We start from the raw sequence: 121,896 nt of genomic DNA, 5'->3' as shown, positions 1-121,896 counted from the left end.
GGCTCAGCTTCAGGACAGGCATGTCCTTTGTTCCAGAAGGTGACTTCTGGTGGACTCTGGATGAAAACTGCCATTAGGAAGACAAAAATCATGAGGAGAAGCTAAGAACTTGCAGCCTCCCCAGCCCAGTCACACCAGGCTAAAGGTTTGGCAGATCACCAACGGTTCACAAGATGGAGCCTTCAGAACTTCCCAGAAGTTCAGTGTTTGGGTGAGGCTCTGGATAGATAACACAGGGAGATGTCTTTGGGGTGCACTCAGAGAAAGCGTGGGGTTCCTCTCTCCTTCCCACAGGCCTGACCCTGTGTGTGGTGTGTGTGTCAGGTATGTGCAGGCATGTGCAAGAAGCTCAGGAGGACACTGGGTTTGTTCTCTCCATACCTGAGGTTACAGCCATGCCTGGCTTTTTACATGGATTCTGGGGTTTCAAGTCAGGTTTTATGTTTGAGCAGAAAGCCCTCTGGTCCATGGAGCCACTTCCCAGACCCAACACCCTTTATCACCACTCATATTCACTATGATTGAACCAAGAGTCTCCCCCACACAAGGCACGATTCCAGCAGCCTCCTTTCCGTGTTTTTGAGACAGCGCCTCACTGGTCTGCTCAGGCAGGCCCAGAAATTTTGTGATCCTTCTGCGTCAGCTCTGAGTTCCTAGGAGTAAGGCCTGGGTGGAACTCCCATCTTACAATCAACCGTAAACGTGTGTTTCCCCGAGTTCTGTGACTCATCCTGGCACATTAGTTGACCTTGCAGTAAAGATCCTGGGAATCTGGATCAGCCAACTGGTCAGAAGTACAGGTCCCAACCTGTTAGCTATTGGTGTTGGAGCCAGGGCAATCTTGTGTGGTATGAGATTCTGACTCCAGGTGGATAACAGAGTGAATTACACTGGAGAGTATCCTACTGGACGGGCCTGTTGGGAGGGACAGTCCATACACCTGGTGTCAGATGGGACAATCCGAGAGACATGGCGTGTGGGAAGGAAAATACATTGTTTTTCCGTCAGGCTCCATAAGAGCACTGTCCAAAGGCCAAAGTACATCGTGTTTGAACGTCACCTCTGAATATTCCCTATGGATGCTCAGGCCAGAAAACACTACAGATTCCTCCAGCAGTATAGCTAACCCAAGGGCCCTGGGGAGGCTAGCCGAAGCTCATTTCCCTTGCTTCATTCTTTTTTTTTTTTTTTTTTGAATTTTTGAGACAGGGTTTCTCCGTAGCTTTTGGTTCCTGTCCTGGAACTAGCTCTTGTAGACCAGGCTGGCCTCGAACTCACAGAGATCCGCCTGCCTCTGCCTCCCGAGTGCTGGGATTACAGGCGTGCGCCACCACCATCTGCCTCTGTCTCCCGAGTGCTGGGATTACAGGCGTGCGCCACCAGCGCCTGCCTCTGCCTCCCGAGTGCTGGGATTAAAGGTGTGCGCCACCAGCGCCCGGCCCTTGCTTCACTCTTGTAGGACAGGCAGAGCCGCCTCTCCTGTGCACTGGCTACCTTTGGCCTGTTTCAAGTCTAGTCAGTCAGCCTGTGAGAGACTGTCATGCCTGACACACGACATGAGAGGACATACCTGGGACGCTGGTAACAACGAAGATGCTTTTCTTATAGTCCTGGGGCAACGAAGATGTTCTAAAAGATGGCTCAGTGGTTAAGAGCACATACTGTCTGGCAGAGGACCCAAATTTGGTTCCCAGCAACCACTTCCGGCTGCTCACAACCACTTCTAACTCAAGCTCAAGGGGATACGACACCCTCTTCTGGCCTCCCCAGACACCTGCATGCATGTGCGTGTACCCACACACATAACCACAATCCAAAATAAAATCAAATCTTAAGTGAAAGTGGGGAGACACTTCTGCCCCTTCCCTTAGAGATCACACTGTAGTGACTATGACAAACCCTGCACCCTGCAGGGACCCGGGATTTCCTCAGGAATCTCATGCTGGGAGGAAAAGGCTCACTTGTCAGGCAAAAAGGAAATCTGTCACCTGGAAAGGGATTTCCCACACTGGAGCAATGGTGACAGGCGCGTATCTCCTGCCCTCTATTCAAACCTAAACCTATGTTAGGGTGCTAAGGACTTGGGAGAGGGGCACAGGAGCACAAGTACCCACAGTGAATAAGTCTCCATTTCCTGCTTTTTACTATGTTTAATTGGCCTATTGAGGACTGGCGGCCCTTAGGTTCTAATCCTCCAATTCTAATAACTAGTTTAGATCCACTGGCTAAACTCTCTGGGCTGGCAAGAAACCCTCTTTGGGATAACAGCATGTGACTTACCTTGCACAAATGCCTCTCTGATCCATCCTTAACCAAGCTGACATTTGTTGAGACTAGCAGACTGTGGCCAGGGAACTGCTAGGGACAATTTTATTTGAACTGGGAACAGATACCATGTAGCGAGTACCTGTGAGGTACTGGTCATCGGCTTAAACACAGCTCCTTGAAGACTGAAAGAGTCTCCGCGTGGTATGGTTCCCACTTTCAGGAAAACAAAGGGTGGATGAGGAAAACTGTGACTTCTGGGAGGCAGGTGTAGCCTGCTGCTGCCTCCTTCCCCAGCTACCCAAACCCCTTAAATTAGAAGAAAAACCACAGTTACAAAGATAGGGTCATTTATTCGTGTTATATTACTGCATTTCAAAGGCAAAAAAATACAGTTGTCTGTTCTGAACATCAAAGTCAGAGAGACAGCGCCCCCACCTCCGCCCCAGCCCCAAAGGTAAATACACACACTTGCATACATAGGATATCGCAATACATACACGGCATCACAAGTATCTAGAGAGCCCAATGCAGACCCTACCAGGTTGAAGGCCAGCACGGCATTTCCTGCCTTCCTGTGCCACCGATCTTTCCCAAAGGCCACTTTACACAGGTCACCAGCAAAAACACAGACAGAGAAAGGCACGGTATGTATAACACCGGGGTCCAAACTCCCAGGTAAAGGGAACGTTCGCTGACTCCTCAATCCTCCAGTTCCCAGTGAGGACGCAGACAACAGCCTCTCCTGGGCCAGGCGACAGTATCTTCGCTGTGCCCTGGGCCTGAGGTGCCCCAGAGAAAGCTGGAAGGCGGAGGAGCAGGCAGGATTTCCCTCGGCTCTGAGGACCACATGAACAAAACAGAGTAAAGGCAGTTCTGCTTTAGGAATACAGGAGGTGACAGAGACGGCAGCACTCAGCATCTGTCTCCCTTCTAAGGCACTTTGGAAAAGTCAGGATCTGGGGACAGAAAAACAAAACTCTCGGTGCAGGCAGTCTCGGTTTTAATGGCCTTCTAGGGGCACGTGGAATCGAGAGAGCATGGACCTTGCACAGCCTGCCTGCTTTGGTTGGGAAATAATCGTTTCTAGCCCACACACTAAAAATAAAGTGTCTGGAAAAAGCAGCAAGTTAGACACTGTGACGTTCAAAGCCATAAAGGCACAGGTAGGACCAGGACCATTCCTCCAGCCATCATCCACACTCGCTGGAGTCCAGGCTGCTACCATGAAAAGGCTGAGCTCTGGGATTAGACTGCTAATTTTGGGCTCTCGACCCAGGCTGTATTTTACAAACCCTCTCATCCTGGTGGTCTGAGTGCCTCCAGTGATCTCGGTGACCCCAGGCACTGCACCCCAGCATGGGCGAGTTTGTGAGGAACCCCTGTGGGTTAGACTGAGCAGTGGGGGAAGCACCTGCGAAAACCCTGAGTGGTCATGAGGGGCTCTATAGGCACCAGGATTCTCAAGAAAGAACGGGGTGTGGGTTCTGGTGAACTTTCTAGACCTCTAATTAAAAGGCACAATTGTGCTGGAGAATCAAGTTTGACCCTGAGTGCCACAGGAAATTTCAGGAAAGGAAGCAAAGAGTGAAAGGGAGAAGGAAGAGGAGCAAAGTAAGAGTTGGTCACTTTGGGTGGGGAGGGGAGTGTGGCACGAAGCTCTGAGGGATGGTATGGATGGGAACCACCCTGACTGCTGAGATCTTCAAGCCCGCAGCCTAGGGCCCTGAGGGGGTCTAGGAAACTGAGCCCCCCTCCCCAGAGGTGGAGAGAGAGTTCTGCCAAGTCTCCTAAATTCCTGACCCAGAGGTCTGGCAGGATAACGCTGACCTGTAGGCTTTGCCCTCATCAGGGGACCTGAGGGTAATTTTGCTCTTCACAAAACCTGGCCTGCCAGCCCAATGAGAGGCTTATTTGTGACCACTACAGCATACATTATTTTTCTCCCTAAAAAATACTCAATCCCTTCCCCACATTTAACATACCACAATAAAAATATATAGGAAATTCAAGTTTACATAGCATGCCTAGAAAAATAAAGTGTCACGACTTAACACTCAATAGCTATTTCAATTTGGATCAACATAAAAACAAGCTATAGCATAATCAGAACTCGATTTATTCTTTAAAACACTGCAAACTGCTTCTTAAAAAACAAATAAACAAACAAACAAGCCCCCCAAAACCCCCAAAACTTTACATTCAGAAATCAGACAGGGATTTGAAGACAGGCCATGTGAGTTGAGAGTACCCAAGGCCCCTGCTCTGAGTGCAAGGCCTTGGAATCCACACCCTAACAGGGCACCAAGCTCCAGGCTCAAGTTTTAAACTTCTTTTGCTAAGAAAGCACACACATTGGTGTGCATCAAGCTTCACACCAATGAGAGAACATAGGACAGGCACAGGACATGAGACTGATTGAAATTTGATTTTTGTATAAAAAAAAATCCAAGAATATCACATCAATCTGAATCCAGCAGCAGCCTCCAATCTGTCATAGAGTATAAACGTCACCAATTAAAGCCAAGTCTTACCCATGTTTCAGCAGTGGGAATGAGAGCCACAGTCACTCAGTTATGCTCTGTGTACAGCTCTGCCTCTTTGGAGAGGTGATACAGGGCTGTGACCAAGAAGCCTCCAAAGGCTGACCTTTTTCCCACTGACCAACACCTGGTAGAATTTCATCCAGTGCCCAGCCAGGTTCAAGGCAAACATTAACATTCACCCTGGGCATCTGGAAAGACGTCAGGATGATAGCAAGGACAACTATCATTCGGATTATACAAATGCGAGGGACCAGCCCAGTCGACTGGCAGAGACACAGGTCTGAGGTCCCTGGCCATTTTCAGGTCTCTTATTTTGTTCCAAAATGCTATCTCGGTGTCCCGATGTCCACTGTGATTTTGGTATATAATGGGTATCTTTGTATTTCCAACACCTGGTAAGTAAGTGAGTTCAAACCATCAAAACGCATAGTTTCCTTTGTGTGCGCAATCCGGTCAAACCTACCAGGAGAAAAAGAACAAAGAAAACGGGTTAAAATATAAATCTTGAAAAACTGGTCAACATCTGGACATCTTCCCCAACAGCCCTTGGCTGAGTATGGTTACCACAGATGGAATACCTCTACCTCAGTGGAGGGCCAGGCTCTGTGCAAAGCCTCTGACTTACAGGCCTACCCAGCTTTAAAGAAACAAGAATGACCAAGAACGAATAGGGAGCTGGAAAGATGGCACTGGCTATTCTTGCAGAGGAAACCTATACGATCGTTCCAGAGGACCAGATGATCTCTTCTGACCTCCAAGGGCAGCCAGCACACATGTAGTGCACATACTTACGTGCAGGTAAAACACTCATATACATACTATCAAATAAATCTAACATTAACCAAAAGAGGACACACACAGGACATACCTCTGAGGATTGGGCTCATTTTTCTTGTCTCTTGAGTGTCGTATCATGCGACACTTTCCGACCACAGCATTCGGGCGCGATATAGACATGCCTCTATGAACTATTCTGCAGAGTGAAGGGACAATCGTCACCAAAGCGTCATAAGGCATGGCTCTAGCAGCCCAGCTGGGAGACTGTGCACTCATCCATGGACCTAAAAGCTGTTCACTAAGCTCAGCCCCTCAGCATCATGCCGGGACATAGCCCAGAAAGACTTTAGTTAAAAGTTAGACTCCTTCCCAATATCCTGAAATGACCAATTCTGCAATTTGTAGTGTCTGCCCATTAAGACCTCAAATCAAAGCATCAAATATCCAAGACAGGGGCAGACTGGCCGAGATGGATGAGTTGCATGTTTCTGGCAATGTTTTCCCTGTGGGTTCATCTTCATGCTTGGAATACAGTAAGCAGGTACATAAAGCCTTTATCTCTTGGAGAGCTACCCCATCCATGTACTGCTCTATCTTTCTAGTCCTGCCCTCAATGTCTCTTCCCTCCCCAGCCCTTTGGTATGCTATCAGCTCTGTGCACTGCCACAGCACTCCAGGAGGCTTGCCCAGGGAAGGTGCTGAGGGTGTAGGTGTGTCTGAACCCTGTGTCAAGGTGCTTAGCATCTTCCCTGCTGGATGGGCCTTTCCATGCTCTGTATGCAACAGACACTCAGGTGTGCACACTTGATAACCAGTTTGCACACTCCGATGCTCAAGTGTTTTCTCAAGGTCCTTATTAAGGACTTGGAGCTTTGGCAAGTTCTAACACAGCGGTAACCTTGAATGGCATGGATGTTCTTCTGACAGATACCTCTGCTAACTCATCAAATGTATCTCAATTCAGGTAATGGGTTCAGGTTGGCTCCCAGATGGATTTTACCACCTGCTTTTTTTTTTTTCCAAGACAGGGTTTCTCTGTATAACAGTCCTGGCTATCTTGGAACTTGCTTTGTAGACCAGGCTGGCCTCGAGATCCACCTGCTCTGCCTCCCAAGTACTGGGATTAAAGGCATGCGCCACCACCACCTGGCTGGGTTTGCACGTTTTAAAAGTGACTGGGGCTGTGGATGTGGTAAGACTGGTCACGGCATAATGAGCATGGACCAGGCTCACTAAACTATTTCTTTCTTTTTTTGTTTTTGAGAAAGGGTATCACTATGTAACTGTGGCTGCCGTGGAACTCACTCTGTAGAGCAGACTAGTCTTGAATTCAGAGAGATCCGCCTGCCTCTGACTCCCAAGTGTTCTACTGTGCCTGCCTGATGTCTTTTATTTTTAATTAGCGTGTGTGTGTGTGTGTGTGTGTGTGTGTGTGTGTGTGTATGTGTGTGTGTGTGTATCTGAGTGAAGATGCCTTCAGACTCTAGAGAAAAAGCCCTGGATCCTCTGGAGCTGGAGTCACAGGCAGCTGTGAAACACCTAAACCTGAGAAGGGTGCTGGGAACAAAATCTGGGTTCTCTGCAGAAGTGTTATGTGCTTTTAACTGCTGAGCTATCGCTCCGGCCCCCTACTCTGTCTTTTCTTATCTGTGGTTAAAATTTCCAAAATAACAATACGGCACAAAGATTCTGTGGGAGGAAACTTGCGCTCTACCAAAAAGGGACTGGAGTGAGATGCAGTCTTTAAAAGAAGAGCCTCCGATCTGGGGCCCCCGTGCCCATGTCCCAGTCGCGCAGATGCACATCTGCCTCCACACTGCTGCTGAGGCTGCAGCTCTCATGCTCGCAAAGGGAAGTGGTTTCCCCTCTGAGTCATCTCCCCAGCCCTTTACATAGGACACAGGTCTGCTTCTTTGGTAGAGAAAACAAAGCCCATGTAGGAAGTCAAAGTAAACCTGCCCCTCTATCCACTGCTAGCTTACATTTCCCAAAGCTGTTGTAAAAACCCCAGAAGCCCATTTCTCTAAGGGCTCTGCGATGCACTCGGAGGACCAAAGCTGTTGTAAAAACTCCAGAAGCCCATTTCTCTAAGGGCTCTGCGATGCACTCGGAGGACCTATGTGCAGGGGCGGAGTGGGGGCTGCTCCCTCCCCGGGTGTTAATCCTCCCAGAATAACTGAGCACTGACTCAAAACTGGAAGTGAAGCCTGAGAGACCAGAGAGATAGGAGCTGTGAGCATTACCTGTTAAAAATGTCATCATCTTCTCCTCCCCAGCCCCAGTAATTATTAGGAAATCCATTGATGGCAAGAAACTGCTGTTTACTGAGAGCAGAGACACCTCCAAAGTACTGAACGTAGGGCAGGCTGGGGAGGAAGCACATACACAGGCCGGGTTAGTACGCTCTGACTCAAGCTTGGACTGGAATACACCAACTTTTATCTCTCTCTTTGAGACAAGGTCTCTGTATCCCTGGGATACAACTCACTGTGTAGACCAGACTGACCTTGAACTCAAAGATCTGCCTACCTATCTCCCAAGTGCTGGGATTAAAGGCACCTGGCCACAGTGAATATTTTTGAAGCTTTTTTCTTAGTTACTAAGAGGAAATCTTTATTTAATTTGTTTTTCCCCCTCCCCTTTAGAAAGTTAGTTTATTTGCTAACTATCTTTCCAGCCCTGAACCAAATGGTACCTTTTGCTGTTTAATTTGCTTTTGTATCCGTGTTCAGATTCTCTTAGAGACACACATCTATAGAAGTTTCCCCCCAAGAGTACAGTACTGTACCTACGCTTATATAGAAAACCAGTCGGTTCCAGGAAGGCTAAGCAGTTCTGCTACTGTGGCTCTGGAATCTGCTTCCTGTTACCTTGTTCCTGCAAAGACGCGCTCATTCAGGCCGCTCTGCCCATGGACACACCATGCTTCTTTGTTCTTCATGTCTACCAATCTCTCTCTCTTCCAAAGACCCTAACCATGGCAGCTACATCTCTGGAAACTGCCTCAAATTTTATCCTGACTTAGCAAGATGACGAGCCTACTTTTCCAGTACTTTTCCAAGTACTGAGTCATGGTACCTTTTGTCCTTCTATGCACTTTTATCTATCTTTCAAAGACAGATATAAATATAGATATAGATGTATTTACCCTTATATATGTGTGTGTGTGTTATAACACCGTCATGGTTAGGAAAGTTAGCCTCTGCCCCAAAGGCAAAGGTCTGCCCAAGGGCCCTCAAAGTCTTCAGTTTCCTGTTACACTAAGCACAGCTCCAAATGACATTTAGGTTTCTGCTGGACTCCAGTGAGACTGAGAACCATCCTGTCAACTAAGGAAAACGCCAGCCAAACCACCAGAAGACACATCTGAAGATGATAGTGGTTCCTTTTCTTTCTGGGGAGGAAGTTGTGTGTGGACAAGGGTCTCACTTTGTATCCCAGACCAGCTCGAACTCACAATTTCCTGCCTTTCTTGGCCTCCCAAGTGCTAAGACTACAGTTACCTGCCACAGTGTTTGGAACTCGGACCCTACTCCCCATTATACACACCCCATCCATTATACATGCACCACACGCACACCCCATCCATTACACACGCACCACACGCACACCCTATCCATTACACACACACCACACGCACACCCCATCCATTATACACACACCACACGCACACCCCATCCATTATATACACACCTACTACCCATTATACATACCCTATCCATTACACACACACCACACGCACACCCCATCCATTACACACACACCACACGCACACCCCATCCATTACACACACACCACACGCACACCCCATCCATTATATACACACCTACTCCCCATTATACATACCCTATCCATTACACACACACCACACGCACACCCCATCCATTATACACACACCACACGCACACCCTATCCATTACACACACCACACGCACACCCCATCCATTATACACACACCACACGCACACCCCATCCATTATACACACACCTACTCCCCATTATACACACCCTATCCATTACACACACACCACACGCACACCCCATCCATTATACACGCACCACACGCACACCCCATCCATTATACACGCACCACACGCACACCCCATCCATTATACACACACCACACGTACACCCCATCCATTACACACACACCACATGCACACCCCATCCATTACACACACACCCCATCCTGGTCTCACTCCCTAAGTCACCTGGGATAGCTTTGGACAGATGACCCTCCCGACCTCAGTTTCCCAATTGTTACAATTACAGGGACAGATACTTTCATTGACTTGGAAGGACTATTTTTCAAAGGTCCCTGGGGTTCTGCTTGAATAAATCTAAAGCAATGAATTCAGATTAAGATGCTATCAGTAAAGGATCAGATCATCCATTTTTGGCACACCTCACACACCTTTTCTTGGGGGGGGGGGCAAGTACAGAACTGGGATCTGAATCCAGGGCCTCAAGCACGCCAGGCAACTACTCTATCACCGAGCTATGGTTCCGGCTCCTATGCCTAGATCTTTAATGTCGGTTAAGCAAAGGTGGCTAGGCTAGCAACTGGTCTTTTTAATCAATGCTATTCTAAAAACAGATTCCTGTTTCACTGGAAGTACCTGCTATCTCGACTAAATTCAGTTTTGCTGTTATTTTTCTTATATACCTGCTCTATTTACCAAACATCATAGGATGTTTGTAAGTCCCTGTTGGCGGTACAGTAACAAAATAAGTGGTTACTTGGGCCGCATCATCACACTTCAAGAGAGGAATAAGACGGTCAAAGAACAAACCCATTAAAGGGAAGACACCCAGAAGGAGGAAGGACCCAAGTGGGCACAGATTAGTTCTAGAAGAACCTAAATGTGACCCTCTGTTTAGACCCCCGAACAGCTCTGACATAGGGAGTCCCATGTTCTAGACGGTGCTATGGCTCATGCCCCCCATCAAGGGAAGTAGAAAGAGAGGATAGAATAACCCAGCCTGACAGAGAGCAGTTGTATACCCACAAAGGCCATCTGCACAGGCCAAGTATACGCGGACCCAGCCTGAACCAAGTAGGTGCAGCACAGCTTCCTGGAGCTTCAGTTTACTTAACGAAGGAAAGATAATGCTTTTCAAATATGAGTAATTCAAAGATTTCCATGCTTAGTGCAAATAAGGATGTCAACTGTGAAACAAAAATGCAGCCATCTACTTACTTAGATTTTTTTTTTTTTTTAAGATAGTCTTAGCACAAAGCTCTGTCTGTCCTAGAACTTGGTATGTAGCCAGGCTAGCCTTAAACTGTAGAGATCCACCTGCCTCTGGAGTGCTGGAATTAAAGGTGTGCACTTTTATCCATATACATACTATTCCTGGCCTTTGGACTTTTCAGATTAAACAACTGACCGTAAGGCTATGTTCCACGTGTCAATAAGGTTTGGATCACACTGCTGCCCCTGGGGATAGGAATATCTGACCTTTCCACCAGCTCTTTGGCAGGAAACTTAGAGTCCCATGTTTGAGTGGAAGCCCATGTTCTTCTTGGAAACAGACCACACCTAAAACGTAGCACATTTGCGGCAGGCTCTTGCTGACTATGTCTTACCTAAACCCGAACTTGTCCATTGCAACAGAAATGTGCCTTGGCTGCGCAAAACACCGGTAGGCATTGTGGTCATCCATGGGAATGAGGTCCACATCACTAAACACAAAGCAGTTGTAGTCGTAGTCCTTCAAGGCCTCTTGAAAGCCAATATTGAGGAGCTTAGCTCGATTGAACATGGTTTCTCCAGCCTGGTGCAGAAACAAGAAGTGGTTGGTGTCAGATCCACAGGACCTCTGAAGAGAACACTCACAAGGACCAGTAACTTGCCTGCTACACATGGTCATCAGTTAACTGGCGGGCCTCATTTTTCTGCCCTCACTGCACACATCAGTCTTGAGTGTCAGCCCTCTGAGTCAACAACCCCACTCCTGGAATCTGTCTGGGAGAAGGGCTTACAGGCATGTGACAACCTGTGACTAGCACTGTTCACTGTGGAGTGGGCATCGCTGCAGCAGACTGCGCCAGTTACATAAGCATCCCTGGGGAACTGGTCAAACAAGTATGTAGAATATGAGTCTGAGACCAGCCAGGGCTGAACAGAAAACTTCAGAGCAGCTTGGAATACAGTAAGACTCTGTTTTAAAGTGTGTGTGTGTGTGTGCGTGTTATTGTGTGTGCGTGTTATTGTGTGTGCATGTGTGTAACGCTAAAAGGAAAGGTGAAAAGGCATTTAAACATATGTCATATGTTATTTATATTACTACAAACAGACTCCAGGGGAAAAACACAGGAAACAGTGAAAATGAGGTGCCTGACTGTCATATTTTTGGACTTCTACATGAATGTCAGATCAGCACTAGGTGCTGCAGGAATGTGGTGAAGCCCACTGGGTCCTCACCCTCATAATGTTAACAGTGGACAGCAGGAAGCCATTGGACATACGTTAGAGCTACAGACAAAGTGCCTGCTTCCGTCCAGCTGATGGGCTCATGTTGCCAAGTCTGATGACAGAGAAGATACTTCATATTTTAATGACTTACCTGTGTATTTCCAGAATTGTCCATGAAAATAAGCGTGATAAAGAACTTACATTTTTGTGTTTTATTCACCTAGTGCCCCACTGTCATAAAATAAAAACATAATAGTTGCTGTCAAGCTTGATGAATGGATGAACGATGGACGGACGGACGGACAGATGGATAGATGTGAAGGATGGATGGATGGATGGATAGATGTGATGGATGGATTGGACTGGATGGATGGACAGACTGATGGACAAGTTTCAATGTACAGAGGCAGATGGTGGCACTTTCTGTAAAGTTCCCACCAAAGCAGCTCCTTGAGGGTTCCTCTGGGGGTATCTTCTCTTACAGCTCCTGGTCCAAGGTCAGCAGAGATGGCCCCAGCATCAGCTTTGCTGCCCTCAACACTAAGCAACTCATAGGGCCCTTCCTGAACATGTGCTTTCCTTTTGACCTCGTAGCCGTGCCATGAGGCGCTGAAGCCCCATACTTTGGAATCCCTGCTTAGGCTCTTTTCCCTGGAACTCTTGGGATCAAGAGCCTGGGACCTCCACTTTGAGGACCACTGTCCCACAAGGGCCTGCAGTCCTGTGCCTGCATCCTGTGCCTGGATGAAAACTGGGAAGCTGGTACCACAGGCCATCAGGTAGATAACAGAAACAAACTACTCAGAGAAAGGCAGGTACCCGGAAGTCAGCAAACAATGAATAAATTAAGAAACCACTTAGCACACAAGAGCTTCTTTCTCCAGCCCTAACAAAGCCCTTCAACTAAGCACAGTGAAAGAAAGCTGTGCCCAAAGGAACACTGTGTTATTTGGCTGCTCTACCGCAAAGACTTGATCAGAAATCCTGGGTTCAATTAATTTCATGTAAGACATGGGGCAAAAAAGTCCAAAGAGTAGAAATTGAATAGGAAAACTGAGAAGTTATGGGAATTCCTGTTACCATAACAACATATTGCTAGTGTACAAGGCATAGAGGAATTGTTTCTACCCTTGTGGTGCATGGCTTGACCATCTTGACATCCTTTTTTTTTTTTTTTCCCTTTTCCAACACAGAGTTTCTCTGTGTAACAGTCCTCGTTGTCCTGAAACTTGCTTTGTAGACCAGGCTCAGTTCTGCCCACCTCTGCCTCCCGAGTGCTAGGATTAAAGGCGTGTGCCACCACCGCCCAGTTTATCTTGACAATCTTTTAACAACCACTGTCCCAACCCTAATTACACTTAGGAGCACAAAGCCCCAGTGAGAACTTTCCTAACAAGTGAAAGGGACACATTCCCAAAGCCTCTAACCCCTCTGTAAGAGACTCTCGGAGTACACTCCCACCACCTGGGGTGGGGGCTCCTGGTGGCCCTCTCCATCCCACAAGACCCACTGGCAATGACTGTCTGAGCTAATCGCGGCCTTGGGCTAGTAGAGTATACCTTGCAGGAGCTAAAACCTTGGAACCATAGGCCATAAACAGTCGCAGCCTGGAGAAGTCCAGGAGACCTGCCTTTGGCTTAGGGCCGTGTAACAGACTCCCTGTAGCTCAGAAAGGACCTTGGCATCTGAACCACATTTAGAACTGGTCAGACAATTTTCCAAATAACCTGAACCACATTCTTCCTCCTAAGCCTCCTTCCCAACCAGTTACTTGTAAGAACAAGGAAGAGAGGAAGTAGATGGTACAATTGAGCAGGTGTGCTGTGGCCCACCAGGAACCTGAAACGGGAAGCTGGGCAGAATGTGTGTTTCTTCCTCTTCCTCCCTTGAGACTGCAGAAAAGTAAAGTATTTTCTAGGTTTCTTTGGGTGAAGGCAAACCCAACTATCTTTTTTTGGCGGTGGCGGGGGGGAGGGGGGGTCGGGGTTCAAGACAGAGTTTCTCTGTGTGACAGTCCTGACTGTCCTGGAACTCACTCTGTAGACCAGGTTGGCCTCAGATCAGAGGTTCACCTGCCTCTGCTTCATGAGTGCTGGGATTAAAGTTTGTCCATGCTACTGTGTGTCAGCTTCCAATCATCTTTTTCTAAAATGTACCCCTCCACCTCCCGAGAGATGGGAGGACCCCTCCCCCAAGCCTTCTTCTCACCCCTCCTCACACAAACCTCCTGCCACTTCACTCACTCAAACTCATCAAGTACCTGATGCCAGGTCAGGCTGAAAAACCCAGCTGAAACAAGACACACACTTTGCTCCATGTCCAGTGAAGTGAATGGGGAAATCGCACCTCTGGGCCTCAGTTTCCTGCTTTGTTACATGGGAAGATACCAGATGAGTTGTAATAAATTAAATAGGTCATAAAAGGCCTTAGTACCCTACCTGGTGACAATTCAGCTACTACCACAATTATGGAAACAGTTTTTCATCCGTCTGGAACTATCAGAATGATTCTTGAGTCACACGGCTGTTTTTTTTTAACACTCCTGGGGACTGTCTTCTATAGAGTTTACTTATGACCTTTCTTGCCAGCTTCAATAGTCCCATCAGTTCCTGCTTCTCTGACAGACAGGAAATTGCTAAAAAGGATTAGGTTTAACTGAGCAAGCCTAGGCTCACGTGATGGAGACTCCAGCAGCAACAGAAAGGGGTCCTTCAGAGACCAAGGTAAAGTGTGGGAACGCACAGGGGAAGACCGCGTGTGGAAGGGAAGCTTCACACCAAAGCAAGCGGCTCTCTAAAAACTGACTCTCTATTTTTGGTCTGTTTAGGGTATTTTGAGACAGGATCTTACTGTGTGAACCAGGCTCGCCTCAAAATCTCAAAATCACAGAGATTGAGTGTTGGGATTAAAGGCATGCACCACCACCATGACCAGCATGACCCAGTTTTTAAAAGTGAGCTTCTTCCCATACTTTACATTGGTAGACAAGATTATAGCTACCTTTTCCTAATTAGAGGGAGAAACAGGAAGAAAGAAGAGAGGCCAGAAATAGCTCAAATCTCTGAGTGACTGAGGCTGCAGATGAGAGCAGCGACTCTGAGTGTGGAGGTGGGGTGGGGGCGCAGAAAGGCACCAGACAGTAAGAGGATGTGAAGAACTAGGAACATTTTCAAAATTACAAGAATTCAAAACAGAGATGGAGGTGGGGCAGTCCACAGGCAGAGAGGAAGGTGGGCCCTTGCTGAGGTACTCAAAGGTTCTGGCTTCCCATTTAGGCTACAGGGAGCCTTACACTATGTTTTGCATATCAGGGGGGATTTGTGTCTCTATCCAAGTAAAGGCAGGTAGACCAGCCCATTAGAAAGCTGTTTTATGACCCCCACACAAGCCTAGGAAGTAATGGTAAGTTTTCAATTCCTCCTCTGAGCTCTCAGAGGCTCCACTTCCTTCTCATGCCCCTGTCCCTACATGTGTATACTTCTAAGAGCCTTTTGGGGGAGGAGGAGGACAGGATAGGTACCAGAGTCTAGTCTAGGCTCCAGGAAAATCTCGAGGGCAGCTAGGAAAGACAAGAGGAGAAGTCCCTTGATTGCAACAAAGGTCAGAGGAGCAGCCACAGAAAGCCATGGTTCACCTTGTCCATGTCCCAACAACCTCTCGAATATTCATTCTGCCCAATCGTTCTGCCTTCCAGGAATGCAGGCCCATGTGTGCCATCAGCAGCTACATCCTGAGACCTAGATGGACTGGGGATAAGCCACACATGCCTCTCCTCTGGCACAAGACAGCTCAACAACAAAATTGCTCCCCAGATTCTCTACAAATCCGAATATCTGTGACGGGAGAGATTTGGTTGTTGTGGCCCCATTACAAAGCCACCCACACCTCGACTGAGTGGGTTGTGAGAAGGTTAGGATTTGGGGCTGGGAAAGCTCTGACTGGGCATCCCTGCAGCCTCGGTGTGCATCTTAGAACTGCAGACAGACTAGAGGGGACTGTGGTGGGTAATAGCCATTCTTCTTTGAGTTCCTAGCAGGTGGGTTCTAGTTTTTATCCATAACATGGTGGTCTTGGGCTTAGACACAGTCCTCAACAAAACTTGAATCTGAGGCTTAAGTGTTTCACCCAGTGAGTGAAAGACACAGGCCTTCAGAAAGATGGCCCATACTATTTAGGAGACAGTTCTCGGTTAGCTGAAGCAGTCACTCAAAAGGATGGGGCACATCTGCTTTCCAAGTCACAGGTTGGGGGTGATGTATGCGGAGGTCAGCTTAGAACTGTAGTTTCTCCAAGGCCAGAGCCTTAGAAGGCTTGCCTCTTTCTGGGCCCAAGGCACAAAGACTTCCTGCAAAATACAGCCACAGATGGTACTGAACACTTCCAGGATGTGTAAGACACAGGTTAAAATAAAAACTTCTCTTTCAAAAACCAGTTTGTCTATTTGTATCAGTATTAGTATTTCTTAACTATCCTATCCTATGTCTGAAAATCCAGCCTGGGGAAACAATCTTGAATTCAGAAGCCAAGACAGAGCAAACCTGACACTTGAGGATGTTTGCCACTGTTTATTAGGCTTCTAATAAAGGAAACAGTAATTACGGTAGAACTCAGGGATCAACAACTATGAAAGCACGGAAGTTATGAATATGGAGACTATGAAACAGCGTGGGAAGATGTTAATGAAATGGACCCGAAGAGAAAGGCAAGATATAAACATTTATATACATACACTATTAGCTCTAGCAGCGTCTACTCTAAAGACAGCGAAGTCTCTCAGGCTCTGCACCATGAGCTGGCTTTCCACTGATCTCGATGTTTTCCCAGAAAGCCCACAGCAGTCCTGTGCTTGTCTGGGAGGCCCCACAGCTGGAGGACAGCCCAGTCATGGGCTTATTCATAGCTTCCCCTGGCCAGCAAGGCCCGGCACTGTCAGATGTGAGAACATTACCAGGGAGGCAGTGGCACTGGCGGTGGTGGCAGCGGTGGTGGCAGTAGTTAGGAAGAGCAGCAGTAGGTAAGTCGACTTTTCTTTCTTTGGAGGAGGCAGAGAGGACAGAAGAGAAGGTGGGTGAAGAGTAAGAAGCTGCCCACCCGCAAATAGGAGCTTCTCCTTCAGCTTGCTTTGCTAACAGGATTAACAAGTAAAGGCAAAAGTCCCCCGCTAGAAGGACAAAGGAAAAAGGAGGCATATGCAAAAAGAGATGGGTGACAGGCAAACCAGGCTGCACCAGGGAAAGGGACCTATCCAGATCACCCTTGTTTTGAGGCGAAGTTCAAATACTTATCATTTCCCGTTTGTGGAACCAAGGGCGTGTAGAGACAAACTGGCGTTTCCCAGAACAATATCTGGGGCTACTCACTAGCAACTGAGGACCAGTAAGTGCTAAGATGCACTCCCCAGGAGAATACACAGACTTGGTCAGAGAGGGGACAGCAGAGCAGAGGGTAGCACTCAGACTGGGTGGCAGACACTCCCAACCTTCCCACACCACCTCTGTGCCAGCCAGCAAGCCGAGAGGTCCAAATGTCCCAAGGAAAGGGGGGGTGAACCTGAGCCCTCCCACTACCTAAGTCCCATCCCCCTACAATCCACTGACAGCTGGAGGAGGAAATACCAGACACAAGTGACAGGGGTGACACAGAGATGGTCAAGGCAGAAGCCAAACTATGGGGGCCACAGGCCGCCCTCATGCCTCACCACAACTGATCCTGACCTCCTGGAGGCCATAACTATGGGGGCCATAAATCACCCTCATGCCTCACCACAACTGATCCTGACCTCCTGGAGGCCATAACTATGGGGGCCATAAAACACCCTCATGCCTCACCACAACAGATCCTGACCTCTTGGAGGAATTCTGTTGGCTGGACCACAGCCTATGACAAGTGCAGCAATGGCGCTTCTTGCTCACAGAGGGTACAAAAGTCTATCTCAAACTACAGCCACAAGCTGACAGACATGACATGTGATAGCCTAAAACAGTTCACAGAGTCAGGGGCTGGAGATGGCTCTGTGGTGTAGAATACACACCTGAGTTTCAGTCCCAGTATCCACATCAGGAGGCTGACAACTGGTCACAACTCAAACTCCAGTGGATCTGATGCCTCTTTTGGCCTCTGTGGGCATCTGCACTAACACACACACACAAACACACACACACACACACACACACACACTTTTGACAAACCATCTTCAAAATAAAAAACGGAGACAGGGGGGCTGGAGAGATGGCTCAGCGGTTAAGAGCACTGACTGCTCTTCCAGAGGACCCGGGTTCGATTCCCAGCACCCACATGGCAGCTCACAACTGTCTGAAAATGCAGTTCCATGAGATCTGACACCTTCACACCAACGAACATAATAAAGTTAAATAAATAAAAAGTTAAAAAAAAAAAAAAAAAAAAAAAAAAAAAAACGGAGACAGAACAAAGTCACATCACAGCCAGCCAAAGCACCATCTGCCGTCCTAGCCCAGGCTGTGCTCTTCTGCTTCCCCAAAGCCTGTGCAGTCAGGTCTGCCTGGAAACAAAACAAATGAGACAGGATCCTGGGGACTCTGTGGCTATTACACATAAGTCGCTGCCCGTCTCACATGGGCAAGTGCCTGTGGTACGTTCTGGAAACAAACATGACAAGTAGGATATTCCTTAGCACCTCTGTCTAATCCCATGTCTGGCCATGACATGCTTACCTCTACAGCCTTCATAGCAGGGACAGATGAGAAGCCCTCACCAAAGAAAGTCAAGATACAAAAGAACACAAGAGACTTTGCTTTTGATTTTGGTCTTGATATGTAGTCCAGGCTTGCCTTAACACACTACGTAGTGGAGCTGATCTCGAACTTGTAATCCTCCTCTTTCTTACTACAATCACAGGTATGAATCATTGACCATGTAAGGGTCAAAAATGAGTTTTATGACCGTGAACAAACACAGGGATAAAGTATATTGTATCTTTCCCGAAAAGGAAGGTTACCCAAGGGATGTACTGTAGATAACCTATGTCCTAGTCAGCAATTCACAGGGACTTCAGGGAAAGGATCCTGTGGGAGGGGCAGTGCCAATTTTACAAGGGACATGATCTGGCCAAGCTAGGAAAGGAGACTTTGCTTTCAGCAGTGATGGACCCAGCCAGAGAGCCAGGAACAGACATCCTGAGTGTGGGTATAAATAAATGGACAGGACGCAAGGACAGATTCTCCATATTCCAAACCCTGCTGAGTCCGTACTGGACTCTGGAGGAGCTGCATGGTCAGAGACGTGGGGATGAGTCTGGCTGGGGACTGGGAATCCAAGGTCAAGATGAGGCACAAAAAATATGACTGTCTCTTGCATCAAGTAGATCAGAAACAGTGAAGAGGGAGAAGTCACCTCTACTCCAGGGGCTTCACAGAGCTACTGAGGCAGAGGAATGAGGCAGAGGAGAGAAGCTTAAAACACATTCAGAAAAAGTCATGGTGGGGGGCATGGACAGAGGCAGGGGCAGTGTAAGCAAAGGCACACGGAGGAGGGGACAGGCGTCTGTGTGAAGGGTGACGGATGGGGAAGAAGTGGTTGGAGGTAGGTCAGGACCAGTCTCCAGGTAGTATCCCAGCTAAGGTCTCAGACCACTCTGGCCCTGGCCTGCGGCAGTGGGGACATTGTTGAAGGGTTTAAAGAGGGTAAGTGATGTGGTCAGAACCAGAAAGGTCTTGAGTAGCTGAGTGAGGAGACGTGAAGTGTCAGAAGCAAAATGAACGAAACTGCAGAAACAATTCCTAGTTGCTGAGTCTGGGACAAAGGACGGTCACGGTTATGACCCAGTGTAATAGTGTGTATTTTTTATGAAAGACAATCTTCAAAGCATCTGGCCTTTCTTCTTTCTTCTTTTTCATTTAAGGTTGGTGCTACCAGGTGGCAACACCTTTCTATTCCCTGGCTCTGTCCTTCCCTGACTATAAACTATGTGGGACAGAAGGCATCCTGTTTGCTATTTGATACCTTGACATTCATTTCCACATCAAGGTCCGCCCCAGTGCTGGCCTTAGCTGGATATCTATGTCTCAGAGCAGGACATGGCACTAAGTAGGGTGTGCAGGATCTCTAACAGGATCCACACATGCTACGGCAGGAGGAGAAACAGAAACCCAAAGGACAAAAGCCAGACTTGCTCCCCTCTAACAGCTGGGAAGCCCCTCCCACACCTCTCCAGCACACTTCTTTTGAGCTTTAAGTTTCACAGTGGTTGGGGAGCCTACATTGAACAAGGTCAACAGCTTCCTACAGACAGAAGTATAAACCGTAAAAACTTGTAGGAGTTCATTTCTGTGTGGGGGACCTCTCTGAAGAAGTTGATAAGACATGGTCCCTGAGACTTCTGGGCCTGTCGTCTGACTCACGCCAGTATCTACTATCTTCTGACCATACAGAGGTCCCAACGGGTGGTAGGCAAGACCCTGATATTGTTACTGTGTTGGGATAAAGCAGGAGGCAGGAAAAACAATAAAGAACTTATCAGCAAAGTACCAGGCAGAGGCAAGAAGCAGGAAGAATGGGGAGAGGGGAAAGACGGAATCAAGGTAATTAGCTGTTATTAAACAGCTAATATTTACTAAGGGCTTGCCATACAACAGGTGCTTCGAGGCCCAGTGAGGAAATACTAACTTCCTTTCCTCTCTTGGAGGGAACCAGGTTGGCAAGGCTTACGTGGTCAGCCCATGATCACTGACTGGGAAATGGCTCTCCAACATGGGGCTTGCCCCCAGTCCTGGATACCAGACTTTGAGAAACATCCCAGGAAGAGGCTAAATGGCTTCAAAAAGAGCTCCCGTGACCCAGTAGAAGGACATTAAACTTGGAGTCTGGGTTGGGGTATAGCTGTAGCCCACTCTTATTTGTGACCAGTATGTATCTCTGCTGTTATTCACCCTCTCTGAGTCTCTTTGCTGTGACACTGAGCAGAAAACTCGCTCCCTGCCCTCTAGGGTCTAGGCAAGTCCTAGCAGACAGTGACAGGCGGCTCTGCTGGAGCTCAAAGATAGCCACTTGAATGCTCAGCAGGCATTCTACCACTGAGCTACACCAACTCCTAAAAAAGATTCTTTTTCTTCTCTCTTTCTTTCTTTCTTTCTTTCTTAATTTTTCAAGACAGGATTTCTCTGTGTAGCTTTGGAGCCTATCCTGGAACTTGCTCTGTAGACCAGGTTAGCTTCAGACTCTCAGAGATCTGTCCACCTCTGCCTCCCAAGTGCTGGGATTTAAAGGCTTGCACCACTACTGCCCAGCAAAAGATTCTTTTGCTGATACTAAGGAACAAGTGGGAATAAGAGAAAGGAGTTCGTAGTATATCCTAGGGAGAGTAACAGAAAAAAGAGAGGGGCTGACTTGGGGTTGTTTTCTCCAAAGTGTGACTCACAGAACACTCATCACTGGAGACATTCTTGGAAAACAGCTCTCTGTCTAGACTAGCTCAGGAAACGCTTCCAGAGGTCACAGTGTACCAAGGCATGGGAAGGCTCTTTAACAATGAGATCTGCCTTCTCACATATTTAGAAACTCCTGTACTATATTATCAGGGCACAGCTTTCTTCTTCCTCTAAATTTCCAAAGCATTAGACAATCATCATGCAATCACTTTTTTTTTTTTTTTTTTTTTTTTTTGCCTTTTCGAGACAGGGTTTCTTTGTGTAGCCCTGACTGTCCTGGAACTCACCGATCTGCCTGCCTCTGCCTCCTGAGTGCTGGAATTAAAAGCGTGCACCACCATGGCCCAGCTCATAACTATTTTTAATTGTTAACGAGCTGTCTAAAGTGGGCTGGAAGCTTCAGGATGTTGCAATGTCATACTTCTCTAGAACATCCCTGAGGCAGCACCAGGCCACAGGAGCCCTCAGCCAGATAGGCAAACACTATCCCAGATTCCTTGAAGAAATGCAAAGTCCCTTGACTTTGATGGAAGCAGAAAACAGCAATCTTACTACCTCAAGCAGGCCCAAAGCTGAGCTTGAAACCGAGAGGGCAAACTGTCTTTTCAAAGACATTTCAATGAAATCTGACACACAGATAAGTCAGACCTGTCAACACACCTAGGAGATTACAATATAAACATGAATTTAAGTATGGGGGATAAAGTTGAAATACCAAAGTTAAATTCGTGGAACAAGTAGTAATTCTCATTAAGCGTATTGAAATAAGCAAAGTTTGTTTGCTTGTTTATTTATTTATTTATAGAAGTTCTTGGTGCATGCTTTAATCCCAGCCCTCGGAGGCAGAAGCAGGCAGATATCTGTGAGTTTGAGGCCACCCTGGTCTACAGAGTGAGTTTCAGGACAATCAGGGTTCCATAGTGAGATCCTGTCTCAAAAGAACCTTATAAAAGGTTCTTTGATCTATCCGAGTCTCCAGACTCTGGTGACAGAGGCTGGAAAGTCTTCAGCATTCGTGTCCTAGGCAGATGGCATCCTGACACACACGATCTGAAGTGCAGTGCCAAGCTCAGCCTAACCTACACCACTCTCTGAGGCTCGGACCTTTCCAGACTTCTCACTCACGGCTGGCTTATATGGAGACACATTCAACCTCAACTTGGTATAGGCCTCTTACTGTCTGGCTTGATCAATTTCAAAGTTGTTTAAAAGTCTGACACAAAATGGATATTGTGTTTGTAATATTTTTGTAAAGTAGGAAGAAAAATATACAGTTACCTTAAAATGATAATCAGTACTTTGTGATAATTGGAGATGCCTTTTGCTTTTTTCTCAATCACGGCCTTCCCAGTTGGCTTGGCTAGCAGAGCTACTATCAATAAGCAAGCATACCGTTTGGCACTTAGCTCACTGCGTGTTTAATTAAGGGCAGAAGCAGTGGCAGGGTTGGCATTTCACTGTAAAATGCCAGATTGTCAATGAAATCACTCCCTTCCTTTAGTACTAACTGCGCAGGCGTTTGTGTACCCGAGTTCCACCTCCCTCGCCCCATCTTCCCAAGCCTCACCTGGTTGATAACGTAGATGCCATAGTCCAGTTGCTGGCGTTGTAGAATTGGGTGCAAATAATACAGCCAATATTTGAGGTGCTCCTGCCGGTTGCGGAATGGGATAATGATGGCCACCTTGTGAGGAGAAACACAGTCTTTGGGGGAGAAACGACCGCCCATCTTTATCTCTGGGTTCTTCTTGGCCAAAAGCTCCAGATCCACGGGAATATTAAACTCAATCACCATGGGGCCAACTGGAGAGGCAGAAGGAAGATGTTAGCCAGCTGCGGGGCCCACCATGCCACAGACTGCATCAGCAGACCAGACCACAGCTACAGATACAGCTCCTCCCGGAGGAGGGAGGACACTGGGTGCAGCAGAAAGCGCGTCCTTGCCCAGCGCTGGTGTGACTGATCACCTCAGAAGCCCCTTGTTCCAGGAACTCCCAGTGCTGGCAAACCCAGACAGTCAGTTACCTCTGGAACACTCCCTGCCCAAGATTCCCTCTCCCACTTGGGTGGCACTGTGAAAAAAATGGAATCAATTTCTGCTCACACCACTTGACTGTTGTAGTACAGTCTGGTGAGCAGAGATGCAAAAGCCTTTTCTCAGAAATCCTGAGCTTGAGACCCAGCTCTGCCATCTGGATGGCTTTAGACAAAGGACTAACACAGCTCTTTCTAAACTTAATCTAAGCAGGTTATGGTGGCACCCTTTAGTCCCAGCACTCAGGGAGGCAGAGGCAGGCTGATCTCTGAGTTTGAGGTCAACCTGGTCTATAAAGCAAGTTCCAGGACAGTTAGGGTAGTTACACAGAGAAACTCTGTCTCTGGAAAACAAAACAAAAGAAAAATCTAACTGGAGAAACCAAAATTCTAACTAGAGGAAAGAAAGGAGGGGTGTGGTGTGTGGGACTCACACTGCAGATAGTGAGGAGCCGAAGGGTCAATGGAGAAGGAAGGAGGCAATGTGACTCCAGAGGAGAGGAGGGGAAACAAAGGGAACAGCTGGAAAGAGCACTAAGAAAAAGAAAGAAAGACAATAATAACAACAACAACAACAACAACAACAACAAAAAGCCCTCCCAGCTGTCATGGCATAATACCTTTAATCCCAGCACTTGGAGGCAGAGGCAGAAGATCTATCTCTGTGAGCTCAAGGCCAACCTGATCAACAGGGTGAGTTCCAGGACTGCCAGAGCTGTTAAGGCAAAGTCAGTATGCCTCCAGAATTTCTGTCCTGTGGTTAGAGACCAGTAAGAAATGGCCAGTAAGAAAGTGCTTGGCTCAGAGGACTAAGGAAAAGGCAGACAGTAGATTCTGACATGGTGGCCAGGAACAGAGGGAAGAAAGGAGCCTGTGCACAAAGTGGTCCAGGCACACACAGGATCCAAGTCTGCAAACTCATAGTGAGTGCTTCACGATCCTCGGAGATCCTCGAAATAGGTTCCAGAAACATGAGCCCCAGCAAGATGCTCAGTGGAGAATTATGCCCAGAACAAGCCAGGGTGGGAGTCACACAAACTAAATCCTGCTTCTGGAAATCACCCAAAGGCACTGAAAAACCTGTGCTGTCAAGAAACCCCTTGCAGCTTGCTAGCTTACCATTTCCTAAACCTATATCATTACTGAACTAATGTCGTCATTTGGGGAACTGTTACTGTGCCATGGCCAGCTTCACACGTGAAACAGACCAGGCACTAGAACACAGGGAGGAACCCCTGTGGGAGGGACACTGACAGATCAGAGTCTCCTGAAATACATGAGTGAGAACCAGTACTCCTGCCCACCGCTGTGCAGGCCCCAATCTGTCCTGCTTATAAAAACAATGTCGCTCACATGCTCTGAGAACAGCTGCCTCCTAAAATCTTCTAGCAAAGGAAGCTGTGAGCCTGCTCCCCTGCCTGGTAAGTGTTTCTGGACAGTTGTCACCTCCTCTCCCTTTCCTGGGAACCTCCTCTCTGTGTCCTTCATTATAAGACCTGTTCCCATTCATTTCTTTTCTTCTGAGATGAAGCTCTGATTATATCACCTTCGTGGTGAAAGCTGTGTGGCCTTGAATCAAAGCGAGGCCAGACACTTCAGCTGGGCAACAAGGCCTACCACTCGCCTGCCTTCCCCATCTTGGTGCCTATTTCCTCAGCCTGGCCTGCTCACCCTGAATCACCCGACTTCTGCATCAACAGGCAGCCCTCAGCATAACTCCATCCCTTGGCCTCTTGATGACCGCAGAGCTTAGTCAAGAAGAGCCTCAAACTCAAAAGAGCTGTGCCTTGAATCCGGGCTAGGACCTCCCTTTTGGAGGCCAGGGGTCTTGCAGAACCAGTTCTGAACAATATCGCTACTGTCCCTGTTCTGACCTCCCAAGATGTCCCCTACTCCAGAACTATGGTAGTAGCCACCTGGTACAATGTACCTCAGTCCTATCAACAGAATTTCCTGGGGTAACTGGCACCAACACACCTTAGTCCACCTCAGCTGACCTTGGGAGGGACAGAAGTGGATAATTAACAAAAAGTGCTGGTTTTAAATGTATCAGCGTGCTATGGACATGTGTTCCTATGGGTGTGTACAGTTATGTGCGTGTCTGGAGGCCAGAAGTCAACATTATTTTTTTTCCCTTAATTGCTTTCCACCTTAGTTTCTGAGAGAGGGTCTCTCACTGAGGTTGAGCTCTAGGGGTGGGCATGTCTCCATTCTTGTTCTCTGCCCCAGCACTGGGACTACAGGTATATGCTCCAAACCTAAGTTCTGGGGAAACCAACTTGGACCTCATGCTTTTACAGTGGGCCCTTTACAACTGAGCCATCTCCCCAGACCCTGGATAATTCTCACCAGGCAAACTGGACAACAGAGCTTGACGACCCATTTTCACACCTGCCACTTTCTAGCAATGAAGGTTCTTAGGGATCCCCACCCCTTCCCACGAGACCTACTAAGTTTAGAGGCTCAACTCTCCAATCCTAGGTCAAGTCCTCTCTCTGAGAGACCCCAAGGTACAGTGAATTCATGACCCATCACTGGGTTCTTCCTTCGGGGACCCCACAGCATCTGTTCCCTACAATGTCCATTGGTTCTAGAGATACTGAAAACAAAACCTTATTTACAAAAACCCAAGAGGCAGCGGAGTTACCTTCCTTCTGCCTTGCTTATGCGTTCTGAAACCAACCCAGAAGACAGGAGTTCACGAGAGGTCTGCCAAGCTTCCCCAAGGATACACCTGCAGGGGAAGTGCCCTGTGTTGTCCCCGCAGAAAGATGCTGAGGTAAAGAGCCCCGAATAAGAGAGGGGACCCCGGGATCCCCAGTGCAGCTGCCTCAGTGACTTATTGGACGATCCTTGGACGATTCCCTCTGCTCTCAGGGTGCCTAGTTTCCCGTCCATACACTGGATGAGCTCTGAGGTCTCACAGATACCCAACAGGCTGGAGTGCTGGTTAAAACTAGGAAGAACAGACCCCACACTGGAATCTTCTGGAAACCCTATTCTCACCTTCCTTGCTCCCTGGATGGCATCAATGGCCAAGCAGAAAAAAAGCTATGGATGCCCTGAATGGGATATGACTAAGAAGGAATACTTAATTACCAAGCGCCGTGCCCTCTCATGTCCCCCTACTTACCACCCATGCCTTCTCAGCCTCTTTCCTTGGTAACAATCTCTCCCTTTCATTCGGGTCTGTTTTAAATAATGCCCACTCCCCAAATTCTGTCCCCAGGCCCTGTCTTTCTACTGGCTACCCAGGTGCCACAGACACCTTAACTAACCTACCCCATGTGCACGCTATCCTTCAGTACCTACCCTTTGACTTGGTTCTTCTCCAGGGTTCCCTTGGCAACAACACTGCTGCCTATCCAGTCGAGGAGCTGACATGGGCAGTCTATCTTCCATTCCCTCCTCTTCCTACCCAACTCCAATACTCTGTCCCTGTTTTTGCCGGCCTCTGTTGCACGCACACGCACGCACGCATGCACGCACAAAGGTATGAAAAGCATGCTGACCAAGTCCCTGGGAGCCTACCAAGAATGAAACCAGCCTTTTATCCCGGAATGTTTACATTACACAAACTCTCCTTGGGTTAAGACAAGAACATTTTTCTTTGTGTCAGCCAGTGCTTTCTGGGCACCAACTGAGTGCCAGTTTGTATGACAGCCCAAGGAGGCTAAGTTGAGGAACGAGAGAAAGAGGCCGGACAAGAATGTTCCCACCTCCTAGAAGCTCCCTGCTGGGTATATACTAAATATAAAGGAAACCTGCCCTGGTTTCCAGCTGCCCAAGGAATGCGCTCTTCCAGGGGCTCCACACAGAGTTCGGCCACTGATAGCCTTTTCCACTCTCACAGCCCACGCCTTCAATACATGGAGAATACCTCACCCCCACGCTCCTCTCCACATGGCAACTCTTCCCCGACTCCCACCTCTGACCCCCACATTCTGGGAATCCTGCAGCTCCCGCTTCTAGGGTGAAGAGCACACAGCAGCAGCAGGCCCAGAGGCAAACGCCTTCTTGGGTCCCATGTCAGCCAGGAAGCTGCAGAGCTTCTGTCATACAGAGGGGCTAGTCTCCACTGCACACCCAGCTCCACCTCAATACGAAAATCCAAGGAGCTGGACTCCAGGCAGGTGAGGACTGGCACCATTTACAGACATGCGCCTCTGCTACCAGTTCTCGGAGCCACTGCCTATAGACACAGGAAGCGTACAAGGGGCAGCAAAAGCCTGAGAACTTCGTGACAATGCTCAGGCTGGGCCAAGGCACCCTGGCTGTGTGGCGCATGGCGTCTGCTTCCACAAGCCCTCAGCCCCGCTGGGCTGGCTTGTGTGTTTTCTTGGCTCTGAAAGCTGGAAAGCAGGGTTACATAAGCAGATGAGACGTGAGCTGTCCTCGGCTCCCCAGGCCCAAGCACTGCCACGTGGGCCTCGCGGCTGGGAGTCCAGGTCATGGCCTTTTGTGTAAGTCACTCAATAACTTCAATGTGTGAGTTCGACTCTGCAAATTCCGCTGCTTCCTTAAAAGACACAGCAAATCCAGACACACGTGTGCCCCTGTGTCAAAAGCAGGGCTAAACTGGGCTTGGTGGTGCACATCTTTAATTCCAGCACTGGGGAGGCAGAGGCAGGTAGATCTCTGAGTTTAAGGCCAGTCTGATTTACAGAGCAAATTCCAGGACTGCCAGGGCTACACAAAAAAAAAAGACTCTTGTCTCAAAAAACCAAAAAGTGAAAAGGAAAAGAAAAAGCAGGGCTAATCTAAGCTAACCTCAACACCGGCCCACTTTCATATTGGCTAGGCCACCGGATCAATCCTCCAGCCTCAGTAAACAGGTTAGAACCTTCAGGTCACTGATTTCCAACCCAACAGGCCAGTGAGTGATTTAGGACATAATCCCCACCTGAAGCTAGACGGTAACAACAGTAACCGCTGAAATCAGCAGGGCAGTGATTTTAATTTTAGCTCTCGGGGAGGCATAGGCTGGCAGATCTCTGAGATCAAGGCCAGCCTGGTCTACACAGTGAGTTCTAGAACAGCCAGGACTACACAGAGAAACCCTGTCTTGAAAAAACCAGAAGAAAGAAAAGAAATGCTGAACTCATGTCCATCAAGCTAATAATCCACTGGAGGCACAGTCTCTCGTCCAGGACTGAGGGTCTTAGTCTATTCAAAGGTCTTTTTTCTTAGGAAAATAAGAAATCATGGTGGCTTTTGATACTGGATTGATTTTTTTTTTAATTTTAAGTTTTAAAAAATGTCCTCCCAGATCTTTGAGTGCCAGGCCTCTAAATTCCTTGCAAAAATGTTCTAAGCAAGAAATCCCACCATTTGGGGAGTGTTCAGTAGACAGGGCCTAGGAGGCTGGTACTCTAGGAGCTGTGGTTTTGGATCTGTGTTTGGGGCCAAGTCCCAGATCTCACCATCCAGTCCCTCTTCTGACCTCCCTAAAAACGTGCTGGCCCACAGACAGGTGTGCGTGTGTGGGAGCCTCTCCTCTCGGTGCCCCTGGATTCCAAAGGGCAGGAATGCACCAGAAGCAGCCAGGCAGTGCAACAGGATGTCTGGGCTTGGGAGAGACACATTATTAAACCAGGGCTGATGACACAAGCCAATAATCTTACCACCTGGGAAGCGAAGCTTGGTCAGAGGATCAAGACCAGCCTGGGCTACGTGAGATTCTATCTCAAAAACCAAAAAACAAGACTCAGGTGGTTTTTAGTCTAGAAGTGAGAGCTGACCCCAAACCTTCCCTTCAGCCTCTGGAGGAGGACACACCCTCTAGATCCCTCCACGGACTAACAGATATGACTAAACCTAGTCACCTCTCCCCAACCCCCATGCCGGACCAGGAGGTCTGTTCTATTTTCATCCTCTTATCTGAAATAGTCACAACATCACACTCACTCAGACCTGCACCCCACTAGCAGTTACCATGCGCCAGGGGTCCCAGAAGGTGCCTTAAGAAGCGGCTGCCGCTTTCAGTGTGGCAGTTGGGGAGAGCCCAAGACAAAACAAGAGGAGACCCAGCAAAGCAGGTCATGGTGGGGCATGTGACAGTGGTCACCTGATACCCAAGGAGGGAAATGACATCAGGGCCAGGGCAGAGAGTCAAGGAAAGCTTTGCAGCACAGCTCCGCTGGGCCCCTTGGTGCCTCTGAGTGGGGAGGGGGGGTTGATCACACAGATTGTATCCACTTGTCAGTGAGTCCCTCTGCTTCTGAAACACAGCACACACTAAAACACACACGCACACCTTCTGCTGTAGAATATTAGCTTAAGATGTATTACGTTCATCTGTGCTGGGGAGTATTTGTTTAATGGGGCAAAACTGCATTGCTTTCTTTTCCGCTGCCTTTGTTTAACCCTGTAAGGCTCTGTTACTTTGTCTACAGTGACCTGATTGGTCTAAAAAGAGCCAAACAGCCAATAACTAGGGAGGAGAGAGAAAGAGGTGGGGCAGGCGGGCAGAGAGAATAAACAGGAGGAGGAATCTAAGGAAGTGAGGAGCAAGGAGAGGAGGAGAGGGGACTCCAGGGAAAGCTACCCAGCCGATCACAGAGTAAGGAGAGAAAGACATATAGAATAAAGGAAAGAAAAAAGCCCAGAGGCAAAACGTCGTGAAAGAGAAATGGGATAATTTAAATTAGAAAAACTGGCTAGAAACAAGCCAAGCTAAAGCTGGCATTCATATGGAAGAATAAGTCTCCATGTATTTATTTGGGAGCTGGATGGCAGGCCCCCAGGAGTAAAAACAAACAACTATACAACCTTCCCCAACTGGCCCTGCACTCTCCTCCTTGCTGCTCTGCCACTGACACAAGCAACAACGCATTTCAGTGAAGGCATGATAGGACAGGGGTAAAGAACACCAGACTGAACTCACAATTCCCACGGGAAGGAAGCGTTTCTCCCTGAGCTTTCAAATCAAATAGCTCAGGGAGTAAGGTACTTACTACCATGCCGAACAGCCAGAATCTGCCTCAGGACCGACATGGTGGAAGGAGAGATCGGGCTCCTCAGAGCTGTCCTCTGACCTTTACACCTGTGCTGTGGCACCCACACATACATACACGAGCACACACACCATATACACTTATAAACACGCTAAAATTATTTTCTAGAACTGGGTTAGCAAGATAGCTCAGTGGATGAAGGCACCTGCTGCCAAGCCCGAGGACTGAGTTTGAACCCTGGGATCCAAAGGGTGGATGGAGAGAACTGTCTCAAGTTGTGACTTCTACAAGCATACACGGCATATGCCCCCCAACAAACACGAAATAAATAAAATGTTATTTTAACTAAGAAAAACCACTTAACTCTCGAAGATTTCCAAGTCACTATAAATAGTTTATCTTTTTTTTTTTCTTTTAAAGACAGAATCCCACTCTGAAGTCCTGACTGACTTGGAACTCCCAGAGATCCACCTGCCTCTGCCTCCCGAGTACTGGGATTAATGGCATATGTCTCCACCGCCTGGCCATAATTTACTTCTAACATCAAATTTTGTGTCATTTATTGTACATTTGGGACATGTCTCCAAGGAAAGGTGATTCCAGCCTTTAGTTCCATCTCCAAAGAAAACATCTTCCAATAAAAAGACATCAAATGTGGGCTGACAAGACGGCCCAGCAGATCAAAGGTAAAGGTGTTTGCTGTCTGATGAACTGGGGTCAGTCTCCAGAACCCACACGGGGGAGGGACAACTGCCTTCCACAGCGTGGCCACATGTGCCATGGCGCACACCCTCAAGCACACACATACATTGTGGTGGTTTGATTGTAATTGGTCCCCATAATCTCATAGGGAGTGGCACTATAGGAGGTGTGGCTTTGTTGGAGTGGGTATCGCCTTGTTGGAGGAAGTGTGTCACTGTGGGGGTGGGCTTTGAGGTTTCCTATGCTCAGTTCTCAGTCAACTCTCTGTTGCCTGCAAGATGTAGGACTCTCAGCTACTCCAGCACTACATCTGTCTGCACGCCACCATGCTCCCCACCATGATGATAATGGACTGAACCTCTAAAACTGTAAGCAAGTGTCCCCCAATTAAATGTTCCCCTTATAAGAGTTGCCATGATCATGGTATCTTCAGAGCAATAAAAACCCTAACACATACAGTAAATAAATATTTTTTTTTCACAACAGGGTTTCTCTGTGTAACAGCTCTGACTGTCTTGGAACTCACTTTGTAGACCAGGCTGGCCTGGAACTCACTGAGATCCATCTGCCTCTGCCTCCCGAGCACTAGGATTAAGGATGCGTGCCACCATGCCCGGCAAATACATTTTTTTTTTAAAGATTCAAATCAAAGAATTTTTGTTCTACTTTGAGACAGATTTTCATATAGCCCAAGCAGCTCAAACTCACTATATAGGTGAGGATGGCCTTGAACTGCTACAATCTCTACCCTTATGTGCTGGGATTACAGGTTGTGCACAACTATGCCTGGTTTCAAATCTGGGACTTGGCTATCAGAATAAGATAAATTTTTAAAAAGAGAGGAAGAAGAATCCCATCTTTTCCTACTGTGGACACAACATCTTGGGCACAACCTGTACAAACTTGCACAGAACGCAAGTTCCACACCCATTTTCTTTCCGTCAACTCATCACCATTTTCGACAGGAAACAGAACATCTGTTGTACAGGAACTCTACGCTAAGAGGCGAGGAACACAAAGAATTTGCTCAAGGCAAAGCCAGAAGGTCAAGCAGCAAGTTGAATCACAGTGGGGCTAGTTGCTCCTTTGCCCATATCTCTGCTCAGGGCCACTTGTCACATGCCCACACTGCCCTACTGTGTAACCGTTGATGTGCAGAAGGTAGCCTCACCTACGGTGAGCCCTCTACTGCATGGAACCGTCATTTCTCACACAGTGACACAAGGCTGTCTACATCACTAAAGACCTCCCTAAGCGTCAAAGGCCAAGCACTGTGGTTGGCTGTCACAGTGCTGGTGAGGCTGCCACCTGTCCCACTCCAGCTGTGCGGTAAAGGGACAATCTTGTTGTGTAGCATGTTTGTGCCCATGCACATGCTGAGTAGCCCAGAAAGTCGCAGCTCTGGTTTTCTAATTTTATTTTATTTTTTAAAAGTGTCTGTGTATGAGTGTTTTATCTCCATGTATGTGATGTCTGTGCCCTCGGAGATAAAAACAGAACATCGCATCACCTGAAACTGGAGTTAGAGACACTTAGGAGTCCCCATGTGGATTCTGGGAATTGAACCCAGAGGACCTCTGGGAGAGCAGCAGTTAATCTCAGCCACTGAGCCATCTCTCCAGCCCCAGGTAGCAGCCATCTCCCCTCCTGCATCTTAATATGAGTACTAGGGTTGTTTTCTGTTTGTTTGCTTGCTTAGGTTTTGTTTTGCTTTGAGACAAAACCATTTATTTTTAGACTCTAGGCCTCCATTTTGTTTCCAGGCACAGCTCCTGAGTCATCAGCTGCTGGTACTGCTCGAAATAAGGTTAAATTTTAAGTTAAAATTTTCTTCAGGCTATAGGCCTATAAATTGAGTGTCAAAGGATGGACTACCCTAATGAAAATACACTCGTAGCCTTCCCTCACCTGAGCCTCGCACTGCCACAGACAACACACTCTTCACATGTGCTACTCATCCCTTGTGAGATTAAGCCCAAGTCTCCAAATCTCAGAGTCTTCTTATTCAGGCTGTGGGATGACCAGAAAAGCCTTGGACTTGGCCACACAGCCCATGGAGGTTGCACCAAAGGCATTAAGACCTAACGGAGCAACGCTATGACCAGATTACATCACCTTGAAGGGTCAGGATCCACGCAAACCAGACCCCAAGGACTCCTGCCCAGGGCCGGAGGGGCCCCACAGTTCCTCCACGTGAAGAGAAGTTAGGGCTGGAGGGGCTGACAGCTGCATAGGAGCAGTCGTGGCTCTGAAGAGCCATCTAGCTCTGCCCTTCACTAATCCTTTAGGGTTTTGATGGTCATGATATCACTCCATGGAGGAGAGCAGATTTTAAGTCACGCCTCTGTCCCTATGCTATGGCCTACCTGTGTCTCCGAATCCTTCTCAACCTCGGTTCCAGGGAGTAGACTGAGGAAGGCAGCATAAAAGCTGTGTCTCCTGTGACGTCACTGAGCTAACCCTTCTCCCGTGTGTCTGTTGGTGGTGCCACAGAAACAAGACAGTGCTGGGAAGCCTCTTGGGATTCCAGAACTGGAGATGTGACAGTTTCCTTCTGTCCAAAGGGAGAAAGGTTTCCACCAGCACTGAAAACAGAGACCCTCGGCTCTTAAGTTAAGAGTCTGTGGTTGTCTGTGGCCCAGTCAATTAGCTTGGTGTTCACCTTTGTAGGGAAATCCAAGGATGAATTTCTGCTTCCTTTTGTGTAACCCTAAAGAGAGATTCCTTCTCTTACCCCTTAGCTGGGATTTGTATAAAATGTACCCGCCTTTAGCTGTCAATCTCAGAAAGAAGGCTCCTAGAAAGCCCATGGTAGGCGGGGAGATGGCTCAGGGGATAAAGCACTTGCTGCACAAGTATTAGAACCTGGGTTCAAATCCTCAGAAACCCACAGAAAGCTGGGCTTGGTAGCACACATCTGCAATCCCAGTGTTCCTCTGATGACATAGAAGGCAGAAACAGGAGAGTCCTGTCTACAGATGTTCCTCATGATGCTATCTGGGCAAGGAGCATGGGAAAAGAAAAAGAGAGGAGAAAATCAGAGAAGAATCACTGGGCAGTCAGAATCAACGCGCTATGAGCACACATGGTAAACGGCTCCTAAAAACAAATATGAACAGCTGGCAGTCAATTCTTGTTTTCTAAATATATCCTCTCCTGAAAAGAACTAGGACTCACTGGAGAAACGGCTGTGCCAAGGCTGTCAGAGAAAGAGCAGCCTCCTGAAACACTCACTCTTTCCTAAAAGGATACAGGAGCCAGCTGGTGGGGAATCCACTGGGAAGCCTGGGATGGTAAGCATTAGAATGGCAGTAGAAGCTGTAACCCACTGAATAAAGTAAAACCTGAGAATCGACAGTCTGTGAGCAGGCTGTACTTAGGCGTTTAGGAATGCAAGTGCATATACAGTATGTATGTAACAACTAATGAAAACACAAGACCATAAATCTGAAAGAGAGCAAAGAGTAGTATATAGGGGAGTTTGGAGGGAGGGAATGGAAGGGGGAAAAGATATAAGTATATTATAATCTTGAAAAATAATATTAAAAAAGAATTCAGTCTTCATTGATCTATAATTCAAAGAGCAGAGGAAAACAGAATTGGTGTGGGGGGGGGACTCTTTTAAGTAACAAATGCAAAGACATCAACCACTACAGTAATTAATTCAGGAATAAATAACCATAGACATTAAAAAAACAATCCAGTGAAGGGAAGTTTGATGAAAATTGAATATTTACATAGTAATAGTAGGCTGAGGGGGTAGTCCTGGAGGAACACAAGTGTAAAGCTAGCCTGGGCTACATAGTGAGACCCTGTCCAAACAAAACACACAAAACATGTCATCATGAACAGACAGCAAATGCCTACAAATAACTGGCTTCTACTCTTCAACAATGTCCTGTCAGAAAATACAAAGGCAGTCTGGGATATGGTGCCAGATGGAGAGGCTGAAAATAATGCATGATTTCTGATTTTCTTTTTACCACATTATTGGTACAACTGACAAAACCTTCATAAGGAACTAGGCAGGGGTGCCTGTCAGGCCAGGATTCAGGAAGTGGAGAAGAAACATGAATTCTAGGCCAGCCAACACCATACAACAGAGATCTGGTCTCAAAACACAAGCGCATGTGTCCTCTCTCCCCCTTTCCCTCTCCCTCTCTTTGTCTCTCTCCTTTTAAATCTGGGGCTCAGTGGTAAGGTGCTTATCTATTTTGTGTAAGGCCCTGGGATGGAGGAAGATAAAAGTAATAAAAAAAAAAATAGATCGCTGGGTGTGATAGTTCAACAATCCTAGCATGTGGTAGCCGGAGGCAGGAGGATTATATAGAGTCCAACGTCAGCCTGGCCTAAACAGTGAGTTCTGTGATGTGTAGACTGTGAGGTGAGGGTAGGGTTACTGAGAGGAGGCTGCAGCTCATGAGGCGGGTGTTGGAAGGAATTAAACCGGCCTGTATTTTGATTACGGTGGCATTGACACAAATATAAGCATCTTTGAGTCCGCAAAACTACATGACAAAGAAATCAATTTACTGCATGTTAAACTAAGAAATGTAATGGTTTGAAATGAGAAATGCACACACACATTCCAGGGGTTTCAACGTAGCCAGTGGAAGCACACACATGTGCTGTAAACACAGGAGCAGGGCTGCCCGTGTTGGGGCTCGGTGATGGAAATGAGAATAAAGATAAAACACAACAAATAGCAAACAAGGCAATAAAACCAGTAACTAGAACAGAGATGACAACGGGCCATGAGATTGAGTTTGAGAAGTGGATAGGAAAGAAGAAACTAGGAGAGACAGCGGAGTGGGAGGGGCTCTCCAAGGGCTGCCAGGGAAGGGAGGACAGCATCTGTACTCCTAGGCCTGCGGGTCTGGGCGGTCACCGCAACAGTCTGACATGATCTAAGGCTGGAGTAAGCCTACTTCTCTTCTCTGGCTTTTGACTCCTCTGTGGCCTTCTGGGTACAGCTGTCTGCATCTACAGAATTCTTTTGCTTTTTTTGTTTGTTTGTTTTGGTTTTTGGTTTTTGTTTTGTTTTTGTTTTTTTTGAGAGAGGGTTTCTCTGTGTAGCCCTGGCTGTTCTGAAACTCACTCTGGAGACCTGGCTGACCTCAAACTCACAGAGATCCACCTGCCTCCATCTCCCGAGTGCTGGGATAAAAGGCGTGCACCATGAAACTCCCTTTCCAACACAGTTCTTAACAGTAGAAGCCTGAGTATTTCCCCACTTGGGAAGAACAAAGGAACGCCCTTGTGTATCATAGCTACTCGGCATTATAACAGGTCACATCAGAACAATTCAGCAGGAAAATGTGCTGCTGTGAGTGCTAACGGGAAACTTTCCCGGGCGCCTGGCTTGCAGGGAGCGCTGAACAAATATGAAGTTGTGCACAGTTGATGGGGCTGTGGCTGCAGTCTCGGACTCTATAGTCAGACTGGCGCCCACTGACTAGGTTTGCACACTGAGCCACTCAACAGCTGAGCCCGAGCATCTGCTGTCCTGCTTAGGCCCTGGGCTTGCCCGATGAATCATGCGCCAAAGGCACCCATGGATAGCTATGAATGCAGCCCAACACAGTTATAATTTATATAAAGCATGGAGTGCAGTGTGTGTGTGTGTATGTGTGTGTGTGTGAGAGAGAGAGAGAGAGAGAGAGAGAGAGAGAGAGAGAGAGAGCGAGCTTTCTTGTAACTCGGTTGCATAGTTCTCAGGTGTGAATCTGTAAACCACAACACCGTGTGAGGGCGGGGCAAATGTGCATTTCTTGAGCTGAGAGTCAAGCCTGGTTCTCAAGCCCCACTGACAACCATCCCAGCTTTACAAGGCGGCCCTCGTACACACTTCAGTGTCTCTCAGTGAAGCCTTCCGGCTAACCATGGCTACTCTAGCAACATCAGGCGGGAAGACACTCCAATGAGCATCCAAGCTAACCCTGGGTCTTATCCCATAAGAAACTGAGACCCAGAGACTACTCAGTACATTGGCAACAGACCTGACCTATGGACTGGGCATCCTGGATTTCAACTCCAGCCCCTATGTAGAACAAAGAAGGCTATCCCAGGCTTGTGCCTTAGGTGGTCTGCCAACACGCCAGACATACGACCTAACTGAACACACTTACATTTGGTGTCCAGTTTGTTTGTTTGTTTGTTTGTTTGTTTGTTTTTCCAGACAGGGCTTCTCTGTGTAGAATTTTCCAGTTTTCTATTTCAATAACATACCTTCTCTCCTCTTGAGACGCCACAAAATATCCAACTCCACAAAACACTCCTTTCTGGCTCCCTCTGAAAAACTTGTAACTGTTTATGATTTGAATACTCACAAACTGTCCATCCTGAGAAGGCTGTGTAGGTTCTACAAATACCTGGCACACCTAACACGTGGAAGCACACAGTCCAAGTTCGTTCCCAGTGTGGATGAGCAAGGTGAAGCCCTTCTCCTTGTGGCCTGGAGGAGGTCCGTCCACACAGCCAGGCCAATCTCAACTCTGAGTTTTCCGCTCCCATAAGCTTCGGTCATAGCTTCTCACCACTCCATTGGCAAGACACTTGACCAAGTCAGCCTGAACTGAATGTACGCTTCTGTGCCCAAGGAGCAGCGCTGATCCACAATTATACGCCTCATGTCATGGATCCTCTTGTGAACCCTCCAAGGAAAGCAATGATCCCATTTCACATAGGAAGAAAACAGCTCTGACCCGATTCAAGGGACCCAGAGTCAGAATGTCTTACTACATCAGAAGGGAACTGTGAATTTGGTAGAAGATAAGGGAAGTTCCTAGAAGAGGAAGGCAGTGCCCCTTACAAGTTGAATACGGCCTCATCTCCTGGATCTAGAAACTTGTGGTCATATGAAATCACTGGCTCTAATCACTTTACCATTTATGCAATTAAGCAAGCTTCTACTGGCCTCCCAGAGAGGCCTGCCCTGGCATGTACGAGGCCCTGAACTCAACCTCCAGCCCTGTAAGCCAGACAGAAGGTATGTGCAAGGAAAATACTTAGCCCTTCGTAGTTGTAGATCTTAGACAACTGCATCAACTTATTTTTAATCTAGTATGATTTCAGTGTTCTTTGATTTGGGTGCTGTTATTGGCTTCTATAAACCAGAGCTGTTACACAGGAATTTGTCCACTCAGGTTAAAAGATCAAGCACCCAGGCTAGTCTGTCACAAACTATTCCTAAGAGTCTCTATGACTGGCTGCATGCAACCAACTCACAAAGGTTTAGACCAATATCATTTTGAAGTCAGGCTTTTATAGCCAACATCCGATCCTATTCTATAAGCTTGGCTTTGCTTTTAAAGGAAGGAGGAAAAAGATGATTTGTATAAATCATCTCTGCTTATGGAGTATAAAGAATCAGCAGACTTCTATTTAGAGAACCCAGGCAGGAACAGCCCAGAGGCAGAGGCTCTGTAAGAAAAAGCATGCCATGCTTGGGAAAATCCTCTCTGTCTCTGTCTCTCTCCCTCTGTCACACACACACACACACACACACACACACACGGGGTGGGGGAGGAGAAGAAGAGAGAGGAAGAGGGAGAGAGAGACCAGGAAAGTTCACATGAAGCTCAAGATAGATTCAACACTCTCTTCAGATCCACATTCTTTAGAAGCTGGGAATTTCAAATTCAGAGCCTGTGAACAATTCTAGACCTCTCAGAAAGCAGTGTGGCAATGTGAACCCACGTTCAGGATGACTGTATCTGACCTACAGATTCTTTCTAAGAATATATCCCCAGGAAGTAATTTGTTGTGTGATATTTTTATTTCATTCTGAAAACAAAGCTTGCTTTGGGTCAGAGGATGGAGTTAGCCACTAGCTGACCTGAAACGAACCATAGAGGTTTGGAGGACTACGGACAGATAGGAGACAGGAAGTAGTACGGCGGGGCTGAGAGAGGATCTCAGCCCCTTTTGGAGGAAGGAACAGAAGTGGTAGGAAGTCACTGTGGCTGCTCCCCTGCTTCTCTGATCTTTCAGGTTCTTACCCCAATGTCTGACTCCTGCTTTTTTTATTGATAAAGAAGAATTAGATAAATGCCTCAGTAATTCAATTGAAATAAAGAACTGTGTCCTACAAAATGTGTTCAAGATTAGGACAGTGAAACCTGGAATGAAGAACACTAAGGAATTAACAGTAAGGTTAGTAAACAGACATGAGGTTGAGGCAGGAGGATTATGAATTTTAGGTCAGCCTTAACTACACAGTGAGAACTAGAGAAACTAGGGAAGGGGAAAACATGATCCAAGTATATCATATGAAAAACCTTTAATTAGGAAAGAAAATATTTAATTAAAAAACAAAACAGTTAAGCCAGGAAGTGGCGTCATATTTCTTTAAACCCAGCACTCTGGAGGCAGAGGCAGTCAGCTCTCTGAGTTCAAGGCTAGCCTGACCTACAGAGCAAGTTCCAGGGGGAAAAAAAAAAGGTAAAAAGATACTAGGCAGCCACAACTAAAGATAATCAGGCTAAGTATAGGCAAAATTACACTTTGGAAGGTAATAGAAATAGCTGAATTTAAATTAGTCTCACACAATAATTATGAAATTATGAATATAACAGTAAATTATGCATGCATTTTGACATTGTAGCTTTATTACAGTGGTAGGGACAATTTTAATGGGGTATCATTTTTAACTATAAAGAGAAGAGATCCCATAAAGTGAGACACATGAGTGAGAGAAGGAAGGTATGGCTCAGTGGGTAAGGTGCTTGCCGTGCAAGCCGGAAAACCTGAATTCAGACGGCCTGCATTGTATCAAAGTCGGACATGGTGGTACATGTCTGTGAACTTAGTGGTGGGAAGAATGAGCTGAGTGGGGTTCCAGAGCTTGCTAGCCCCCACTAGGCAGTGAGCTCCAGACTTACTGAGAAACCTGCTCAAAAAGTAAGGCAGAGAAGTATCGAGGAAGACATAGGACGTTCATCTCTAGCCTCCACACGTACACACTTCAATGTGTGCATGTGAGCAAGCATGTATGTATACACACACACAAACATACAGGGAGGCTGGGCCGGAGGTGTGGCTCAGGGGTAGAGTGCTTGTCTAGAATACGCAAGGTTCCTAGTTTAATTCCTGGCCCCTGGCAAGAGGGAAATTCATCAAAAATGGGTATTCCTGCCCCCACTTCAGCTTCCCATTCCACAATTTCAGTTACCACCCTGGGCTAGCCCTATCTACTGTCCTAAAATACCACATGCAAAATTCCAGAAACCATCCACTAGTCTTAAAGAATTCTTATTGCAGCATATTGGTAACCATTATAAAATTGTTCCATTTTTACTACTATTGTCTCTTACCTATGCTTGATTTAGAAATTAAGGTTTGTCACAGGCAAATAGGGTTCAGTACCATTTGTGTGACCTCAGGTATCCTCAAGGGACTATATAGCATTACCACTATCAAGGATAAACAACACAATCAGAGCTTAACACGTACCAGGCGCTATTTTAGGCCATTTCATGGCCATTCCCTAAGACTCTCATCTCTTAAGTGATACTATTATTACCCCATTTTATACAGGAGAACACTGAAGCCCGCAGAGACAACATTCTCACACCTCACAGCTGCCTAGTATGACAGAGCCATTCCTCAGTTTATGTTTGTCTGTGTGAGTGTTTACTGTGTGTGTACAAGTGCCCTCAGAGGTCCGGACAATCAGATCCCAGGAGCAAGAGTCAGGTGGCTGTGAATCACTCAGGGTTGGTGCTGGGAACCAAACTCGGGTCCTCTAGAAAAGCAGGGCACGCTTAACCGCTGAGCCATCCCTCGCTCTGTTTCTTAGTCAGCCATGCACCTGCTACATCATCACGCCTATTTGACAGAGAGGCCAGAATCCTCAGAAGCAGCCTCACCACAAATGCTCTGAAATCAGTGGGTGGTGAGCCCCACAAGGAATTTCTGAGGCCTTCTGTACCGCAGAGAGAGCTGGTATCTCTACACACACCCTACACTAGAATTTAGGGAGGAGAGAAACAGTTCACTTGAGCTTCAGGGAGGCAACAGAACCCAAAGGAGTCTGGATTGGCCTAACACCCCAGGGGCAAAACTCTGAATCCACCGGTGTTGCAGACCCGCCCTGCCCTCTCCACTCCACTCCAGCCCCCTCCACTGCCTCCCCGAGGTCCCTCCTGCCTACAGCAGTCCCAACAGCCTGCGCCACTGCCTCTTTTAGCGTCTTCCGGCTCCGTCGGCCTTCACTTCCTTCCCTCTCCTACCCTGTGCGTCACTGTTGGCAACAGGGGGAGATTTAGCTGCAGGACAGCAACTGGAAGAGGTCAGGGGCTATTTCCAGCAATAGACCCCAGCCCATCACAGCCCGGGAAGAGTCAGACAGGCTAAGGCAGGCTTGCCAGCATCACTGTGTGCAAGGGGCCCTTGGTTTCTGATGCTGGCTCTAGTCCAGACCACCCATTTCACTCCCTGCCCCTCAGAGCCTCTGAACAGAAAGGCTCTGGACCTGATTCACCCACTGTGCAGGGACTCTTCGATACCCAAAGGCTGGACCTTGTTTGTGTCTACCTCTTGCACTTCGAACAGTATAGTTGACCATAAAAGTCTGCTGTATAAGCAAATGAGGTCACGTCTGTCCTCTTCCTTTGGGGGTCTCTTTTAAATATGATGGCCAGCAGGGCCCCAGCTTAGGCTGCCTACAAGGCTTATCTGAATAGAGGAAGCTACCAGGCCATGTCCCCACGCTTGCCTGACACTCAGCTTCTCTGAGTCTCCCCGATCTTAGAGTACTTTTCTGCCTGCCGTCTCTTTCTCTTTCTTCAGGCTGTTGGTGTCTCGTCGCACCAACAGCAGCTCTGTGGTTTCAGGACGTCAAAGGCAAGAGGATATTAAGCAAAACAGGGATGAACTTTTAAAGAAAATGTTAAAGGCATTTTTAGGAGGAACCCTGTCATTGGGCCAAGCATTTGCTCACGCTCCTACCAGACCCCTCCAGGCCCACATGGAAAGGCAGGAAGGAACCTGACCTCAGATGCTACATGGGTCAAGCTGGTCTGGCAGAATCCTGCCCCTTCCTTCAATGCAACCTTGCTCTAACTCCAAAAAGCTCAGTGCCAAATGACCCCTGGCAGATTCTCCACACCAAACATCCCCTCCGAAGAGAATTTAGCTCCACTGAGGACATTCAAAATGGAGTAACTTCAAAATACAATCCTTGGAAAGAGCCAAGCAGAGCGCAGCAGCCTGAGGCTTTGGTGACGGAATCCACAGTCCTCACTGAGGCCAGGCTCTGTGGCTTCCCCAGGCTTTTCCCTTAAGAGAATTCCCGGAAACGTCAGAGTCTCGCTCCACAGCCCCTCCCTGGAACTCAGGAACACGGGGTAGCAGGCAAGCTGTGTGTGTTTCAGAATCTGATTTGCTGGCTCCTTCCCACCTCCCCTCTGTCACATCTTGATGATGTCAACAGCAGTGGCTGGCCCACCAGGACTCAGCCAGCACTCAGCTCTGGAGCCATATTAGGCCATATGAGCCTACCCAGAGATCTGGCAGCTAAGGGAACAAGTCGAGAAGTTACTGAGGGCACACCATCCCCATGGGTTCCATCCGCAGCAGATCTGCTCAGCCAGCTCTAAGGACCCGCCCAGGCGCTTCCTGACCCTTTTCTCCTCTTAATCAGAATTCTAGACCTAGCATTCCACATAAGTGGTAATCATTTGACAGCACTGTGCAAACCACAAAGGGTTAAGTGCATTTCCAAATGCACTTAACCCTTTGTAAGAGGCTTGAAACCTAGAGCTTCTCAAAAAAAAAAAAAATCACCTTTTTTTTTCTCTTTTGGAAAATGTTCTACAGACAGCATACAAAAAGTACAATTTGGTGCACAAGGCTCACCACACCTCCAGACACCCACAAATATGTGTCTAACAACAGCTGACTATAAGACAGCTATGGCATACTCTGCCGACCTAGATGATACTGCTTCTGTGATTTATTTGCTACTTTTGTTTTATTATTTTCTTGCAGTACAGGGATCAAGCCTGGGGCCTCGCAACTGCTAGCAATCACCCTTCTACTACTGAATTATCCCCATCCCACCTCTGTGATTATTTAAAAGATGCAGGACCAAGATTGCAATGAATAAAAAAAAAAGAATGATAACCAGGCTATCTGTATGAATTTATATGAGTTTATTGTTCCTCCTGTAAAGATATCAGTCATCCTGGGTGTCTTAGTTAGGATTTTATTGCTGTGATAAAGACCACGACCAAAAGCAACTTGGGGAAGAAAGGAATTATTTCATCTGACACTTAAGCCATGAAGAGATGCTGCATGTTGGCTTGTTCCTCTCTCATGGCTTGCCTGGCTGCTTTCTTACAGCACACAGGACAGTCTGCCCAGGGGTGGAACCACTCACAATGGATGGACCCTCCTACATATCGATCACTAAGAAAATGGACCACAGGCTTACTCACAGGCGAACCTGATGGGAGCATTTTCTCCACTGAGGTTCCCTCTTCCCAAGAGACTTCAGCTTGTGTCGAATGACATAAAAACTAGCCGGTACACTGAGTATGGTACCAGCCCATCTGGAGCTGGTCCTGGAGTGGCTACAGCAGCAGTTACAAGCCTGGGAAACCTAGGAAGACACTGTCAACAACAAACAAACAACAAAAACCCAGAAACAAGGCAGCAGCTATACTCTTAAACATGTCAAAAGAGAAGACGAGCAGAAAATAGGGAAGCATTTTTATCTGGGTGAAAAGAATGTGGGTGTAGGCCGGGCGGTGGTGGCGCACACCTTTAATCCCAGCACTCGGGAGGCAGAGGCAGGCGGATCTCTGTGAGTTCGAGACCAGCCTGGTCTACAGAGCTAGTTCCAGGACAGGCTCCAAAGCCACAAAGAAACCCTGTCTCAAAAAATACCAAAAAAAAAAAAAAAAAGAATGTGGGTGTATTTTTCTTTCTTTTAACTTTGCAAATTATTTTCAATGTGCCTGATTTTTGTTTGTATGTTTTCAGAGCTGGAGATCAAACCATACAAGTTCTCTGCACTGAGTTATACACCCCACCCCCTCATTACTTTACACACACACACACACACACACACACACGGTTGCTCCTACCCTAAAAAAGAAAAAAAAAAAGCAAACGTGAAGACCCACGGTCTTTGTCCTGACACCTCTATGAGGCAAATCATTATAGTTACACAATACACCCAGAACATACTTAAAATCCCACACCTCGCTAAGAGTTCAGCCACAACCAACAAATGACACAGCCCCTGGCCTCCATTTGTACAAGGAAGTAAGGGCTGAGGACAAGCTGAAAACGTGGAACCAGAACAAGAACACCCGGCAAGTGACTCATCATCCCTCTGTCTGCTAAGGACAAATCCCTTTAGGCCACGTTCACTTAGAACTAAAATCAGGCCACAACCCTCTAACCTAGAGGTCTCTGACTTTCAGAACAGGACTTAGAGAGCTCTCCCGGGGACAAAGGCACCCTCACCTCACCCTGCACAGACCCAGACAAACAAAGGCTCACAACTGAGGTCTTTTAAGTCACAGCTGCAGGCAGCTTTCAGGAGATACAGGAAGGCTAGCTCTATGGAGATCATGAAGCTCAGCCTTACACCTTGCTAAGGCCCTTCAAAGTTGCAGGGCCTGGCCCAGGGAGCACATCAGCTATGGCAGAATCAAATGTAAAACCAGAGTCTCCAAGGGAAGCCGATTTATCAGAAGACCACTCTGAAGCTAGGGAGATGGTCAGTGGATAAAGTTTTTGCTGTGAAATCAGGAGCCCCTAAATCTGAATCCCCAAGTACAAGCCAGGCTATAGCATGTCTATATTTCCAGGGCTCCTACAACCAGTCTGGGAGGAGGAGACAGGAGAATCCCAGCAGCTCATGGAACAGGCAGCCCTGCTGTACGCAGCAGCAAACAACAAGAAACCTTGCCTCAAACACTGTGGAAGGCAAGGACTAATACCCAAAGTTGTCTTGTGATCTCCACAGGGTGCAAGCATGCCTACACATGGACACACACACATGTGCACACACATACGAACACTCACACACACACACACAGGCAGCATGCACACAATTTCTTATAAAAGGTTAACATTCCACTGCATTAAAAAAAAAAAAAAACCCTGCAAACTCCAAGTAGACATTAATTCAAGCAGAATTTCAGTCTCTCTTGGCAGGAACAAACAGGGAACAAAGAATGGGAATAAGGAACAGAGGGAGTAAATAAGTTGGAAGTGAAGGAATCTCCAGGTTTGACCAAAAAATAACTAAGCCCCTTTCCCAGAGACCCTTAGCCCACTGAGCCCAAGCTAAGCCTGTTGACTGTGCCTCCAAAGTCTGAACGGTCCCAGGGTGGAACCTGTGGGAGGGCTCAGGCTGACTTGGCATCAGCTGCCCCATCATTCTCAACCCCTAAATTAGCCTGGAAATCCCTACCCTGCTGCTACTCAAAGACCATAATACCCAGGCAGATGGCCGTTGATATCTCATTATCATCATTATAAAGCAGCAAGTTAAGGTTACCCAGCAGAGCTAATGGGCAGCTGCGGAAAGAAAAGGAAAATTTTCACACAATCAAATAAAAATAAGGACAGAAGAACTCTGATATCAAGCCTGAGTTTCTTTCTCAACGAAAGGAAGGGAGGTTAGAATGTTAGGGAAAGGGACATACACACACACAGTTCAGAGACATAGTAATCATGTCTCTCTTGTCTAAATTGTACATTGCTGCAAGGGAGACCCTTTTCCTTCTTTGTAGCTCTAGTGCTGTGCACAGTACACACTACAATTACCAGAGTCATCCCGACATCCACATAAGACCTTTCAGAGGAAGGGATGCACAAGCACCTTAGAAGGATCTTCTTTCCAATCTCTGGACACTATCAAGGCAACTCCTGGCCCTCCGAAGGAGTCTTTATGGGCATTAACCTGAGGCAAGAAAACCACCGAGTCCCCTCCAGGAATGCCAAACCAAGAAACCATGATTTAAAGCCAACACCACATGTGGCTCTTATTTTCCATGTCCCCAGATCATCTGACGCCCTTCTGCCAAAGTGGTTCCCACACTCAAACCTGGGATCCCCACCCCCACCCCCAGTGCTGGAATTAAACCCAAGGCGTTATATATGCAAATCACTGAGCCACAGCCCTAGCAAGTGTAGAATTAAGAACAGGCAGGGCTCATTTTTCCTGCCATAATGTTATTTGGGAGAAATGAACAGGTTTTACCATAAAAAAAGATCCAGACTGTCATGGAGGGTATTTCTAAAGGACTTTAGCAATCAGGTATCCACTTTCTGGCTACCTGACTGTGTCTGAAATGAGGTGAAGCCTTGAAATGCTTTTCCTAGAATGTACCTCGCTGCTTCAGGTAGTTAGGTTCTGTCTAATATGACTGTTAGATAAAGACAGTAGGATCTGTGTGCACATCAATAAATTATTGCCTCCAGAGAAAAGCAGCAAGACAAAACTGGCTTAAAGGGCTAGTTACTCAAATTTAAAGCTGCAAGATCTGCATCCAAGTGAAGATCTCTGCACCTCCAGGATGAGATTTCACCCTTAAAAGAAAGGGGGATGAGGTCCCAACAGTCATCTCAGAGTGGATAAGTCAAGGACAGTCCTCTCCCACGTGTCCCAGCACAGGCTGTTCTAATCAGCCTGCCTGTGTCCGCACATGCACACACGGGTGAAGGGAGGCAGCAGCCTGATACAGAGAAATGCCTGAGAGCCAAGAGCCCAGAACAGACCTAGCAAGTACTTCATCTTCAATGTCACTCACAAGCCACGGCAGAGGCTCAGCTAAAAGCAGCCCCCTCCAAAAGCCAGGGAAATTGCCCCGTCAACAAGTGATCTAAAAGGGCCTTGGCTATCTAGAGCTCCTATGTGCATCTAGATAAGAATCCTAGGCCAGCAAGAAGGCTCGGCAGGTGAAGGTGTTTGCAACCAAGCCTGACAACACGAGTTCTATCCCTGAAACCCACAGAGTGGAAAACTACTGACTCCCACAAGTTGTCCTCCAATCTCCACAACTCACACCATGGCACATAGGTCCACACACATATACACACATACACAAATAAATAAAAGCAACTCACTCACACACATACTCACTCACACACACACACACACACACACACACACAATTATCTTCCCTTTTGAACAAATGATGGGTTATCTCCTTAAAGCATTGTTGGGCAAGAAGGGCCTCTGAGATTGAAGATGCCCAGAACTCCCTGCCCCCTTGAAGGATTTGCACTATCTGTCCCAGGTCCCAGCTCAGCCTGTTATTTCCCCCAATGAATCCAGCCTGATATGCCTGTCTACCTTCTCGACCAACACCACACCCAAAATGCCTGTGCCACAGCCAGTCAAATCATATTGAGCTGTGCCAAATATGAGCAGATAAAACATTCGAGAAAAAGATAAACATTCTGGGAAAGAGCCGCAAGGCTGCAGCTCCTCCCATCTTCGGCAAACATCCAGGTGGCCAGAAAATAGAGCCTCATTGCCATGGTCAGTAGAGTGGACAGCGCACAGTTACCTGGAAGCCTGTCACGGGTCTAGAGGGAAAAAAGGCTGCACTAACTAGAATTCTCTGGGCAAGGAGAACTTCTCAGGAAAGGTCAGCCAGCCCCTATAGCCTGCACTGGGGCTGGGGAGGATGGAACAGACAGCCAGGGACTCATACTAGCCCCACAGGAGAGAGGAGTCCTCCCGCTATCACTAGTACTCCAAACAGTGCAGCCTGCCCCCAGTCAGACCTATTGCAGAAGCACGATTCTAACCTCAGCCTATCTAAAGTCCATTCAAGTGTCCTGGCGAACAGAAGCCAGATCTAACAGCAACCTAACAGCAGCCTGGTCTGATCCCTTACCACCTCAAAGTCACCAGCTATCAACTGAAAAAGATCCAAGCATCTGGCTCAGACCGCTGGACACCAGAAAGTAGAGAACTCAGGGAAAGGAACTGTAAGTAGTGAAAGGGCCACAGTGCTAACCCCCAGGGATGCTTCCTCCCACCAACCTCAAAACCACGGCCAAGGGCTTCAACTGACACCTGCCCAGCCGAACAGATGGGCCTGATTACCCGCCCCGAGACACAAACACACACACACACACACACACACACACACACACACACACACAGAGTCCCTGGCAGATTGAAAGCTTTCTTAAGATTCCTCCTGGCCAGGAAACTGACTGCCCTCCAAAAGTTGCACCTAAACATTCAAATCTAAGAGCACAGTTAAAAAATAAATAAGTTAATTAAAAACCTCTACCCTCATTTCTGGGATTGTGGCCTCAGCAGCAGCCTAAACATCAGTCCCATGCAAATCACATGAAGAGAGTCAGGCCCTGGCCTCTGGCTCTGCAGTCTAAAATGTTGTCTCTCTGAAAGGTCCTTTTGAGTTGTCTGTTTTAGAATTAATTTAGCAACACCACATTTACCAAGCCAAACCCAGCAGAACTATAGCCACAACTGTCTCTCATATTTCAGCAGGAAGACCCTATACTCCAAACAACTATAAACATGGGCACCTGAATTTCATTTTAAATGAACAGGGTCTGATGTATCCCAGGCTAGCCTCCAACTTACAACACAGAAGATGACCTTGAACTTCTGATCCTGTTGTCCCCACCTCTCTCAAGTGCTTCGGGTCCAGGCGTGTTCACAGAGCTCAGTTTTACGTGGTGCTGGGATCACACCCAATGCTCTCTGCATGCTAGGCAAGGACTCCACTGACTGAGCTATGTGCCTGACCCTGGAGTACTTTTTACTAACTAATTTGTCTTTTTATCTGTATAATGCCCAGGCAACAACCAAAAACAAAAGCAAAAGGCCCAGACGCTCTGTAATCTGGGGACCTGCTCTCCTCCTCTGTGTTCTTCAGTGACATCTCTACGGGGTCTATGGAAACAATGCCTCCCAGCCTCAAACTCCACTATTGATTACTTGCTATCTTGTGCTTACTATGTACACAATCTCAATTAGTCCTACAACAACCCTGTGAGGTAAGCACAGGCAAGCTTATCTAACACCCCAGGAAGGAACACTACAATGTTTGAAGTTGGCGTTTACCAGTAGAACTAATATTCTCCTTCACCCTCCAGAGAACTACTCCTGTTTCCCAGATTAACAACCCAGTCCAAAGGAATTCAATTTCCTACTCGTGTTTGGCCAATTCCAAGAGGTTCCTCCCAAACTTGATATGAAAATATTGAAGTAATTATTGGAGAAATTGAGCAAGAGACTATAGGAAGGCCTGCTCTGCCAGGGCTCTCCGGGAACGTGACAGGGCTCTTGGCAGGCTGCCTGCCTGCTGGTGGGGAGGTGGGGCTCCTCTGAACAACATTCTCGAACCTGAATTAGAAAAGAGCAGCCACCTGGCTGGTAACGACAGCAGCAACCTGTGGTCTACAGGCCACACAGAGGTCTACCCTGGGCCAGCCTCCTTAGTACTAGAAAGTAAGCCCATCTACCCGCTGCCTGCCTGGTGAAGGAAGGGTCAGGGTTCAGATCACCGAGACAGCAGTGCCAGAAAAGTGCAGCCCCCAGCGATCCGGAGCAATCTGGTTCATTTTAGGCCTCCAGTCCCCTGAGTACACAGGCACGCTGACCCTGGAGAAAGTCAGGCTCACTTTGGTTCAGAGGAACCTTCAGGAGAAGGAACTTGGGAGTGGGAGACGGAAGGCCCCTAGGTCCAGGACCTACCAATAGGAAGAAATCCACAACTGTAGCAACTTTTTAAAAGTTCATCCTTATTATTTAAACTCCTTGTTACAGTGTTTCATTTACTCCTTCAAAACAACTCCCTAAAACCAGAAGCGGTCTATTATCTCCATTAACCAGAAAGCGACCCTTAAAGAGAAAGTTAAGCCATTTGTTCAAAGGCAGAGTGGAGGATGGTGGGATAGGAGGTGGTTTGCTCAGTCGGTCCTGTCCTCAAACCGTAGAAGTTGCTACCGGTGTTGCTACAGGTAGGCAAGGCAGTAAGCGGCCTTTCAGTCTACCGGCTACTTTAAACCGACCCCAACTCCAAAATTTCCAGAACCTTGGGCAAGAACAAGGGTGTTTCCAGGGCCTTTTCTGGTGCTGGAGCCAGAAGAGCTTGAGAACTTCCCAACAGGGCCCCAGCCTCTGAGACAACCAGCCAACCTCTCCCGGGTCAGCCCCGAAGTTGGTCTAGGGGGATTAAGTACTCTGATCAAAACCCTGAGACTAGCAGTCTGAAAGAGATCATAGGGTAACGTCCCCGTGACCCTACTGAGGAAATCCGAGGAGTCCCTGACCTCCGATCCTTGTTCTTACCGAGCAGCGGGGACTCCTCAGGGCAAGCGGGTAGCGACAACAGTGCAGTGGTAGGGGGCACTGGGACCGAAGTCAAGTTGCTCTTCGGGCCGGGGTCAAAAGCCGCTCCAGAGCTGGAGGGACCCGGGCGAGGCTTCGAGGAGACTCCTAGAGGAGGCGGCGGTCGTGCGCCCCGAGTCCGGAGCTCTCCCAGGGGCTGCTTGCTGGCGGCGGTGCCGTTCGTGCCTCCCTTAAATGGAGAGGAGACTCCCACTAGCTGAGGCAAGCGGCTCAGGTCGCGGCCCGAGAGGTAATAGACCAGGGTGACGCCGAGGTGTAGCGCGCAGACGGCCACGAGCAGGCGGCAGGCCCGCTGCAGGGACGAGCCGGGCATCGCGGTGTTGCCGCCCAGGAGTGGCTCCCGAAACCTCATCTTCCCGCCGCGGCTTTAAGAGGGGGGTGGGCTAAGGATGAGAGGGCGGCCCGCCCGCAGGCCGCCCGCCAGGAACTACCGGACCACAGCGATCGAGGGAGGGGCGGGGAGGAGGGGGAGGCAGGGAGGGCAGCGCCGGCCGCCCGCGGCAGAAAGCCGACACCCCGGGCCGCGGGACTCGGGAGCGATCAGCAGGGAGCCACAGGCGCGGATGGGCACGGGGCGGGGCCTCGGTAGGGGGCGGGGCCTCAACCGGGTTTTCGGAAGACGAGGAGAACGGAACCTGAGGGGGCGGGGCCGGAGGGGCGGGGCCGCAACGGGGCCTTCTGAGAAGGGCGGGGTTTGAGGGATGAGGCGGGGGGGGGGGGGGGGGGGAGAGCCTAAGGGGCGGGACCTGCAGCCGGGGATGCTGGCCGCTACGGGAGGGCGGGGCTTGAGGGGCGGGACCTCGGGAGGGTGGGACGCAGGGAGCAGCGGCTCCAGGGGACTAAGCGTGGCGCTCCGCCAGCCCGACTGCATCCAGGGCTTGAACCGGTATCCCACGCCCAGCGGCGCTCGGCTTTTCTTTCGAGCGTTCACCGTGGGACTTAAGTGTCTTCGAACCACGCTTCCTCGCTAAACGAACTGCTCTCGGGCGGTCCCACCCCTTCTTGCGTACCCAAAGACTCGAGTGTGGGCTTGGGGCAGCGGCGTGAAGCCTAAAGGACTGGCTGGTAGCCCTTGAGGATAGTGAGAAACTGGAGCGGAGAAAGGTCGTCTAGGAAACCAGCTTCGACGCCCCACGAGGCCAGCGGACCGATTCTCTGGGGTGTTCCAAAGATCGTCTTAGCCTAGCTGGGTCCTCCGGCCTGTGAGGGGGTCTAGCAAGAAGGGGTGGCTTACTGGGAATCCTACAACGAGGAAAGGACCAAATTGCTGTAATCCCGCTTTGGTGTTTGTCGGGTTGGGGAAACCTCAGGGGCCAAACCAACTTGGTTCTAGGTGCAACAGTGTAGGATGTAAAACGGACTGTTCTGCACACAGGGTTGTGTGCAGGTCCCATGCCCACAAGCATGCGACCTCGCCCTGTGGTGAGAACCCTTAAGATGGGAAATGTTAACTAATTCTAGCTACTCCTAGTATTGTTAACCAGTGTATGCCCTGGAATAGGGATTGTTAACTGTCTCAGTTTCGTAGATGAGAAAACAGGCTGAGCAGTTTGACATTTGGTTGCAATCATATAAAATGTGTGTGTCCTCTGTTGGCTTTCTGGTGGCTCCTCTGGCCTCTTTTTTTGACTGCTCCTCCTCATCTCCATTTGTTGGTGGGCTCCTGAGGCTGTGGTTCCTGAGGCTTTTTTATGACTACACTTACTACTCAGGTGTGATTCTATTAACTGTAGGTCGATGACACCAACAATTTCTGTCTAGCCCACACCTCTTCCTTAACCTTCACCTTCCTGTGTCATCTCACCTGAACAAATCCTGCCCACAACAACCTGACCCCTACACCCTTCAGTCCACTTTCATCCTCTTCTCCCTCAGAAAGAGGCACCATTGTTTGCACTGTTCCCCAAGACCAAAACCCGAAAGCTATCCTTTGCTCCCAAATGCTGTTCCCAGTCCCTCAGCACATCTGTCACTGCTACCTTCAAATGCCAAAGTTTACCACCTGCAGATGTGCAGCCATCTAAGCCATTATCATCTTGGTCTGCTTTATACAATTGCCTTCTGAGTAGTTAGCTGTTTCCGCCCCTCGCTAGCCTTCCTATCTCAGGGCCTTTGTTCCTGCTCTGTGCTGGACTAGAGACAGTCTTCCCTCAAATTTCATTCAGGTTTCTCAAATCCTACCTTATGGAGAAGACCTTCTTGGTCTTCCCAATTACTCTTCTGCAAAATCAGCTCAGTCTGCTTCTGCTTTGTTTTATCTCTGAATAACCCAGGGTGGTCTCAAATTTGGCTCCCTCCTGCCTCAGCCTCACAAGTCTGACACCACAAGTAGAACTGAATTATTATGACCAGGGATACTTGTAAGCACTTTCCTTTTTTCCTTCCTTCCTTCCTTCCTTCCTTCCTTTCTTCTTTCCTTCCCTCCTTCCTTCCTTCCCTTTCTTTTTCAAGACAGAAGCCCACACACTATAGCCGAGGCTAGCCTAGAACTCTCTATGAAACCTAGGCTAGCCTAGAAGACGCACAGCAATTCTTTCACCTCAATCTCCCAAGTGCCGGACTTGTCAGCCACCATACCTGGCTTCTAGAAATGGTTGTCTTAGTATGGGAAAAGGAAAAGGGGACCTTTATTGCTAAGTTATTTTAAAGAGCAAAGTCACAAGTTCTCTTCTGACAGTTGGTCAAGGTGAAGCTAACTCCACCATCCTATGCTAGTGGGGAAATTCTGGTTGGGACTGAGCTGGGTTGAGGCATGTTAGTTCCCTGTCTGAAAAAGGAGCAGAGGAAAATGGAGACAAGTCTAGGTCCAGACAATAGCCAGGAAACAGGATTAAAAGAGCATTAGGGCCACAGATCTATCCCAGGATCTTCTGGGCCAGAAATCCAAGAAAAATAACACCGTCTGCTAATTGTCTACGGATCGGGAAGACGAAGAACCCACTAAGGAATAAACCTTTTCTGTACCAGCCAGTTTCCACTTCTGTTTCACCCCCATAGATCAGAAGGACGTGAAGATCAGAAGGCATAAAATAGTGCCCGGCACTTAACAGGCCTATAACACAACTCCCAGGCAGTGTGGCGGCAGCAGCTTTTCACTATGGGCTGTTGGCTGGCGGTTCCGATTCCTGTAATAATAACCAAGGCAGTAGGGCAGCTGGAAATTTCAAAACAGCTTCACACAGTGCATCTCCAGGGTCCTGTGTATGCCCTGGTGATTGGGTGCTCATGGAGGCTGGGAGCTCAGAAGGCCTAGTTGGGCTAAGTTAATGGGACCTTCATTCCCCAAGTTGACCCTCTCCCCAAAGCCTTTCCAGGTAATGATTTAGGCTGGCAACTGCCTGGGTGCCCTCACAAACTGGAGGACACATTCCAAAAGCAGCTCAAGACAAATGCAAGAGCATTTCCTAAAAATCAGCCTTAAAACACCACTTCTGTTCACATGTGTGTGTGTTCGCACATGTCACAAGTGGGTGAGGTTACCATCGGAAGTCATTTCTTCTACCGTGAGATCTGAGGATTGAACTCAGGTTATTGGGTTTGGATGGAAAGCACTTTTGCCTGCTGAGCCAGCATGTTGGTGCCAAAGCATCACTTCTCAGAGAGAGAGAGTTCTTTTGGCTAAAATAAACTTGAGAGCTAGACATGGATGCACAGGCCTATAATCCAAGCAGCACTCAGAAGGTGAAGACAGAAGAATCTCAAGTTTGAGGTCAGTCAGGGCTCCATAGTAAACTCTGTCTGCAAACAAAAATTTTAAATAATTTAAAGTCTGATAGGGTGGCATAATTCCGTAACCTCATAATTTGGGAGGTGGAGGCAGGAGAATCATCCTTAGATAAATAAGTTGTAATCTAGACTGGACTACAGAGAACTCTGTCTAAAAATGAACAACAAAAGGTAACAAGGTAGTCTAGGTTCAAAGAGAGCTTTAAAAAAAAAGACTTCTTGATGGTTGTAGAAGGAGCAAGAAGTTAGCAGGCATCTTCAAGTTTTTCCAGTAGCTACAAATTACTTCTATTTTTCTCACATATAAAATATATAGTACTTTGTATCTGTGGTTCCAAGTCCTGTCCTCCCCAAAAGCTCATTCAAGTGCAAAGTTTCATCATCTACACCAGTTCCCGGTATAGTCCCTTAAGTACAGGAACATATAAATTATAAATCACCTTCCTCCTCTTCCTCCTCCACCCTTCCTGAGAAAGTCAGTCCAGAAGCCAGGAATAAGAGTTCAGCAAGGTCAGTAGTCCAGATGGCAGGCACATGCAGGAGGAAGAGGATGGGGCTGGGTAAGGACATAGTACAAACGCCCAAGCAGAATAAAGGGGGCAGCATCTAGAGGTTCCCAGGACTAGCATACGGTAGAAAAGCTTTTACAAAGTAGAGCGACCCAAATCAGGGTCTCCAGCCCAAGTGGGGAAAGGACGTGGTTAAGTCCATGCAGATGGTTTTAGAAAGAAGCTGCTCCATAAGTCTGTGCAGAAGGAGAGCACAGCTGTGCGCCAAAGAGAGGTAAATGCAGAGAGCAAAACACTCATCTTCCAATGCTTTATTTGAACGAGAGAAAGTGACATGAATTCATGACTTTCCACTCAGAGGTATTACTTTTGCATTGCTGGGGTTTGAACCCAGAACTGCACACAGACTACACAAAGGCTCTACCTCAGCGCTGTACCTGTCATCCACTCAAGTGATAGAGAATGGAATTGATGGAGACATCAGGAAATTTACGTTATAAATTGTGTGTGGTACTATTTAAATATAGTCATGGCACTCAGGAAGTGGGGGCAGGAGGATCCAGAGTTTAAGGTCATCCTTGTCTAGTGAATTCCTGACTAGCCTGGGCTCAGTGAGACCCTATCTGGGAAAAAAGAAAAAAAAGAAAGGCAGACAATGGATACAGGAGCTGGGGTGTAGCCCAACAGATAGAGTGCTTACCTGGCATGCTTGAAGCCCTGCGTTCCATCCTCAGCACCAAATAACCCAGGTATAGGTCCCACACCTATAATAGCTGTGGAGTGGTCGTGCACCCCTTTAATCCCAGCACTTGGAAGGCAGAGGCAGGTGGATCTCTAAGTAAGCATGACTGTCTGGAAGCAAAAATTTGTCAAGTTGATGAGCACACTAGCCACCAAATCTTAGTTTCTTGTTCCTTAAACCCTACCATACCAAAAAAAAAATCAAAACCAAAACCAAAGAAACAGCCTAAACAGCCTAAGTGTTACAGAAGATAAGCCTAACTCCTTGATAGGCCAGATAAATTACAAGATAAGATTGAAAAAGATGAATCATATCAAATCGAAGATCTGTAAAAGGATTCAGAGGTTAATCCAGTTAGCCAAGTACAGAACAATGTAAGCATGAAGTTAAATACTGACAGAAAAATCTTGGGGTCAGTTGAAGAGTGGAGATTGTGAGTCCATAATCACACGAATAAGCACATGGAAGTCAGATGAAGGACTCAGAACTTCAGAGCAATGCTCCCCGAAATAACAGTAATTTCTATGGGAAGCAGAGCACTCCAAATGGTTAGCTTTTTCACAAAATAACCATTTCTTAGAGCCTTCCAAAATGTCACTATCATGATAGCAAAAAGAAAAGTGGGCAATTATGCCCAATCTATTTGAAGTAAAGAGGAATGGCCGTTAAATGAGCACGTGACTCCAGTGGTTCCTCTGCCGGAGGGTAGTATTGGGGTGCACAGTGAACTGACAGTCGTTTGCCAGTGCCAATTCTCTGATTTTATATGTCCTTACATGTAAGTATATATTACATATAATTATACAGTGTTATATGTTTGATATAATATAATATATACTAACGTGTTATATTAAGAATATATTAAAGATTTGGGATAAGGGTGGGTTAATCATTTTCTTCATCAGTGTAGCCACTAATAAGTTGCCTATACTCCAAGAAAGAAATAACACACACACACACACACACACGCACGCACGCACGCACGCACGCACACATGCACATGGAAGCAATTCTAATCAAACTCAGCAGTCACAAAACAACAAAGACATGAAAGTAGGAAAGCAGAAGGGAACTGAGGAAGAGGTTCAGTGGGAGTAGGAGGGACATGAGAGAGGGCAATGTGGACTGAAAAGGACCAAAATACATTATACACACGTGTGAAATTGTAAAGAATTTTAATTTCACCCGGCAGTGGTGGCACACACCTTTAATTCCAGCACTTGGGAGGCAGAGGCTGGTGGATCTTTGTGAGTTCAAGGCCAACCTGGTCTGCGGAGCAAGTTCCACGACAGCACCAAAGCTACACAGAGAAGCCCTCTCTCAAAAATCTTAATTTCTTTTTTTTTTAAAATATTTATTTATTTATTTATTATATATACAATGTTCTGTATATATTGCAGGCCAGAAGAGGGCACCAGACCTCATTACAGATGGTTGTGAGCCACCATGTGGTTGCTGGGAATTGAACTCAGGACCTTTGGAAGAGCAGGCAATGCTCTTAACCGCTGAGCCATCTCTCCAGCCCCAAAAATCTTAATTTCTTAAAAAGGGTTTGGGGTAATGTGGAATCATATCAAACTACTCTCCAGTAGTTCACAGCATTATTTGTATTCATATTGCAGTTCTTCTGTAACTTATCTTCCCCCACTTCCAATATCTAATGGGAAGACAGACAATAGAAACCGCAGTGGAAACTCCCACTAAGGAAGGAGTTATTTAGAAGCACATAACAGCCATTAGTAAACCTGAAAACCAATCATGCTCTCTTGGACAATTCCCCGGGCTCTGCTCCAGGGGCAGCGAATCTATTTCTCTGTGAGCTCTTACCTCTCCCCTTTCTGCTCATGGCTGAACTCTTGGCTCAGAAAGTAGTTAATCCTTGGAGGCTCTACTCTTTTTTTTTCCTAAGAGGTAGTCCATGCTTTTATCCAGCAACTTGATGAAGATTATACAGCGCCCAGCTCTATAGGTAGGGATGGCCATGTCCTGTGAGATTTGTTAAGGTATGTAAGATTTATTCAATATTTGAAAATCAACTATATCAGCCTCTACCTTTAGCAAACAAAGAGAGAAAAATCTTAATACATCTTTATAATAATGTATGCACAACAAAATATAATGTGTGCAAAACAGAATTTTTTTAGTTTTAAGATTGTAGTTTTATTACATTTCTCCCTTCATTTCCTCCTTTAAACCCTCCATACACCCCACCCACTCTCTTTCAAATTCACAGCCACTTTTTATGTTAATTGTATATATAAATTCTTGATCCTCCTGCCTCAGCATCCTTAGAGATTATTGCTACACGCTACTCTGTCCTAAGTTTTAGGTTACTTTTTTTTAATTTTAAAGATTTATTTATTATATATACAGTGTTCTGTCTTCATGTATGCCTACATACCAGAAGAGGGCACCAGATTTCATTACAGATGGTTGTAAACCACCATGTGATTGCTGGGAATTGAACTCATGACCTTTGGAAGAGCAGGCAGTGTTCTTAAACTCTGAGCTGTCTCTCCAGTCCCAGATACTTTTTTTTCTATCTCTAGAGACTGTCCTGACTGGACCCTCTTTAATTTCTCTAAATTTTGCCAAACCAGTAGAGTTTTTTTTTCCTTCCTGTTGTCACAAAAGCAAAAAACCAAAAATATAGATGAACACATTTTGTGTCTTTGCACAATGTCAGAATTTACTGAATAGCGGTAAATTTGCAAGATTTAGAAGTTTCAGTGACAATAATTTGTCATAAAATCCACCTCCCTTAGTAGCCTGGCCACAGCAAAAAGTTCTTTTTTCCTAGTCATTAAAATTAACTCTCATATCATACAGCAAATATACCTATATAGTTCTATACATATATGTAAAAAGAGGCTGCCGCCGGGCGGTGGTAGCACACGCCTTTAATCCCAGCAATTGGGAGGCAGAGGCAGGCGGATCTCTGTGAGTTCGAGACTAGCCTGGTCTACAAGAGCTAGTGCCAGGACAGGCTCCAAAGCTACAGAGAAACCCTGTCTCGAAAAACTAAAAAAAAAAAAAAGAGGCTGAGGTCAAGAGGCTTTAGAAGTGGGCTGAGTAGGAGTTAGTATTGATAGAATACTGAACCAGACCAGTGCTGGGAGTCACTGCTACTGGAGCTGCTAGAACCCAGTTTGAGAATGAAGCTGCAGAATTCAGCTTTGAGGAGAAAGGCTAAACAGAACTGAATGCAGAGCCGGACAAGGCAGGTCAGATTCAGGTCCAGGCAGAGGAACAGATGGTCCAGCAGACAAGTAAGGAGATGTTCAACAGCGGGAGACTGAGCTGAGTCAGGGAGTCCTCCGTCCTTGACATACGCACCAGAGGTCGGGTGACAGGCTGTGGTAGGACCATGCCATTGGAGCGCTGGGCGTCCATCGCTTTTACCCAGCAGATGGGGCAGTTTCTAGGCCCACTCAAGTGGTCGTAGTCAACCTCTCCCCTCAAGTTGAGAAGAAAGTTGCCCGTAAAATGGAGTCTCCTAGAGCAATACATAGCCCCAAACAAAACAAAACAAACAGAAATGCAGAAATACAATATGCAGTAACCTTGGATAGACCACAGCCCAATCTCGGTGCTGGACGCCAATGTTGGGTTGCTAAGTGGAATCAGCTGGAACTTGGAATATTGAACTTAGAAATCCCCATGTCAGGCCCGCATCCTATCTGGTTACGGTATGTCATCAGTGCATGAGTTGGGTGGGTCACTACTAGTAAAAGTTTGCTCATTGAACTTTGGTCATCCTCACGACTCTTCATAACTCTGCAGACTTCCTGGCACCAAAGGCAAATGTGACACTTGAGGTTTTTTTTTTTTTTTTTTTTTTTGGTTTTTCGAGACAGGGTTTCTCTGTGGCTTTGGAGCCTGTCCTGGAACTAGCTCTGTAGACCAGGCTGGTCTCGAACTCACAGAGACACTTGAGGTTTTTATCATGAAAGCTGCAGTTTCTGTGCCTGTTATCTCCGGGAGAGCTTGGGGAAGCTGAGTTCCCCTGCACTGAACCTGTCCCACCTCTCATTTCTGTAGCTGATGTATGAGAACTCAGCAGTGCGCTTGTGTTTGTGTCTTGTCTACGGTGACTTCCAGGCTACAGCTGCAGAATTAGGGAGGTGTAACAGAGGCTGGATGCCCACAAAGCCGAAAATACTTAGTGCATTACCTCATCTTTCACAGAAAAAGAGTTTGCCAACCTTTGATCTATCACTATGCAAAACAAAACCAAACACAGAAAAATTCTGACCCAAAATAATCCCCACCCCTACCCCCAATACTATTGGCTTTGATCTTCCTGCCTCAACACTGGAAGGGCTGCCACCATGAGTGACTCAAAAGTGACACTCTCTCTCTCTCTCTCTCTCTCTCTCTCTCTCTCCTTTTGGTTTCTCAAGACAGAGTTTCTCTGTGTGGCCCTGGCTGTCCTGGAACTTGATTTGTAGACCAGGCTGGCCTCGAATTTACAGATTCTCCTGCCTCTGCCCCAGGAGTGCTGAGATTAAAGGCGTGCACCACGATGCCTGACTCTGAAAGTAAATTATTTTTTAAAAACAATAACATATTTCTTTTTTTTTTTTTTTTTTTTTTTTTTTTTTTTTTTTTTTTTTTTTTTTTTTGGTTTTTCGAGACAGGGTTTCTCTGTGGCTTTGGAGCCTGTCCTGGAACTAGCTCTGTAGACCAGGCTGGTCTCGAACTCACAGAGATCCGCCTGCCTCTGCCTCCCGAGTGCTGGGATTAAAGGCGTGCGCCACCACCGCCCGGCAACATATTTCTTATGAATCTGGGCATTAACCAGGCATTTTCCTGTTTCATAGCGTGTTTTCTGGAAACACGGAGCGTTGGGAAGGTACAGATTGCCTCATTCCCATGGCTGAAAGCTGGTGCTGCTTGGCAGCTGGTAGGTCAACTGGAGCTGTTAGCCGGGTGTCTTTCCCTGACCTGCCACCACCACTGTATGAATCTCCTACCTGGCTGTTTGAGCTTCTTCAAAGAACAGCAGCTAGGAGCCTGGGGAGAGGGCTCCTTGTGTGAAGTGCTTGCCGCACAATCTTGAGGACCTAAATTCTCAGCACTAAGGACCAGCACCTACACAAAAGCCACTTGTGGCTATGCATGCCTGTAACCCCAGCACTGAGGAGGTGGAGACAGGCGGGTTCTGGGGGCTCACTGGCCGCCATACAGTCTAACCAACTGCTGAGCTTCCAGTTTAGTGAGAAATCCTGTCTCCAAAAAAATGTGAAGAACAATCATATAGACACTACACTACACACGCACGCACATGTATATGTACACACACAGTGTGAGAAAAATGGCAGCTGGGTTCTAAGAAAGAGCATCCAAGGGCTTGGGATGCAGTTCAGTTAGTGGAACGCAGGCCTAGTATGCTGGCAGCCCTGAACTGTTGGGTCTGGTGGTTTGGTTTACGGTTCTGGGACTCCAAGCTAGAACCCCTTACAAGCTTTCTACCATGGAGGTGCATCCTAAGCTTTAATACCTTACACGCACGCGCGCGCGCGCACACACACACACACACACACACAGGCACTCACGCACTTGCGTGCACACACAAATTCATTTCTTTTGGTTGCTATTTGTTTCTATTTTTCTTTTTAAAGCAACAACAAAAGTAGGGTCCTATTATGTAACCCAAGTGCTACCCCAAATTTATTCCTTTGGTTTTGTTGTATTTGTTTCCCTTTGTGGGGTTTGGGTTGCATTGGTTTTTTGTCTTGTTTATTTGTTTGTTTGTTTGTTTTAGAGAGGGTCTTACACTGTAGCCTAGGTTAGTCAATAACTCACTGTGTAGATAAGGCTAGCCTTAAACTCAACATCTTCTTGCCTTAGCTTAAAGTATGCTGGGGTTATAGGCAGGAGTCAATATATTTGACTAATAGTCACCTTTTAAAACAAACAAATAAACAAACATTTATTTAGTGGGAGGGCACTTATGCAGAGGTCAGAGAATAACTTGGAGGAGTCAGTCTTCTCTTATCATGTGGGTCCCAGGAATTGAACTTATGTCTTCAGGCTTGGTAGCAAGTACCTTTACCTATTGAGTCATATTGCCAGTCCACATATTCACTTCCTGGTGTTCCTGTTAACCTGGAAGTTGAGGGTGGAAGGCAGAGTCCTGGTATAGTGGAAACACTTCTATAAGTTGACTCAAATCTTCTGAATAAAATCGTTGTGTCGTTGTTGAGAGGAAGAGCTCAACATCTCCACTTCAGGACTCTCCTGCTGCTGCCACCACCTGCCTGGGGCATCACCTGCCTGGGGCATCACCTGCCTGGGTGCATCATCAAGTCCTCGGTGGGTGTGGTGAGCCCAGTCCTCTGTCAGACACAAAACAACCTTCCTCTTTCTGCTTCCATGGTAGGCTTCAAGGCATGGCAGCTTTCCTGTACTGTGTACTCAGGAATATTCTTCCAAATAAGATATTTGCTGGTAGGCAAACACAGTGACAAAGACTCCTGGAAGTCATTTAGCCCCTCTCTCCCTTTCTCTCCTTCCCCCTCTCATTTTAAATATGTTTATCATTTATTTGTATGAGATTATCTGTCAGCGCATGTGCACGTGTGTGCAGGTGCCAGAGGAGGCAAGAATAAGGCATTAGATCACTTGCCACTGGAGTTACAGGCAGTTGTGATCTGCCAGACACGGATACTGGAATCCAAACTCTGGTCAAGTCCTCTTAACCACAGAGTAATCTCTCTCTTCTCTTCTCTTCTCTTCTCTTCTCTTCTCTTCTCTTCTCTTCTCTTTCCCTCTGAGACAGGTTCTGCCCAGGCTTTCCTAGAACTCACTCTGTAGACTAGGCTGGCCTTGAACTCAGAGATCCACCTGCCTCTCTGCCTCCCAAGCACTGGGTTTAAAGGTGTGTGTACCCAGCCTGAGCAATCTTTTGAGCCCCATCTCAGTTGTTTTATTTTTCTGAGACAGGGTCTCATGTAGTCTAGGCTATGTAACCAAGACTGGCCTTGAACTCCTGGTCCTCCCACCTTTACCACCCAAGTTCTGGGGTTGCAGGCATTCACTACCATGCCTGCTTTCCCTCTTAATTATAACATTATCCAATTCTTCTATTTTATCTGTAAAAATACCGTGCCTGAGATTAAGATCCCTGCCAAGGACCCAGTCTGTAACAGATGAACACATAGATCTTTGTGGTCTGTCTGTTCAGGTACTTGACAAATAGGAAATGTGATTGTGTCCACCCTGGCTTATTCTGAGAACTCTTCACTTCCTTTATATCTTTCAAAACCTACTTTCATGTAAGCGTATAGTTTGCAGAATCAATTTTTTTTCTCCAGAGTGTCCCCAAAAGGTCCATGTCTGAAACACCTTAGTCCTCAGCTCAGGGTGGTGGGAGGAGGTAGGAGCTTTAGAAAGTAGGGCCTACTAAGAAATCTCCAGGTAATTGGAGGTGTCTCCTTGAAGATTTATGGGACCCCGGTCCCTTCATCATTCTCTTTTCACTCCCGGTGATAAAGTCCGTGGTTTTGTTCCACCGCGTACTTCTGTGACCTTGACACAGACCCAAAGGAGTGGATCCAGTCAGTTCTGGACTGGGAACTGGGTGTGAAGGTTCACTTCTGTAATCTCTGCTGGGAGAGGTTCAGGACTTCAGTGTCATCCAGCCTAGGCTACACGAGAGCCTGTCTCAACAGACCAAATCATAGGCTGAAAGCTCTCAAATTTTAAGCCAGAATAAACTTCTATTTTCAAGTTGATTATCTTTGGCATTTGTTGTAGTAACCCCAAGTTGACTAATGAATTCTCTAGAATGGATAGATAATGGTTCTGTCTGACTTCAATTCATTATTTCTTCTAATAAGAGATACCCCCAACCCCAGTTTCAGGACTGGAGAGATGGCTCAACAGTTAAGATCACTGTCTTCTCTTCCAGAGAACTTATGTTCTAGCCCCCATCTGCATGGTGGCTTACAACTAACTATCCAGTTCCCAGGGATCCAACACGCTCTTGTGGTCTCTACACTGGTTCAGACATCTATGCAGGCAAAACACCCATACACATTTTTTTTTTAAAAAAAACAAACAAACTATTTTTTAAAGACAGACCCCTCTTTCTTCTCCGTGTAGTTAGGACAAATTAACCATAGATTTCTGAATGGATTGGACAATTTACATTAGATAGAGCACTAAATCCCTTGGACAATAGTGACTAAATTAGGGAACAGTACATGACCCAAGGTTGATTGACAAGCAATGCCCAGTCTTCCCTTCGAATTTCTGCTTCTAGAGTTGAGAAAGGCTTTTCTTTCCCTCTGCAATCGCCATTCTATAGTAAGTGCTACACTATCCAGGATTCCCGGAACAAACTGCTACAGATCTGATGGTTTAAAGCAACAGAAATTCAGGGGTGGCGCACACCTTTAGTCCTAGCACTCAGGAGGCAGAGGCAGGTGGCTCTCTGTGAGTTCAAAACCAACCTACCTAATTTACAAAGCAAGTTCCAGGCCAGCCAGGGCAGCATAGTAAGACCTTGTTTACAGAGCAAAACCCAGAAATAATTCTTCCCCAGTTCCGGAGGTCAAGTCTGATATCGAGGTGGAAACAGGGCCATGGTCCTTTTAAACATGCTAAAGAATCCTTTGGGCTGGAGAGGAGGCTCAGAGGTTAAGCGTGGTTGTTGCTCTTTCAGAAGAACCTGGGTTGGCTTTCTAGTGCCCACATGCTGGCTCACAAGCATCCAAGACTCCAGCCAGAGGATCCAGTGCTCTCCTCTGAGCTCCTGGTAGCCAGCCATGCACATGATGCATGTATTTATAGGCAAATAAGTCTAAAATCATAATTTTTAGAAACAATCCTTCCATATACCTTCTAGTTTCCGGTGGCTCTCAGGAATCCTTGGTGTTCTGTGGTCTGTAGCTTTGTTCTTCTGTCTCCTCCACTGTCTTTTTGTAGACATCTTCCTGTTTATGAGTCTTGAGTTAGTTACTTCTCTACTCACTGGGACAACATGCCTGACAAGAGTGACTTTCGGCTCCCAGTTTGAGGGAGACAGTCTATCCTGGTGGGGAAGCCATGGCAGCTGAGGGCGAGACTGGTCACATGCTTCTCTAGGCAGGAAGCAGAGAGGTGGTCTTCAGCTCCGTTTCTCCTTTTGAGTCTGTGTAGGGCTATTGCCCATATTCTGATGGGCCTTCCCTCTTCCCTCTATAGGCAAACCTTTCTGGAAAAACCCTATAGGCACATCCACCACAGTGTCTCTGTGGGCATTTTAAATCCAACCAAGTTGACACTAAAAACTATGAGTCATCACAATCCCATCCTTGTCAGTGTGATCACAATCCTATCCTTGTCAAAGTGACCACAATCCCACCCTTGTCAAAGTGACCACAATCCCATCCTTGTCAATGTGATCACAATCCCATCCTTGTCAGTGTGATCACAATCCCATCCTTGTCAATGTGATCACAATCCCACCCTTGTCAAAGTGACCACAATCCCATCCTTGTCAAAGTGACCACAATCCCATCCTTCTCAATGTGATCACAATCCCACCCTTGTCAAAGTGACCACAATCCCATCCTTGTCAATGTGATCACAATCCCATCCTTGTCAGTGTGATCACAATCCCATCCTTGTCAGTGTGATCACAATCCCATCCTTGTCAAAGTGACCACAATCCCATCCTTGTCAAAGTGACCACAATCCCATCCTTGCCAATGTGATCACAATCCCACCCTTGTCAAAGTGACCACAATCCCATCCTTGTCAATGTGATCACAATCCCATCCTTGTCAAAGTGACCACAATCCCATCCTTGTCAAAGTGACCACAATCCCATCCTTGCCAATGTGATCACAATCCCACCCTTGTCAAAGTGACCACAATCCCATCCTTGTCAATGTGATCACAATCCCATCCTTGTCAGTGTGATCACAATCCCATCCTTGTCAGTGTGATCACAATCCCATCCTTGTCAAAGTGATCACAATCCCATCCTTGTCAGTGTGATCACAATCTCATCGTTGTCAATATGACCACAATCCCATTCTTGTCAATGTGATCACAATCCCATCCTTGTCAACATGATTATGACCCCATCCTGGTCAACGTGACCACAATCCCATCATTGTCATTGTGATCACAATCCCATCCTTGTCAATGTGATCACAATCCCACCCTTGTCAACACAATCACAACCCCACCCTTGTCAATGTGATCACAACCCCACCCTTGTCAACGTGATCACAATCCCACCCTTGTTAACGTGATCACAATCCCATCCTTGTCAAAGTGACTGCCCAACCACCTCACTTTGAACCAAGAACAGTTCTCTTCTGCTAACATGTCCTGGCTTCTTTCTCTGTCCCCTTTCTTTTCTATTTCTTACTCTTGTTTGAATTCTTGCTTTTTTAGACAGGATCTTGCTATGTATCCCAGCTCTCTGTCAGCTCAAATCTTCCTGTCTCAGTCTTCTGAGTTCTGGGATTAAAGACATTCATAACACACCTAGCCTCACCTTTTCTTCTAAGATACCACAATGTATTTGAGGTCTACCCTATTCTAAGATGACGTCATCTTCACTTAACAATGTTTCCAAATAAATACCATTCTGAAATTTTGAATAAGGTAAAAATTTAGAAATTCACTGTTTCACCAACTACAGCCCCTGTATAGAAGGGACCAACAAGAACGAAACCAACAAAGACACGAGAGGAGTGTGCCCTGCTATGCCATGTCTTGCTTCCTGAGGGCCACCTGTTAAGAGCCTGCCTCCCCCTTTTCTTTAAGTTGATGTGAGCTAACAGAGGGATTAGAGTAGCATTTGTGGTGACCAGTGCACCGGACTTCCCCATGCTATCCTCGCCTCCCAAATCTGCCGACTGAGGTCTGAGTGATTTCATTTGCAAGTAGGCTTCATGCCTTGGATTCCTTCATTTGGCTATGAAACAAATTTATTTTGAGCAGCTAGAAGACTGAGCCCTGACAGTGAGTGTCTTTAGTTGTTGGTCTTTTCTTTTTATATTTGTTATGAAAAACTTGAAAAGCATATGAAATAGAGAAGATAGCAAATCCCCATGCTTCTATCACCTCATTTAAGACATAACATCTGACTGTTCTCATTCAGCCTTCAGGGTTCCCTGTAGTGGGAGGAGGGAACCTTCCCTGACCTCCACACACTCACAAATAAGTAAAAATGTAATTTTTTTTTTAAATGCAGGTACAGCTTCACTAGGTTAGGGAGGAATTCTTCAGTGCCTTTTGTTCATTTGCTTATTTTGCTTTGTTTTTATTTGCTTTCATTTTTTTCAATTTATTCATTTTATTATATTTGTATGAGTGTTTTACCTGCGTGTGTGAACGTGAATCTCATATGCATTCCTGTTGCTCAGGGAGGTCAGAGGAGGACATTGGCTCCCCTAAGACTGGAGCTATGTGTGCGGGACCTCTGTAAGAACCACAAGGGCTCTTGACTGCTAAGCCATTTCTCCAGCCCTGCTTGTTTGCTTTATTGAGACAGGATCTCATTATATCCCAGGCCAACCTGGAACTTACTGGATAGCCCAAGCTAACCTCAAATTTGAGATTCCCCTGCCTCAGCCTCCCAAGTGCTGGGATTGCAGGCTGGAATTCTGCGCTTCTCTAAACATCTAGGTGATACAAATGCTGTGTGTCTATGGATCACCAAGTTATAAGGCCCTAAAGCCATAAAGCAGAGAAGAAATTGCAGGGTGCTGCAGAGGTAATGGGCCACAGGGTTGAGAACTGGCTTGCTGGGGAGCTTATAGACTACCCAAACTGACTCATAAAATATTCCAAAATGAGGCTAACACTGGACCAGGCCCTGAAGGAGACAAGGAAATCTCGTGATTTCTGGAAGGTGCTGGCACTGCATATAGCCTGCAGGATACTTCCTTAGCCACGTGTGGGGCTGCTGGGGTCACTCACTGACACTCGGGAAAATGGAGAAGTTCTAAGAAGTGAAGGGACAGTCACGTGGCAGTTCTAGGAAACGTGACAGAGAACATGTCCAGCCTGTTCTCTTCAAGAAGGGGCCTTGGCGGCTCTCTCTCTCTCTCTCTTTCTTCTCTCCTCTCTCCTCCCTCACCCTCTTTCTTTCTCCTCCCCTCTCTCTCTTTTCACCTCACCTACCAACTCCAGCTGATGATGCTGGAGGCAAGTAATCACACCCAAGCTAGTCTGATCAGAGCGACACTGAGTATTTGGATTTGAAATTCAGGATAGCTAGTGAGTTCCTGGTGTGACTGGCATTTAGGTCCTAAGCATCACCCCTCCAGTGCGTAGAGAAGCCTCTCCTCATTCCTTCTTGAGACCTAGCAACCTTTCTGTGCATGGACTTTGTGCTTCAAACCCGGTCTCCCGGATAGGCAGAGAGCTCAAGGATAGAGTGCTTGCCGAGCGTGGGCAGGGTCTTGGGTCTAGTTCCCCACACTGCACTCACATTATACATTTCCTTGTGTTAAAATCACCCAGATGTTGTACCAGTTGTTAGCATCCCAGCAAACCTGGCCCCGCCCCTTGGGACCTGGCAGAGTGTGTCAGCCCTGCAGGCATGGCAGGCGGTACCCTGGCCAGCGGGACCCTGTGGTCTCTGTGCGCATGTGCTGCACCCCTTCCCTTTAAAACTCCGCCTAGTCCTTTTTCTTCTTCCTCTTCCTCTCTCTTTTGCTCTCTGCCTCTCTCCGCCTCTCTCTCTCTCTCTCTCTCTCTCTCTCTCTCTCTCTCTGCCTCCATGCACCTCTGTCTGTTTCTCTCTCTCTCTTCCCATGAGGCAGCTCTGTGCTCCCTTTCTCTCTCTCCTCTCTCCCTTCCCTTCCCCCAGTTAAACTCACAAGGTAAGCTCTGTCTGCATGGTGTGTTTGTCACTTTGGTTTGGACCCAACTGGCCAAGGTCCATCTCACACCATATTATTAACACCAGTGAGTGTCAAATCTTCAAACCCAAAGGGCTGATAGGTAGTCTCACAAACAGGAACAAATTCTGAGGAGAAAGGAATCGGACCTAAGAGCACACATCACTCTGGGTCCCTCAGGGGAGAAGGTAGGAGCCGTTCCTGACAGGAATAAAATTTCACACACCAGTGAAGAAACTTGCTAGGCCCTCCTCCTTCCTGCAGAGAGAGGACTTGCTTCTGGATTTCCTTCAGTGCTCCGCTCCGAGGGTCATTCTGACCTCCTGGGGCAGTCCCCTTTGGTCACTCCCATCAGCCTTTCGAACTGTGTTAAAGTCAGCTACACTAAAAGGTACCTTGTTTTCACCAAGTCCTGGGGACCAATGTCCTTGACTTATTGCCATGTGCAGCTGCTTATAGCCTGGCCCTCCAAGTATCTGTGAAGAGTTAATGCCCGACATGTCACCTTCTCAGTCCCTGCACCCGAGGGTACAGCAAAGCTTTTCTGAGCTGCCAAGCTCAAGTCTTGTTCAGCACAGACAGGTGACCAATTGCTCTGCTTTGCCCAGAACCACCCTACTTTTAAGGCAGAAAGTCCAGTATCCCAAGAACCCTTTCAGAATCCGGAAAACTAAGATGATTACAACAGCTTGAGGGTCTTGATGGAAACCTGCCTAAATACTGTCTCATAAAGGTATCATTCCAAGATCAAGGCCACAGAAATTCCAAACCTACTGTTCTGAGAATTGCCATATAACTGGGAATTTCTGTTGTACTGGGGGCTGAACACAGGGCCCTATACATGCTAGGGCATTGTCTGTGACTAGGCTAAATCCCAAGCCCCACTGAATTTTTTTGTTTGCTTTGTTTTGGTTTTGGTTTGGGTTTTTGGTTTTCTGTTTTCTGGGGTTTTTTTGTTTTGTTTTGTTTTTTCTGTTTTGTTTTTCAAGACAGGATTTATCTATGTTGGCCTGACTATCCTGAAACTCACTCTGTGGACCAGGCAGGCCTTGAACTCACAGAGATCCATCTACCTTTGCCTCCGGAGTGCTGGGATTAAAGGCGTGCACCACCACCTGGCCACAGTGAATCTTTTTAAACTGATTCCTGGATCCACTACACCTCTCAGAAGTTTACAGCAATGGAGTAGGCACAGCAGATTCACACTAGGAGCAGCACAGATTTTCCCATGCTAAGCTATGTTGGGAGTTTGGGACCAGTCTGGATTGCACAAAATCCTGTCTTGAAGCCAGCAGTGGTGGCACACACCTTCAATCCCGGCATTTGGGAAGCAGAGACAGGTAGATCTCAGTGAATTTGAGGTCAGCCTGGTCTATAGAGGGAGTTCCAGGACAGCCAAGGCTACACAAAGAAACCCTGTCCTGAACCCCCACCCCCCTCAAAAAAAAAAAAAAAAGGAAAGAAGGAAGAAAGGGAAGGGAAGGGAAGAAAAGAAGAGCATGTGCATGAATTCAGAGGCCTCACATTCGGAAACTGGCTCATCTTGGATGAACAAACGAGCTATCTTCTTAGAGCCTTATTTGGACATATTTTTGTTTTGTTTTACAGCATTGAAGACCAAATCCTGGGATTCACCCACACTGTGCCACACTGACTCTTACCCCCAGCCCTCTCAGTACCTATGGTGGTTTGAATAGGAATGCCCCCCCCCCAGGCTCATGTATTTGAATGCACAGTCACTAAGAAGTGGTGTTATTTGAAAGGGCTGCAAGATATGGCTTTGTTGGAGGACGTGTGTCACTGAGGGTGGGTGCTGAGGTCTCAGAAGCCCGGGCCAAGATTGGTGTCACTCTTGGCTTATGGATCAGGATGTAATTTCTCGGCTACCGCATTATGCAGGCCACCATGCCCCTGTTAGGGATAATTCTTAAAACGAGCCTCTCCCCTGACACAAATAATTCCAATGAGACCAAATTAGACGGAATAAGGATGCCCATGTTTAATGCAGCGCTCCCAGGTGGCCCCGGAAAGCATGGAGAGGAAGAGAGAGCAGGGGAGACCACGCGAAACCCGGAGCCCAGGTGTTCCCTTTGTGGGGAGGGGGGCAGCCTAAATAGCCTGTGGGAGTGGTCCTGATCCTCCCTGGGGAGGGGTCAATGCTTGGCAGGTTTTCCCGGAGGCAGAGTCCGAACCAAGGCAACTTCCATGGCAGGGAACCTGAAATGGATGCTAGGGGCTGGGGTGATGCTTTCAATCAATCATCCCAGACTCCTTGGATATAGGGATGTCAGGGGGTTGGGGTCTCACTTTTGACCAAACATCCCAGAGTCTTTGGATATAGGGGCATCGGTTCAAGTCTGCCTACTTCCTGTGGGCATGGGGCAATGTGGGAGAGGGGAGAACTGGGAGTTGGTGGGCTCACACTCAGCAAAGGTGTGGCTGGAGCATCATCTGGTTTGCTGTCATCCTGGAGTCCTCAGGTAGCTGCTTTTTGAGGGAGATGAGAAGGCAGGCAGCTAGGAGAGAAAAATATATTGTTATTATTGGCCCTATGAATGGGGCTAGCCATAGGAAGTCATTAACTGTCAGAGATAATGGGACAGAGAAGTGCCCTGGTTGTACAGGTGAGGCTCGGGTGTATAATTGGGACACAATAGCATATAAAACCTTGATTCAGGGGAGTTGGTACATTCTTGTGACATTTTGGCAAAGAATGTGGCTACTTTCAACCCTTTCCCTAAAAATCTGCCTGAGGCTAAACTGCAGAGTTTTGGGTGAATGGTGTTAGCAGAGGAGCTGTCAAGACAGCTTAGTATTGTTGTCAGGAGGCTACTAGTAATCGTGCCTATGCAAATCTATAACAAAAAGGAGGAGGCTGGACAGAGAAATACAAAGTATACATTTTTAGGAGAATGCAGTGCTAGGAAGATTAAGGGAGCTAAATCCTGTGCTCACAGAGATAAACAGATTAAAGAAAAGCCAGGTGCTAAACTGAATGAAGGGAGTGGCGACGTCAGGGCGAGACCTTGCCCAGCTAAGCTTCCAGCTTGGGAAAAGGAAGAAGAGTTCAAGCCGTGAAGAAAACCATCACAACAGAAAGCTGATGCAAATGGAATTATCCAGGGGGCCTCTCCAGCTCCATCAAGCAGCAGAATTTGGCAGCTTTAGTCACGTGCTTTCGGCTTTAGAGTCAAAAATACAAGAAAGGGGTTGTAGAATCTCCCTCCAAGGCTAAGGAAAGCTGCTGAGGCCAGGTATGAGATGGGGTGTCCCTATATGGAGGCCTAGAGAGTCCATTGCAGGAAGATGTGAAGGCGAAGGCTGGATTGTGTTAGAGACCTAAAGATATTGGTGATGCCAGAGTCGTGGGATACCTGTTATAATCTGCTGGCCTGGTCTGTCACCTGGGTACCCTGTCCCTTTAAGAGACAAGCCCCGCCCACTCCCTTCTGGACTGAGGGAAGCTGATCTCCTGACTCCCCCCCCCTCTCTCTCCCTCCCTCCCTCCCTCCCTCCCTCTCTTTGCTCTTCTTCTGGAGAAGCAGCTTCTACCTCTCTCTCTTCTCTCCCCTTCTCCCCTTCCCTTTCCCCTCCATAACCCACTAAATAAACTCTAAACCGCAGCTCTCTCTACATGGAGTATCTGTCTGTCTCTCACCTGCCAAGGGAACCAGCCAAAGCCTCAGGTGACCCACACCACCCCTCCTGGGACTGAGGGTTAACAGTGTTTTATAAATGATATCAATACCTACCAAGGAGAGCTGTGGAGTGAGTGTGGAACCAGCCCAAAAGAAGGAAGTATGAGCTGGGAGGTGGTAGCACCTCCTTTAATCCCAGAATGCAGAGGCAGGTGGATCTCTGTGGGTAGCACATGCCTTTAATCCCAGAATGCAGAGGCAGGTGGATCTCTGTGAGTTCAAGGCCAGCCTGGTCTACAACGTGAGATCCAGGTCAGCCAGGGCTGTTACACAGAGAAACCCTGTCTTGAAAAACAACAGAAACAACAAAAAAACTAAGCAGAAAAGAATTGGAGATCTGAAGAACACTTTATATCAGAAATGCAGGTGCAGAATTTGGAGCTTGCTCTGCTTTTGGTCCTCACGATGCTCCCTCTCTTTGGGAATGGTAATGCCTTATCCTGTATCACTGTATGCTGGACATATGTGACCTTTTTATTTTAATTTTACAGGGATTACAATTAAAATATTGCTATGAGTTTTGGACGAAACTTTTAAACAGTGTTGAGACTTTGAAAGACTATGAGGACTTTTAGAGTTGGACTGAATACATTTTTGCATTTTGATATGCAAAGCCTACAAGCCTATGGGGGGCCAGGGAGTGGAATGTGGTGGTTTGAATAAGAATGTCACACACACACACACACACACACACACACACACACACTAGGCTCATATATTTGAATTTAATCATCAGGGAGTGGAATTCTTTGAGAGGATTAGGAGGATTAGAAGGTGTAGCCTTGTTGGAGGAAGTGTGTCTCTGAAGGTGGGCTTAAGGTTTCAAAAGCCCAAGCCAAGCCCAATGTTGTTCTCAGCTTGTAGATGAGGATGTGGCTCTCAACTACTGATCCATCACCATGTGTGCCGCTCTCCTCCCTGACACCATGATAATGGACTAAGCCTCCAAAACTATAAGCAAACCCCCAGTGAAATGCTTTCCTTTGTAAGAGTTGCCTTGGGCTGGGTGTCCCAGCACTCGGGAGGCAGAGGTAGGTGGATCTGTGAATTCAAGACCAGCCTGGTCTACAAATTGAGTTGAGAGAGAGAGAGAGAGAGAGAGAGAGAGAGAGAGGCCTATTTATAGCAATAAAAAAGTGACTAAGACAGTATCTTAATCAGAAAAGTAATAAAAGCCACATACCCACACTGATCCTGCAGAAATAACCCTGGGAACCCCTCAGAGTTCCTGATTAGATTAGTGTAATGGATTAATAAAATGTTGTGGATCCCTAGCAGCTGCAGCGGCAGATGCTGCAGGTCCCCGAGCAGCAGCAGTGGGCAGCGGGTCCTGAGAGCAGCCAGTCCCAGGTAGGGATGGTGCAGTTCCCTGAGTGGCTGCAGCAGGCCACAAGGAGAGACAGACAGATGGGCACACCATGAGACCATGCTGCAGGTCTCTGAAGACGGCTGGTCCTGGGCAGGGAGCCACATGGAGGGCGAGAGACAGAGACATGGATAGGCATGCCATGCAGAGTGAGGTTGGATATTTATTTAGTGGGATATGGAGGGGAAAGGGAGAAGGGGAGAAGAGGAGAGAGAGAGAGAGAGAGAGAGAGAGAGAGAGAGAGAGAGAGGAGAGCTTCTCAAAGACGAAAGCTGCCTCTTTGAGAGGGAGACCAGAAAAGAAAGTCAGGCTGCAAGCAGGAAGGAAGATCTACCTGCCTCAGTGGATGGGGAAATGGGGAGTATGGGGGGTGTCTCTTAAAGGGGCAGGACAGATCATTACAGTTAGAACCAGTTACACCAGGAGACCCCTTTGCCTTACCCAGACCTGGAAGCCACAATGCCCCTAATTTATTGCTGCCAACAATTATAGACTTTAAAATATTCCAACAATATAAAAGTCAGCAATTATTTTTGTCGTGGTGGTCATAGGTTTTTATTGTTTTTGTTTTTAAAACAAGGTCTCCACAAAGCAGTTTTGGCTAGCCTGGAACTTTCAATAAAGACAGGGCTGGCTTCAAACTCACGAATCCTGCCTGCCTCTGCTTCGGGACTGCTAGGATTAAACGTATGCACCACCCCGTCCAGCCAAGCAATCATTTTTATTCCCTTACCTTGCTCTTATCAGTGCCTCCTCCTCCTAGGAGAGGCCTCCCCACTGACTACCCATCAAAGATGCCAGTCGTGAGGCAGACCCCGCTGCAGGGCCATGAGAGGACACAGGCTATCTCCAGAGGCCTCATCTAACCTTGCTCTCTCTGGCTGCAGATGTTGGGGCTGAGAAAAGGGCCTGGTTTCTCTCATTTCTGGGCTGAGTCCCCCGAGGGGCGAGCTCCCAGAGCTGGTTAGAAGGACTCAGCAGAAGAGCTGGCAAGAGGCTCAAGCTGCATGACCAGTCTTCTGGAGAGAACAGAAGGTCTCATGGCTTTATCTCTAGCCATTGTGCCGGCCCAGTCCCTTAACAGGCTCTTCTAGCTGCCGTGCCCACACCTGCCAGCCAGAGCTAAAGTGAGACCAGAAACTCCGAGAAGTTACAAAAGGAATAAGCACAGTTTGTGTTTGGTGGCAGTAGCTCCCGACGTCCTTACAGCCAGCTATTCTGCCTGACCATTGTCACCTGGAGTGAGGTCTGTCTGCTTACAAAGGCAGACTGGCCCGTGTGGATTTCTCCACTGCCGCTCACCCTGGGAAGTGTATACGCCAGTGCGGGCTTCGTGTGACATGATGATAGCAAGTTCGAAAGCCCTGGTACTAGGTTTCAGGTCCTCTGTGGAATAAATCCCAGTAGCACACAGAGGCCTCACCATCCCCCTCAGGACAGCCTCACCAGGCCAGGTCTCAAAAGCCTCTTGGGAGTGCTCTTTCTCTGGTCTTTTCCCCACTTTGATGAATGTCCTAGGATTAGCCCTTCTGTGTTTATTGGATGAGCAATTTGTGTGTGTGTCTGACAAAGCTACATCTGAATAATATTTGGCACAAGCCGAAGAAATGTGATCCACCACATCTCTCCAGCCTGTTCTCTGGAGCCGGCCCGGCTCCTGCCAAAAAGGCTATAAGATTCTACAGCTGAGTCTGGCAGCCTCAACATGTTTGTAGGCAGGGAGCGAAGGGGGGGGGAGGGTGCCTAGGGTAGGGACGACAGAGAGGCAGAGGAGTCCTAGTGAACTGGCCAGTGATTTTATAGCTCCTGTAATAATTTAAGGACGGTACAGGTGGTCACCCGGTCCTGGAAGACATGAAATCCTGCGGGGGGCCGAGGAGGTTGGCGGGACACGCGCACACACACACACACACACACACACACACACACACACACACCATACAGCTCAAGAGTCTGGATGCTTTCTTAGGCCCAAGACCTGGGTATAAATGCAGTCAAGGAGATTCAAGCAAGTGCAGCATCCAGATCCCAGATGAGGGAGGGCTGAGCTCTTGTTTGCACATGTGTGGGGATGACTGTGAGGTAGGGTGAGATGTGTGAGCCGACTTAACTGGGTCCTATTCGTGTAGGTCCCTGAACTGAGGAGCACAGGGCTTGAAGTGGTGGAAATCACAGGACTCAGGTGTAAGGGACCGAGGGAACTTAGTATGTGGGTGTGGGTATGCCACACCACTCCCCTAGGCCTTTGTCCACCATGCCCCCCTTAGCCCTCTCTCTGCTCTCTCTTGGGGCCCACACATCATTTCCTTATATCTTTACTCACGGCTCAAGACTTGCTCCACCTCATTCTCTGGCAGTTAGAGGCTGGCTGCAGGCAGGATACTAACCACATCCCTAACAATAAACACAGAGCTGACCACTAAGGAGATATGGACCATGGCTTCCTAAAGGAAGGAGTGAATGAAAGAAGCCAGCAGCTCAGCCATCAGGAGCCACAGGTCACAAGCATATAGCAAATAACAGGTCAGACAGAAGTAACGATACAGGAAGTGATTGATTTCAGGTTTGAGAAGAGGCCTGGGCATGGTGGTACGGGTCTGGAGGCCCGATCCTTGGGAGACTGAAGGCAGAAAGGTCATAAGCTATAGGCCAGCTTGGGTTGTTTAGTAAGACTCTGTCAAAACACACACGTGGTGCTGGGTGTGGTAGCACATATTTGTTTCTGTTTAATTGGTTGATTTTTCGAGGCAGGGTTTCTCTGTGTAATCCTGGCTGTCCTGGAGCTCACTCTGTAGAGCAGACTGGCCTCAGACTCACAAATCTGCCTGCCTCTCCCTCCTGAATGCTGGGATTAAAGGCGTGTGCTATCATGCCAGGCCAATGGTAACAAGTATTTTTAATCCCAGCCCTTAGGAGGCAGAGGTAGGCAGATCTCTGTGATTTCGAGGCTAGCCTGGTCTACATATTAAGATCTAGGCAAGCAGGGGCAATAATAGTAAAACTCTGTTGAAAGAAAGAGAGAGAGAGAGAGAGAGAGAGAGAGAGAGAGAGAGGAAGAGAGGAGGCTAAAGCGATGGCACAATAGGTAAGGCCCTTACTTCATAAGCATGGTGGCCTGAGTTCTCATCTCCAGCACCCACGTAGAAGCTGAGCGGTAGCAAGTGTCTGTAACCCCAGAGCGGGAAAGAGTGAGGTGGGGGCAAGAGGATCCTTGGGGCTTCTAGTCAGTCAATGTAGCCCAAAAGGCAAGCTCCAGGTTCAATGAGAGACCTTGTCTCAAAAACTAAGGTGGAGAACAATAGATGAAGATGTCTGACATTGACCTCTGCCCTACACACACACACAGACACACACACTCACAGACACACACACACACACATACACACACTCACAAACACACATTCACTCACACACACTCACACATATACACTCACACACACTCACACTCATACATAGACACATATTCACACACAGACACAGACACACACTCATACATACAGACACACACATTCACACACACTCACAGACACTAACGCCATGCTCAGAGTCTGCTGGACAGACACCTGGCGTGTGTAAAGTCAGTTCCTTGTGGTGGACCCTGAAGCACCTGTGCAGCTGTGCGGCTGTGCAGCTGTGCATCCGTCCTGGGATAGAACAAGTGAGGTTTCACACTGCTCCAGTTTGTCAGTAAACAGATTGCTCCACACACCACAGGATGCCATCTGTCGCTCAAACACTCAGAAACACACGTGCCCATGAAAAGGTAGGCGCCATCTGTGCTGGAGCACAGACATGACAGCAGGAAAGTTCAGAAACAGAGGGGATCAATTTCACTTGGAGGAATAGGGAGGTTTCATAGAGACAGGTGACATTAGGCTGGTGCCATTCCTCTTATACACACAATGCTCTTTTTTCTCTCTTTTAATTCTTACTATTTTTGATGTTTTTGCTACACTTACCTATATGCATGTGCACATGAGTGTGAGTTCTTATACCACGATGCAAATGTGGAGGTCAGCGTGGGGATCAGTTCTGTCCTTCCACCCTGTGGGTTCTAGAGATGGAACTTAAGTGGCCAGGCTTGGCATTAGTGCCTTTAACCTTGAACCATTTTGCCACCCACTACTTTTTTCTTAAAACTACTTACTTTGCTGTGCTGGTGGTAGAACCCAGGGTATGTGGTGTAGAAGGAGCTATGGGCCTGCTTTTCGTCCCAGCTTCCGCACAGCTAGTTTTACACCCGAAATAACAACGCACAAACTGTATTCTTTTAAACACTGCTTGGCCCATTAGCTATAGCCTCTTACTGGCTAACTCTCACATCTTGATTAACCCATTTCTATTAATCTGTGTAACACCATGAGGTGGTGGCTTACCAGGAAAGAGTCAGCATGTCTGACCTGGCAGCTGGCTCCATTGCGTCTGCTTGAGGCATCTGCGCCATTGCCTTCTTCCCAGCATTCTGTTCTGTCTACTCCACCCACCTATGTTCTGACCTATCAGGCCAAGCAGTTTCTTTATTAACCAATGAAAGTATGACCCTCCTCCATCAATGTGGAACTGTTGTATCTCTTGGACCTAGCAAAGTGTTGGCAGAGCAGAGGACAAGGTTAAGTTTAGGGAAAAAACATTTTTTTCTATTAGATCTTAGTGATTGAGGGGGAGGGTGTCAAGACCAGGGCAAGGTGGGGAGGCTTGGGCTCTGGGGGCCTGGTAATTGAGGGAGGGGTGTGTCTGACTTGTTTGAGGTAAATCCTCTAAATCAGCTCCCTGGAACTTACAAGAATTCTCTTTGTTTGTGAAAACATAAATTTTAGACACATTAGCAATTCCACTGTTTATAATCTATACTGAAATTTACATTGTATAAATGGCAGTATATTTATACCAGAAATGACTGTGACAGATGGTTTTTGTACACTGAAAGGTATCTTTGGGGTCTATAGTTAGGAAACCACCAAAGGGAATTTGAAATCTTGATCTTGCAGTTATGTAGTGGTAATACTCTGCTAGAGTTAGATTAATGGCTTATCAGAATTTTATTGATTAAAGTTGAGACTATGGACCCTTGGAGTCCTAATATAATAGTAGCATAATGGAAGAAAAATATGGAACATGTTTTATTCTTTCAAACGTCTCAAATCACTTGCCTTCATCATCACCGATGCTTTATATCCTCAGACCTCCAGAACTTGCATATACACACCTTAAGTCACTTTCTTGTACCCTGAAACAATCTTATCCTCAGACCTTTATAACATGCATGTACACACCTTAATAACTTGTATTTGCATATCTTAAACACCTTCTTAGGCCCTAAAACACAGCTTGAGCTCTCAAGTCTTTACATAAATAAACCTTAAAGCACTGTTTTTTTTTCCATTATTTTAATATCACCTTAACATTTAGGAGAAATCTGTTCTGTGAGTTTATTTATTGTCTGAACCTGTTAATGAGGTAATTTGTATCTAGGCTTAGTATTGGCTCTAGGAGAGCGAGGCCTGTGACCTGAATTTTACACAGAGAACTGAGAAGACAGCTGGCAAAGCTACCGGTCGTCAAACTGCATCAGAGATCTTGAGAAGGAAAAGCTTAACCCGAGTTAATTATTTAATAATAATAGACTTACTTGATTGGCTACCTAGACAGCCACCCCAGGGTCCTCCTTGTCATTAAGGGCAGGTCGTAAGGCAACATCCGTCTTTCAGCAGGCAGCACGGGCCTGATAGGTGCAGAAAATCCTGTGGATGAGGAGTTTGTAGGAATACCAGCCTACCTTGCTCTGGGCAACGAGGCAGTCAATTCCTCAGTGTCCTGTTCTCTACGGTCTGAAGAGGTTTGCAGCAGTTGAGGTGAAAGACAGTTTTGCTCAGTGGCTAGTGCTTTCCCTTGAAGTAAGTTATGGATGGAAGGTCTTCTGTGCCCACTCATCTTCTCTGGAGGAAGTGGGGGTTGCTGCTAGGAGTCAACCTGTCTCTCTGTTTAAAAAATGTCTTTTTAATTAAACATTTAAATGCCATATTCCCCAGATCTCTGAGCATTTGAGGACGGTCAATTGGGTATATATTAGTTATGACTATAGTATAGGATCTGCCTGGAGAGCTGGATCCAAGCTGAGAGGTTGTGGAGGAATGTTTTACCCAGATTCCTTCAGCTTGACTGTACTGGTTTTAACTTATCAGGGCAGATTTATACTTGAAGAACAAAGAAATAAAGAAATTTTTCTTTTTTTGCAATAGAAACTTAACAGTAAAAATGGACAATAGTGAAGAACGCTTAAAGAAAATCTCTAGGTTAGTTTTGTCAATTTGAATAGATCTCTATAACCTTAAATTTTTATCACCATGTAAAATATATTTTAAAGCAGGGTTTAACTACAGTATTTTACAATATACCAACAGTATGTTTTAACAGACCTAACCATATATTTATCATAATTTAAAAGTATATACCAGCCGGGCGATGGTGGTGCACGCCTTTAATCCCAGCACTCGGGAGGCAGAGGCAGGCAGATCTCTGTGAGTTCAAGACCAGCCTGGTCTACAAGAGCTGGTTCCAGGATAGGCTCCAAAGCTACAGAGAAACCCTGTCTCGAAAAACCAAAAAAAAAAAAAAAAGTATATACCAATTTAAAATATTTGAGTTTTTTTGTCTAGAAGGATATACAAGGAACGGAGCTTGATATATGTACAGTTGAATTTAAGTTGCATACACAGATATACATATATAGTTAAAGCTAGGTAACATAAAGTTAACACATAACACATAAAGTTAAATGAAAAGCGAGCAAAAGAAAGCTGGCTTTTCTATCTCTGACTCGTACTTTGAACCAAGTAGACAGGGTATTTTAAAGAAAGAGAGTAGACAGACACGCGCAGGTCTTTGGAGCAAAGAAAAGAGTGGAGAGTCAAAGCCTCCAGATTCGTTGCAGGTAGGGGAGAAGAGACCCACTGCAGAGCGGGTTCCTGTGTGAAGGGGCTGCTCGGGCGGGCCCTGCCCAGCTGTACCATTACACAAACATGCCACATGCCACAGAGTCAGTATAACAGATATTAGAGGCAGAGACATAAGTAAAAGATGAGACGAGACACCATAAAGACAGCTGGCACCAGGTCACATAACTGCTGCCCGCTCTATTTGGCTAGGGGCGGAGACACAAACTCCTGTGGTTCCGCCCTTAAACAAAATGGCCGCGGCCACGTGGTTACCCTTAGCACAGATGATGGTTGAGACATTTGACCTGCCCTTAGCCAAGATGGTGACTACCCACATGTTGTAAAGCTTCCCACTTAACTGTCCATTTAGCTGGCAGAAGTTAAAACTGTATATTGTTTTGTCAGCCTGTTTCCTATGGGTGAGGCAGAAAGATAAGCAACTGGCTCAGGCCATCAATTTCGTTTGTCACCAAAATTATGGGGCCGAGGGCACAAAGTCCAAAGGATGTGGAGTCTGAAGGCAAGAGGTTGAGAGAGGGCATCAGCCCAAAAGGCATGAGGATGAGAGGCCCAAGAAATGCAGACATCATTCAGGCGGTGCTAGGGAACTAAGTCCTAAAGCTTCACTCGTGGGAAGTTTGCGGGTGAAGGGGACCAGCCATGGCCTTGAAGGTGGGGGCTGGGTGGAGAGGAACTCAGCAACTGTAGCCAGGGTTGTGTGGAGTATCCCAGCAGACAGGTAATTGGAAAGTGGGTGGGTCCAGGTCCAGGATTCCTGTATGCCTTGGGCCATCTGCCCACAGGGCGGAGGGAATCTGAAGAGAGCCTGGTTGTCACAGAACCAAATGCTATAAAATGGTGCGAGGGGGACCCGCCAGGTGAGGACAGTAAACAGGAGACAAATACATCATGCAGAAATGGGAAGGGAAGGGAGAATGCCAGAGACAGAGGGAGACAGAAAGATGCCTCCTCAGAGAGAATGGCAGAGAAAAAGAGCGGGAGTAGGCAGGGTTTGTCTCTTAGAGGGACCTTTGCACCTGCTTATAAACTAAGCCCCTGGGCTGGCCAGGGTAATACCTGGGTACATCCTGCCAGGTGTGCGTAGTACTCATACACACTCCCAATTTTGTAACCACGGCAAACTCTGCCTATGAATCCCTTTACTCTTTTACTGAACCTGGGTGTGTCCACGGAACTCTTTGCCACCTAATTCTCCAGCTAGACTATCAGAGACGTTATAGGAGAAGAAAATCCATCCATCGTCCTGTCGAAGGTATGTACAATTGAGACTTACGTGTAAGAGGCAAAGAGAACCCGGTGGAGGAGAAGCGAGCTGGGCAGGGAAAGTGCTGACCAGGAGTAGTGAGGAATGTGGGCTGACTACACGGGAAGGTTTGTGAATGGGGAGCCGTGGGTGATGTGGCTAAGAAAGGAGGCTAAGGAATTATCTGGATTCATATTTCGTTAGGCTGAGGAATTTGGTCTCCGCCTGCAAGGGAGAGGGAGGATGGCGCAGCTGTGTGCGGGAAGCCATTCTGGCAGCGGCATGTGGGGCGGGCTGGGCGGGGAGGAGCTGGTAAACCAACCAGACAACTGTCTCGGGCAACAAGTGATGAAGCCTGTGAGCGACCGCAGCACTTGGCGAAAACATCTGCTCAGCACCAGTCCCACCATCCCTCTCGGGGCTGTCACAGCCTCCCAGCCCTGGGCCTGCAGCTTCATTGACAGCAGAGACTGTTTGCTGCCTCTCTTGGGGCCTCGGGGCTGCCGTGGTTCTTAGCAGGTGTTCATTGTAATGAACAATGTAATCTGTAATCTGTGAAGTTACTGAATAGGGCAGTGAAGAGGCAGGACAATGGAACCGCACGGATTTCCGGGAGAGCATCCTGCTCGGCCAGTGTTGGCATGAAGTGTGTGGGCGGTATGTGTGGGGAAGCAGATGCATGTGCAGCGGCTGTGTGCATCTTGAGATGGTTGCATCTGAGTTGCCATCACTCTGGGGGGGGGGGAGCGCCTCCAAGAGCTTTTCAAGTTTTTAGTGAGGTAAAAAGTAACAGATGGGAGACCTCAGTCTGTCCCATCCTGAGGTGCCTTAGGAAGCTTGTTAAAGTTTTTAGAGAGGTAGCTAACAGACGGGAGACCTCAGTCTGTCCCATCCTGAAGTGCCTCAGGAAGTTTGTTAAAGTTTTTAGAGAGGTAGCTAACAGATGGGAGATCTCAGTCTGTCCCATCCTGAAGTGCCTCAGGAAGTACGTTAAAGTACGTTTAGGTTACAACTGACAAACTCAAAGTGAGCTTAGGAAAAAAAAAAAAATAGGCTACATACTGGTTCATGAGATACCTTTCTGGATGGTCATAATCAGAGATTCTAGCAATGTCAGGTTCTCTTCATTCTGGTGACATCTGCTCCTCTCCACTCAATCACCTCATTCTTGCACCCAGCTTCCAGACACAGCAACCGGCTGGCTGCAAGTAGCCTGGATTTCCCATCAGAAATAAAAGTATCAGCCTGAAAGGAAGGGACAGAGATCCTTTCTCCCAGGAAAATCCAAGCGCCAGGCTGAGGAGCCTATGGGAAGAAGCTGATCTGGTGTCTCCATGGCAATCAGGACTAAAAAACACTACCACCAAGCATCAAGCTCACTGGGACCCGAAGCACGACATCTGATTTTGAGTTCATCTTTCTTTCATCTTAATCCACTTAGAGTGAATTTGACAAAGCTGCGGGGAGAGGGGGGAAGGAAGAAAGAAAGAACAACGAGGCTCATCTTCACCTATTAAAAATTTAAGCCGTCAGTAGTATAATAGCCGTGCTGGTGGTGATGGGGGAAATGTTTTGCTTCTAAATGGCCAGTGGCAGGATAAAGTGTGGAAGCAACCTGTGAAAAACAGTTTACTTGGTCACGGGGATCAAGAGCTGGGAAAGCTTTCTTTACCTTTGACCTGATAATCTCCGCCTTGAGAAGCAATGGAGAGCCCCAAACAAACTAAACCCAGCTAGTACTGTGTGCAAGAGAAGCATGTAAAACAATCTTCCTTGGGTGTTAAATAGAAACAAAAATAGAAGCTACAGTGGAAATAGAAGCAATGAAAAAGGAGGGGTTGCTTTTTATTTTAATATTATTATCACACAAGGTTGACATCACACACACACACACACAAACCTAGAAAATAAAACACAAAAGAAGACTTTCAGATGAAAATGGATGCATAAGAAATAAAGCTCTGTCATAAATATCTGTGAATGAAAAAATATAGCATTTGAATTCATAAAGCAAAAACATTGACAGAAAATATAGGGAGACATGGGCAGAAATACAATTAGTGGTAGAGAATTCATTTTTATTGTTTTTAGTGTGTATATGTCTGTGCCCTTGATAGCAGGTACCCATGGAAACAGGAGGGGTCAGATGGAAAGCCACCCACCCAACCTGGTGCGTGCTGGGAACCAAACCTGGATCCTCTGGAAGAGCAGTATGTGCTCTTAACTGCTGAGCCATCTCTCCAGCCGCAACAGTAGGTAGGTAATTTTAATTCAACTCTCTTAGCCAGTGATTAATCAATAAATCAGACAATAACAGAAAACATAGATTATATGATTTATTAATTAGAAAGATAGGTTGAATTAAAATATATCAAGCTCCAAACCTTGAAAATCAATAATATATTATTTTGGCAGGTACCCATAAACCACTTAAAAATGACCATACCAAAAATCAAACAGCTCAGCCAGGCAGGGGTGGCGGTGCGCACTCAGGATGGTGAGTTCCAACACTCAGGAGGTAGAGACAGGAGGATTTCTCTGAGTTTAAGGCCAGTCGGTCTACAGGGTGAGTTCAGGACAGTCGGAGCTACATGGAAAGACATTGTCTCAACTGATAGAATACTTTTCAGGCTTTTAAAAAGAGGAAACTTGTAACAGATGCGAGAATGAAAGCTGAGGACATTGTGCTAAGTGAAACAAGCCCGTCACTAAAAAGCTTGTTATATGAATCTGCTTTCATGAGTTCCTTTAAAAGAGTCAAATTCATAGAGACCAAAGTGGAATGATGGTTGCCAGGTGCCAGAGACAGGAAAAGCTTGATAGTTATATTTAATCAGTACTAAGTCTTCGTTCTGTAAGATGTAAACATTTGGAAGCTTGGTTGAGCAACAAGGTGACTATATTAAGCGCTACTATCAGTACACATGAAAATTACTGAGATGGTAAACTTTGTGTTTGGTGGACTAGTTGGAGATGTGGCACAGTTAGTAAGTGCTTGCCTACCATTTATGAAGCCCTGGGTTCAAACTGTGCATCCCTTATTCCTGGCTGTCCAGGAGGAGCTGAGGCAGGAGCTTGCCAAACCTGGGCTACAGAGTGGATTCCAGGGTAACTTAGTGAGACCCCCCATCTCAAAATGAAGTATTAAAAGGGAGAGTCAGCTGGAGAGAGGGCTCAGCAGTAGGAAAGTGTAAGCATTTGCAAAGTGCTGGGTGCTATCACCAGAAACAGCCCCCCATACATACACACACACACATACACACACACATACACATACACACACACATACACACACACACACACACACGAGAGAGAAAAAGAAACTCCCAATTCTTTTTTTTTAACTTTATTTAACTTTATTTCATGCACATTGGTAGAATGATAAACTCCCAATTCTTAAAGTACAAAAAGACTTTTGTAAACAAGAGATAATTCCCAAGGAAATAATCTAAATTACAAATCAGAGGATTTTTAGACCTTTTAAAATTATTATTGTTATTATAATTATAATTATTATTTTATTTGCTTGTTTTTTTGAGATAAGTTTTCTTAGTATAACCACCCTAGTGCTCCAGAAACAGACTCAGTAGACCAGGCTGGCCTCAGACTCACAGAGATCTATAGTGATATTTTGTACGTGATCTAACAAATAAAGCTTGCCTGAAGATCAGAGTACACTAAGCCACTAGTTAGCCAGAGAGGCCAGGCAGTGGTGGTGCACACCTTTAATCCCAGCACTCCAGAGACAGAGGCAGATGGATCTCTGCAAATTCAATGTCACCCTGGGCTGCTTGAGATTGATCCAGTCTAAAAGAGAAACAGAGCCAGGTGGTAGTGGCTCACACCCTTAATCCCAGTAGTTGGGAGTCACACACCTCAGCAACAGGGAGGTGGAGACAGGAGTGATATGGCTGGGCAGGGAGAGGAATAGAAGGCGGGAGGAGACAGGAGCTCAGATGTAGTCTGGAAATGCAGTGTAAGGGTGCAGTCTGGGGATTCATAGAGGCAGAATCACCCCTTCAGCCTGAGGATTAGATAGAGGTAAAAGGTCTCTCTAGTGGCTGGCTGCACTGCTTCTCTGATCTGTCAGTTTTCATGCCCTAATATCTGACTCCAAGTTTTTATTTATTAAGACCAATTAGAATTAATACTATGGATATCCACCTGCCTCTGCTTCCCAAGCGCCGGGATGTGGCGTGCCACCATACCCAGCTCACAGTTATTGTTTCATATATCTGTATGCAAGTGTATGTAGACATTTGGCTCAGTACCTTATTTGGCGAGGCAGTCACATCATCTTCTGTGGTCAGGACCGCAGAGGAATTCCTCTTTCCAGAATTCTCCTGTTCTCATTTACTCACCTCTACTTCCTGTCTGGTTGTCCCGCCTATACTTTCTTCCTGGCTACTGGCCAATCAGCATTTATTTAAAATATAATTGACAGAATACAGACCACTGTCCCTCACCATGAGACAGCAGAACCTTAACTAGATGGAGCCTGGTAGAACCTAATTAAGTCTAGCTGCAAGGAGGTGATGAACACTGCAGAGAAGAATGCTTAAGCCATGGGACTAGATCAATTCACTTGGGAGTAGAGCGCTATGCCCCCACACCCTGCACTCTGCTTGTACTGGGAATGGACCCAGAGCTCTGTGTGTGCTAGACCAGTATTCTACAACTAAGCACATCTCTAGCCATCGGTTTGTTTGGGACAAGGTCTTACTATGTAACCAAGGCTAAACTTGAACTTACATTCCTCCTGCTATAGCCTCCTGGTGCTTGGATACAGACCTGTTTCACCATGCCCCAACAAGAGTAAGCAAGGCTGATCCCTTCTCTGAATCCCTGGTTCTTTCTTTCTTTGGGGTGGGGGAGCTATTGGGCCTGGAACCCAACTATATCACAGGCCCTGTCAATCTCTTTCACAGGTATTGCTCACCTCTTCCTCGTGCTCCCCCCCGCTGCTGCGCATCCCTGGGGTGCCATATGCCAGATACCCTCTCCAGGCAGCGGAGCAGATGCTGGCGCCCTGCTCTTAAACCCCAAGAACTGAAACAAACCATCTAGTTAACCTCAGCCGTGGGTGATTTGTTAGAGTAATACAGATTACACTAAGACAGACATGCATGAATAGCAGACTCTGCATCAGGCCCTGGAGATTAAAATAAAGGGAAGTAGGAAGTGGTTATTTCATCTCTCCTTTCAGGACGCAACAGCCTGAAGGAAGACAGGGCCCTGAAGGTGTTCTCGGAGCAGGAGGGGGCAAGAGCAAGGAAGCTGGACTCTGGAGGTTGCCTTTAAGGAAAACCATTGCGCTAGACCCAAAGGGCAGAGAAGGGCTTCACAAGCGAAAGAAAGTACTTCGAAGGGTAGGAGAGCTAACTCTGCAATGCCACCCGGAGCTGCTGAAATGGCTCAGCAGTTAGAGCACTCGCTGCTCTTTCAGAAGACCTGAGTTGGCTTCCCTGGCACCTATGCATGTCTGGTTCACAGCTGCCTGCAACTCCAACTCCGCGGCTTCTGGCACCCTCTTCCGAATTGTACCTGCAGCTCCACTCAAGTGTGCGCACACCCACACACATATGCGCGTAATTTAAAATAAATCCCAAAAAAGAAAGCCGACAGTTTAACATTAAAAACCCTGCTCGACCCCACTAACTAGCTTCAAGAGGTAGAGGGGGCCAACAGGTAGGTTCTTCTCGCCAGAGTCAGCCTTCCACCAAGGCTTCTGACCATGGTTTCCGCTTCGTGATCGTAAGTAAATCGTTTCCCCTCTCTGAAGCGCAGTTTCATCATTTGAGAAATGGAACCAATAGTGACACCTGGATTTTTTTTTAAATGTTATTGTTTTTAAATCAAGTGAAATGGTGTGTGTTAAGAGTTTAAAGTTTAGAGCTTTGGGGTAGTGTGAAGACACACATCTGTAATCCTAGCACTTGGGAAGTGGCCACAGAGAACCAAGAGTCAAAGCCAGGGAGGGAGGGATGGCTCAGCAGCTAAGATTACTGGCTACTCTCCCCGAGGACCCAGGTCAGGTTTCCCTCATCCACATGGTGGCTTACAACCCTGTGTAACTCTAGTTCCAGGGAATCTGCCCCCCTTTTCTGAACTCTGCAGGACTGCTTATATTTGGTGCATAGACATTCATGCAGACATTCATACCCATAAAAATAAATAAAATATTTAAAAATTGTTTTGCTATTTTGATTTTTAAGACAGGGTTTCTCTGTGTAGCCCTGGCTGTCCTGGAACTCGCTTTGTTGACCAGGCTGGCCTAGAACTCAAAGATCTGCCTGCCTTTGCCTCCTGAGTGCTGGGATAAAGTCGTATGCCACTCTGCCTGGTCAAAAAAAAAAAAAAATTAAGAGAGTTCAAAGCCTTGCCTATATAGCAAGTTCTAAGATAGAGGCTTCATGAGGTCCTGTCTCAAAAAAATAAAGTAAAATAAATTATTCTAGAGTTATGTGTCTATTCGGAGTATCTAAGCAGTAACAGCTTGGACTTTGGGTGCAGTAGAGAAAGGGCCTGGGAATTAGAGGAAGAAAATGCAATTAGGAAGTAGCCTTTGGGACCAGTGCGGCTGCTCACAACGCTGGGTGCTGTTTCCCTAGAGGTGGTGCCTGGTGGCAGGGACACAGCAAGGATTTAGCTTCTCCTGAGAGTTCTCTGTAAGCTTCCCACTCCGCAATCATTGTTCAGAGCTTTTCCCCCGAGGAACACTGAGGACGCCGGAGTCCCTGAGTGAGCGGTAAGGGAACAGAAATTAGAAGCTGGCTCAGAGTTCAGCTTCTCAGTTCTTGCCTTTGAAGCTTTTCTGGAGCTCTGAGAATTGAGTCATACTTTAAAAGCCCACACATGAAAACCTCGCCATTAGGAACAATATTCATTTGGAGCCCAGTCATGGCTGACGTTAGAATAAATTCCAGATGGCTTCAAGATTTGCATGTAAAACATGAAACCATGAAAATATAAAAGAACATAGGTGGATGTTTATAGTTCTGGAAGGAGGGAGGACTATGAAAGAGTCTGTGAGAGAGGGGTGTTCTAAGTTTAGCTCCAAAGATAAAGAAAGAAAGAATGATACCAGCTGAGGAAAGAAGACCGCAGCGAAGAAGATTAAGGCAGACCACTGAGGTCCGAGTTAACAGGCGCAAGGAGGAGGGCTCTGGGCCATTCCCTGGAAGGCAATCACCCTCTCCTTCCTCCTCCTGTGCTAGGCTGGTTAGTCAGTCCCATGAGTGTCCCAAGCAACAGGTACTCCCACTCAATCAGGAGAATTGTCATGCCCAAGACCAGGTCCTCTTTTATCTAAGACTCTCTCTCTCTCTCTCCATGTGTGTGTGTGTGTGTGTGTATGTGTGTGTGTGTGTACACATGTGTGTATGTATGAATTTATATGTACATACATACATATATCCCATCAGCACATTCTACTCCTCCTGAAAGTTTCCTATATGGAGGATCAATAAACAGAATAAGAGTGCACAATTAAAAGTCAAAGGGAGTGGGCTGGAGAGATGGCTCAATGAATAAAAGCACTGGCTGCTCTTCCACAGACCCAGATTCAACCTCCAGCACCCACATGCTGATTCCCAACCATCTGTAACTCTAGTTCAGGGATCCAGCACCCTTCTGCGGCCTGTGCAGGCACAAGTCATACAAGTAGTGGACAGAAAGACATACAGGCCAAGCAAAATACCCGCACACACAGAATTTAAAAGAAAAAAAAAATCTTTTTTTTTTTTTTTTTGAGCCAGGCATGATGGCACCATGCTTTTAGTCTCAGCACTTTCAGAGGCAGACAGATCTCTCCAAGTTCAAGGCCAGCCTGGTCTACACAGGGAGTTTCAGGCCAGCCAAGGCTACATAGTGAGACCTTGTCTCAGAAAAACCCCTTAAATTGAAAGATGAGCAGGCTAATGTGTAGATTAAGGCCTACCTTGTAATAGAGTCGCCTGCCCAGCACCACACCACTTCCCAACATGCTTTGTCTAGAAGTATGAAGTAAATTACTGAGTAGAATCAACCTTATGAAGCAAAGTCATGAGAATCTACTGTGAGAGACAGAACACGCCATCCCCAGATATGTCATTTTGGCACAGTGGTCATTTCGACCTAAAGTCAACGGAGGAGAAACAAACACAAATCTTGGTCCTCCCACTTGCCCAGAGTCAGGCCACGGGTTCATAAAGACAAAAATATTTTTCTTCCCTCTTGGCCACAGAGGACAAAGATTAACACTGAAGGCAGCTTTGGAGCCAGCTTAACCTAGAGGAAGACACAGAGCCAGCTTCCGGGCAGGTCCCACTGACTGGCTTTACCAGCATCCTCAGAGTTCCTTGCCTTCTCTTCCTTCGCCTCCTTCCTCCTTTCTCCCCCATATCCTCAGGCTTTACTTGGAGAAGGAATTTAGCTGAGCTCCAAGCCAGACTTCTGCAGAGTAGACAACATCCTTTGCTTTCTCCTCGCTGGGAGAAACCGCGGCAAAGGCTTCCCTTCAGGAATGTGCCTGCTTTGGGGTTTTTGGCCTCGAGAATGCTGGTGCTTAAACCACACCAGATCTACCCTCGGAAAAGGACAACGGCACACGAGCTCCTGAGCAGTGGTGACATGGTGTCAGCACCTGGCTAGACTTGTGTGTGGTCCTGATTCCACTACTTTCAATTTATAATCCCGGAGGATCTCCCCCCTCTTCCTCCCCATCTGAACCTCCATTTCCTGGTCAGTGAAATGGGAACATACTTGCCTGGCCCTCGGGATAGTTCTGCGGCTAGAAGCCTAAAGCGGTGAGGCAGCATTCTAAGGCTGTTAGTTCTAACCGAAATGTTAGAATGCGAATTCCTTCCAGCCCAGAAGACGATGCGGTTTTGTAAAGGGCCTAGCATACACCACAGGGGAATGGAAAGGACTCTGGCTAGACAAACGTGCTTGAGAGACAGACGTATTTCTGGTTCACCAGCTTGTGTTTCTAAGCAAAAAATAAGGCTAATTAGATCAAAGCAATTCTTGAAGTTGATGTAAAATTAGATCATTTTTTCCTCTGCTGTGGGTTCAGTTTTGTTCACATACACTAAAAAAAAAAAAAAAAAAAAAAAAAAAAAAAAAAAAAACTTGTAAAATAAAAGACGTGTTGAGTTCCTACCTCACAAAACCTCAGTCAGGGACTTTATTTGGAAAGAAGATGTAATTACTTTTAAGTTGGACTGTGATCACATTGGAGTGTTTTAACCATGAATATATACACACACACACAGAGGCCATGTGACAATGGAAGTAGAAATTGGAAAGGTGTGCCTCCAGCCAAGCAATGTCAAAGATTGGGTGTCCAGGAGCTAGAGAGGCACGTGGAATGGATTTTTCTCTCTAAGAGGGGCCAATCCTGCTGATATTTTCTCTTTAACGTTCTGTCCCTCATTAGCTTACTCCGCAGAATTTAACAACCGATTCTGTAAATGTATTTCAGAGTGTGCATGGAGTTATTCCCTCATGCTTCAGCCCTACAAATGGCGGCAGGATTTAGCATCCCTCATTCTCAGCACTTCTCCCTACAAGCAGCTTCATCTTTCTGGTTCCCTCTCCTCACCGCCTCTCTCGGGGACGTCTTCTTCCTCCCACACCAGACACAGAGTCCCCAGGACTTTGACCTTTGCTTCTATTGGTCTGTATTTCCCTTTTTAGAGTTAGGAAAGGCATGTCCATTCATTAAAAGACCTGCATTGGATCCTACTTCAGTCTGCTTACCTTTAACAGCTACAAGAGCAGGGAGGCTTCTTTTCTGACCCAGTTTTACGTTACAGTCTATCCTGGGAAGGGGGGTCCATGTCTCATGTAGCCCAGGACCAAGCCAAACCCTGGAAGGGTCCCTGCTGACACGTATAGTGATATTTTATTTATGATTTAATAAATAAAGCTTGCCTAAAGATCAGAAGGGCAAAGCTAAGCCACTAGGGGTCAGGCAGGAGTGGCACACATCTTTAATCCCAGGACTTGGGAGAGAGAGGCAGCCGGATCTCTGTGACTTCAAGGCCACCCTGGGCTACGCAGACCAAAGCAGAAACAAATCCAGGGGGTGGTGCCTCACACCTTTAACCCCAGCACTAGGGAGTCAGACACCATTATCCCAGCCGTAGAGGGAATATCAAATGAGAGGAGAGAGAGGCTTAGTCTGCTTAGTCTGTAGTCACCCAGCCTTGATAGAGGTAAGGCTTCTCTAGAGGCTTGGCTGCTTTGCTTTTCTGATTTTTGAATTGAACCCCAATATATGACTCTGAGTTTTTTGTTTGTTTTTTTTTAATTCAAGCTACAGACACTTTTTAAAAAATTATTTTATTTTTAATTTATGTGAATGGGTGTTTTGCCTGCAGGTCTGTTTGTGTTCCTGGTAACGGTAGAGACTAGAAAAGGGAATTAATTCCTCTGCAGCTGGAGTTACAGATAGTTATGAGCCACCACATGGGTGCTGGGAGCAGAAGCCGGGTCCTTTAGACAAGCAATGGGCACCTTAACCAATAAGCCATTTCTCCAGACCCCAACCCCCGTATCTTGATTTCAGGCTACTAGTCTCCAAAGGTGACAAAATAAGTTTTTATCTTTTGAGACAGGATCTCACTCTGTAGCCCAGGCTGGTCTAGAACTCACTCTGTAGAGCAGACTAGCTTGAAACTCGAGGCAATACTCCTGCCCCAGCTTCCTAAGGCTGAGATTGCAGGTGCGAGCCACATGCCCAGCTCATACACTACCTCACAACAATACATGTTAGTCATCGGGTGAGAAAAAGGGAAAGAAGGGTGGCATGTTAGAGAAAAGGAGAGGAGGACAAAAATAAGGCCCAGAAGCTGGGTGGAGTAGCAGCACTTAGGCTTGGGGCAAGAGGAGGTCAAGGTCACCCTCAGCTACTTTGCAAGTTCAAGACCAGCCTGGGTTGCAGGAGAGCCTAGGGGTAGGGGGTAGACACTCAGGAGGGAATCGGGGTACCGCACTAATCCCAGCACTCAGAGGCAGAGGCAGGAGGATCACTATAAATTCAAGACTAGCTTAATTTACATTGCAGAGTTCCGGAGCTGCATAGCAATACCTCAAAGACATTTTCTTAAAAGAGGTTCAGATATCTTGGGGAACAGGGAAATGTGGTACTAGTCATCAAACCAGGAAAGACCAGAAAAGGAAGAAAGGGAAAGAAAAAAGGGAAAAGCTGATTTGGTCTTGGACAGAGAGAGTACGAGGTACTTACAGGCAAAAGTAACCAACGTAACATTTCCACAGTATTCTAAGAACCTTGGTTACAGGAGGAACAACTGTTTCAGGAAAACAGAAGCTCTTGGAAGTTGTTATGGTCCAATCTCTAGAAGACAGAGCCTGGGGCAAGGATTATACACCTGTGAGTTCAGAGAAGTGGACCCTGACCATGGGAAACAATGCAAAATGCCCAGAGGAGCCCGAGGCGGTTGGCAGCAGCTAGCTGGCCTCTGAACGCTCCAGTCGTGCGTTTGCATAACTGACTGTTCTGTAAGCCCCTTACCATCTATACTTGGTCCTGGGTCGTTTACAAAGAACACAGATTGATTTCTCATAGTCCCAGAGTCTGGGAAGGCCAAGAGTTTCGAATCTGATGTGGGCAGCGGGCAGAAAGGCCCGAGAACTGTGAGAAAGCCAGGGATCAATGGCCAGCCTCAGGGCCCGCGGTAGCAACACCTATCCATGTGTGACGAACACTCCCTGCTAGGCTGACGGCTCAGTGCCGCGGCATTTTCCATCAATCTTCTAGCACATGCATTCAAACCAACCCCAAAGAAGACCGCAAAGGCTGCCTGCTTCAGTGTAAGGGCTAAGAGAGCGGTTCCAGCCCCTACCCAGAGTCCCAGAGGCGAAATGTTTCTCAGGAGGAAAGGGGGTGGAGAGGGATCTCTATAATAACTTTCCACACCTGGGCACACAGTCTTCATTTTGTGTGCTCTTTATTCTTGTGCTGTTACAAATCCCCACTCCTTAACAACTTGTTAGTAATTAAAAAAAAAAAAACTACAAGGAAAATTCTCAGGGACACAGGCTTTCTTTAAAGATACATAGCAAAGCCCGGTGGTGGTGGGGTGGTGGTGCACACCTTTAATCCCAGCACTCGGGAAGCAGAGGCAGGAAGATTTCTGTGAGTTCAAGGCCAGCCTGGTCTACAAGAGCTAGTTCCAGGACAGGCTCCAAAGCTACAGAGAAACCCCGTCTCTAAAAAAAAAAAAAAACCAAAAAAACAAAAACAAAATGAGACATAGCAAAACTTAATCAGCTAGTTTCTAGCTAACCTCAACTGCAGCTGTGGGGACCATCTCTTAAAGGGGCAGCCACAGGTTCCAAAAGGGAGAAGCTAAACCATTGAGAGACCTAAGGAAAAGGCAAAGAATAGTGTGTTCGTTTACATTTCTTAAGTGTGATTCATAATATCTGGGCATGGTTAGTCAAAAAACAAAAAACAAAAACAAACAAAAAAAAGAAAACAGCCTTTTTTATCGCCTGAATCTCAGGACCTAAACAAAAACAGCCTAGTACATTGAAAGTGTACAAAGTGTTCATTGCTATTTTGAATCAGACAGGGACGTGGCAATGAAGGAGACATAAGTGCTATTGATCTGTTGAAATAACAAGGCCAGACACCTACAATCCTACTCTGTGGAAGTTCCTCCTGTTATCACTCTGCAGGGCCAATTTGCCTGTTAGTTGGGCTATAGATAGAGAAGAGGTTTCAGAGTTTCTCATTGTAAAATGGGACAAAGACCGGACTATGAGAGCTTGGTTTATATGCCAGAAAATACAGGAAGAAGTCATCCCACTAACAGAGCACAGGAAGATTGGGCCTGACATGAGGAATACATTGCAGGGGAGCACGTTATCACTCAAGAGAATTTACAGTGAGAGATTGCCAGCTATTCAAAAGTCAGTATTTCTCGTGGACCGTGCCCACGTGAATTTAGCCTCCATCTGATGTGTAAATCTCTGGTGAGAGGCCTTCCAAACGTCAGCTGTCATCAGTGCACGTCTTTGCAGACCCCGTCACTTCAGGAGTCTTTTCCTGACGTTTTTCTGCGTCCAGTAACATAACCAGGGCGAGGGTGACCTAGAATTCAACACCATCCACAGTTGCGCATCTGGTGACCTTGGCCTTCCCTGCCCCACGCGTCGATGCTGATTCAGAAACAAGGAGCGTGGGAGAACGGGAAGAGGAAACATCTCTGAAAGAGTGCAGGCCAGAGCGAGATTCAAGCTCAGCCAGATCGACTGCTGCTTTTTCCACTCACTCTGTGTGTGTGTGTGTGTTGAGGAAGGGAGATGACACTCACATAGCGTCTGTTCTCTCCTCTGGGAATCTAACTCAGGCTGTCACCACCCCCAACCATCTACCTTCAACCCCGTCTCAGGACACCAGCGCCATCTAGGTGGTCTCCTCTGCCCCCTCCCTCCCACCTCTGCTCTCAGCTGGAGCAGAGTCCTGGATCTGGAACCAATGTGTGGTACTAACGTCAAGGCAGACCACAGCTTGGCCTCTGGAGAGGAGACAAGCCCACGCCATGTGTCCCGGTTTCTTTCTTAAACTGGAAACTCAGCTGCCTGCGTTGTTATTCGTGGAGCCTGTTTTCTGGCTCAGTCTCTGCTTTTCTCCCCACTGACATCCGTCTGTCTGACTGTGGAAAAACTGCTGCTCCAGTCAAAGCCGTCTTGTGCTGGGAACCCATCCCACCTCCTCACAGTGCAAAATTAGATCAAAGCCGCTCACCTGTGGGCACCTGGAGACGGTAATGGCTCAGATTTACACCACAGTTGCAGGGGCAGAATGATGGAGTGAGCCTGTCGAGGAGGACCTGCGCCGACTGGCTGGCCTCTGGCGGGAACACTGGAGCCTGGCATTTGCCACTCACCGGACCAAATTGTCAGGTTTTAGTGGCTAGCCCCTCAGGGTCTTAGTCACCTGGGGAGAATGAGGTCTCAGGTCAGAGAGCTTTAAGCATGGTTTACTCTCACCTCAGCTGTTCCTCCATGAGATCTCAATTCTCTGGAATATGGCAGGGTCCATAGAGGACTGAGCCACAGAAAGGAAAGGCTCTGGTTGCAGACTGGACTCAGTGATGGGGCATGCTTAGTGCCAGCAAAGACCAGTAAATTAAAAATAAATAAACTCAAAGCTGTGGACATGTCTACATGTTATCACTACCTGCCCCCATCTCCCAATACCAGGAACCCCATCAAAATCCAAATCTCATTCTTTGTTTTTTGGGGTTTGTTTTTATTTTTATTTTTGTTTTGTATGTGTGCGTGTGTGTTTGGGGGTTTTTGTTTGTTTGTTTTGTTTTGTTTTTTTTGACAAGGTCTCACTGTCCCTCTAGCTAGCCTGGAATTCAATGTGTAGATCAGGCTGGTCTCACACAGATCCATTTGCCTCTGCCTCCTGAGTGCTAGGATCGAAGGTGTGTGCCACCAGGAACTGCCCATCTTTAAAACAAAGCTCAAGGTCATGGGCAGGTAGACAAGAGCTGAGCCAGGTGGAGTCAAATCAAATACCAATGAATGTGGTTCTCTGATGGCCTCCTTTTCCTCTCTCTTAAAAAAATGTTGTGTGTGTGTGTATGAGAGAAAGAGAGAGAGAGAGAGAGAGAGACTGAGTGGACAAGTCTGGATCCAGAGTCTGGCCTCCGATGTCACTTTATCCTTGAGCTGAAAGTCTCCAAAGAAAGAACTGTATCTCTGAAGCCCTGGAAGTCTGTCTTAGTTAGGGTCTCTATTGCTCTGAAGAGACACCAAGATCACGGCAACTCTTATAAAGAAAAACATTTAACTGGGGCTCACTTACAGTTCAGAGGTTCAGTCCATTATCATCAAGGCAGGAAGCAAAGCAGCGTGCAGGCAGACGTGGTGCTGGAGAAGGAGCTGAGGGTTCTTACATCTTGATCCGAGGGCGACAGGAAGTGAACTGAGACACTGGGCATATCTTGAGCCTCAAAGTCCACCCCCACCATGACACACTTCCTCCAACAAGGCAGTACTGACTTCAGTAAGGTCACACCTCCTAACAGTGCCACTCCCTATGAGTTTACAGGGCCAATTACATTCAAACCACAAAGCTCCATATCAATCAGCTACCAGCTGCCTGGCAAGGTTCCCTGAGAGAACCCCAGCATCCTGCTGGCCCCAGGAAGCTTCAAAGCTGCAAACCAGGCATGCCCAGGCAGAGAAGACATCAATGGGCCTGCAGGTGAAGGCAGAGTCGAGCTGGCCCAGCAGCTAGGCTGTCTCACCCACAAAGAAAGGGAGGGGAAGAAAAAGGGAAAGTCAGGAGGGGGGCCATCAGGAAGGCAGGTCCTGGAAGGGAATCCAGGGAAGCCTGACCTGGGATAGATAGAACAGAAGTCAGGGGTGAGGGTGGAGTGGATGTACACGCCCTGTCTGCCACCTGGTCTTGAGACCCCTGCCCACACCTCCACCTTCACCTCCATCTCATCTCATGCCGTGCTTAGCTCTTCCACAGAGCTATTTACAGACAGAGCCACTCAATATCCAGACAGATGTATTGTTATGTGCTTTCGAGTGTATAGTCTTCTGTCTGAATTGCTTTTCTGTTTCTGTAGCTGAAGGCTTCCTGGGAATTATCACCTTCTCCATGAAGTATTTGCCACATTGGATATTTGCCTCTGTGCTAAAATCCACAGGTATCAGACAGGTACGGTGGCTCACACCTTTAATTCCAGCACTAAGGAGGCAGGCTGAGGTCCAGGACAGCCAGGGCTACACAGACTCAGCACAAAACAAAACAGAACAAAAATCCATAGATGTTTTAGGATTAATAAAATGGTCATTTATTAGCTCACTACAGTATTCTCAAACTTTTGTGTATAACAGAATCACCCAGATTTGTTAAAACTCAGATTGCTGATGTTGATTCCAAGTCTTGGTTCTGACCAGGTATAGTGGTGCACGCCTTTAATCCCAGCTCTTGAGAGCCAGAGGCAGGAGGATTTCTGTGAATTTGAGGCCAGCCTGGTCTGCATAGAAAGTTCCAGGCTGGCCAAGGCTGTAGAATGAAACCTTGTTTAAAACAAAACAAAATCAGGTTTCTGATCTCTGATTCTGGTCTTCTAATGAGCTCCCAGATATTGGTTTTGCTGCAGATCCAAGGAAAACACTAAAAGAATCATGAATTTAGCACAAAATCCTATAATTCCTGGTTATATCAGGTGTTTATATGCTAACTCGTTCATTTCTTGTCTACTGAGGATATATGCCTTGTGCTAGACCTAGACCAGAGGGTGAGTGTTCACTGATGCTCACCTTAGGCAGAGAATTTGCCCCACAGAGCTTCCAGTCACCTGTAGGAGACAAATTCAGCAAATAAATGTTATCATGGAGATTGTGATGACAGGGATCAGTTTAAAGGTGGAAGGAGAGAACAACTCCCGCAGGTTGTCCTCTGCCTTCCACGTGTGCACTGTGGCAAGTGTGCACATACATTGCACATATGAAATAAACGTAAAAGAAAAAGAATACGACAAGACATTGTGGTAAGTGCTCTGGTGTGAAATTAGAAGTGTAAGAGAAAGAAGAACAAAATTGATTTCGGCTGCTTGATCAGGTGAGACCTTTTGAGGGAAGGGACATTTAGTCAAGCATCTTTTCTTTTTTGAAACTCTGTGCCGCTGTGCCCCTCAGGCTGGCCTTCTTCTCCTGGGCTCAAGCAATCGTCCTGCCTCAGTATCTCAAGTAGCCGCCACTGCCATCCCTGGCTCATACGTGCACACTTTCAGCAAACAGTTAGAGGGAGACTTGCCGAGTTGTCTTGCTTTTAATTTTAACTTTCATTAAAAAAAAAAATACTGGAGATTGAACTCAGAGCCCTGTAGATACTAGACAAGGCCTCTACCACTTATTACCTACTTCCAAATGGCCAAGATAATAAACTGTGTGTTTCTTGAAAGTTAGATTCTTATTAAAATTTGTGCTTTCAGGGCTTGGGATGTAGTTCGGTCTGCACAGAGCATGCATGAAGTCCTGGGTTCAGTCCTCACCGCCACATCCACCAAGATGCTGTGGAATAATCCTGTGCACTGTGGAAACGTGTTGCTCTCACTGTCAATAAAGAGCTGATTGGCCGGTTGCCAGACAGGAAGTATACGCAAGACAACACACTTAAGGATGTTGGGATGAAGTGGGGAGTAAGCCTGGTTCACTGCTGCTGAGACTTTCTTACATGAGATATCAGGCTGTTGTCACCTCTCAGCAAATGTTATTAATTGGGCTAGAATGATGGCCAAAGGCTTCAGTCCGACTCTGGATGAAGGGTTCCTTCCCTCCCCGTGTCTCCATAGTTTCCCCTTTGTATCCTGCCTCCTCACCAAGGTTCTGGTGGTACCCATGAGACGAAAGTAGACACTTAGCTGACTCCTTTAGAATATGTCCAAATCCTGCCCATAATGTCAGGTAGCCAACAGTGGTGACTCTTCCCTGGCAGCTCCCTGGATTGCGGTTGCTTAGTCCCAGCTCACACAACTGCCGTCACCTCCCATGCTCCTGTACACACCACACAACCTCACAACTGTATAAAAACTCGTGTACTAGTCAGGGTTCTCGAGAGTCGCAGAACTTATGGGATGAATCAGTCTCTCTCTCTCTCTCTCTCTCTCTCTCTCTCTCTCTCTCTGTGTGTGTGTGTGTGTGTGTGTGTGTGTGTGTGTGTGTGTGTGTGTGAATGTATGCATGTATGTATATAGGGAATTTATTGGACTGACTTGCAGGCTGTGTTCCAACAGTGACTCGCTGTGAACAGCAAGTCCAAGGATCCAGTATCTGCTCAGTCCCCCGAGGGTGGATGTCTCAGCTGGTCTTCTATATAAGCTGGAATCCCTAAGTAGGTTCCAATGCCAATGAAAGAATGGATGTGCCCACAAGCCCGGGGCAAGCAGGCAGAAAACTAATGAACCCTTCCTTCTTCCATCATCCTTATACAGGCTTCCAGCAGAAGGTGTGGCTTAGATTTAAGGCCTGTGTCATCCCACCTCAAGATCCGGTTCAAAGGCGTGTGGTCTTCCTACCTCAAGATCCGGATCACAAGTGTGCCCTCCACCTCTGGATTGTAGTTCATTCCAGATATAGTCAAGTTGACAACCAGGAGCAGCCATCACAGCCTGTAATCTACTAATCAACTGTGTGCAAACTACACACAAACTACCCGGGACACATATACTCTCTGTGTCAGTCTCAGAAGGGCTGTGGTGAGATTCTTGCTATGATAATTTATCACACGACTTCAAAACAAAAATGTAACAAGGCCTAGTAAATAGTGGAGTTTATTTAGATGCTAAAATTGAGTCATGATAAAGATAAGAAAATACCGAGACCCCTCTGGACTGTTAGGAAACGGAAGAGAGTTCTGACCAGACTCCTCTTCCCCTGAAGGAAATGACGCAGAGATAGGGATCACCCAGCTCAGCATGCTTCAGACTCCCATACGCTTGCTCACAGGCTCATCCACGCTGCTAGGCTCCCAAGTCCCCAAGTCCTCCTCGTAGGTCAAGAAACTGGAATTCAGCAGAGAAATTCCAAAGGATCTGGAAATAGGAAGAGAGCCCCTCTCTATCTAAAGGAACAGAAATTAAATGTGAAGGTCCTCAACAGACGATTCTCAAGAGAGGAGGGCGAGAGATTAACAACTTGGGCATGAATACCTAACTCCAATATCAGCTACAGAATTGCACAGAGATTTCAAGTGTCTACGTTTGCAATGTATAACACCACACACACACACACACACACACACACACACACACACTTGAAGGCCCACATGCACATCCTTTCTTTGTGCGTGTCAGGGTGTCCTGGGATGGTTTAAATTGGCCCAGCAGAATGAAATTTTCACAGTTCTTCTGGAATCATTGGATACTATAGCTACAAATAGTCTCTGTCCCTCTGCTTCCCCTGAACTGGGTTTTCTCCACCCGCCTGTTCCCAAAGCCACTCATAAAATAACCATTCTTGCCGGGCGGTGGTGGCTCACGCCTTTAATCCCAGCACTCGGGAGGCAGAGGCAGGCGGATCTCCGTGAGTTCGAGACCAGCCTGGTCTACAAGAGCTAGTTCCAGGACAGGCTCTAAAACCACAGAGAAACCCTGTCTCAAAAAACCAAAAAAAATAAAATAAAATAACCATTCTAAAGCTTAATAATAATTACATACTCTTTGTCCTATTAGCTCAGGCTTCTTATTAACTAACTCTTACATTTAAATTAACCCATTTCTATTATTTTATATTTTACCACGAGGCTCATGGTTTGCTACCTCACATCTTGCTTCTTGCGAGGCTACATGGCATCTGCCTGACTCCGCCTTCTTTCTCCCTGCATTCAGTTTAGTTTTCCCACCTAGCTACCTTCTGCCCTTCCATACCAAAGCAGCTTCTTTATTAACCAATGGTAATAAAACTTATTCACAGCATACAGAGGGGCATCCCACATCAGATTACTAAGTGTTAAAGGTCTATAAAATGTCTTAATTTTTCCCAAGAAAAGAGCAGGCTGGGCGTCCTTGCATAGCATGTACAAAGCCCTGGGGTCCATACCTGGTACTCTGTAAACCTGGGATGTAGAACATGTCAGTAATCCCCAAATTTTAGAGGTGGAGGCACATGGATCAGGAGTTCAATGTCATCCCCAGCTATATCATGAGTTTGAGACTAGCCTGGAACACGTAAGATTCTGGGGAGTGGGGAGAGAATGGGAGAGGGGGACTGGTATTTGCCGTCACTTTATTTCTCATTTTGATCTGTCCTAAGAAAATCACTTGAAATCCATAAACAAAAGGCAGCAGAGACAAGCACGAGACGCCAGCTCAGTGCTAATCACAAAAATGCGATTACGGTTCTGGGCAAAGGTGAAGGCTGGAAACAGCCCAAAAGCTCCTCAATGAGAAGCACACATTAGCAGAACAAGCTGCAGCCATGCCCAATTACGAGTCCTGCAGGCTTCTTTCCTGGAAAATTTATTAGCAGCACTGTCTAGGGTGCGGGCTCCAGAGCTTGCAAGGAAATATCTTGATTGCGTCCCTGAGACCAACACCCAGTTCTCGGTCTCTCAGAGTCAGAAACAGCTTTTCTAGTTAAGGGTGGTCTTTGGGGAATATTAATTTAGCCCATTTCTTAGTTCAGTGTGGATGATATCCCTTTCTAAACAGCATTGTACGGCCACTGGGCCTAAGCCTGCTGTTGAGATGGTATCGGAAGAGGGGGAGAAAAACCTGAGGGTTTCTTGGTGAGCACCATGTGTGAATAAAAAGGAATGCAGAGAGCCTTGCTGGATTTTGCAGACCGTGGCGAAGCCTGCTGAAATGTCCCTAAGCTACAGAGTTAGGAACTGGTGCTTACCTCAGTGTTTTTCCCCAAACGAGACACAAGTGGCCAGTTTCCTTTTCCACACCCTCTGTCCCATGCTCACCGATTCTCTTTTTATTAACCCATTTTTGTTCTTTGCAAAACAAATGAGGAAGTAATCCAGGATGGGAGCTGCTAAACCAGCTATCATTCCTTCTCTGGGCACATGGCTTTGGGATTGTGCTAAGTTTCAAGGTATTGCCTCTCCGCTCCAAATTCAGTGTACATGGCTTGCTCCAGGGTAGCGGTTCTTGACCTGTGAATCATGACTGCTTGGGAAGTTGAACAGTCCTTTTATAGGGCTCCTGCAATCCTGCATATCAGATATCTACATTATGATTCATAAAATTTGCAAAATTACAGTTAAGAAGTAGCAACTAAATAATTTTGTGTGGGGGGGGGGTCACCACAGCATGAGGAACTGTGTTAAAGGGTCACAGCACTAGGAAGGCTGAGAGCCACTGCTCTAAAGAGATACTGTGGGAGGAAGGAACTCCCCCGCCCCTCTTCTTCTGCTATGGTCTACTCCTGTAGCTTGCTGCATCTGGCTCCCACACCACAGACAACTTCTCCAGCATCCAGCCCCTCCATGATGTCAGCATTGGGTTTATCAACACAGATGGCTTCTCCAACACACGCTTACTAGAGCACACGGTGACCAATAGCATCTAAAGGCCAGTAGCTTCCCCTAATACCATCCCTACATGGTCTAATAGAGAGTAAGTCTGGCAGGCACCTCCCAAGACCTAGAAGACAGATTTCAAGTGGGCTCAACTCCTGTGGAAGCACAGTGACTACCATCCAGTGCAGCAAGGCACACTATCTAGATCTTAACCATGCTAATGATCAAACTAAGGAGGGATTGGCAATTAAGGATGAGAACTCCTCAGGGTATAGCAAGAGCTTTGTAAGGAGCAACTGTCATCCCTAGGGCTGGGACAGAGCATCCAAGGCAGACCCAGGTCTTGGAGTTTTTGTCTTAGATTTAGGTTAAACCTTCCCTATTCTAATTACTATATGGAACCTAACTGGTAGAGGATCTAAGCTATACAATTTAGTCTTTCTATCTGGATGATTAAAATTGACAGTGTAATTACCTTTCAGCCATGTATACTGAAAAGTGGAGAAGGAGCTGGTCTGTGGAGCACAAGAGAAGAATAAAATAGGTTCTGAGTTGGGCACAATGGCACATGCCTATAATCCTAGCACTCAGGAGGTAGAGGCAGGAAGAGGTCGAGACTAGTCTAGGTTACATAGTAAGTTTAGGTCAGCCTGGGATGTAGTGATATTTCATTTGTATTTTAATAAATAAAACTTGCCTGAAGTTCAGAGAGTAAAACAGTCTCACTGACCAGCCTTACAGACCAGGCAGTAGTGACACACATCTTTAATCCCAGCAGCCAAACTAGTTTGCCATAGAAACTGGGCAGTAGTGGTGCACACCTTTAATCCTAGCATTGGAGAGGACTATAAACTGGGAGGAGACAGCTCTCACTCACAGTCTCATTCTGAGATTCCTGGAGGCAGGATCACCATTTCAGACTGAGGTAGAGGTAAGCTGCTTTGCAGACCGACCTCAGGTTGAACCCCAATATCTCTCTCTGGGTTTTTATTAATTGTGCTACACTGGGATACAAAAAAAAAGCAAAGAGCAAAACAAAATGTAACAGTAACAGCAGAGACTGGAGAAACTGCTTAGCACTTAAGAGCACTTGCTACTTTTGCAGAGGACCAGGGTTTGTTTCCCAGCACCTACACCACAAAATGCAAAAATCTTTTGTAATTCTAATTTCTGAGGATCTGAACCCCTCTTCTGGACCCTTCAACATCTGGCTCTATTGGTGCATGTATATACAAGCAGACACATATTCAACACATACAAAAATGAAAAAAAAATCTTAAAAATAGCAACAAAAAGATGATGAAACTCTATGATAATCTAATAATTTAATAATTAATGTATCCTATCCCCCAACTTAGGCTAGCTTTCGTATATTTCTGTAGCTTTTAAACAAAAAAAAAAGATTAATATATTGACTCTGAGAGATATTGTCTCTCCACAGTCTCTACTCAATCAGAATATTAAAAGTTTAGAAATGTATCTTTGAGGTAATATTTATAGAAGTCAAAATGATAGACCACTAAATCTAATAATAAAGAATGGGAATATTATAGTCTTTAAGAAATTCCTCATCTTGGTCTCCTGGGTAACTGGGGTGGGGAGGCAGTAAAGGTCAGGGGGTAGGGGATGAGAACATGAGGGAATGGAGGATGGTCGAGTTGGGGGAGGAGTGGGATGGGAGAGCAAGGAAAGGGACATCTCAATAGAGGAAGCCATATGGAGCTAGGGAAGAATCTGGTGCCAGGGAAACTGACGCCAGCTAAGACTCCGAGCAATAGTGGAGTGGGTGCCTGAACTGGCTTTCCCCTGTAATCAGATTGGTGACTACCCTAATTGTCACCATAGAACCTTCAGCCAGTAACTGATGGAAGCAGATGCAGAAGTCCACATGCAAGCACCAGGCAGAGCTACAGGAAGCATGGCACCATGATGTGGGATTCCCCTCTGTAAGCTGTGAATTCCATTGGTTAATAAAGAAACTGGCTTGGCCTGATAGGGTAGAACAGAGCTAGGCAGGGAAAACTACACTGAATGCTGGGAGAAAGGAGGCGGAGTCAGAGAGAAGCCATGTAGCACCACCAGAGACAGACATGTTAAAATCTTGTTGGTAGGCTACGAGCCTTGTGATAAAATATAAAATAATGGAGATGGGTTCATTCTTGATGTAAGAATTAGCTAGCAATACGCTTAAGTAATTGGCCAAGCAGTGATTTAATTAATACAGTTTCTGTGTGGTTATTTTGGGAGTCTGGGCTGCTGGGAAACAAACAAGAGGAGGGTGCCTGGGAACACACTAGCAGCCTCCCTACAACAACACCAGACAAGCAGGAATAGTGCTGCAGCAGTACCTGAGAGCTTACATCTGAGCCACAAGTGCAAGGCAGTGTGGGTGGGGAACTGAGCCTGTCATGGGCTTTTAAAACCTCAAAGCCCCCTCCCAGTGACATACCTCCTCCAACAAGGCCATGACTCCCAATCCTTCCCATGACAGACAGTTCTACCAACTTGGGATCAAGCATTCAAATATATGAGCCTATGGGGGCCATTCTCATTAAGACCACAGCAATCTCCAAACACATTTTTCTTAAAGCAGGTTAATACTTGCCTACATGTGAGTGACCATAGACTTGATTGCAGCAGAGAGAGAGAGAGAGAGAGAGAGAGAGAGAGAGAGAGAGAGAGAGAGAAGTTTCTGGTTGGAGTCAGCATAGTAAGTGCTGTCCAATGGGAACTCATGTCCTGAAACAAACTAGAAATATGGGGAAGTTAAGGCAACATGGGAAGGAAAGGATTCTTCACTCCAAAATCAGGTTGAAATTTCTTTCCTCCTGAGATTTAAGAAGTTCAGCATAATTAACAGAATTTCCAGTAAAGCTTGCCCACATATAGGCCGTGCTCCTCTTATGTAGAGTATTTCAAATAAGAATGTTCAAATACAGTCTGAAGAGATGGCTCAGCTCTTAAGAACGCTCGCTGCACTTGCAGAACTGGTTCCCTTCCAAGCATCTACATGGTACCGCACAACCACTTGGGATCTGGTACCAAGGGATCCCAAGCCTGCCTCTGATCTCCATGGGCACCAGGCGTGCTTGTGGTACATACACATAGGAGAAACACACACATATAAATAAATGAATCAAAAAAGAAGAATGTTCAAATAGCAAAATGAACCACCCTCTACCCTTAAGAGTGTATTGCCCAAGAATGACCTTTCTCCAGCTGAAATTCTGCAACCGTCTAGGAATCTCACAAGCTCCATTTACACAGTTAAAAGAGATGTCAAAACCCCCTTGTGCAGCCTCTTGTGACCCATGGTTTTATTTCATCAGATTGTAACCCTACCCATGCAAAGCACCTCAGAAATCACCTATAAAAAGGAAAAGAAAAAAAGGATGAAACTGAGATGTAACTTCAATAGCCACCAAAATCATATCCATGACTACTGTAAAGAGCTGGAGAGCTGGCTCAGTAGCTAAGAGCACTGGCTGCTCTTGCAGGGGATGGAATGTTTAGTTCCCAGAACCCACAGGGCAGCTCACAAATGTCTATAATTCCAGTTCCAGGGGATCTGATGTCCTTTTCTGGTCTCTGCAAGCTCTGCATGAAAGTAGTGCACGAACACATACTCAGACTCATATGTACATATAAAATATAAAAAATAAATATTTAAAAATAAAAGACAGCTGGAAGTATATATAATAAAATATTATTATATATAAAACTAGTTAATATAAATATATTATACTTATAATAAAATATATACAAAATGCTTGAGGTTTTTCTTTACTTAAAAAAAAGAAAAGATGTCTCAGTATGATTCTTTAGGAACTCAAACTCACTTTTGAGTTGGAGTATCAGTTCCCTAAGTCAGTCTCCCTCCATCCCTCCCTCTGTCCCTCCATCCCTCCCTCTGTCCCTCCATCCCTCCTTACCTCTCATCCCTGTGCTTAAAACTGTTCAAGAGCTGGGCGGTGGTGGCGCACGCCTTTAATCCCAGCACTCAGGAGGCAGAGGCAGGTGGATCTCTGTGAGTTCGAGGACAGCCTGGTCTACAAAGGGAGTTCCAGGACAGGCTCCAAAGCTACAGAGAAACCCTGTCTCGAAAAACCAAAAAAAAAAAAAAAGTGTTCAAAATCTCCAGGTTGGGGATACATGGAGCAGCCTCTAAACCCTGCCCCATGGTCTCTCACAATCTTATTTTGTAAATTGGAAGCTGTCTCAATTCATGAATCACAAAATCAAGCCAATCAGATCTGTAACTAAACAAGCTATGGGCTTTGACATAGCTCCCCACCCCACCTCCAGTGCTAGAAGACCCAGTGCAGGGCTTGGTGATGCCAGGCAAGGCTCTGCCACTGAACTGCATCACCTCCAGCTTGTAACTTTGTCTTTTGAACCGTAGAGCTGGGTATTGTCCGTTTGTCCCTTCAGATCCACCTCCGCTGTTTTCTGCTCTTCCTTGCTCACTGGGAGGTTGAGTGGAGAATACTCAGCTGTCTGCCTTCCAGTTCAGGTCTGCTGATCAGTGGCTCTGGAAGGAGGTGTGAGGTCCACAGGAAGACGTCAAGGTGTTACTACCCCCCCATGCCCTCCCCCAGACTGCCTGGCAGGCCTTGGTGCATGTCACCACCTGAAAATTAAAAGTTCCTGTCCAGCCTTCTCTCCCAGAACAGCTTCTGCTGTTGTTTCTTCGGGCCTCCTGGGAGGACATCTTCATCCCAGGACACTGGGCCCAAGTGCCTCCTGGATTCCCATTTGTTACTTTAACCTCACTGACCCCGCCCTGCCATAAACAGTCCCTGCATCAAACTCCTCAGTAACACCTTAAGCACCTCCGTTGACATCCCAGCGGAGGAGGGGAGTAGAGGGTCAGTGTGCTTTACAGAGAGACAGATGGAGCTTTCTGACATGCATCGTCAAAGGAAGTAAATGCTTAGGGTCACCGTGAGGCAGGCCTTTAATCCCAGCACTCCAGAGGCATGGGCAGGTGAGCTCTATGAGTTTGAGGCCAGCCTGGTCTACAGAGTGAGCTCCAGGATAGACAGCCAGAGCTATGTAGTAAAACCCTGTCTCAAAAACAAACAAACAAAAACAAAAGCCTTTAGAGGCAAGTGTTTAAATTATCGCTTCATATTCTTCTGCTGTTAGGTGTTTGGTTAACTTTCCTTGTTAACTGTTGTGGGGAGAAGGGGACTGTGAGAGAAACTTCATCAGTTAGAATGAAGAGTTTAGAAATCTCAGAGCTGGCACATTGGCTCAGCAGCGAGGAGTGCTTGCTGCCGAACCCATATCCTAAGTTTGGGTCCCCAGGATCCACACTGTGGAAGCATTAATGGGCATGGATAGAATCTAGGGGGCAGACGCGGAAATTTCCAGGCTCTTGTGCCACATCCCTTCCTTAATTATTCATTAGTTTGAACTTTATGTGTGTGGGTGTTTTGTCTCCATGGATGTCTGCCTGCATGCCAGGTACCCACAGAAACCAGAAGAGGGATGGATCCCCTGGAACTTGTGCCACAGGTCATTGTGAGCAGCCCTATGGGTGCTGGGAATCAAACCCGAATCCCCTGGAAGAACAGCCAGTTCTTTAACCAGAGAACCATCTCCCCAGAGCCATGTCTCTTATGAATCGTACAGAGGCTTGTGGAAAGTTACAAGAAAAGGGAACGTCTGTTAAGGAAGAGGCACAGAGGAGCCTAGAGGTGTACCAGGCTCCCCAGGGGCCTGACTCCCAGAGGGCAAGAAAAGAGAGAAGGAACAGAGGACTGAAGTCCCCTTTTATGGCTCACTAATGTAATAGTAACACCCGCCTCCTCCAAGTTCATTAGCTGGCCTTGGCTCTGGGCTACTGGTCTTTTGTTTCCTGCCACCTTGGCCTTCTGCACAGCGGCCTCTAGAACCTTCATCTCCCTTTCTGACTTCCTATTCTGCTGCCTCAGAAGGTGAGAATCAACTAGTGCAAGTGGTCCTCTGACCTTCGAACCTCCATAAAAGCACCGTGCAGTCTCTCTCTCTCTCTCTCTCTCTCTCTCTCTCTCTCTCTCTCTCTCTCACACACACACACACACACACTAAATGAATAGTGTAATTTTTTAATTTATTATTTTAATTTCATTTTGCATTTTGACCACTGTGAATAACATAATTTTTAAAAAGTTTTAAAGGAGGAGAAGGGAAAAGCCCTCAGCAATCCTCCCAGCTTCTCAACACAGCCACAGTCACAGTGTGATGTCCATCTGTCCCCGCTACAGGGACATGGCTAATCAACGTAGAGAACCATAAGATAGCGTGTTAATTATGATTACAGAAATTCTAACAATGAAGAGTTCATAGTGCACTAGGCAGAAAAGCAGGGAGTGCAATGCATGGCTCTTATAATCTCAGTTACGTTAAACCTGAACAAATACACACGAGGCCAAAAAACTTGTAAAAATATTTTTCCACCAAAATATATAGCAATTGCATATATATATATATATATATATATATATATATATAGTGTGTGTGTGTGTGTGTGTGTGTGTGTGTGTGTGTGTGTATGTCTGACGGGGTGCTTGAGTATTACAGTGTGCGTGTGGAAGCCAGAGGACAACTTGGGGGAGTTAGTCCTCTGCTCTCATGTGAATCCTGGGGATTGAACTTGGGTCTTCAGGCCTGGCAGCAAGCTCCTGTACCCATGGAGTCATCCCACTGACCCAAGACCCTTCCTCTTTAGGCAGAGCTTTATTTCAGAAGAGGACACTAGCCCTGCTCTGCTTCCTTCGCCAGGAACAGCCTGACATTGGCAACTCCCGGCAGAGGAATCAGCCTCTTCTGACACGGGGGAGCTTGGCTAGGGGTGGCAGTCTTAGCAAACTGTCAGGGTAACCTCTTTCTCCAGAAAGGGGTTAGGGAGAGCCTGGCGAGATGTGCGTGCCTGTAGTCATGGCGCTCTGAGGCACTGGGAGTTCAAGGGTAATCTGGGTTATTGAGTCAGAAGTTGTCCAAAGAAAGGAAGGAAGAGAAGGTGGGGGGGGGGGTAATGGAAAGATGAGAGGGAGGAAGGGAGTGAGGGGAGAGAAAGAAACAAAAAAAGAGTAGCCTAGTTTAGGATGAGATGAGATGTAAATTAGTGCCCTCGCCCTTTCCACGTAAACATAGTCATGCCTCAGGGCGGTCTGCTCACATGCTCTCCCCATCCCATCTGCTTATTATGTTTCTACCTGCCTCTCTTCTGAGTAGTTGCTGGAATTAAGAGGTCTACTTATCTATAGTTACTGAACATTGGAGAACCCACATCTCTTCTGGTTCTATGGAGATGGTAGACAGGTTCCCCCCGCTGGGAAAAACTAGACCTCTCCCTAGGGGCAGGGAAGGGGCAGGGTGGGCACAGGGGCAGGTGAAGCGCTGTAGGGTGTTGGTGTGTCTGTACGTTTTATTTTGTTGAGCTTATCTACGTCCCCGTTTTCTGTTTCCCTTTCTGATAAGTACTTTCCTCCTGGGTTAGGCAGCTATGGCATTTGAATGAAAATGGCTCCCATAGGCTCGAATGTCTGAGTGCTTTGGCCCCAGCAGTGGAACTGTTTGTGAAGGATTGGGAGGAGGTCTGACTTCATTGGCGGAGGTGTGTCCCTGGGGATGGGCTTTGATATTTCAGAATCCCAGCCGTTCCCAGCCAGCTCTCCCTGCCTCCACCTTGTGGATCCGATGTGAGCTCTCAGTTACTGCTCAGCACCATGCCCGCCTGCCTGCTTGCCTGCCTGCCCACCCAAACTCCCTACCCTGACAGCCATGGATTTGCCCTCTGAAACTGTAAGCCCTGTTAAACGCCTTCTTCTATGAATTGCCTTGGTCATGTTGCCCCTTCATGGTAACAGAAAAGTAACTAAGACAGCAGCCTTCACCCAGCACAGGCTCAAGGGTGTGGCAAAAGCCTTGCTCTTGCTCTGGAACCTGCTTGCCCTAGCTGTGTTCAGGGCCAGGAAAGAACAGCTTGCTCAGCTTCCGATGTACACACCCTGAATGTTCCTGTGTTCTGATGGGTCAGGCTGCCCCAAATCCTCCTACAACTTCTCTCGTGCCCAGTACTAAAGATCAAGAAAATGTAGGGGGGAAAAAAAAAAAAAACTTCTTCAGCTTTGGGCTCTGCAGCCCTGTGCCTGGCCACAGGCCTGGTTCTAACCAAGAAAGTATCTCTGAGAAGGCGTTATGGTTCTACCATAAAACATTCTCTACAGGTTCGTGTGTTTAAACACCTGGCCCGGTGAGCGGGGATGTTTTAGAAGGATGAAGAATCTTGGGGACATGGGGCCTAGTGAAGCAGAAGCGTGCCCCTGAGAGCAGGCCTTGAAGGTGGTGTTTACTTCTGGTTCCAGCCCCAATTCTCTACTTCCTGATCTTCCAGAATATGAACAGCTGTGCTGCAAAGCTCCCGACAGCACAGGCTGAGCTCCGGCAGCTGCCGTGTTCTTTCCCCACCACGATAGCTGAACCGCCTGGGCTGAACATATAATCCGAAATAAACTTCTTCCCCAGGGAGCTTCTCTCACTGCAATGAACATGCAGGAGTGACAGGAACAACCTTTTCCACCTGAGCCCTCCTTATCCCTTCCCCAGCCGTCGCAGGCGGCTTGGCAGGAAGGACCTCAGACTTGGCTCTGTTTCCTGCCCTTGCTTCTTGCATGGCTGCTTAGCTCTCTGTGCCCTAGCTTACGGAATCAGTCACTGTTAGGTTCGAGCCAGGAGAGAGAGAGATGCTTTTCTCATAGCCTCCGCTTTTCTACTTCTGTACTTCCTTCCTGCTCTCCCTGCCTGGTCTCCCTTAGAAACCGCTAAGTCAGCCTAGGCCTAGACCACCTCGGATCTCCTTAATGCTCAGGTGCCCGCTTAGCAGCTCTAGGGTGGAGCCTGAGGCTCCGTGTTTCTATCAAGCGCCTGACACTGCCATGGCACCCGGGACCCAGATATGAGTTCTGTGTCTCAGGGAAGATTGTCAGAGCCCCTGGGGTCGGAACCAGTCACACCAGGACACTGTTCTCAAGCACCTGCTCCCACCTTTACTGTGTCTTGTCATAGTCCTGGCCGTGGTTGGACTCTCCTGAGTCTGCCCATGTTCCCCGCTAGTATTTGGGCCCTTGGAATAAGGACTCATTATAGCCTGAATCCCTGCCATGGAAGATGCTCAACAGCTTGCTGATGGATAGCTCTTGAAGGCAATTCACAAAAGGTATAGATGGTTAATATCTAAGGCAGCGTTTGCTAAACTGCTAATCAGGACCTTAATTCTGAGAATTGTTTGGGGGAAAGGGGTGAAATTTTTAGAATCACTTAAACTGGACAGAAATTGAATACCTAAAGAACTAATGAGCTACTGGTTGTGGCCGGTGTCTAAGAGAGAGACCCAGTGCACAGATCAGCCTGCTCTTGACCACGGAGTACATCTGGAGCAATCTGGTGGGTGAGGGCCCTGAGAGGGAATGCACGCTAGCATTCACCAAGCAGTGTGGTCTAGCCGAATTGGCAAGCTTCTGGCCCCATGAAGAATCCCTGTCTCAGAAAGAAGGCCTCAAGTGCCAGAGAGATGGTTCAGCAGTTAAGAGCGCTTGTTGCTCTTTCAGAGGACCCGGGTTTGATTCCTAACACCCACATTTGGCTCACAACCACCAGTAACACCAGTTTCAGGGGATTCGGTGTCCTCTTCTGACCTCTACAGGCACCAGTCAGGCCCCTGGAGCACATATGTATGTGTAGGCAAAACAACAACAAAAACAAACAAAAACCCATGAAATTTAAAAAAATCTTAAAAACGTTTAATTAATAAAAATTTAAGTTTAAAAAGGCAGTAGCAAACAATAGAAGACACCCAATGTTGACTTCCGGCCTCCATATGCACCCCTACACACACATACATACAAACACAGCTATACACACACACACACCTACACACACACCTATATGAATTCTAGTTGTTCTTAATAAAAACCTAGAGTCGGATATTAGGGGGTGATAGCTGAGAGATTAGAGAAGCAGGGAAGCCAGCCACTAGACCTTTTACCTCTACCTAATCCTCAGACTGAAGGGGCGCTCCTGTTCTCAGACTGCTTCAGATTGCTCCTCAGACTGCATCCTCCGTCTGCCACTGTATCCACCACACCTCAGACTGCATCTGAGCTCCTGTCTCTTCCCACCTTATTTCCTCTCTCCACAGCCATATCCCTTCCTGTCTCCACCTCCCTAGTGCTGGGATTAAAGGTGCTGGACTCCCAAGTACTGGGATTAAAGGTGTGAACCATCACCTCCTGACCTATAGTGGTTTAGCTCTACACTCTGATCTTTAGACAAGCTTTATTTGTTAAAATACAAAATATCACTACACCTATACACACATAGGCATACCCCATATATATCTACACACACATACCTACACACGCACACACACCTACATACACACACATACAGGTTATCCCCTTACACACACACACCTACACACACAGGTATATCTCCCTACACACACACACACACACACACACACACACACACACAGAGGTATATTCCCCCTACACACACACACACACACACACACACACAGGCATACCCCCCAACACACAAACACAAGTACACGAGAACATAACAAAACTTTAGGACATTGCTTGAATTCAGCTGTACTTAGCACCAAAAGAAATTTGTAGGTGATTTATTAAGAGAAAAAAAGGGATAATGTGTGTGAATGAAAAAAAAATATGAGAATTAGAAGCCTCCCATTCCTGGCTATATAGTCAGAGAAATTGGCATGCAGGTCCAATAGAAGACACACAGGAGAGCATTTTGTCACTAAGGCATTTGCGGGTGCTTGGAGATCTGGATGCAATGATGGATCCACAAGAAAGGAAACAGGGATAGCACGTGATGTGTTGCCTGTTTATCTCATGATTTTCTTTATAAACAAGATAGCCCATACTGGCCTCTAACTCATAATCCTCCTGCCTCATCCCCCAGGAGCCTGCGGTTACAGGTATGAGCCACCATCTCTGCCAACCTCCCACTCTCCTACCACAGTGAGGATCAATGAACTAGATGCACCTACAACAAAAATGGTTCTTCAAGCAGGTGCCACGTGGAGGAGAAAGAGTAAGAAAGAGAAAGAGACCGCCAACACAATACTAATGATGAGAGTAAAAAATACACGACCACAAAACAAGCTTCCGAGAAAACCATTCACACCTCTAATCCCAGCTCTTAGGAGGCAGAGGCAGAGGCAGGAGGGTATCTGAGTTTGAAGCAAACCAGGTCTACATAGTGAGTTTCAGGCCAGACAGGGCTATACAGAAAAGAAAAGAAGAGAAAAGGAGGAAAGGAGGAGAGAAGGAGAGGAGAGGAGAGGAGAAGAGAAGAGAGGAGAGGAGAGGAGAGGACTCACTAGCCAGTCGTAGAGTGCCTGTAGTTCCAGCACTTTGGAAGTAGAGGCAGAAGGATCAGGAATTCAAGGTCAGCTTCAACTACATATTGAGCTCAAGGCAATCAGGGCTGCATAGCTCAGAAATAAAATGCAAAAACAAAAACACTCACAATAGATTGAGTTACAAATCATCATTCAACATTTCAACTTTTAAAAATTAGATCTCACTGCCACCTTGTGGTGGTAACTCCAAATTGAGCCAGCACTCCAACGAAAAGGGAGGGGAGTGGAGAAAAACGTGACTGAAAAAGCATGGGATAAAACTGGACTCTCTGAGCATGGCGAACAATGAGGGCTGATGAGAAGCCAAGGACAATGGCACGGGGTTTTGAACCTACGTAATGTGCTGGCTTTGTGGGAGCCTAGCCAGTTTGGATGTTCACCTTCCTAGAAATGGATGGAGGGGGAGGACCTAGGACTTACCACAGGGCAGGGAACCCTGACTGCTCTTTGGACTGGAGAGGGATGGGGAGAGGAGTGGGGGGAGGGGGAGAAGGGTGGGAGGAGGGGGAGAAGGGTGGGAGGAGGGGGGGGAAATGGAAGGCTGGGAGGAGGTGGAAACTTGTTTTTTTTTTCTCCTTTTCTCAATAAAAAAAAAGAAAATAAAAAAAACAATTTAAAAGAAAAAAAGTGTTTTGTAGCTGGATGGTTTCTTAGTATATCCCTGGCTGTCCTGGAATTCACTCTGAAGACCAGGCTGGCCTCAAGCTCAGAGATTTGCCTGCCTATGCCTCCCAAGTGCTAGGATTAAAGGCATGTGCCACCACTGCCCAGCTACCTTTGTCTTTTAAGATCTGGGAGGGGCTGGAGAGATGGCTCAGTGGTTAAGAGCATTGCCTGCTCTTCCAAAGGTCCTGAGTTCAATTCCCAGCAACCACATGGTGGCTTACAACCATCTGTAAAGAGGTCTGGTGCCCTCTTCTGGCCTGCAGGCATACACACAGACAGAATATTGTATACATAATAAATAAAAAAAAAAAAGATCTGGGAGGCCACTTTACCCTTTAAAAACAAACAATCAAACAAAACAAATAAAATTTATATACAGTCAATAGTTCAGGTCAGATGACATCAGGAGGCTATTGTGTGAATGTCAGAGTTTTTTTACAGATCAAGCACATGCTGTGTCCTCCAAGGCAACCAAAAGGCAACCAAGAGAGGCAGTAAAGATGGACAAGGTGACCACAGTGCACCGCTTTCCATAATTAGAAGCAGTTTATTTTAATCAAAAAAAAAAAACATATCCTGGAGCCAGGCATGGTGGCGCACACCTTTAATCTCAGCACTCAGGAGGTAGAGGCAAATTGGTCTCTGAGTTCAAAGCCAGCCTGATCCATAAGAACAGACAGGAGGACCAATGGAACCAAATAGAAGACCTGAACATCTTCAAACACTTGATCTTTGATAAAGAAGCGAAAAATATCAAATGGAGAAAAGAAAGCATATTTAACAAGTGGTGCTGGCATAACTGGATATCAACATGTACAAGAATGAAAATAGATCCATATCTATCACCATGCACAAAACTCAAGTCCAAATGGATCAAAGATCTCAACATAAAACCAGCCACACTGAATATTATAGAAGAGAAAGTGGGAAGTACACTTGAACTCATTGGCACAGGGACCCACTTCCTAAATAGAACCCCAGCAGCACAGACACTGAGAGAAACAATTAATAAATGGGACCTCCTGAAACTGAAAAGCTTCTGTAAAGCAAAGGACATGGTCAACAAGACAAAACGACAGCCTACAGAATGGGAAAAGATCTTCACTAACCCCACATCAGACAGAGGTCTGATCTCCAAAATATACAAAGAACTCAAGAAATTGGACACCAAAAGATTACATAATCCAATTTTTAAAAAATGGAGTACAAACCTAAACAGAGAACTCTCAACAGAGGAATCTAAAATGGCTGAGAGACAGTTAAGGAAATGCTCACCATCCTTAGTCATCAGAGAAATGCAAATCAAAACAACTCTGAGATTCCATCTTACAGCTGTAAGAGTGACCAAGATCAAAAACACTGATGACAACTTATGCTGGAGAGGATGTGGGGTAAAGGGAACACTCCTGCATTGCTTGTGTGAGTGCAAGCTGGTACAGCCCCTCTGGATTTCAGTGTGGCAATTTCTCAGAAAATTAGAAAACAACCTTCCTCAAGACCCAGTAATACCACTTTGGGGTATATATCCCAAGGATGCTCAATCGTGCCACAAGGACATGTGCTCAACTATGTTCACAGCAGCATTGTTTGTCATAGCCAGAACCTGAAAACAACCTAAATGCTCTCGAAAATGTGGTACATTTACACAATGGAGTACTACACAGCAGAAAAAATAACGACAGCTTGAATTTTGCAGGAAAATGGATGGAGCTAGAAAACATCATTTTGAGTGAGGTAACCCAGACACAGAAAGACAGTTATCACATGTACTCACTCATAGGTGGTTTTTAAACATAAATCAAAGAAAGCCAGCCTACAAACCACAATCCTAGAGAACTAAGACAACAATGCGGACACTAAGAGAGACTTACATAGATCTAATCTACATGGGAAGTAGAAAGTAGAAAAAGACAAGATCTCCTGAGTAAATTGGGAGCATGGGGGGACCTTGGGGGAGGGTTGCAGGGGAGAGGGGAGAGGCAGGGAGGGGAGCAGAGAAAAATGTAGAGCTCAATAAATATCAATAAAAAATGTATTTTAAAAAAGCCAGCCTGCCGGGCGGTGGTGGCGCACACCTTTAATCCCAGCACAAACCCATGCAGTGCCAATTGTATAGAAGTACGGCTCGGGCCCTGCAAGATGACTCCGTGGGCAAAGACTTGCAGCTAGACCTGGCAACCTGAGTTCAATCCTTGGGACCTACACGGTGGAAGGAGAGAACTGACTCCTGCCCATTGTCCCCTGACTTCCACGTAAGTGCTGTGGCATGTATACACACACACACACTGGTTAAATACAATAAAACTACACCTCCTACAATTATATACAATATATGATGCCTGGCAATGTCAATAAATGAGCACGTGGCCCACTTTGAAGTTGAATGCCTATAATCCCAGCAGAAGAGGGAAAGCAAGAGAATTGTGAGTTATGCTTGGTTACATAGACTGATTCCATCTCAAAACAAAAAAACACTATTAAAGAAAAATAAATTACTATGTTATTAGTGTATGCTTTACCAAGATATGCTTTGTGTGTGTGTGTGTGTGTGTGTGTGTGTGTGTGTGGTTTTTTGAGACAGGGTTTCTCTGTGTAGCCTTGGTTGTCCTAGAACTCACTTTGTAGACCAGGCTGGCTTTTTTTTTGTTTTGTTTTTCGAGACAGGGTTTCTCTGTGGTTTTGGAGCCTGTCCTGGAACTAGATCTTGTAGACCAGGCTGGTCTCGAACTCACAGAGATCCGCCTGCCTCTGCCTCCTGAGTTCTGGATTAAAGCAGCCACCACCACCACCAGGCTTCCTTATAATCTTATAGATCTTGACTGAATATATTGCCTGTGGCCTGCCCACTGTTGAACCATCTTTATGCAGCACTTGGCTGTCTTTAACTTTAAAGGGTCTTGTTTATTTGCTTCATTTTTCTCAGTCCTTGGGATGGAGCCCAGGGCCTTGCACGTGGCAGGTAAATGCTCTACCGCTGACCTATGACCCCAGCATTAATTTGATGATTTTTTGACAAGTGTATGCACCTTTGTAATCAATGTTCCAAGCAAAAAGTATTGCACACAGGGCATGGTGGCTCACGCCTTTAATCCCAGCGCTCCGGAGGCAGATCTCTGTGAGTCTGAAGCCAGCCCGGTCTACACAGTGAATGCGGCCATGACTAGCCTGTAAGAATGTGTTGTTGAGGGAACCCTTTCCTGTATGAGGACTGTATTCCAGGTATCTAGTTAGGGTATTGTCCTCCTACTCCATTTAAATGTTTTATACATGCATCTCTTTAGGAAGCCCCTACGGTAATAGGTTCTCAAATGACTTTTCACAAGTCCTCTAGTGTTAGTTTTCTCTCTCCATGCATCTACCCTGCCTCCCCATCCCCCAGCACATTTAACCCTCCGTGTTCCATTTCTCCCTCTTCGTTTCTCTATAACACTATTTCCCCATCTGTGAAAGATCTCCTCCCCCAGTGGTCGGCGTACAGAGAATTAGAGACTTTGGAACATTCAGCCCTGAGATGTCTGCCTCACAGCCCTCCCCTCAGACTCAAGAACCTATGGGGAAGAAGGGCCAGAACTGTAAGAGCCAGAAGTGGTGGTGGAGACCATGACAAAGTGTCCAAGACCGTGCAGGCTCATGCCAGACAACAATCCCAGCGTGGAAGAGGGGAGGTGAGCATGAAGTCCCACGCCTGTCCAAAGAGCTATCGACAGCCCCTTGATTGCCGCTGAGAGACAGAAGGGCTGATATGAGGTGGTGCTTCTGGGGCCTGTCAGAGAGGAACCTGTCCTCACCAATCAAGTCCACTAATCTGGGACCGAGATAGCCACCATGAAGAGACCCTGTCAGTGTGTCAGAAACTTGGCTGCAGCACCCATATTGCCCCATTAATCCAGGCTAGCAAGAGGGGACCACCCCTCCCCCTTTGACAAAAGGGAAACCAACAGGCAAGGTCACATGGCCAGTAAGACACAGCCGTACATTGAAAGACAGGTTCCTGCTCTTTCATGTTCCCAACCTGGCTTCAGTGGAAATCCAGGAGGAAGAACTTGCAGCTGTCGGACAAGTTAAGAGGAAGGGGTGCTGGTCAGGGTTCCGGGACCCCTTCCGGCAGTGGGAAAGGACACGGAGAGCCAGAGACTACACCCTGCCCACACCCACCACAGAGAGTAGCAGCAGGATCTTGGGCTAGCTTTCAGGCTGGGCAGGAGGCAATCACCAGGGATGGGCTCACCAGTTCTGACACCTCACCTGCCAACTCTCCAGCATAGTAAATATTTATCAAGTGACACTGGAACAGAAGAAACCCCTGCCTCGCCTGTCTCTGGACCGATGCCCACAGATGTGAAAGGTCCGCCTGGAAGTGAGTGGCTTCTTGAGAGGAAGTGGACCAGGCCGGGTCCCTTGAACAAGAGATGGATTTCTCGGGCTCCCAGGACCAGCACTGAAAACATTAGCGTTCAGGACCCTTGGGTCAGGACTTCTGCTAAACCACATAATGGTCAATTATTTCACTCTGCTCCTTTGACAACAAGGTGGTACATGCCATCTTGTCCGATGATAGAAGACTAGTTCCCTGGCCGCGCTGATTAGCCGAGAGATGAGTATGTGCTGTGAAAAACCCAATCTCAGTCTTTGCTTGGGTTTGGAAGGTTTGTTTTTGTTGTTGTTTGCTTTGTTTTGTCTATTGAGACAGGGTTTCTGTGTGTAGCCTTGGCTATCCTGGAACTCACTCTGTAGACCAGGTTAGCCTTGAACTCGCAGAGATCCTCCTGTCTCTGCCTCCCAAGTGCTGGGATTGATGGTATGTGGCACCACAGCCCAGCAGGTTTGGACTTTTGGTTGTTGCTTGCTTGGTTGTTTTGACACTTCCTGTTTGGACTTGATTTGGTTTTGGGTTTTTGAGGCAGGGTCTCTCTATGGGCCTTGACTGTCCTGGAATTCTCTATGCAGACCTTGCTGTCCTGACACTCGCTAGTGAGGCACTCCTGCACCAAGTCATCGCCCAGCCTGGCCTGGGATTGCAGCTTGCAGCCATGTCTGTCCCCTAGTGGTGTGGATTAAGCTACAGCAGGTGAGCATGGTTACAGCCCCCAAGATGACCTCTTCTGGTCTCCTCTCCTGCATAGGTGTGAGCATGTTTGCACTTCCCCCACGTACATGCGTGCACACACATGTAAATAATAAACATTTTTTACAATATTTATTTATTTATTTATGAAGACAAGTTCTTCTTGTGTAGCCTTGGCTGACCTAGAACTAACTCTGTAGACTAGCCTCAAAGTCGCAGAGATCTGCCTGCCTTTGTCTCTGCAGCACTGAGACGTATGAACCACCATGTCCAGCCTGATTTTTTTTATTGTTTTAGATTTATTTTCTTCTATGTGCATGAGCGTTTTGCCTACATGTATGCCTGATGCTCACAGAAGCCAGAAGAGAGTGTCAGATCTCCTGAAACTGGAGTTGAAAGGTGTAGCGAGCCAGAATGATGCTAGTAACTGAGCCCAAGACTTCTGCAAGAATGACTCAAACTCTTAGCCACTAGGTCATCTCTCCAGCCCAACCTGGCCTATTTTTGTTTTTAGTTACGTGCATTTGTGTGTGTTTGTGTAGGTGAGCCAAATGCTTGGGAAGGCCAAACTGAGGTTACAGGCAATTGTGAGCCGCATGCATGGGTGCTGGGAGTCGAACTTGGGTCCTGTGCAAGAGCACTGAACTGCTGAGCCATCTCTCCAGTCACCAAGCAAATCTTTTAAAAATAGATACAAAGGTTTTCAACACTGTGCAAGGAAAGGAAGGCGACCCTGCAGCGCTCTGTTCTAAACTCCTCTGTGTACGCTCAGAGGACTCGGCCCTCTAGCTGGCCTGTGGGTGGAGTTGTTCAGGTGGTGCATGCCTCAGAACACAGGTCTCTCATGCAGGTCCGTTCTGAAGGCAAGACCTAGAAGATAGCCCTTCCACCTTTGTGGTATCGAGGCAGAACTCCCTCCATGCACCAGTAGAGAAACTACGGGCTGTGACCCAGAAGATGGTCTTGGGGTAGCTTTTGGAGAACCACATGTAGGTTTTGGGGAAGATGCTGGGTTCATGGACACCCAGACAAGCTGGCCAAGAACAATAGAAAATGTGTGGTCCTTGGAATAAAACACCACCTCCTTCAGACCTGTATGCACACAACGCAGCAATGACCAGTGTTGGGCCCTTAAAGCCCCGGGAGCCATTGGACCAGCAAAGACTCAGGAACTAGGTCCCTTGCTGCCTCGAGATTTTGTCCAATGCCAGACATATTCACGGAATTAACTAGAACATGACATGCCAGAGCTTATGCAGAATTCTCGTTGGGGATGTGAGGTGGACTGGATGTCCCTGTCCCTCTCTCTCAGGAATTATGACATTCACATAGTCAAGACAGAGTCAGGAGCAGTATAGGTAATATAGAGATAGATATCTGGGCAGATGGTATCCAGGCTGGGGTGGGCTGAAAAGAAAATCAAGGCGATTCCTAGTGTAATAGCGAGAGAAGCACAAAGACAGAGATATCCACGCAGAAGCCTAAAGGTAGCCTGTCCCTGCTTAAGTGTTCAGAGTCTGAGAGCTGAAGTTTGAGGATTCATCAGCTGTCCACTTACAGAGGAACTTTCAGGTCATACTGAAGAATTTGGTTCTCATTTTTGAACCAATGGTGATTAAATAATTCTCTTTGGATTGGTTAATTATAATGGAACAACACTAAACACAGATATGACATGGCCACTTTTGAGTTCTAGAGAGATCGCTCTGGACCTAAGTGTGTAACTAAGTGGTAAAGTATATATATACTCAGTGTGTGTGAGGCTCAACCCACAGCCTGCAAAGTAAGAGGGAGAGGAGGCAGAGAGGAAGGAGAGGAAGAGGGGGAGAAGAGGGAGAACAGGGGACCACTGCTCTGGAAGCAAAGGGTTGTAAAATAGAAGAACGTGGAGGTAGAGAAATAACCTAACTAACGGAGGTGACAAGTCCCAGAGGCCAAACTACAAGGAATGTAGAGGAAGTGAAGGGGTATAAGAGAGGCCTCGTTGCTTAAGGCGAGAAAGACACTCAGGGTGAAGCCCACCCAGCTCTGCCAGGAGAGCACTGAGTACCAGGAACATGGGATACTGACTACCTGTAAGTGTGAGCAGTCTGGGTAGATGCCCAACTGACTTTTGGACACACTAAGTAAAGGAGTCTATAGGATACCGAGGAAG

At 46.9% G+C, this 121,896-nt stretch overlaps 1 protein-coding gene across 1 annotated transcript; it reads right to left on the bottom strand.

Moving 5' to 3' along the window:
• Nucleotides 1–2,613: 2,613 nt before the first annotated feature.
• B4galt1 (beta-1,4-galactosyltransferase 1) lies at nt 2,614–50,963 on the bottom strand. The gene is made up of 6 exons (XM_041667645.1): nt 50,407–50,963; nt 22,979–23,214; nt 11,179–11,366; nt 7,832–7,954; nt 5,680–5,784; nt 2,614–5,270 (listed from the first exon to the last, which is right to left on the bottom strand). The coding sequence occupies exons 1-6, from the start codon at nt 50,816–50,818 to the stop codon at nt 5,138–5,140; spliced, it is 1,197 nt and encodes a 398-aa protein (XP_041523579.1). The 5' UTR covers nt 50,819–50,963; the 3' UTR covers nt 2,614–5,137.
• Between the last annotated feature and the right edge of the window lie 70,933 nt (nt 50,964–121,896).

Source organism: Microtus oregoni, unplaced genomic scaffold (assembly GCF_018167655.1).
Source record: "Microtus oregoni isolate MIOR12 unplaced genomic scaffold, Mior012 000017F_ref0000208, whole genome shotgun sequence".
Taxonomy (NCBI): domain Eukaryota; kingdom Metazoa; phylum Chordata; class Mammalia; order Rodentia; family Cricetidae; genus Microtus; species Microtus oregoni.
Note: the sequence above shows the minus strand (reverse complement) of the source record. Positions and strands in the feature narration are given on the sequence as shown.

Excerpts from the sequence above, each read along its gene's own strand:
- B4galt1 (XM_041667645.1), bottom strand. The coding sequence starts at position 50,818 with ATGAGGTTTCGGGAGCCACTCCTGGGCGGCAACACCGCGATGCCCGGC. Across the intron at positions 11,367-22,978 it reads GCATCTACGTTATCAACCAG|GCTGGAGAAACCATGTTCAA; the intron begins GTGAGGCTTGGG and ends TTTCTGCACCAG. Across the intron at positions 5,271-5,679 it reads AATGAGCCCAATCCTCAGAG|GTTTGACCGGATTGCGCACA; the intron begins GTATGTCCTGTG and ends TTCTCCTGGTAG.